At 36.2% G+C, this 113,186-nt stretch overlaps 19 protein-coding genes and 2 pseudogenes across 32 annotated transcripts; 14 read left to right on the top strand and 7 right to left on the bottom strand.

Moving 5' to 3' along the window:
• The first annotated feature begins 1,525 nt into the window (after positions 1-1,525).
• LOC148931360 (6,7,8-trihydroxycoumarin synthase-like) lies at positions 1,526-3,712 on the top strand. Its single transcript, XM_089064283.1, has 2 exons — positions 1,526-2,420; positions 3,034-3,712. Exons 1-2 carry the CDS (start codon positions 1,527-1,529, stop codon positions 3,643-3,645), a joined length of 1,506 nt encoding a protein of 501 aa, XP_088920409.1. The 5' UTR covers position 1,526; the 3' UTR covers positions 3,646-3,712.
• Positions 3,713-4,926: 1,214 nt separating this feature from the next.
• Positions 4,927-7,110, top strand: LOC125220251 (6,7,8-trihydroxycoumarin synthase-like). Its single transcript, XM_048122411.2, has 2 exons — positions 4,927-5,826; positions 6,462-7,110. Exons 1-2 carry the CDS (start codon positions 4,927-4,929, stop codon positions 7,068-7,070), a joined length of 1,509 nt encoding a protein of 502 aa, XP_047978368.2. The 3' UTR covers positions 7,071-7,110.
• A 1,525-nt stretch (positions 7,111-8,635) lies between these two features.
• On the top strand, positions 8,636-10,867 carry LOC125207670 (6,7,8-trihydroxycoumarin synthase-like). The gene is made up of 2 exons (XM_048107112.2): positions 8,636-9,553; positions 10,047-10,867. The coding sequence occupies exons 1-2, from the start codon at positions 8,663-8,665 to the stop codon at positions 10,650-10,652; spliced, it is 1,497 nt and encodes a 498-aa protein (XP_047963069.2). The 5' UTR covers positions 8,636-8,662; the 3' UTR covers positions 10,653-10,867.
• Positions 10,868-12,351: 1,484 nt separating this feature from the next.
• On the top strand, positions 12,352-21,800 carry LOC125191265 (6,7,8-trihydroxycoumarin synthase-like). Of its 2 annotated transcripts, XM_089064070.1 has the most exons (4): positions 12,352-12,970; positions 13,061-13,258; positions 13,959-14,159; positions 21,382-21,800. In XM_089064070.1, exons 1-4 carry the CDS (start codon positions 12,380-12,382, stop codon positions 21,790-21,792), a joined length of 1,401 nt encoding a protein of 466 aa, XP_088920196.1. In that variant the 5' UTR covers positions 12,352-12,379; the 3' UTR covers positions 21,793-21,800. The 2 variants fall into 2 exon arrangements, with proteins under 2 accessions (XP_088920196.1, XP_088920197.1); XM_089064071.1 differs by lacking the exon at positions 21,382-21,800 and adding an exon at positions 14,246-14,787 and having other exon boundaries at positions 12,352-13,258; positions 13,959-14,152.
• On the top strand, positions 15,951-20,339 carry LOC148931359 (uncharacterized). Its single transcript, XM_089064418.1, has one exon. It carries the CDS (start codon positions 16,186-16,188, stop codon positions 18,052-18,054), a length of 1,869 nt encoding a protein of 622 aa, XP_088920544.1. The 5' UTR covers positions 15,951-16,185; the 3' UTR covers positions 18,055-20,339.
• Positions 21,801-23,376: 1,576 nt separating the features above from the next.
• Positions 23,377-25,605, top strand: LOC125202234 (acyltransferase GLAUCE-like). Its single transcript, XM_048100597.2, has 2 exons — positions 23,377-23,885; positions 24,580-25,605. Exons 1-2 carry the CDS (start codon positions 23,406-23,408, stop codon positions 25,465-25,467), a joined length of 1,368 nt encoding a protein of 455 aa, XP_047956554.2. The 5' UTR covers positions 23,377-23,405; the 3' UTR covers positions 25,468-25,605.
• Positions 25,606-29,652: 4,047 nt separating this feature from the next.
• LOC148931358 (6,7,8-trihydroxycoumarin synthase-like) lies at positions 29,653-32,104 on the top strand. Its single transcript, XM_089066070.1, has 2 exons — positions 29,653-30,553; positions 31,422-32,104. Exons 1-2 carry the CDS (start codon positions 29,654-29,656, stop codon positions 31,731-31,733), a joined length of 1,212 nt encoding a protein of 403 aa, XP_088922196.1. The 5' UTR covers position 29,653; the 3' UTR covers positions 31,734-32,104.
• Positions 32,105-32,747: 643 nt separating this feature from the next.
• LOC148931357 (acyltransferase GLAUCE-like) lies at positions 32,748-34,342 on the top strand (annotated as a pseudogene).
• A 4,834-nt stretch (positions 34,343-39,176) lies between these two features.
• LOC125208732 (6,7,8-trihydroxycoumarin synthase-like) lies at positions 39,177-41,771 on the top strand. Its single transcript, XM_048108345.2, has 2 exons — positions 39,177-40,090; positions 41,067-41,771. The coding sequence occupies exons 1-2, from the start codon at positions 39,194-39,196 to the stop codon at positions 41,676-41,678; spliced, it is 1,509 nt and encodes a 502-aa protein (XP_047964302.2). The 5' UTR covers positions 39,177-39,193; the 3' UTR covers positions 41,679-41,771.
• A 3,320-nt stretch (positions 41,772-45,091) lies between these two features.
• LOC148931356 (2-alkenal reductase (NADP(+)-dependent)-like) lies at positions 45,092-48,191 on the top strand. The gene is made up of 5 exons (XM_089064589.1): positions 45,092-45,398; positions 46,386-46,563; positions 46,872-47,038; positions 47,194-47,276; positions 47,657-48,191. The coding sequence occupies exons 1-5, from the start codon at positions 45,171-45,173 to the stop codon at positions 48,033-48,035; spliced, it is 1,035 nt and encodes a 344-aa protein (XP_088920715.1). The 5' UTR covers positions 45,092-45,170; the 3' UTR covers positions 48,036-48,191.
• Positions 48,192-49,091: 900 nt separating this feature from the next.
• On the top strand, positions 49,092-51,723 carry LOC125200653 (2-alkenal reductase (NADP(+)-dependent)-like). The gene is made up of 5 exons (XM_048098354.2): positions 49,092-49,388; positions 49,760-49,937; positions 50,298-50,464; positions 50,612-50,694; positions 51,107-51,723. Exons 1-5 carry the CDS (start codon positions 49,161-49,163, stop codon positions 51,483-51,485), a joined length of 1,035 nt encoding a protein of 344 aa, XP_047954311.2. The 5' UTR covers positions 49,092-49,160; the 3' UTR covers positions 51,486-51,723.
• A 1,044-nt stretch (positions 51,724-52,767) lies between these two features.
• On the top strand, positions 52,768-55,232 carry LOC125200656 (2-alkenal reductase (NADP(+)-dependent)-like). The gene is made up of 5 exons (XM_048098357.2): positions 52,768-53,077; positions 53,668-53,845; positions 54,237-54,403; positions 54,517-54,599; positions 54,735-55,232. Exons 1-5 carry the CDS (start codon positions 52,859-52,861, stop codon positions 55,111-55,113), a joined length of 1,026 nt encoding a protein of 341 aa, XP_047954314.1. The 5' UTR covers positions 52,768-52,858; the 3' UTR covers positions 55,114-55,232.
• On the bottom strand, positions 55,202-57,577 carry LOC125200657 (large ribosomal subunit protein uL2my, C-terminal part-like). The gene is made up of 3 exons (XM_048098359.2): positions 57,424-57,577; positions 56,843-57,071; positions 55,202-55,665 (listed from the first exon to the last, which is right to left on the bottom strand). Exons 1-3 carry the CDS (start codon positions 57,503-57,505, stop codon positions 55,359-55,361), a joined length of 618 nt encoding a protein of 205 aa, XP_047954316.1. The 5' UTR covers positions 57,506-57,577; the 3' UTR covers positions 55,202-55,358.
• Positions 57,578-58,748: 1,171 nt separating this feature from the next.
• On the bottom strand, positions 58,749-63,962 carry LOC125200658 (putative disease resistance protein RGA1). Of its 7 annotated transcripts, none has more exons than XM_089065349.1 (6): positions 60,577-63,962; positions 60,310-60,486; positions 60,124-60,220; positions 59,567-60,018; positions 59,197-59,296; positions 58,749-59,109 (listed from the first exon to the last, which is right to left on the bottom strand). In XM_089065349.1, the coding sequence occupies exon 1, from the start codon at positions 63,805-63,807 to the stop codon at positions 60,580-60,582; it is 3,228 nt and encodes a 1,075-aa protein (XP_088921475.1). In that variant the 5' UTR covers positions 63,808-63,962; the 3' UTR covers positions 58,749-59,109; positions 59,197-59,296; positions 59,567-60,018; positions 60,124-60,220; positions 60,310-60,486; positions 60,577-60,579. The 7 variants fall into 7 exon arrangements, with proteins under 7 accessions (XP_088921475.1, XP_088921478.1, XP_088921476.1 ...); XM_089065352.1 differs by having other exon boundaries at positions 58,749-59,106; XM_089065350.1 differs by having other exon boundaries at positions 59,822-60,018.
• A 3,929-nt stretch (positions 63,963-67,891) lies between these two features.
• On the bottom strand, positions 67,892-71,451 carry LOC125209023 (putative disease resistance protein RGA3). Its single transcript, XM_089065344.1, has 2 exons — positions 68,092-71,451; positions 67,892-68,009 (listed from the first exon to the last, which is right to left on the bottom strand). The coding sequence occupies exons 1-2, from the start codon at positions 71,366-71,368 to the stop codon at positions 67,981-67,983; spliced, it is 3,306 nt and encodes a 1,101-aa protein (XP_088921470.1). The 5' UTR covers positions 71,369-71,451; the 3' UTR covers positions 67,892-67,980.
• An 83-nt stretch (positions 71,452-71,534) lies between these two features.
• Positions 71,535-76,708, bottom strand: LOC125209060 (putative disease resistance protein RGA3). 2 transcript variants are annotated; one of them, XM_089065346.1, is made up of 4 exons: positions 74,992-76,708; positions 73,362-74,862; positions 72,865-73,093; positions 71,535-72,287 (listed from the first exon to the last, which is right to left on the bottom strand). In XM_089065346.1, the coding sequence occupies exons 1-2, from the start codon at positions 76,622-76,624 to the stop codon at positions 73,394-73,396; spliced, it is 3,102 nt and encodes a 1,033-aa protein (XP_088921472.1). In that variant the 5' UTR covers positions 76,625-76,708; the 3' UTR covers positions 71,535-72,287; positions 72,865-73,093; positions 73,362-73,393. The 2 variants fall into 2 exon arrangements, with proteins under 2 accessions (XP_088921472.1, XP_088921471.1); XM_089065345.1 differs by having other exon boundaries at positions 73,362-76,707.
• LOC148931355 (UDP-glycosyltransferase 74E2 pseudogene) lies at positions 71,927-72,272 on the bottom strand (annotated as a pseudogene).
• Positions 76,709-77,902: 1,194 nt separating the features above from the next.
• Positions 77,903-86,083, bottom strand: LOC125201928 (disease resistance protein RGA2-like). 2 transcript variants are annotated; one of them, XR_016135680.1, is made up of 6 exons: positions 85,980-86,083; positions 79,906-82,944; positions 78,989-79,805; positions 78,831-78,885; positions 78,360-78,444; positions 77,903-78,268 (listed from the first exon to the last, which is right to left on the bottom strand). XR_016135680.1 is itself a non-coding variant. In XM_089065503.1 (2 exons), the coding sequence occupies exon 2, from the start codon at positions 82,933-82,935 to the stop codon at positions 80,626-80,628; it is 2,310 nt and encodes a 769-aa protein (XP_088921629.1). In that variant the 5' UTR covers positions 82,936-82,944; positions 85,980-86,083; the 3' UTR covers positions 79,901-80,625. The 2 variants fall into 2 exon arrangements, 1 of the variants encoding a protein (XP_088921629.1); XM_089065503.1 differs by lacking the exons at positions 77,903-78,268; positions 78,360-78,444; positions 78,831-78,885; positions 78,989-79,805 and having other exon boundaries at positions 79,901-82,944.
• A 2,296-nt stretch (positions 86,084-88,379) lies between these two features.
• Positions 88,380-94,148, bottom strand: LOC125201926 (disease resistance protein RGA2-like). Of its 3 annotated transcripts, none has more exons than XM_089065501.1 (6): positions 90,754-94,148; positions 90,505-90,642; positions 90,278-90,340; positions 89,751-90,029; positions 89,379-89,482; positions 88,380-88,813 (listed from the first exon to the last, which is right to left on the bottom strand). In XM_089065501.1, the coding sequence occupies exon 1, from the start codon at positions 94,083-94,085 to the stop codon at positions 90,798-90,800; it is 3,288 nt and encodes a 1,095-aa protein (XP_088921627.1). In that variant the 5' UTR covers positions 94,086-94,148; the 3' UTR covers positions 88,380-88,813; positions 89,379-89,482; positions 89,751-90,029; positions 90,278-90,340; positions 90,505-90,642; positions 90,754-90,797. The 3 variants fall into 3 exon arrangements, with proteins under 3 accessions (XP_088921627.1, XP_088921626.1, XP_088921628.1); XM_089065500.1 differs by having other exon boundaries at positions 89,751-90,020; XM_089065502.1 differs by having other exon boundaries at positions 89,755-90,020.
• An 8,165-nt stretch (positions 94,149-102,313) lies between these two features.
• On the top strand, positions 102,314-105,871 carry LOC125206110 (acyl-coenzyme A thioesterase 2, chloroplastic-like). Its single transcript, XM_048105411.2, has 5 exons — positions 102,314-102,981; positions 104,310-104,487; positions 104,645-105,114; positions 105,240-105,368; positions 105,539-105,871. Exons 1-5 carry the CDS (start codon positions 102,397-102,399, stop codon positions 105,677-105,679), a joined length of 1,503 nt encoding a protein of 500 aa, XP_047961368.2. The 5' UTR covers positions 102,314-102,396; the 3' UTR covers positions 105,680-105,871.
• Positions 105,872-106,436: 565 nt separating this feature from the next.
• LOC125202364 (uncharacterized) lies at positions 106,437-108,547 on the top strand. Of its 3 annotated transcripts, XM_089063951.1 has the most exons (3): positions 106,437-107,727; positions 107,891-107,965; positions 108,106-108,216. In XM_089063951.1, exons 1-2 carry the CDS (start codon positions 106,578-106,580, stop codon positions 107,929-107,931), a joined length of 1,191 nt encoding a protein of 396 aa, XP_088920077.1. In that variant the 5' UTR covers positions 106,437-106,577; the 3' UTR covers positions 107,932-107,965; positions 108,106-108,216. The 3 variants fall into 3 exon arrangements, with proteins under 3 accessions (XP_088920077.1, XP_047956704.1, XP_047956703.1); XM_048100747.2 differs by having other exon boundaries at positions 106,439-107,965; positions 108,106-108,306; XM_048100746.2 differs by having other exon boundaries at positions 106,449-108,547.
• Positions 108,548-113,186: the final 4,639 nt, after the last annotated feature.

Genomic DNA, 113,186 nt, shown 5'->3' with positions numbered 1-113,186 from the left:
AATTTTACTACTTCCATTTCTGAATTTAAAAAGGAAATATTGTACTTAAAATTTAGTAAAATTGCAAAAATAAACTTCAAACAATTTTGCAGGTCTGACACCTAAAATGCAGAAAACCTCAACTATACTAGAATGACCTAAAATCATATGGTGCTTGAGAAACGAACCGAGGAATCAAAGTCTTGGTAATTTATACTCCCTCCGTTCCATAGTAATGGAGCGTTTCTTTTCGACACGGAGATTAAGAAAAAATGTGTTAGGTGAGTTAAAGTAAAGGGAGAGTAAAGTGAAATATGAAAAAGGTAGAGAGGTGAAGAAAGAATAAAGTAAGAGAGAGTAAAATAGGTGTATAAAAATGTGTTGACTTTTACTAAAAAGGGAAATGACTCTATTACTATGGAACGTATTAAAATGGCAAAATGACTCTATTACTATGTAACGTATTAAAATGGCAAAATGACTCTATTACTATGGAATAGAGGGAGTAGCATATTGTTGACATTGTTTACAGGGCGAAAAAGTACTTTTATTATTTTTTCTGAATGTATTTTTAATTTTATAATTTTCATTTTATTTACTTTTGAGTTCAAAGAATTAACTAACTACTTATAAATAGCGAGTTTCATTGTTTTGAAATCAGTTTTGGTTATTGGTGATATATTTCGATTTTAAATAACTAAGATTTCTTGTAATCTCTACAATCCGATTTGTTATTAGGGATATTGGCACCTAATATCATGCAACTTTCAAAAAGTTGGGGTTTTCCCATGAACTTTGAAAGTGACAAATAATATCACGAACTTTACTTTGAGTTTGTTATTTCCTACCAATGAAAAAATAAGGTTATATTAATAGATTGAAGAACAATTTTGGAGAGCGTGCTTCAAGAAAAACTATCTTCAAAGATTGAAAAACTTGAAGCGCTCAAAATTGTTGTCGAAAAATTACGAAAAAAATTTTGTAAAATAAAATTATTTGCCTTAATTTTTTCATCGGTGGAAAATAAAAAACTTAGGGTAAAATTTATGATACTCCCTCCGTCCCTTATAGTGGCTTGTGAGTCCTACTTTAATATATTAGTTTTATAATAGAATGTGAGTGAGAATGAGTTAGTGGAATGTAGCGTCCACTACCAAAAATGGTAAAAGTAAAAGGTGACAAATGTTTAGGGACGTGCGAAAATGGAAATAAGTGACAAATTTTCATGACGGATGGAGTATTATTTGCCAATTTCAAAATTCGCGGAAAATATCCAACTTTTTAAAAATTCCATCATATTAGGTGTCAATATCCCTTCTTATTAAAACCTAGAAGAATCATTAAAAAATGTCACATGTAACAGATGTAACAAATTACTATCTATCAAGTCTTGCACGTAACACATACATGTCAATTCACACTATAATAATATAACTTGAAGTGCAATTAATGAGTAACTCATATAATACATTGTATTAGGTAAAACATAAAGCACTATATATGGAGGACCAAAATTGCAAGCCACTATTCACTACCTATTCTTCAAAATGATACTTCTATTATCGTTTACTCTCCTAATAATCCTCATAATTTTCCACCTCCTCCACAAAACCAAACAACCTCGAGCACTAACCACTCTACCACCTGGCCCGCCGCAATTGCCACTGATCGGAAACCTCCACCAGCTCGGCATGGCGGCGGACCCACACATCTACCTATACCACCTCTCCAAGAAATATGGCCCCATCATGCACATGAAACTAGGCCCTATCCCTCTCCTAGTAATTTCATCGGCCAAATTAGCCAAACAAGTACTTAAAATTCAAGATTTGGCATTTTGCAGTAGACCTAATTTATTAGGGCAGCAGAAACTATCCTACAACAGCTCCGACGTGGCCTTCACACCGTACAATGATGATTTTAAGGAGATGAAAAAGATGACACGAATTCATCTGTTAAGCAACAAAAGGGTGCAATCTTATCGCCCCATTCGCGAACAAGAGATCGCTTGCATGATCAAGAAGATCTCAACCTCTTCCCCACTCGGACGAGAATTGAATTTGAGCGAGTTGGCCATGGCAACCAGCATCCGTATGGTATGTGGGATCGTGTTCGGGAAGAGATACGAGGAGGGTGGGCCGGAGATTAAGAGATTCCTTCATATTCTTGAGGAATATGAAGCGCTTGTGACCTCTTTCTTTGTGTCTGATTACTTTCCTGCGTTTGGATTGGTTGATAAGATAAGCGGAAGAGTGAAGAAAGCGGATGTGATGTGTAAGAGCATGGATGAGTTCTATCAAGAGCTCATCGACGAGCACCTTGAATCAAGGAGGGTGAAGAACAAGATGGAAGAGGTGGAAGATATGCTTGCGGTGTTGATCAAGAAGAAGATGGAAGAGGTGGAAGATATCACCTGGGAAATGATCAAAGCCCTTCTAATGGTAAGATTAGTTTAAATAATTTATACTACCTCTATCCCATTGTAAGCGACATATTTATTCGGTCATTTCATTTGTTTTCGTTTTTCTAACTATTCACTTATAATAGGATAACCTAAAATCATATACATTTCACTTATAATGGCATGATTCATGAATTATGAAGTAATATTTATGTTGAATGTAAAATTTGCGATATTTTAAGTTACTTTTAAATTTGTGAGAAATACTAAAATTATGTCAAAATTCGTAATTTTAGGGACCAATATCCTTATATAAAAGTTGCATTGTTTCCACGCAATAACCGTTGAGATAGAAAATTTTTCTAAATCGGCTATTGGGTGAAAATAACTATAACGCTTATCTGAATCTATAAATTTTTACATGATTATTTAAACTAAAAGTTGATTATATATAAATTTTAAAAATTGGTATCAAAATTCTTTATTTTTTTGTTCCTATTAATCACATAATTAGTAACATAAAAAAATAGATAGTTCTTACACCATAATCTCAAAACCATGTATACCAATTATAAATTATAGAATCTTTTATCTAAATCAGACCATTTTTGCCTCATTATAAATCAGTCTTCTTTTTTTTTTTTTGTTTCTAGGATATGATCCTAGCTTCAACAGGAACAACTCCATCTGCAACTATTTGGACAATGACAGCCCTAATCAAAGCACCCAAAGTAATGGAGAAATTGCAACACGAAATCAGAAGTTTAGTTGGACAAAAGGGCAAAGTAGACGAAGATGATCTTCCCGAACTTCCATATCTAAAAGCTGTGATAAATGAGAGTTTGAGATTGTACCCACCGGGCCCCTTGCTTTTACCAAGAGAAACATTGGATGCAAGCATTCTAGATGGCTATGAAATCCGGCCGAAAACAATGGTTTATGTTAACGCATATGCAGTAGGGAGAGATCCCGAGTACTGGGAAAATCCAGATGAGTTCATTCCTGAGAGATTCTTGAATAGTAATATTGACTCGAAAGGCCAAGATTTTGGGCTCATTCCATTTGGTTCGGGGCGAAGAATATGCCCTGGCATGCCGATGGGTTATTTGACAACTGAGCTTATGGTTGCAAATTTGGTGTATAGTTTTGATTGGGAATTGCCTAAAGGAATTCATGCACAAGACTTGGATACAAATCCAACCGGTGGAGTAGTTGTGCATAAGAAAAATGCCCTAATACTTGTCCCTAAATGTTATGGTGTTTAGTGTGAATGTGCGTGTGCATCTTTTATTTTTTACTAATTTTAATAAAAGGGGATGTGTGAGCATATTATGATTTTTAGTGTGTGTTTGTGTGTCCGGGGCGGAAGGAGAATTTAATTTGAGGAAATTTAGTTTCACATTACTAATGTCTTCTACAAGAAGAGAGGAGATGCAAAGTGAAATTGATGATTCATGCATTACATGTTACTAGTTTACTGTGTTGTTTTAAAAAATAGCGTGAAATTTGATTCATTGGTTAACTTTTGAGTTTATAGTACAATAAAGTGTGATGAATTACAATTCTACATTTCATAATCAAACATGAATAAAGAGTACAAAGTTTCATGACAATATTTACTCTAATTTTACTACTTCCATACGCCACTTTCATGTTCTGAATTTCAAAAGGAAATATCCTACTTATAATTTAGTAAATTGCAAAATTGATCTTCCCACAATTTTGCTGTTCTGACACCGAAAATGCTGAAACCCTTAACTATACTAGAATGACCTAAAATCCGTATGGTGCTTGAGAAACGAACCGAGGGATCAAAGTCTTGGTTATAGCATATTGTTGACATTGTTTAGAGGGCAAAAAAATACTTTTATTATTTTTCTAGATGTATTTTTAGTTTTATAATTTCTGTTGTATTCACTTTTGAGTTCTAAGAATTTACTAACTAGTTATAAATAGCTAGCGAGTTTCATTGTTTTGGGATCGATTTTGGTTACTGGTGATATATTTCGATTTTAAAAAACTAAGATTTCTAGTTATCCCTACAATTTGATCATTCTTATTAAATGCTTGCTCTATAAATCTAGAAGAATCATTAACAATATCACATGAAACAGATGTAACAAATTACTATCCATCAAGTCTTTCACGTAATACATATATGTCAATGCACACTGTAATTATATAACTTGAAGTGCAATTAATGACTAACTAATACTCCCTCCGTTCTATAGTAATGGAGGCTTTTCTTTTCGGCACGGAGATTAAGAAAAATTGTGTTTGGTGGGTTAAGTAAAGAGAAAATAAAGTGAAAAATGAAAAAGGTAGAGAGATGAAGAGAGAAAAAAAGTAAGAGGGAGTAAAGTAGGTGTGTTGACATTTACTAAAAATAGAAATGACTCTATTACTATGTAACGTACAAAAATAGCAAAATGACTCTATTACTATGGAACGGGGGAGTAATAATACATTATTGTATTAGGTAAAACATAAAGCACTATATATATACGACCGAAATTATATGCCACTATCACTACCCATTCATCAAAATGATACTTCTATTATCATTAACTCTCCCAATAATCTTGATAATTTTCTACCTCCTCCACAAAATCAAACAACCTCGGGCACTAACCACTCTACCACCTGGCCCGCCACAACTGCCGTTGATCGGAAACCTCCACAAGCTCGCTACAGTGGCGGACCCACACATCTACCTCTACCACCTCTCCAAGAAATATGGCCCCATCATGCACATGAAACTAGGCTCTATCCCTCTCCTAGTAATTTCCTCAGCCAAATTAGCCAAACAAGTACTTAAAATTCAAGATTTGGCATTTTGCAGTAGACCTAATTTATTAGGGCAGCAAAAATTATCCTACAACAGCTCCGATGTGGGCTTCACACCGTACAACGATGATTTTAAGGAGATGAAAAAGATGACACGAATTCATCTGTTAAGCAACAAAAGGGTGCAATCTTATCGCCCCATACGAGAGCAAGAGATCGCTCACATGATCACGAACATCTCAACCTATTCCCCTCTCGGACAAGAATTGAATTTGAGCGAGGTGGCCTTGGCAGCCAACATCCATATGATATGTGGGATTGTGTTTGGGAAGAGGTACGAGGAGGGTGGCTCGGAGATGAAGAGATTCCTTCGGATTCTTGAGGAATATGATGTGCTTGTGACCTCTTTCTTTGTCTCTGATTACCTTCCCGCGTTTGGTTTGGTGGATAAGATAAGCGGAAGAGTGAAGAGAGCAGATGTGATGTGTAAGGGCATGGATGAGTTCTATCAAGAGCTCATCGACGAGCACCTTGACTCGAGGAGGGTGAAGAAGAAGATGGAAGAGGTGGAAGATATGCTTGATGTGTTGATCAAGCTCAAAAATGATGAGTCTTCTTCAAGTGGTATCACTTGGGAAATCGTCAAAGCCCTTCTAATGGTAAGCTTTTTTCAAAAAATATTTTATACTGCCACTGTCCCATTGTAAGCGACATATATGATTCGGTCATTTCACTTTTTCAGTGTAAGACACTTTCCATTTTCGAACAGACCACTTATAATAGGTTAACCTAAAGTCGTATACATTCTCTTATAATTAATGGCATGATTCATGAATTATGAGAGTAATAGTTTGTGCAGAATTTAAAGTTTGATATTTTAGACCAATTTAAAAATTTGTGGAAAATACTAGAACTATGCTAACTTCGTTATCCTTAAATAAACGTTGCATTATTTCTACCCAATAACCGTTGATAAATAGAAAACTTTTCTAACTCAGCTATTGGTTTATAATAACTATAAGGCTTGTCTGATTCTACAAATTATTTCATGATTTAAAGAAAAAGTTTTCTATTTATAATTCAAAAAAAAGGTTACTAGTTACAGGATCGGCAAAATTCTTGATTTATTTATTCCTATTAATCACATAGCTAGAAACATAAAAATATATATATATATATATAGTGCTTACACCATAATCTCAAAACCCTATATACAAATCGTAAATTACAGAATCTTTTATCTAAATCACACCATTTTTACCTCCATATATTTCAGCTTGTTTTTTTTTTCTAGGATATGATCCTAGCTTCAGGAGCATCTCCATGTGCAACTATTTGGACAATGACAGCTCTAATGAAAGCACCCAAAGTAATGGAGAAATTGCAACACGAAATCAGAAGTTTAGTAGGACAAAAGGGCAAAGTAGACGAAGATGATCTTCCCAAACTTCCATATCTAAAAGCAGTGATAAATGAGAGTTTGAGGTTATATCCACCGGCCCCCTTGCTTTTACCAAGAGAAACAAGGGATGCAAGCATTCTAGATGGCTATGAAATCGGGCCGAAAACAATGGTTTATGTTAACGCATATGCAGTAGGGAGAGATCCCGAGTACTGGGAAAATCCAAATGAGTTCATTCCTGAGAGATTCTTGAATAGTGATATTGACTCGAAAGGCCAAGATTTTGGGCTCATTCCATTTGGTTCGGGCCGAAGAATATGCGCTGGCATGTCATTGGGATATTTAACAATTGTGCTTATGGTTGCAAATTTGGTGTATAATTTTGATTGGGAATTGCCTAAAGGAACTCATGCACAAGACTTGGATACAAATCCAATTGGTAGACTAGTTGCGCATAAGAAAAATGCCCTAATACTTGTGCCTACATGTTATGGTGTTTAGTGTGTATATGTGTGGTGTGCGTCTTTTGTTTTTACTAATATTAATAAAAGGGGGTGTGTGAGTATATTAAGATGTTTAGTGTGTCTGGGACTGGGGCGGAAGCAGAATTTATTGTTGTTATAATTATATATTTTGAATTTCAAAAGAATAAATTTCAGTATGTTTTTATAATGTTAGATCTTTTTCACAACAAATCACTCAAAAATACAAAATTTTTAAATGATATACTATGAAACTGATGCAGAAATGAAATAATCTTAGTTTCTTGAAAACTTTATGTATCTCGAATAGCGAATTGATTGTAAAATAAAGAAATACATTATTTATAACTGGTCCAAAAACCCTAGGTACTTAAATAAACAAAATTGAAAATACGTATAATCAAAATAAATAGAAAAACAATAAAATGACAATTTTGCCTTTTTAACGATGTCTAGTGGCCGAAATCATGACTGATGACACGGCAATGATTTTAATTCCTCAGCCCGTTTTGCAAACCTACTACGAATTTGAAGTCATTCTGAGACAACTGACGTTTTCAGCACCCATGTGTTGGAACTGCATCACTCATTTGCTCCATGTCCGTCTATACACCTAAAAAAGCAGGTTTTACCGACGCATTAATCTCTTGGTAATCTCACAAAAAACATCTATAATCATGTTTAGTAACCGATGATAACATCGTCGGTAATATTTATCGTAAACTTTACAGACGGTCTGCCAATGTCTTCCGAAAACTGACAATGTCCGAACAAGTTTACTAGCTAATTACATCACACTGTCATTCACATAATCTAATTTTCAATAGCTCCAAGTTGATTGTGTAGAACATGTGAAACATGAAAAATACTTATAAATATGCCTCATGAAACAGATGTAGGACATTACTATCTATGAAGTCTTGCACGTTATACAACTATGTCACTTCGCGCTGCAATTATATAACTTGTATTGCAATTAATGACTAACTCTTAGTATTATAAATAAATTAAATATAGGTTGGTGAATTACAATAAATAAATTAAATGTAAGTAGGTAGCCAAAAATCACGATCATTGAATGATAGTATATGGACATGTATAGCATGCAAATTTGAGATCTTACATCAAAATCCTACTTGGATATTTTGCATGATAACAATGATACTTTTCGTAGAACAACGCATTTGAATTTAACTATATTAAATTTACCTCGTTTTAAATACAATAAAACTAAGCAGTCGCATCATAGTTTGCCACACAAGTGGATTTCCATGTATAATAAAACCATAATAATAAATCTATAATTCTAATTAATTCAAATGGTACTAATAAATGCATACGATCTCCCATCAATTCTGTAAATTATGACAACTGAATATTTTTTTTCTCCATTATTCCCACCAAAATTATTTAGAGACAAAAATTAAACTATTATTTTATTTTTCTATTATAATATCTAAATTTTGAATTGTAATTTGAAGAAATCTAAAAATATATTGGCAAATTAGTATGTGCCATCCCTACTAAGTGCAAAAACATTATAAATATAGGACCAAAGCAACAAATTCCATCCCACCACTTATCCATCAAATTAAACCCTCATTCATCACAATGTTACTACTATTATCCATAACTCTCCCAATAATCTTGATTTTCTACATCCTCCACAAAACCAAACCTCGGGCATTAACCACTCTACCGCCAGGCCCGCCACCTCTGCCACTGATTGGAAACTTCCACCAGCTCGGCAAGGCGGCAGAGCCACACATTTACCTCCACCAACTCTCGAAAAAATACGGCCCCGTCATCCACATGAAACTAGCCTCAAGACCTCTCCTAGTAATTTCCTCAGCCAAATTAGCCAAAGAAGTATTGAAAATCCAAGATTTGGCATTTTGTAGTAGACCTAATTACTTAGGGCAGCAGAAACTCTCCTACAACAGCTCAGACGTCGCGTTCACACCTTACAACGATGATTGGAAGGAGATAAGAAAGACGGTACATATTCATCTCTTCAGCAGCAAAAGGGTTCAATCTTATCGCCCTGTCCGTGAAGAAGAGATCTCTCGCATGATCACGGGGATCTCTTCTTCAGCCTCCGGAGAAGTGAATGTGAACGAGGTGGTCATGGCGGCTGGCATCCATATTCTATGCGGGATCACTTTTGGGAAGAGGCTATACTCGGAGGAATGGTCGGATACGAAGAGGTTCCTTGAGTTTCTCAAGGGATTCGACACGCTAGCGACCTCCTTCTTTGTGTCTGATTACTTTCCCGCGTTTGGTTTGGTGGATTGGATAAGTGGAAAAATGAAGAGGGCTGAATCGATATTTAAGGGCATGGATTCGTTCTATCACGACCGCATAGACGAGCACCTCGAATCGAGGAGGGTGAAGGAGGTCAAAGAGGTGGAAGACATGGTTGCGGTGTTGATGAAGCTTAAAAATGATGATGAGTCTTCTTCGAGTGGTATCACTTTGAAAAACATCAAAGCCCTTCTAATGGTAAGATTTATTTAAATATTTTAAACTCCTTCCGTCCCATTTTAAGCGACATATTTGATTCGGACATGTCACATATAGCTCACATGAAGTAATAGTCTTTGCACTTTTTTAGTATAAATTTGATGCATATGTAAACATAATAAAGTTATAGATTACACTAAAGTCATTATTAGAAATAGTAGTATATCATAATTTTAACATTTATCTCAATTGTTCCACTAATTTGGATTTCTAATGTTATAAGTATATTTTTAATACTAAAATCCTTGCTTTTGAGAGTGATACACAAAGCTGCATAAAAGTCATGGATTTCATGTTCGATGTCATATAGAATATCCCCCAAATCTAAATGAATGCGACAATTGAGAAAAAAGTCATGATATAATTGACTACTTTTGAAGAGAAATCGACCTAACCTGTGATTTTTCCAACAATTTATAAATCGGTGCATCTTCACTTCAATCTAAATCGTTAATTATCATTTGTTTTGTAGAACATGATCGTAGCTTCAGCCGAAACAACTCCAGCTGCAGTTGTCTGGACAATGACAGCTCTAATCAAAGCACCCAAAGTTATGGAAAAACTGCAAAACGAAATCAGAAGTTTGGTAGGAAAAAAGGGCAAAGTAGATGAGGATGATTTGCCCAAACTCCCATATCTAAAAGCTGTAATAAACGAGAGTTTGAGGTTATACCCACCAGTTCCACTTCTTATACCAAGAGAATCAATTGAGGCAAGCACTCTAGATGGATACGAAATCCGGCCGAAAACATTGGTTTATGTTAACGCATATGCTGTAGGGCGAGATCCCGAGTGCTGGGAAAATCCAGATGAGTTCTTTCCTGAGAGATTCTTGAATAGTGGAATAGACTATAAAGGGCAAGATTTCGGGCTCATTCCTTTTGGGTCGGGTCGAAGAATGTGCCCTGGGATGTCGATGGGATACTTGACAACCGAGCTTATGGTTGCGAATTTGGTGTATAGTTTTGATTGGGAATTGCCTAAAGGAGTTCTTGCACAAGATGTGGATACAGATGCAACGAAAGGACTTGCAGTGTTTAAGAAAAATCCCCTTCTACTTGTGCCTAAAAAATTTTAGGGTTTAGTATGTGTGCGTGTGGATTTTGTTTTTATCAAATAAATTGCATATGTTGCTTTTAATAAAAGTGCATGTGTGAAATCATTTTGCAGTGTTGTGATGTTATAATCGATGTCGAAGCCGACACAACCAAGAGAAAATGGAATATAAGTTCGTATTAACCCTAGTTTCCAAAGTCTCGATTTATTCTTGAAATAAAAGTTGGATCTCGAAAAGGTTTTTCCGTTGTGTTTATAGGCTCTAAAACTAAACCCTAAATTAACCGACTTAATACAAAAATATGAAAAATGGTAAAATATCGGATGCTGTAAATTGATGTTGTGTGAATTTTAAGGCATTCTGAGACACTGGAATTTTTCATGGAAAAACTGCATGTACAATTTAGAGAAATAACATTACCAAGTTACCAACACTATTCAATCAATGCCTTGAACTTTGCTTTTGAAATGCAAGTTATATTTTACACTGACATTATTATGATGTAAATTGCAAATTCGTCAAATTACATATACCAAGAGAGTAGAAATTTTACCATAGTAATCTTATTAATTAAATGTATATATACAACTATTTTTCACGATCCAAAAAATAGAAGAAAAATGTAAAAAATAGGAATAATGTCATAATTATATTCTCATTTTTTGTAAAAAAAAAAAAAGTGACACTCACAAAATAAATTAATATCGGAAAAAGAGGTACAGTTTCTTGTATCGCATGTACAAAATTTTCTCATAAATATGGTAATTATTCTAGTAAAATTGTTGTTATTACAATATCAATTTAGCCAATAATTGCATTCAGTGTAATCAAATAATAACTAATATAATATGATAATTGTGATAACTCGTCAACTACTCCGTATATAAAAAATATCAATACAATGACATGAGTATGTCAACTATGTTTTTGTGTTGACATTTTCATATTTATATTTAAATCTCAACATAAAAACATAGTTGACATATTCATGTCATTGTGTTGACATTTTAAACATATTGAATTGATGAAATTATAAGAGTGATTACACTAAGCTAGTTATTATCCTAACGCAACCCATGATTGCATAGTGTCGACGAACAAAACTTCCTTTTAACGACAAATCAATCACAATCTCTTTAGCACATAATAGTGTAATATTTGTTGGTTTGCATTATTTTAAAATCAATTCTTCTGCTAAACGTCATAACCATCAACTTTACAAATCTTATATTATGAATCCTGATTGAACAGTCCTACCAATATGCATATCAAATTTATAAAGGCTCAATCGTTATGAGGTACGTATACAATTAGCGTTATATTATTAAATTGTTCTGGAAATTATTGATCTTATTAATTTGTCCTTTCTTCTTCTATTTTATTTTCTATATTTGAAAAGGACAAGTCATGGTTGATCTATAGTTTACATGCAACTAAAAGAACATAACCGTGATGAAATTCGGATTTGTTCGTAATAATCCACGATTAAATTTTTTTGGTAAAGTTGTATCTGATATATTACATGTATGCGACCTGATTTTTTTGTTGTGACATAATTGCAAACAATCACTAATTCAACTATAAGTCATGTTTTTCGGACAATTGTCTAAAATATACTAACATATTATGTCACGCCATAGCTTTCTTCTCTACTATTTTCACTAATTTATAAATAAAACATTATAAATATAGGACCAAAACAACAAGTTCCATACCACCACTCATCCGTCAAACTATCATTCATCACAATGATACTACTACTATCCATAACTCTCCCTATAATCTTGATTTTCTACATCCTCCACAAAACCAAACCTCGGGCAGTAACCACTCTACCACCTGGCCCGCCGCCTTTGCCATTGATTGGAAACATCCACCAGCTCGGCAGGGCGGCCGAGCCACATATTTACCTCCACCACCTCTCGAAGAAATATGGCCCCATCATCCACATGAAGCTAGCCACTAGACCTCTCCTAGTAATATCCTCAGCCAAATTAGCCAAACAAGTATTGAAAACAGAAGATTTGACATTTTGCAGTAGACCTAATTTCCTAGGGCAGCAAAAGCTATCCTACAACAGCTCCGACGTTGCATTCACACCGTACAACGAACGATGGAAGGAGATACGAAAGATGTCACACATTCATCTATTAAGCAACAAAAAGGTTCAATCTTATCGCCATGTTCGCGAAGAGGAGATCTCTCGCATGATCACCGAGATCTCTTCTTCCACCTCCAAAGAAGTGAATTTGAGCGAGGTGGTCTTGTCCACCGGCATCCATATTCTATCCCGGATCACTTTTGGGAAGAGGTACGAGGAGGGAGGGTCGGGAACGAAGGTATTCCATCATATTCTTCGAGGGTTTGATGCTCTTGCAACCGCTTTCTTTGTGTCTGATTACTTTCCCGCGTTTGGTTTGGTGGATAAGATGAGTGGGAGAGTGAAGAGAGCTGATGTGATGTGTAAGGAGATGGATTCTTTCTATCAAGAGCTCATCGACGAGCACCTCGAATCGAAGAAGATGGAGGAGGAGGAAGAAGATATGCTTGCTGAGTTGATGAAGCTGAAAATCGATGATGAGTCTTCTAGTGGTCTCACTTTGGATAACATCAAAGCCCTTCTAATGGTAAGCTTGGTTTTTAAGTGTAGAGAAAGTCACTATTAACAGCAATAAAAAAATTACACTATAATTATAGCATTATGGTGAATACATAAAATTAGAGGTGGAGAAAAATGTCAAAATACCAATAAACTGAACTTATCGTACCAAAAATATAGATATTCGGTATGTTATATGGCACTCCCTTCGTCAGCCACCAAATGTCTCATTTTTTTTGTTTTTCGTCCATCTGCCAATAACTCTCTCATTTCACTTTTACTATTTTTGGCAAGTGGACTTCATATTCCACTGACTTACTCCCTTCACATATTATTATAAAACCAATATATATAAAAGTAGGGTCCATATTCCATTAACTTTTTCTACCAAATTTGTTTTTAAAGTCAAACAATTTCTTAAAACCCAAGCCAATAGAAAGGGGACATCTATTGATGGAATGAGGGAGTGTGCCATTTCGACACGGTATACCCTAGTGAAGACAGAAAAATCAATTAATCCAATCAAGAATAAAAGGCGGTTTGAAAGAACTAGATGAAAATTGGCATAAAAAAACAGGTAAGCAAACAAAGGATATAGTCTTTTGGTTTGCAAACAAAATAAAAGATAACAATAATAAATGTATTGTAGTATTAGAGAATTTAATCTTTTTACATAAATTGGTGCTTTTTCACTTCAATATATATCATTAATCATCCTTCTTTTGTAGAATATGATCGTTGCTTCAGCAGAAACAACTCCATCTGCAGTTATCTGGACAATGACAGCTCTAATCAAAGCACCCAAAGTTATGGAGAAACTGCGAAACGAAATCAGAAGTTCGGTTGGAAAAAGGGGTAAAGTAGATGAAGATGATTTGCCCAAACTCCCATACCTAAAAGCTGTAGTAAATGAGAGTTTGAGGTTATACTGATAGGCTAGTTTTCGTCACTCGGATTAGATCACTTTTCGCACTTATTGGTTGAATATTTGCATGATAAGATGCTATTTTGGCAGGGAACTGAGCTTATGGATCAGAGGCATTGTAGAAAGGCATTTATAGTCGAGTGATGCAAAAAGGAGGCAAAAGTGCAAGAATTTGAAGAAAATCAGAAAATGGCAAACTGCCCAAGCTGTCAGCTTGGCCAAGCTAGACCCGACGGGAAAATGCATTAAGCCACTTGAGCACAATTACAAGACTGCTTCCTTTTGCAACACGTGTCCACCTCCGTCTAAGGCATGAAAAAGTGGAAATATCTTTTATTGGATAATGTATTAAAAGTATTCAACTTTCGAAGAACCACTTGTACTTTTTCACTTTAGCTTTAGTTTAGTTTAGTTTACTCTCTCTCTAGAAAGCTTTTACTCTCTTCCTTAAGAAGAGGGTTTGAACTATTGCAGCAAAGATCTTAATTCACCATGGGTTGAAGTAGTAGTAAATTAGTAGTAGTATTTAATTTCTCTAGTTGCTTGTTGTTAACCTTTGTAGTTCTTTTGCATCTTTCTCACTCTTAGTTGTTGTTGTTGGACTTGTTTTAAAGGCTCATTTCAAGTAGTAATTGTTCTTAGTGTTTATGTATTGAATGTGTTTTAAAGTTTAGTTCTTGTTTGATTTCCGGTTTAGCTTGTTGTTTAGTTCTAGTGATGGTTATGTTCTTGTGTAGTGAAAACCTTTTTCAAGCTTTTAAAATCAGTTTCTCTTCACCATGTTTAAGTGTTCTTGAAGCTTCTTTCTATCATGTTTAAGTGCTTTAATTTTCAGCTTTTCATTTGGTGTTTTCAATGCATGTTTAGGTAGTTTAATTAATGATTTTGTGTTTCTCCTTGTATTTTTAATTATGTAGCAGCCAAGTAGTCTTTCCTCTCACTTAATTTTCGTGGCCTTAGTGTAGATTTAGGAGAGATATCAGCTTTTAGAAGTTAAGTGAAAGGACCATTAGTTGTAGGCTTTTATCCAATGGTTTTACACCTTGGGTGATAGAAGTTGGGAGACAACAAGTACATGATTCCTTTTCACTTTTGACAGCTCTTTTAGTTTAGTTAATCCATGCACTCAACCTTCCATTTACTTCTAATTTACTTTAGTTTGCTTTAGACAACCTTTTAAGGGTCACAATCCTAGTTTCTAGATTTCTTTAGTAGCTAACACTTAGTTTATCTTCCTTAGCTTTTAACTTAGTTCCTTTTGCTTCTGAACTTAGTAAAATTCGTGCTAGATGCTGCTCTCTTTTCTTTTCTGAAATGTTATTATTTTCGCCACTACTAAGCTGCCCAGTTTACCAACTTGCCCAGTCTGCTTTCCAGTTTAAATGCTTTCTTTTAATTGCATGTTATTTGCGCTTTTAGTTCTCAATCCTAGCTTAAGTGTTATTTATATTTTGTAGTTTAGTTCCCACCCCCAATTTAGAGCGTGGCGGCATCGCCAAACCTTTCTAAGTGCGGAAATACATAACCGATGCTACCGTTCCTCGTGGGTTCGACACCCTAACTTACCATGTACTAATTAATAGTATTTTGGAAAGTGGGAACTTATAAATCTTGTTGAATAGGAAGGGACACGTTCCAAACGACACGCGTGCAAAATCCCGACCTCTCAAATGGCGCCGTTGCCGGGGAACGGTGTTGTTGTCTTGTTATGTATTCCTACACTTATTGTATATAGTTTTTGACTTGTTTTTTTTTGTTGTTGTTTTTTTGTCTTTTATTTTTAGGTTATGAGCAGGTCCTCTTCTCCAAGTTTGTTGTTCGATATTGGAGTTAAGTAGACACCGAAGAGGCTACGCAAGGAAGCTCGCTTGAGAGAACAAGTGGGTATTGGTTTCTCTGTCCTGGGCAGTTCATATAACTGCCAAGTTCAACATACTGCCCAGCTTGTCTAGTCAGAGAGTTTGGAGAAAACTGATGAGGAAATCAATTCAAGAGCCAATGACGAGAGTGGTGTGCCATTAAAGTGCAACATGGATCATTTCACAAATCCATACAATCTTGGGTGGCATGATCATTCCAATTTTGTATGGACCGATCCGAATCAACAATATCAAGGTCCACCACCACAAGTAAATTACCAAGCTTTCCATGGATCAGATGTTAATCATGTTTATTGGTCTCCCGATCCAAGTGGATTCCCTCCGTATTTCCAGCCACAAGAATTCGGTCAATATCAATCAAATCATCCGCCAATGCCACCCAAGTGCTTAGAAGAAATGATGGAGGATCTAATCACATCCCAACAACTCATGCAAAACAATTTGCAAGCCAATTACAATGTGGTGCATGAGTTGCAAGACGAACAATATGAGCAAATGATTAGTCTTGATCATCTTGCATGTCAAATGACACAATTGGCGACTTCCATCAATGATATGCGTGGGAATGGTGGAGGAATTCCGGCTCAAGTGCAACCACCAAGGAATGAGACCTTTAATCAGATTCTCTTTAAGTCCGGGAAAGAGTTGAAAGCTTCATTCGACAATGACTCAAACAGAGGACCCGAGGAAACACTGGAACAAGAGCTCAGATTACCCAGTGCAGTACACTGCCCAAGTCAGAATACTGCTTGGTTTGAAGATGAAGAGGATAGCGATGAGGAAATTGAAGAGAATATCATCATTCAACCCGATGAGCCTACACCCATACCTTTGAGACCAGAAGAGGCCATCATGATAGGGTGCAAAAATTTGGAGCATGCAAAGTATGTCAGCCAGCTGCCCAGTCGAGGTGAACTGCCCAGTCTGAGGGCAGAGGAGGAATTGGTACCGTTGGAAGTTCGGTCACCTAAATTGGAGTTGAAGCCGCCGCCCACCAACGTTAAGCATGTCTGCTTTGGGGAAAGTGACACTCTCCATGTTATCATCGATAGTGATATGGAAAATGGCCAAGGTGAGAAGTTGATCAAAGAGTTGAAAGGTCCCAACTTTCTTGAAGCTGGGTTTTTGCAAGATATGTATTCATTGCCCTCAATTGAAGAACAAGTTGAGCTCGAAGGACTTAGTGAATGTAAGTTGTTCAACACTCAAGAGCTTAGTGATGAGGAGATAGAGGCAGAAATAATGGCTTGGTGCAAGAAGAGGAATCACACAAACCCACCCGAGAGATGTAAACTGCCAAATCTGGAGGAACTGCCTAGTCAGAAGGACCTGCCCAACACGAGGGAAAAAGAAGAGTTGCTACCATTGGAGATCCATCCACCTAATTTGGCGTCGAATGCATTTCCTTGTGGCCTGAAATATTTGGAAGAACATGAGACCATTACCACGATCAGTAGCCTAGAAAAGAGCCAAGAAGAAGAGCTAACCAAAGTTTTAAAGAGGCAAAAAGAGTTGATTGGTTGGACTTTGGCCGACGATATCGTGAGTATAAGTCCCGATGTTTGCATGGTTTATATGAGTTCAGAGAAGGGTTCCAAACTCTACAGGGATCCTAAGAGGAAGTTGAATGCTTCTACTTGGAAGGATTGGAATGCAAGGTTCGATGATGCATTTCCAAAGGAACACTCGTGTGCTGCCCAGTTTGTTGAACAGGGCAGTCTGGATGCCATAGTGGATAAAGTAGCAAAAGCTGAAGGAGCCGCCGAGCCAACACATGAGCCTGGGATCAAAACCAAAGGAGGCAGCTGCACCAGCTCTTGCACCATCTGCCACATCAGCCCGTACCCCCCGCTTTGTGCGGGGGAGGTGATTTCTATCCACCCCTCTCTTTTAATTGTTGTATATATGTGTTATGTGTGTGATGTATGTGTTTGCTTTAAAGTGTTTGTAATTGTGGCCTTGTCGGCCTTGTTTTGTATATATTGTGGCCCGACCTTCGTGATTGTTATGTGTTGTTAGTAATCTTTCTCTAAACACTTGGTCTACTTGCTCTCGAGCAAGCAATGCCCAAGTGTGAGGAGGTTGGATTCTTGTGTGTCGTTTTTAGTTTTTGAAGTTTTATGTGATTTGTTTCCTTTTCCAACATTTCAACCAAACTTGCTTGAGGGCAAGCAAGGTCTAAGTGTGAGGAGGGGGTTTGTTTTGTTGTTCGTTCGTGTTGTGTTGTGTTGTTTTTGTAAAGTGCGTGTTTTATCTTTTTCCCAAGCCTTGATGCATGATTTGGTAATGATCCCCCTATTGAATCGTAGCAAATAAAAGAAAAAAAAAATTGACTTGTTGAATCGTATTAAAAAAAATGACTTGCTTTGTTTTGAAAAAATTTATTCAAGAACTTGTGGTTTTGATTGAATGAAGTTGAGTACGATGGAAATGTGAAGCACTATCACTTGCATAAAAACCCACAAATGGTAAGGTTCAAAGACTCAAAGTAGAACACTTTCTACATGTATTTCGAGCGTGGATTGACATTGCATTGCATGATTGTTGATATCGCTTGGTCACTATGGCATAGATAGAGGGCACTAGGAAAAGCCAAATTGAGCCTTATTCTTTGTGATTACATCAACCAAAAAAGAGCTACCCCTAGTTGCCACTTTGAAACCTTGAGCCTACATTTCTTTCTAAGTTAGGAAATGGTTTCCCTCTTGTGCAAAATAAATGTGCTTAGTTGCTCCTACATGATCACCACCTTTTAAGAAAGAGATAGTAGTTGTGAACATCCAAAAATCTGTTGCCCCACCAAAAAAAAAAAGAAAGAAAACAGTGGCTACCAAAAAAAACAAAGAAGAAGAAAAAGAAAAAAAAAAGAGAAGAGAAGAAAAAGAAACAGCAAAAGAAAAAAAAAAGAAGAAACAGAAAACAGAAAAAAGAAGGAAAAAGAGGAAGGAAACAAAACAAAGAGAAAATGACAAGGAGAATGTGGGAAGGTAGATGGAAGCAGTAAAAGAAAAAGAAGAGGAAGAGGAAAAAAGAAAAATGAAAAAAGAAGAAGAAGGAAGTTAAATGCATCTCTAACTTTTGGTTTGATTGTGGGTGATTATGTTTGGAGTTTCTAAGTATCCCTTTGGAGAATAAGCACAAGTTTTTGTTGTACTATACTCACTAGCTTAGGACCCCTAGGATCTAACCGACAATATTTAAATGGTCCCAAGCCCCATTACATCCCGTAAAAGACCCTCTTGAGCTACATGTGATAAAGTGATATCTCCTTGATTGCATTTTCATTATTATTAATGAGAGAATTGTCCTTACATTTTGAGAGGGTCAGGGAGTGAATCTTTTGCTTGTGATATGTGCTTAACTATCTTGATGATACCGACGGTTGGAACCACATTGTTCGATGAAGAAAATTATGTTTTAAAAAATTATGTTTTAAAAATCTGTTTTGAGCTTGATTCTTGGGGTATCATTACGCTTTTCGTACAACTTGCTTGGTATGTCTTTCGTGTGTATCTTGAGTCGTTGTGTGCGTTTGTCTTGTAAACGTCTTGGTGTTTTGTGTTTGTTTAATTTAGTGTGTGTGTTTAGAAAGTAGAGGTAAGTGACTTAAACTAGCAATTGAGTGAAAAGTCCAACCACATACTTGGGACAAGTATGATTCAAGTGTGAGGAGGTTTGATAGGCTAGTTTTCGTCACTCGGATTAGATCACTTTTCGCACTTATTGGTTGAATATTTGCATGATAAGATGCTATTTTGGCAGGGAACTGAGCTTATGGATCAGAGGCATTGTAGAAAGGCATTTATAGTCGAGTGATGCAAAAAGGAGGCAAAAGTGCAAGAATTTGAAGAAAATCAGAAAATGGCAAACTGCCCAAGCTGTCAGCTTGGCCAAGCTAGACCCGACGGGAAAATGCATTAAGCCACTTGAGCACAATTACAAGACTGCTTCCTTTTGCAACACGTGTCCACCTCCGTCTAAGGCATGAAAAAGTGGAAATATCTTTTATTGGATAATGTATTAAAAGTATTCAACTTTCGAAGAACCACTTGTACTTTTTCACTTTAGCTTTAGTTTAGTTTAGTTTACTCTCTCTCTAGAAAGCTTTTACTCTCTTCCTTAAGAAGAGGGTTTGAACTATTGCAGCAAAGATCTTAATTCACCATGGGTTGAAGTAGTAGTAAATTAGTAGTAGTATTTAATTTCTCTAGTTGCTTGTTGTTAACCTTTGTAGTTCTTTTGCATCTTTCTCACTCTTAGTTGTTGTTGTTGGACTTGTTTTAAAGGCTCATTTCAAGTAGTAATTGTTCTTAGTGTTTATGTATTGAATGTGTTTTAAAGTTTAGTTCTTGTTTGATTTCCGGTTTAGCTTGTTGTTTAGTTCTAGTGATGGTTATGTTCTTGTGTAGTGAAAACCTTTTTCAAGCTTTTAAAATCAGTTTCTCTTCACCATGTTTAAGTGTTCTTGAAGCTTCTTTCTATCATGTTTAAGTGCTTTAATTTTCAGCTTTTCATTTGGTGTTTTCAATGCATGTTTAGGTAGTTTAATTAATGATTTTGTGTTTCTCCTTGTATTTTTAATTATGTAGCAGCCAAGTAGTCTTTCCTCTCACTTAATTTTCGTGGCCTTAGTGTAGATTTAGGAGAGATATCAGCTTTTAGAAGTTAAGTGAAAGGACCATTAGTTGTAGGCTTTTATCCAATGGTTTTACACCTTGGGTGATAGAAGTTGGGAGACAACAAGTACATGATTCCTTTTCACTTTTGACAGCTCTTTTAGTTTAGTTAATCCATGCACTCAACCTTCCATTTACTTCTAATTTACTTTAGTTTGCTTTAGACAACCTTTTAAGGGTCACAATCCTAGTTTCTAGATTTCTTTAGTAGCTAACACTTAGTTTATCTTCCTTAGCTTTTAACTTAGTTCCTTTTGCTTCTGAACTTAGTAAAATTCGTGCTAGATGCTGCTCTCTTTTCTTTTCTGAAATGTTATTATTTTCGCCACTACTAAGCTGCCCAGTTTACCAACTTGCCCAGTCTGCTTTCCAGTTTAAATGCTTTCTTTTAATTGCATGTTATTTGCGCTTTTAGTTCTCAATCCTAGCTTAAGTGTTATTTATATTTTGTAGTTTAGTTCCCACCCCCAATTTAGAGCGTGGCGGCATCGCCAAACCTTTCTAAGTGCGGAAATACATAACCGATGCTACCGTTCCTCGTGGGTTCGACACCCTAACTTACCATGTACTAATTAATAGTATTTTGGAAAGTGGGAACTTATAAATCTTGTTGAATAGGAAGGGACACGTTCCAAACGACACGCGTGCAAAATCCCGACCTCTCATATACCCACCAGTTCCACTTCTGATACCGAGAGAATCAATGGAGACGAGCATTCTAGATGGTTATGAAATCCGGCCGAAAACAATGGTTTATGTTAATGCATATGCTGTAATGCGAGATCCTGAGTGCTGGGAAAATCCAGATGAGTTCATTCCTGAAAGATTCTTGAATAGTGGAATCGATTATAAAGGGCAAGATTTCGGGCTCATTCCTTTTGGGTCAGGTCGAAGAATGTGCCCTGGCATGTCGATGGGATATTTGACAACCGAGCTTATGGTTGCAAATTTGGTGTATAGTTTTGATTGGGAATTGCCTAAAGGAGTTCTTGCACAAGATGTTGATACAGATGCAACAAAGGGACTTGCAGTGTGTAAGAAAAACCCCCTTTTACTTGTGCCTAAAATGATTAGGGTTTAGGGTTGTGTGTGTGTATTTAATTGTTGTTAACTAATGTATTGCATATTCTGTTTTTAATAAATGGGCATGTGTGAAATCATGTTGTTCATAATTATAAAAGGTTTTGTGATGTTACACGATCGATGTCGAAGCCAATGAAAATGATGCAGAAACGTATAGAGAATGACTAAACTGGGGAAAAGAACTCAATGAATTGAGAACTTCAGAGTATGAAAACTCAATTTAAAAATAATATTCAAAGTTTGTTTTTTAAGTTCAATAATGAAGCCTTTATATATGCAAAGAAAAATCCTAAACTTATTGAAAATAAAACTTAAAGGAAAATAAGCAAGAAAGGTAAACCTAATTTAGTATGAACTAAATAAAACCAAAATAATAACTTGCTAACCTCAAAGTCATATATTCTATAACTGCATCAAACAACCATGAGAAAATGTTACATAAGTTCGTTGAAATCCTATTTTTCCACGGTGTTTATAGGCCCTAAAATATTTGAATATAGTAAAAGATCAGAAACAGTAAATTGGCGTTACACAAGTTGTGTGAAATAACAATTTAGGGAAATAAGATACCACTATATTCAATTAAATGCCTCCAACTTTATTTTGAAATGCAAGTTCCATATTATGACATTATGATAATGTAATTTGTTGAATTTTACCTATATATACAACAAATTCTCAAAATCCAAAAATCAGTGAAAAAGAGTTAAACATGTAAAACGTTATACTAATATATGGAGTAACATAAAAAAGGTGCAAGGTTTCTTGCATCATCTTGTTGAAAACTCCATGATATGTATGGTTATTAGTTTTTTTAGAATTGTTATTTCAACAATATCACAAAATATTCTTGAAGCAATCCTTACCAACTTATTGCCAATAATTTGCATAGGATCGAACGACAAAACTTCTTATAGTGTTTAATGACAAATCAATCACAATAACTTTAGCACATTATATATTAATAGTGGTTGGGTTGTACTAATTTAAAATCAATTGTTCTGCTAAACGCCTTAAACACCCAACGTTACATATCTTACATTATGCATCCTGACTGTGCAGTCTTACCAATACGAATATCAAATATATATTGGCTCAATTATTCTATACAACTTTTGTTACTTTAATAAATTATTGATCTTACTTGTCGTTTCTTGTTCTATTTTATTTTCTATAATTGAAAAAGGACAAATCATGGCAGATCTGACATGCATAGATCATAAAATAAAGAATAAATTGAAAAAAAACGTGAAATTTGATTTGGTATATTTGGGAATGTTCAATGATGAAAAAAAATACTGAAATTTTATTTAATATGGAGAGGTGAGAAAAAAAAACTCATTCATAAAAACCATGGAATTTTGATTTATACACAACAATCGACTACAAAAAGATTTGGTGAAATCATACGTGGACGTCACCAATATATTATTATTATTACATGTATGCGGCCTGATTTTTTGGTTGTGACATGATTAGGAACAAATCTAAAATTTGGCTAAAATTCATGATTTTCAGGTAAAATCGCCCTAAAATAAAACGTATTTCATTCCAAAATTCATCGCTTTCTTATCCTCTAGAATTAATCTCACTATAAATAAACTAGACTAAATGTCAAGCACAACTCAGAAAAAAATGACATCCCTCTCACCAATTCCTACATATGAAGATCTCAAGATAAAAATCCATGAATCCTCATTAGTTTCTCCATCACAAAAAACACCAAGAAAATCGATCTACTTGTCCAACATTGACCAGATTCTGAATTACAACATCCCAACTGCCCATTTCTTCAAGAAAAATCCAGATTTCCCACATGAAAACGTTGCTAAAAAGCTTAAAATCGCACTTCAAAAAGTGCTGGTTCCTTACGATTTTATGGCGGGAAGAATAGAACTGAACCTCGAAACGGGCAGGCTGGAGGTTGACTGCAATGGGGCTGGGGTCGGATTCGTCGTCGCTTCTTCTGAATTATCACTAGAGGAGATGGGAGATTTTTTGGTGCATCCAAATTTGGGATATCGGCAACTGGCTGTTGAAAAGTTGGAGAATTTGGGTCATGATGTTGATCAACCTCTGTGTGTTTTTCAGGTATGTGTGTGATTTGTGTTGTATGCGTCGATACTATTTTAATGTTACATCTTGTATTTTAATTAGGTTGTGACGGTATCGTTACTTTTTCATGTTACATCTCGGGAGTGCCGTCATATACAATAAATGCATGATTATCTGCTGGAAAGTTCGGTGGAGACTAGGAGGTTTTACCCACAGTCTGTCAATATATATCGAGAGATTAAGTATTCGTTAGTAATATAGGTTTTCTTAGTGTGAGTATGTGTATTTTATTTAGTGAAATTGAGTTGCTTTATGTTTATTTGTGTTAAAATTAGCCTTAATTGAAGACCAAAGTTGAACATATGCACAGTATATTATTACTTACTTTAAACTTTTAAAAATATAAAGCTAGGGATCCAATCTTGAGAGACATGTCGTACAGACTCACATGAATCATGTATGGAAACCAAATTAATATACAGAAGAATAAATAATGGATGTCATATCATTTATCACATGTAGTGTTTTTTATATCCCTATGTTCCACCTTACCAACATTCAATTTTTATATCAATAATAATTTTCATATAACAATGTGTGCACGACAAGTATTTAATTATTAGTGAGTATGTTTTAATTTTATTTTATTTTTTGATAAATGAGTATGTTTTAATATCACCTAATTAATTATGTTAATTAATTATGTATTCTTTTGGTGTATATGTATTAGATCACATCATTCAAGTGTGGTGGATTTGCAATAGGCATGTCTACTAATCACATCCTACTCGATGGCATGGCCGCCAAGGCATTCATGGAAAACCTAGCCTCTCAGGCTTTCGACGACGGCCCGTTGGCCATTGTCCCTCGGAACGATCGCCGCCTCCTCGCCGCCAGATCTCCACCTCAAGTGGTGTTCCCCCACCACGAATACCTAGCTCTTAATCTCCCAACCGAAGAAGGCTCTGGTCCACCTGTGTACGATTGTGAACGAGAAAAATTAAATTTTCGAATTTTCAAATTGAGCCCTACAAACATATCTAATATGAAAATCAAGGCGAAAAACACAACTAATGAAAATGCAAAAATTAGCACATTTAAGGTCGCGGCAGCACTTATGTGGCGGTGCCACGCCTTCTCGGGCGACAAAGGGCATGAAAAGGAAGAAAAGTCAACTATTTTGACTTCTATCAACTTAAGGTTAAGGGTAATCCCGAATCTGCCATCTGCATATAGTGGCAATGGAGTGTTGCCAATAGGGATTTCAACGACATTCGAGGATCTTGAAAAAGGGCCTTTTTCGCGATTAGTGGAGCTCTTCTCGAATAGGCTAGATGATATGACGGAAGAATATGCCAAATCGGCTTTTGATTGGCTTGAGGTGTACCGTGGGCTTCCCCACAGAGATTATCTTATAGCGTCGTGGATAGGGTTAGGGTTTGATGAAGTCAAGTACCCGTGGGGGAAACCAATTTATTGCTGCCCTGTTGTGAACCATAGGAAGGATATATGTTGGGTTTTCCATGATGCGATCGACGACGGGGTTGCCGTGATGGTGGCGTTGCCGGCGGAGGAGATGGTGCGATTTGAGGCACTCTTCTATGAATTCTTTCGATGATTTGAAAGTGCAAATTTATACGATGTCGTTTGTAATTTTTATTGTTTTTTACTTTTTTATGTCCTTGTGATATTTGTTATTGTTGCACATATGTTTGTAACATTGGAAATGGTACATTTTCTACAAAATTACTTATTATTTGAGCATGCTTTATATAAAAAAATTGTTTCAAACTTACTTTGGATTATATTGATTCTTATAAAAGTCTTACTTAGTTCTATTAGATCAGGTAAACCATAATAAAATTAATTAATCTGAATTAGTAATTATTCTTGTTAAAGCTTCACAAATTGTTATAAGTGAATATTATTTTCTTCATATTAAGATTTCTCAACGTTAAGGCCGTGGATTTTAGATTATTATGGTTGTTGGTATTAGTAGAGGTGCCCACGGTTCCGGAACCGGTAGTTACGGTTCGGAACCTCCGGTTCCACTTTGGAAATTGTCGAATCGGAACCAAACCGCAAGGGTGTTTCGCGGCTCCGGTTCCTGTTCCAAAACCGCCGGTTTCGAACCGACAGTTTTCCGATGGTTTGTCACGGTTTCGAACAACCAGTTTTTTGCGGTTCCAGCTTAGTTTCACGGTTTTCTGGCGGTTTTTCGCAGTTCCGTCACGGTTTAGGTTCGAAAATTTTGAACCTGTACCGAACCACGGTTCAAAAATTGACAGTTTTAATTCGGGTAAATTCTCACTGTTTCGGTTCGATAAACCTTGGTCAGGTCCAGGTATTAGTACTTTCTTAGACATGTGACACATTTATTTAAGTGGCATAATACAATATTTTCGCGTGCAAGTGTTTATATAGACTTGTCCCGTCCTAAGTATATAGGCTTGTCATCGTTTTCATCGTTTTCCAATCATCCAGCTGGTTTTCATAAATGATACTACAACGATCAAACACATTTTAGTTAGTAAAACATTTTTTAGTCGTTGTGGGATAAATGATGAACCGTTATTTATTCTCTTTAATAAATAAAATCATTTACTATTATATACTTCCTTTATCATAATAAATATGAAATTTTTGATTTCTGACAAGGAATTTTAGGTAAGTTTTGTAAGCTAATGAAGTGAGAGCAGTAAGAAAGAGGAAAAAGTAGAGATAGTATTGTTTCCATTTTAAGAAAAGTTTCATTTTTAATAGAAACGGGGGAATATTCTCCTATTTACATATAGGATTAACTCCTTTTATTATCAAAATAAATATGAATATTACTTATGAATTAGTAAAAATCCAACCAGCCTATAAAATTAGGATGTAGGGGAGTGTAATTAAATAATTGAATTCAAAGATCTACTAACAACTATAACCAAATTATGTCATAGTATTCGATTATTAAATTAATAGCATGAGATTAATACGTATGTAATGTTCCATATTTTTTTATTACTGCAAGCTAAAATTCGTTACTTTTATATGGTTAGGATATCTTATGTCATTCTCTTTTTATCTTTATTATTTTCTTACTGCAATTCATACGAATTGTTCGTAATCAACTTATACTTCTTAATTTAGGTTTTTATTGTTTTTCATTGAAAATCTAATAATCGTATTATGTTCTTTTTGTATTCGCCGAATTTTCATCAAAATATTGGTCATTTCTCATGTATGAATAATGACAGAACTTTTCTTAAAATCAGGATACATCACTAAATCAGTTTGTAAATATTATTGATATCAGTTGACATCACAAAATATATCAGTTTTTTTCTTTTAATTTTGTTGATTCAAGAATATAATTTCTATACTTATATCATTTCTGAATCAATATCTGTAACTACTCCTTTCATCCCATAAAAGATATCTTACTTTCTTTTTTAGTTTGTCCTATAAAATATGTCACACTGTTTTAGAAAAAGTTCTCTATCACATCATTGTAAAAAAATATATTTTCTCTTTTCACTCAATACACAGAATAACACTTTCTACAATCTTGTGTCATCCCGTAAGTATGACACATTTATGAGAAGAAATGAGTAATATATTTTTCTAACTCATTTTAAAAAGTTCTGGCTGAAGTTTCCCTAGGACTATACATATAAATATATGCTTGCATTAATTGATTTTGTTTATATTTTATTCGACTTTATCGACTTCGAGTTTGACAAATGAACATACGAGCACAAAATCCTATATTAAGCAGACAAAAATTTGACTACGACCGCTGGCAACTTTATATATTTCATACATATTTATATAGTATGAATTTAATTTTCACATTATATAACAAGGCTAAAGTGTGAAAATAAGAAAATAATTTAGGAAATCGATATTTTGTTGTCTATGATTAGATGATTGATTTTGTGTGCAAAATCGCTATGATGAATTCTATAGAAAGTTTCCACAATAATACAATATAGCATAGTGATTAGTAGCATATTTCACAATATTTTACTACATTTTTCGTCCCACAACGGATATCACACTCTTATTTTTAATTTTATATTACAAACGATGTCATATACTCCCATCTCTTTTTCTAGAAAAACTCCCTCTTACATCAATATGAATATACTATTTTTTCTATTAACCTAATACACAAAATAACATCTCCTAAAATCTCATATTATTTTCCAAACATATCATTTATTATGAAACGAGGAACACTTATTTAGTCGATGATTATCATGATGAGTCTTAATTAAGATAATTACTTGACCACAAATAATAGTACAAAAATGTTATCAAATTCAAAAATTCTTCACGCAATTAAAAAAGTTTCTGAGTGAAATTTCAAAATAATTTATTAATATTTGGAATTTTACTATTTCGAGTATACAAATTCCACCTAAACTGAGAACCACTTGCATTAGATTAATGTATATATGTCGGAAAAAAATCGATTCCTCTAAGGCTATACTATCAATTCACTAAATCAACTCTAGCAGTAAAATATACAGCCCTGTTTTAGTCAAATTGCACGAATCCACTAAATCAACTCTAGCACTAATATTTAGCCGTATTTTAATCAAATAGCGCGAGGATAAAAATATAGAAATAAACTTTAGGTGTTAAAAATACTTGACTACCCTTAAATCATTTATTCGAGCACGTTGAATTAATTATGGGTAAATTTTAAGAAAAATCATTAAGTTAATTTAAATTCATAGTTTATAAAATAGTCGATATTAATTTTGATAGTTTTCTGAATTCTTCCATAACAAAATAGTCGATATTAATTTCTGAATTCTGCCGAAAAGTAATAAGGCAGTTAAATAAGGCCAAATAGAATAATTATAATTTCGATATCATAGAGCATCAAATTTCATGGCCTCGAAAGTAAGTATTGAACATAACCAAACAAAATAATGTGGTCCATACACTTATTAAAATATAAATTAAACCCAATTTTATAAAAGAAAATTACAATATTCTAAAACTTTCAACAAATTACCCGCATGCATTTGTACGTAGATTACTAGTTTTATTTTTTAGGAACCAAACATTGACTGAATAGTTACATGAATAATTAATTACGTTGAATACTCTCATTATAGTCTACAGACATTAGAGGACTAGACACGTACGAACTTGATGCAATTTTATAAGATGTGTAAAAAAATTTAATATCCCTTAGAACAGGTATCAATATTGTCATTGATAACATGCAATGATCCTACACTGAATTAGGTAATATATCTCCCACCAATCAAATCATATATGCAATCTTATCTTATCACATGTTCTTGAAATGAAAATTGTTCACTTACATATTAACAGAACTAATTTATAAAATGTATATTCACATTATTTTAATTTTTTCAATTTATTCAAATTTCTGAAACTCGTGTTGATCCATGATCGATCCCAATTCTCATATACAGTAGTATAATTAATGACGGACACAGAAGTATTTTATTTATAAAACGTAATGTCAAAGATTAAAACCTCACTACTCTTTTCCCAAAACAGAAAAATTAAAAAATTAAAGTTAAGATATTTATTTGAAAGTACTCATAACTTTTTATAGCCCACATGTAGTAGGAGTATTAATTAATCTCCAAACAAAATTTCAAAGTAAAATAGAGAACTAAGTCCTCATTTAACAACCAACAAAATTCAAATCAAATTTCCATATTAAATAAAGGATCAAATTCAAACCACATCCATACCACAAACATCCATATTCTTTCAAGCCTATAAATAACACCAAAAACCAAAATCATAATCCCACCATTATCAAAATGATACTCATACTATCAATACTAGTCCCCTTACTAGCAATATACCTTCTCCACAAATCAAGAATCTCAACCAAAAACGACGTCGTTCGTGTCCCTCCCGGCCCTCCCGGCCTACCCTTTATCGGAAACCTCCTCGAAATCGGAGCCGCCTCCGACCTCCCTTTCTATTTTTGGAAACTCTCCAAAAAATACGGCCCCGTCATGCGAATGAGAATAGGCCACGTGTCCATGCTCATCATCTCCTCCCCAAAACTAGCACAAGAAGTGATGAAAACACAAGATTTGTCATTTTGCAACCGCCCAAAATTCCTAGGGCAAAAGAGACTGAGCTACAATTGTACGGACATAGTGTTCTCTCCCTGCAACGAGGACTGGCGCGAGATGAGGAAGATCACAGCCCTCCATTTGTTCAGCGTGAAAAAGAACCAGTCCTTTCGCCCCGTGCGAGAGATGGAAGTCTCTCGCATGGTGGCGAAGATTCGGATCTTATCCGAATCTCCAGAGCCACGGCCTGTGGATCTGAGCCACGTGGCCATGGCTCTTGGGAGCAGTTTGATTTGCAAGATTGCTTTCGGGAAGAGATATGAGGAAGAGGGGCCTGAGATTAGAAGGTTCGAGAAGCTTCTCAGCGATGCTCAGGCGGCGCTGATTGAGTTTTACGTGTCGGATTATTTTCCGGCCTTTGGTTGGGTTGATAGAGCGACCGGAGCCATTGATCGGCTCAATAAGGTTTTCTACAGTCTGGATTCGTTTTATCGGGAGCTCATCGACGAGCATCTCGATATGAGGAGGGAGAAGGAGGAGAATGAGGAGGATATTTTGGATGTCTTGATCAAGTTTAAAGAGGAGAAACTGAGCTCCATTGATCTTGATTGGGATCGCGTTAAAGCCCTGTTAACGGTATGACATCTTCCCTAAAAATTACTTTAGGTTAGGAGCTTCATTGAATTAAGGCTAATATTACGAGAAATTTAGGTCGATAACTCATTTTCCAAAGTAAATCTTGATATACCAAGGGGTGAAAGTGTGCCTAATATTTTAGGGTGTGTATAAGATATTGCCTTATCTCTTCACTAGCTTATTTAAATCCATATGCATGATTTACATTATATATAAATATTGTGTTGTATAAATATGTGTGTACTTTTGTATTTGTCTACACATGTCTAGAATGGACTTTAGTTGGTAAGAATGACTTAATTGGGCTTGCTTAGTACTCCCTCGGTCCCGGCTAAGATGACAATACATTTCTTAGCCGGCACAGGATTATAAGAATTATTAGTTAATGTGTTTAATTGGAGAGAGAAAAAGGTGGGTGTAGAGAGAGAAAGATCTATGAAAATTTTAAATGAAGTGAGAAAAAGTGGTTGAGTGTATTAATTAGAGAGAAAAAGTTTTCATAAAAGGAAATGTATCATCTTATTTGGAACAAACTAAAAAGGAAAATGTGTCATTTTAAATGGGACCAGGGAGTAGAAAATAGGAGAAAAAATAAACAAAAACAATGTCGAAGAAGGTAAAAAACTATATATTTGCCGTCAATAAATCTAATTTTATTATGATTAAACTTGATATAAGTTAGTATTTCTCCATTTTACGTAATTTAACTTCATACATTTATAGATAAAATTAATAATATTTCTCCATTTATCACATGGATATAGTAACCGTAATCCTAAATTTACTCATTTGGAAAATTGTCACCAAATAAACCATATTTAATCGTGTTTTTTCAGATAGCTAACCACAATTATTTTGCTATTTTTAGGACATATTTATTGCCGCAACGGATACAAGTGCAGCATCAACTGTTTGGACCATGACAGCCTTGATCAAGGTACCTAAAGTGATGCGCAAGGTACAAGCCGAGATTCGAAATTTGGTGGGCAACAAAGGCAAAGTAGATGAAGACGATATCCCCAATCTTCCATATCTAAAAGCAGTCATAAACGAGACATTTAGATTGTACCCTCCAGCTCCACTACTTATACCTAGACAAACAATCGAGAAATGCACTCTAAAGGGATATCAAATTCAGCCCGGAACAGTGGTTTATGTAAACGCATGGGCGCTTGCATGAGATCCCGAGTATTGGAAGGATCCGGATGAATTTACACCCGAAAGATTCTTGAATAGTAACATTGATGTCAAAGGAAAAGACTTCGGGCTCATTCCATTTGGGTCAGGGCGAAGAATCTGCCCAGGAATGCTTATGGGACTTTCCAATGTAGAGCTAACGGTTGCAAATTTATTGTATTCTTTTGACTGGGATTTGCCCGAAGGAATTCGGGCAGAAGATGTTGATACCGTTGCTCGGCCCGGTCTCACTATGCATAAGAAAAATCCACTTCTCCTTATAGCTAAAAAAATATGATGTTTAAGCAACAATATTTTGTTCAATTGAATATGTACTCCATGTAACTTTATTTGTAAATTTAATGTATGAGGACTTCAAATATGGAACTATAAGGATAAGGATCTCCTTATTATTGGGTAGTTGTTGTTGATTTAAACTAAAAGAATACTATACGAAATGGGGGAATTAGCCAAAAATACTACTAAATGAATTAAAATTTTAGTGCTAAATTGTAAGTATTAAGTGATAACGGTCAATGAATAATACAATAGAAATATTATTTTAGTGTGTGGGTGTTGAAATCTTAATGTTTTTATTTAATTTGTAATGAAATTATCTAAAGATTTTTCCTCTCTTACTAAAGCACGTAGTTGAAATGGGCCGCCAACGAAAGAATATACATGAGCATGGTAGATGGGCTATTTTTATAGTATTATCCAAAATTCCTATAACTCAATTTATCATTTTAACCAAAACTTATTGGGCATGCCAAGATGGCACGCCACCACGTGCTATTTCACCATATTATAAACGTATAATTATTCAATATATAAATACATAAAAACTTCACTAGCATGCTAATTTAAATTCAACTAATTATCTATCAAGGCATCTAGGGTTTGAATCCCAACTTTTTTCCCACATCCCAAGTACATCCAAACAGGCCTCCTCGAGGTCGACTGCAACGGGGCCGGGGTCGGATTTGTTGTCGCTTCTTCTTAGTTTTCACTAGAGGAGATGGAGGATTTTTTGGTCCATCCGAACTTGGGATATTGGCAACTTGCTGTTGAAAAGTGGAGAATTTGGGTCATGATGTTGATTTCAGGTATATGTGTGTGTTTTAATTTGTTCTATGCGTCGGTACTATTTTCATGCTACATCTAGTATTTTAATTAAGTTTTGATGGTATCGTGACATTTTCATGTTACATCTCATGAGCGCCCGTCGTATAGAATAAATGTGTTATTATCTGCTGGAAAGTTCGTTGGAGACTAGGAGGTCTTACCCACACTCTGTCAGTATTTATTGAGAGATTAAGTATTCGTCAGTACTATAGGTTTTCTTAGTGTGAGTATGTGTATTTTATTCAATGAAATTGAGTTATTTTATTTGCATTTGTGTTGAAATTAGCCTTAATTGAATACCAAAGTTGAACATATGCATAGTAATATAGTATTATTACTTATTTTAAACTTTTAAAAGTATAAAGCTAGGGATCCAATCAAGAGAGACATGTTGTCACATGAATCATGTTTGGAATCAAAATTAATGTATACAGAAGAATTAGTAATGGATGTCATATCATTTATCACATGTAGTGTTTTTTTTATTTATGTATGACTGATCCTATTTACATCCCAATTTCCACCTTACCGACCCACATTTTTTATATCAATAATAATTTCCATATAACAATGTGTGGACGACAAGTATTTAATCTTTAGTGAGTATGTTTTAATTTTTTTAATTTTTTTATTTTTGATAAATGAGTATGTTTTAATATCACCTGACTAATTATGTTAATTAATTATGTATTCTTTTGGTGTATATGCAAAGATCACATCATTCAAGTGTGGTGGATTTGCAACGACCGCCGCCTCCTCGCCACCAGATCTCCGCCTCAAGTGGTGTTCCCCCACCATGAATACCTAGCTCTTAATCTCCCAACCGGAGAAGGCACTGGCCCACCTGTGTACGACTGTGAACGAGAAAAATTAAATTTTCGAATTTTCAAATTGAGCCCTACTAACATATCTAACATGAAAGTCAAGTCGAAAAACACAACTAATCAAAATGCAAAAATGAGCACATTTAAGGTCGCGGCGGCTCTTATGTGGCAGTGCCATGCCTTCTCGGGCGACATAGGGCATGAAAAGGAAGAAAAGTCAACTATTTTTACTTCTATCAACTTAAGGTCAAGGGTAATCCCGAATCTGTCACCTTCATATAGTGACAATGGAGTGTTGCCAATAGGAATTTCAACCACATTTGAGGATCTTGAAAAAGGGCCTTTTTCGAGATTAGTAGAACTAATCTCGAATAGGCTAGATGATCTGACTGAAGAATATGCCAAATCGGCTTTTAATTGGCTCGAGGTGCACCGTGGGCTTCCCCACGGGGATTATCTTATAGCGTCATAGATAGGGTTACGATTTGATGAAGCCGAGTACCCGTGGGGGAAGCCAATTTATTGCTGCACCGTTGTGAACCATAGGAAGGACATATGTTGGGTTCTCCGTGACGCGATCGACGACGGGATTGCCGTGATGGTGACGTTGCCGGCGGAGGAGATGGTGCGACTTGAGCCACTCTTCTATAAATTCTTTCGATGATTTGAAAGGAAAATTGATGCGATGTAGTTTGTAATTGTTTATGGTTTGTTACTTTTTATGTCTTTGTGATATTTGTTATTGTTTTGTAACATTGAAAATGGTACATTTTCTAAGGAATTATTATTTGTACATGCTTTATATATAGCAAAATTTGTTTTAAGCTTACTTTAGATTATATTGTTGGAATTATTATTTGTACATGCTTTATATATAGCAAAATTTGTTTTAAGCTTACTTTAGATTATATTGTTTCTTATAAAATTTTTGTTAGATTGTGGGCCATTATGCAGGAGGCCCCAGTGTTTAGTCCCGGGCCCAATATCCACTGCCCATCTACCTGCTGGCCCAGTTCTTAACCCTAGCTACGTGTCAGTGTGTGATTGGGTGTCATATGTGTGTCATATATATACTCCCTCTCTTCTGATCCGCCTCATTCTCTTCACTCTTTTCACTCTCATTCTCTCTCTATTAGAACTCCTTCTCTTCTACAGATTTAGGGTTTTCTACCCTTAATCTGGTGTGTTCTCTCAGTGTGATCTTGAGAGATTAGCTGTCTTCCTTCTTCTCTGGAGTGAGCTCGAAGGTGTGCGGTTGTGAGGAAACCTCTGGTTTTCTGGTCTTGTGCTTCTTAGACTGGTTGGTGGTTTCTTGTGCTGAAGGGAGTTCTTCTGAGACCGTGAGGGTTGTTGTTGTTGTGACCGGTGTGAAGTGGTTGATTGTCTGGTAGATGTGTGGTGGTGGATCTAGGGTTCCGGTGTGACTTGCCTTGATCGACTGTGGTCGATCTGAGTTCTCCCTTGGTGCAAATCGGAGTTGGCTGGATAGTTGAGGGCCGGATATATATAGATCTGTGCAGTTGTACCTGGTGCAACTTGAGCCACATCAAAACCTTGTTTTTCTTCAAATCTTTGATTCTATCTTGCTATTACTTCTGCTGAATTTTTTGTCTTGAAGTTACTAATCGTTTACTTAGTGTTTCAGGCTCAATAATTGCAGATTCTAGTTGTAGCTATAGTTCTTGTATCAGATCTGTTATCTGGGGGTTGATCTCCTCAGAATTACTGTAGATATACTTGGATTATATCAAGCCTTCGGCTTATCAATACCTTACAATTTTTACTTAGTTCTCTTAATTAGAGGTAAAGCAAAATAACATTATATAATCTGAATTAGTGATTATTCTTGTAAAGCTTCACAAATTGATATTATTTTCTTCATATTAAGATTTCTCAACGAAATTGGCACTGTATATTAAGGACCTTAATTAAGGCAAGGTTGTTGGGTATTAATTACTTTCTTACATTTATATAAGTGGCATAATGCAATATTTTCACGTGCACGTATTAGAGTGTGTGTAGATTGTAATATAGACTTGTTCCATCCTAGTATATAGGTTTGTCAATGATTTTCAGACATCCAGCTGGTTTTCAATAAACGATAATACATAGTTTAATTGGTAACGTGTTTTTAGTCGTCACGGTATAAATGATGAATTATTATTGATTTCTCTTTTAATTTCATAATTTTTTAATAAAACGTCATTTATTATTATATGGAGTATATACTTTCTCCTATTTACATATAGTATTAACTCCTTTTATTATCAAAATAAATATGAATATTACTTATCAAATCATTGAATTTAATGATCTAACAAATATAAATAACACATGTGATCGATAATATTCAATTATTAAATTAAAAGCTTGAGAATATGTATGCAATGTTCCATATTTTTTATTATGATATATGAAAACTATAATTTCGCTACTTTTATATGGTTACGATATCTAATGTGATTCTTTTTTTTAATCTTATTTTCTTACTGCAATTCATACGAATTTTAATCAACATATATTTCTTGGTTTATGTTTTTATTTTTTCCATAGAAAATTTAAGAATTTTATCATCAATATTTTCTTTGTATTTGTCGATTTTTGCATCATAATTTTGTTAATTTGTCATCATATTGTTACACATTAATCTTATTAGTACATAATAGTATTACTAGTATATACTCCCCCTGTCTCATTAAATATGCAACGTTTGGTTTAATGCATTTGTTTTAAAAAAATTATATTTCTTTTGTTCCTTGTTAATAGATTCTCTTCTATATTATTCTCTCTCTTACTTTATTTTTTTACTACTTTAATTATTTATTATCATTTATTGAAAACATGTATAAAAAGGAAGTATATAAATGCTATTGGCGATATTATTGCATTTTGTTTATATTTCTTAGCCTTTGTCGACTTCAAATTTGACAAATGAATATACGAGCACAAAATCCAATATTACAGGAGGGCAACAATTGTCTTCGACTGCTGGTACACTTGTTTCTTGGAAACATCAAAATACTATATATATTTCATTTATATTTTAATTTTCACATTAAATAACAAGGCAAAAGTGTGAAAATAAGAAAATAATTAAACTCGAGAGGTTGTTGTATTGATTAGATAGATGACTTTGTGTGTGCGTGCGTGTGTATGTTTTGTTTCAAAATAGGCATGATGATTTTTCTTAAAGTATCCACAATAATACAATAGATATATAGTGATTCGTAGCATGTTTCACAATATTTTTTCTAGTTGAAAGCAGATACAAAAATGTAATCAAATTCAAGTTCTTCACGCAATCAAAAAAGTTGCTGAGAAATTCCAAAATTTTTATTAATATTTGGAATTTTCTGACTAGGGGTATACAAATTCCACCCAAATTGAGAGCCACTTGCATTCGAAATTATTCACTTATATATGTTGGCAAATTAAAAATGATTCCTCTAAGCCTATACTTTCAATTCACCAAATTAACTCTAGCACTAATATTTAGCCCTATTTTAGTCAAATTGCACGAGGATTAATTAAAATATAGAAACAAACTTTTAGGTTTTAAATCGAACAGTTTGAATTATGGCCTTAAGGGTAAACTCCAAGAAAAACCATTAACTTTAGTCAATTTTATAGTTTTAAAAATAGTTGATATTAATTTTGATAATGATCTTAATTGTACCATAGCAAAAATCTGCCATCCTACACATCTTTAGCAATTTCTTTTGACGTATAACTAAGTATCTTGGCCATTCTGGTAGAAAAATTGACGTCCATGAACAGACCATACATTAAAAAAAATAAAGACATATAAAAAGTAGGAATTTTTATGAGATAATTGAAAAAATTGTCAAATTTAAAATAAAATCTATTTATTTTCAAAGTTATAGGATTAACCAGAAATTTATCAAATTTAATTATTTTCTTGCCTCAATATTATGTACTGATAATGCACTTTGCGCTATTACAAGAATTGTCAATTTCACAATTCGTTTAAATCTGTAAGGGCAAAAATGTCAATTTCAGTTGTACTTCCATGTTAAATCTAATATACTATATTGTATACCACATTTTTATTTTTGAATTTACTATGCCGACAAATAAGCCAGTCAAATAATACCAAATGGAATAAATATAATTACGGTATATTGGACTCCAGTAAAATAAGTATCGAAGATATCCAAACAAAATACTATGGTCCATGCAATTATTAAATACTATAAATCAAATCTGATTTTGTTTAAAAATATTATATAATTTTCAAATAAAATGCAACAAATTAAAGAAGGCGTTGTTACTTATAATTTAAAAAAAATGATAATTAGCCACTTGCATTTGTAGGTTACTAGTGTTTTCTTTAGGAATCAGACATTGACTGAATTGTTACATAAATAATAAATTACGTTGAATACTATCATTATAGACTATAGACATTAGAGGAGTACACACGTACAAACTTGATGCAATTTTATAAGATATTTAAATTAATTAATATCCCTAAGCACAGTCTGAAGAGGTATCAATATTGTCATCGACAACATGCAATGGTCCTACACTGAATTAGGTAATAATATATCTCCCACCAATCAAATGATCATATATACAACCTTATCTTATCAAAATAGTTCTTTTTTACATGTTCTTGAAATGAAAATTTATTCACCGTAATATTCGCCATATCTCATTTTATATTACAAATCATATTTTCACAGTTGTTTAGAATGTCCGTTATTGCAAGTCATATTTCACAGTCGCTAGTATGAGAAGTAGGTTTAATATTTTATGACACATTTCACTTACATAGTAATAAACTAATTTATAACATTTAGATTTACATTATGTTAATTTTTTCACTTATATTTATTCACATTTCTTAAACTCCTGCTAATCTCATAAATTAATGATGGCCAGAGAAGTACTTTATTTATAAATAGTAATGTCGAAGATTCGAATCTCACTACTTTTTTCCATAAACAGAAATAAAATAAAATAAATAAAGTTAAAGTTAAAGATTTTATTATAGTCCACATGTATTAATTGGTTTTCAAACTAATCCCGTCTGTCCCCAAAGAATATGCACTTTGGGTTCGGTATGAATTTCGATGTAAAATTGGTAAAGTAAGAAAGAGGTAGGGAGAAAAAAGTAATTAAAGTATCGTTAGTGGAAAATGGGTCTCACCTCAATAGAAAAAAAAAACATTCCAAAATAAGAAAATACATTTTTTTATAGAACAGTCTAAAAAAGGAATAATGTATGTTTTTGTGGGACGTCTAAAAAAGGAATAATGTATGTTCTTGTGGAACGGCTAAAAAAGGAATAATGTATGTTCTTGTGGGACGGCCGGACGAGGGAATATATATCAAATAATATAGAGATTCTAGTCCTCATTGAACAACCAACACAAGTCAAAATCAAATTTCCAAAAAGGATCAAATTCAAACCACATCCACATACATCCATATCCTTTCAAGCCTATAAATAACACCAAAACCAAAAACATAATACCACCAATATCCAACAATGATACTCATACTATCAATACTAATCCCCTTACTAGCAATATACCTTCTCCACAAATCCAAAATCTCAACCAAAAACGACGTCGTTCGTGTCCCTCCCGGCCCTCCCGGCCTACCGTTCATCGGAAACCTCCTCGAAATCGGCTCCGCCTCCGACCTCCCTTTCTATTTTTGGAAACTCTCCAAAAAATATGGCCCCATCATGCGAATGAGAATAGGCCACGTGTCCATGCTCATCATCTCCTCCCCAAAACTAGCCCAAGAAGTAATGAAAACACAAGATTTGTCCTTTTGCAACCGCTCGAAATTCCTAGGGCAGAAGAGGCTGAGCTACAACTGTACGGACATGGTGTTCTCCCCCTACAACGACGACTGGCGCGAGATGAGGAAGATCTCAGCCGTCCATTTGCTCAGCGTGAAAAAGAACCAGTCGTTTCGCCCCGTGCGAGAGATGGAAGTCTCTCGCATGGTGGCGAAGATTCAGAGATTATCTGAATCTCCAGAGCCACGGCCTGTGGACTTGAGCCACGTGGCCATGGCTCTAGGGAGCAGTTTGATTTGCAAGATTGCTTTTGGGAAGAGGTATGAGGAGGACGGGCCCGAGTTTAGAAGGTTCGAGAAGCTTCTCAATGATGCTCAGGCGGCGCTGATGGAGTTTTACGTGTCGGATTATTTTCCCGCGCTTGGGTGGGTGGATAGGGTGACCGGGGCCATTGATCGGCTCGATAAGGTTTTCTACGGCCTGGATTCGTTCTATCAGGAGCTCATCGACGAGCATCTCGATCCGAGGAGGGAGAAGGTGGAGAATGAGGATATTTTGGATGTATTGATCAAGCTTAAAGAGGAGAAATTGAGCTCCATTGATCTTGACTGGAATCGCATTAAAGCCTTGTTAACGGTATGACATCATTAGTATACACGAAATTTGTATTATATGCTGATCATGTTTGGTAAAGTAGATAACTCATATAAGAATGAAATCTATGAATAAAAATGATATTTTTATTCATAGAATTCCATCCCTAGACGAGTTATTTACCCTGCGTCCCCTACCAGACATGCTTTAGTATATCCATACATTTTATATTCTTAAATATATAATACTATTAGTTTACATCGTATTTACAAATATGTCATTAGTTTATTGACTTGGAAACTAACGCACCATGTTTAAGTTCTTGGAAAACTAAAATTTTGGACATTATGGATTAAGTATTGTTCTTGGAAACATGCTTCATACATATAGCTATGCCAATGTTTTGGGTTTGAAACTACAGCTTCCCTATAAATTACTTTAGGTTAGGAGCTACATTGAATAATAATATTATGAGAAATTTAGGTGGATATCTCATTTTCCAGAATAATTCTTGATATACCTAAGGGGTGAAAGTGTACCTAATATTTTTGGGTGTGTATATATCTAGTGATGGTAATAAAGATATTGCCTTATCTCTTAACTATCTTTATTATAGCCACATGGTTTATAGATATTGTATTGCATAAATATGTGTGCGTGTTTTTTTTTTGTCTATACATGACTAGATTGGACTTTAGTTGGTAAGAATAGTTAATTGGCTTGCTTAGAAGAAAATAGGAGTAAAAGTAAACAAAAACAATAGTTAAAGTAGTTAAAACTAAATCTAGGCCATCAATAGACCTAATTTTATTATGATTAATAAACTTGATTTAAATTGACTAACTCTAAAGGGGTTTACTCAATACTATATTAACTCAATAATAGTTTTCCATTTATCACATGGATATAGTATCTGTAGTCCTCAATTTATTTATTTGGAAAACTGTCACCAACTACTAAGCAATATTTAATAGAGTGGTTTTCAGATAGCTAACCACAATTTTTTTGCTCTTTTTAGGACATATTTATTGCCGCAACGGATACAAGTGCAGCATCAACTGTTTGGACCATGACAGCCTTAATCAAGGTACCTAAAGTGATGCGCAAGGTACAAGCCGAGATTCGAAATTTGGTGGGCAAGAAAGGCAAAGTAGATGAAGATGATATCCCCAATCTTCCATATCTAAAAGCAGTCATCAACGAGACATTTAGGTTGTACCCTCCAGCTCCACTGCTTGTACCTAGACAAACCATCGAGAAATGCACTCTCGAGGGATATCAAATTCAACCCGGAACAGTGGTCTATGTGAACGCGTGGGCGCTTGCAAGAGATCCCGAGTATTGGAAGGATCCAGATGAGTTCATGCCCGAAAGGTTCTTGAATAGTAACATTGATGTCAAAGGGAAAGACTTCGGGCTCATTCCATTTGGGTCAGGGCGAAGAATCTGCCCAGGAATGCTTATGGGACTTTCCAATGTGGAGCTAACGGTTGCGAATTTATTGTATTCCTTTGACTGGCAGTTGCCCGAAGGAATTCGGGCAGAAGATATTGATACCGTTGCTCGGCCCGGTATCACGATGCATAAGAAAAATCCACTTCTCCTTGTAGCTAAAAAATATGATGTTTAAGCAACAACATTTTGTTCATTAAATATGTATGTAACTTTGTTAGTAAATTTTGGAACTATGAGTTAAGGGAAAGGAACTCCTTAATATTGGGTATTTACGTTGTTTATAAAGTAAGGCGAATACTATATGAAATAGAGCAATTAACCAAAAATATAACTAAAAGGGATAGTGTTAAATGCAGTGAAAATTTTAGTGATGAATTGTAAGTATTAAGTGAAAATGGAAAAAATGGTATGGTCAATGATTTGACAACAGAAATTGTACTGCTCCCTCCCCTCCGTCTTGCTTTAGCAGTCCCATTGACTTTTCTGCATTCGTTTTGTAAAAATGATAATAAATAATTAAAGTAGAGAAATAATAAAGTAAAAAAGAGAATAATGTAGATAAGATACTCTCTTTTTTTACTTTATTATTTCTCCACTTTAACTATTTATTATCATTTTTACAAAACGAGTGCAGAAAAGTCAATGGGACTGCTAAAGCGGGACGGAGGGAGTATTATTTAGTGTGTGGATGTTGGAATTATAATGTTTTTATTTAATTTGTAATGAAATTATCAAAAGATTTTCCATTTCTTTCTAAAAAGACGTAGTTGAAAGTTGAAACGGGCCGCCAATGCAGGACTGTGGGCTTGGAAAATGGGCTATTTTATTAGTTCATTCAAAATGCCTACAACTCAATTTCTCATTCCAAACAAAATTAATTATTATTATTAAAAATATTTTAAAATAGTACATAAAAGACTTCACTAGCATGCTAGTTTAAATCAACTTGTCTTTCAAGGCATCTAAGGTTTGAATCCCAACTTTTTTTTCTTCACTGTTTTATGGTATATTTATACTCCTATATTTTTTTGTTCTTTTCTCTATGGTATAATGAGTGGGAATTTTCTTTATTTTGTAATTATATTTTAATTATATGTATTTTGCATTTGAGATACATACATATAATTAAAAAGGAACCGAAAAGAATAAAATACGAGATGCTTGAATGATGTTAAATGTAGTGCAGTTTTAGAACTCTGGATTAATGTAAGTGATAATTGATAGTTAGAAATATTAAAATCTAAACCCAAACTTCAAATTCATTCAATCTATAGTATAATCTTTATCAAGAAGGTTCCCAAATTTATCCTAATATACATAAACATATTAATAAAGTAATCTGCAAGTAGGCATACACCAAATACGACCAATTTTATTAGATGAAATTAAATAGAAATTCTTAACCAAGAGATGCTAAAATTAGACCAAAACAAATCATCACATGGTTGGTCTAATTTTTCTTAGTAAAATAGAAACTAAAAATTTAGCTTAGGTTAGACATAATTTGGCTTCTCAATATCAGAATATTGATTGTTTTAGTATGGAGCCTCGACCGGAGCCTCGACTGGAGCTCCATACGGCGCTAGGTCTAGTAGGTCTTTGTCATGGAACAAGTTTTGCTCGTCAACATCTTCGTTCCCATTGTCACTTTCAACTCTGGAGGGTGGGTCATCGCGGCATCTTTCTTCCACCTCACAACCCCTCCTATAGGGGTTTTCGGGTGTTTTTGGGGGCGATCCCGGAATTCCGCCTTTACCAAGAGCAGGGTTGCCAATATTTTCGGCTAGCGATGGGAGAAAAGTGCTCACCATAAGCAATGTTGTTAGCATCATAGCTAGTGTTTTCGTCATGCCTATAAAAGATATGTCCTGTTAAAGAATGTGTGTGACAATAGCACTTTGATAGAACAACTTATATTTATATAGTATAGTATGTATATATGCGTAAATCAAGCGTCTAAGAGAATTTATACTTTATTTATTGGAGGCTATTAAGAAACTAAACGTTAGGGCTTAATAGAGTATTAATTCAGGCGCTATAAAGTTATTTATGAAGGTATTAAGGCACTAAATGTTCTAGTGTTTTTTTTACATAGTCATAACATAATTACATCACTTTACCTGTGGTCGTGGATTAATGTAATCACATTTTATGTGAGAATCGAGAATAATATTTTGAACGTTTAAACTTAAATAATTCACCGTAAAATTAAACCCTATGAAAATAATATATTTATTCGTGACTAGTGGGATTTTAATCCATATCTTTCATTTAGTATATAAAAAAAGGGATGGCACACTATAAACAAAGTTCAAGAAACAAAAGAAAACACTAAGTAGGGTTGAATTTAATATAAATCAAATTTATTAAAAATAGTCAATGCCGAATAGTGCACATCTAACATATCGTTAAATAAACTATACTAGTAAATATATAAATTTTAGTGTGTAACAAAGTGTTACTTAAAAAAACCTCAACATTTAAGTCATATTAACTATCCAACATTAAGAAACAAGAAAGATTCTAAAATTATGTCGGAATCAATTACTAATATTTAAAAAACTAACAATATTATCATTCGACTTAAAGTTGAAAGATTATAATCTATCTTCTGATTTATATGACTTGATAAGTTAATTTAATTAAAAGACAATTTATAACGGAAGTTTCATAATTTACTTAGCTAGGAAAATGAGATAATTGTAAGGAAGAAATGTCGTGCTCGTGCCCCTATACAATATGAAGATAGATTAATGGGCTATGAGCCTAATACTTTGGTTTTGTATTTATGCTCATCAAGCCCAACTACCCCTTTCCATCTGCAATGCTCCGAATCTTGATTCTGGCTGTATTCGCGGGCCGGTGGTGGGGTCGGTCGGCCCCTCTCGTTGTTCATTCTTAGATCTTGTTATAGACAATATGTCTTGGTACATATTATGATAATTTTGCTAAAATTAGCAGTTAATTAATTTCATTTTGACTTAATTAATGAGGTAAATAAATATTAACTTGATTAATAAGTTAAATATGAATTAAGAATATTGTCTAGAATTAGAAGCTAACACACTTTATTGGTTATTAATGTATAAGAAAAATATGTTTTGTTTATACTTCTTCTGTTCCAAAAAAATATATGCATTTGGGAGCGCATGAGGATTAAGAAAAAATTGGTAAAGTAAGAAAGAGGAGGAGAATGATAGTTAAAGTAGTGTTAGTGGATAGTGAGACCTACATTATTAAATTGATACAACTTTCTAAAAATAGAATGCACATATTTTTGTGAGACGAGTAAAAATGAAAAGTGCATATATTTTTATGGGACGGTGAGAGTATATGATACTCCGCTAATTTTGAATTTTAAAATATGATTAACTCTGCCCAACAACCAAAATATTTTTTTAAATAAATATAAGAAACAAAATTGAAACTTTATTCAAAATAAATAAAAATTCAAATATTGTGCCATATTTTGGCATTTTCGAAAAAACGAATGTTCCTAGATTAATTTGGATATTAATCTATTTCTCTTGATTAAATCAATACTCCACTACTAATCATTCTACATTTTCCTTTATATCTATTCCATTTTCAAATAAAATTTCCGTTACCTATAAAATTTCTCAGCCATAACCTAAACAAAACATTCAGGCAGAAAAACAATTGGAAAATGGGTGAGGAAATTAGCAACAAGCAAGTGATACTCAACAACTATGTCAAATCTTCTGTGAAGGAATCCGATATGTCGCTAAGAATTTCCAAAATTCAGCTCAAAATTCCTAGCGGCTGCGACGGCGCCGTTTTGGTGAAGAATCTCTACTTATCCTGCGATCCTTACATGCTTAGCCGCATGAAGAAGCTCGAGGGCCACTATGTTGCTTCATTCACACCAGATTCTGTAAGTTTTGTTTTTTTTTTAGTGAAATTTTTATTGGTGATTGATTTCTTGTTGAAATTAATTGTGTTTCTGAATTTCCAAGAATGAGCTGGATTAAATTATTGTGTTAGTTCACTTCATTTTGTAATTTTGTTGGGTTTTGAAAGATTCCTTTGGAGATTTTGTGTGAAGGGTGAAAAAGTGGGCCGATTGGAATCCTGTTGGAATAGAAGTTGTTAAATGTACTTGATTTGAATTGGGGCCCTTTATTTTTTCATTTTAGTAAAAAAAGATTGACTGATAATAAAATATTGTGTAAAGGAATATTTGTTGGAATAGTATAATATTTCATCTACAGAGGTTCTTGTTTGATGAATAGTTTTGAGTTTGAGATTTTGGGGAAATAAATAAAAATTGTATCTTTCAATTGATAACATGTTGGTTATGTCTTTTTGGTGTTTCTGCAGAGGTTCTTGTTTGATGAATAGTTTAAGATTTTTGGGGAAGAAATAAAAATTGTATCTTTCTATTGATAAAATGTTGGTTATGTCTTTTTGGTGTTTCTGCAGAGGTTCTTGTTTGATGAATAGTTTAAGATTTTTGGGGAAATAAATAAAAATTGTATCTTTGTATTGATAAAATGTTGGTTATGTCTTTTTGGTGTTTCTGCAGAGGTTCTTGTTTGATGAATAGTTTAAGATTTTTGGGGAAGAAATAAAAATTGTATCTTTCAATTGATAACATGTTGGTTATGTCTTTTTGGTGTTTCTGCAGAGGTTCTTGTTTGATGAATAGTTTGAGATTTTTGGGGAAGAAATAAAAATTGTGTCTTTCTATTAATAATGTTGGTTATGTCTTTTTGGTGTTTCTGCAGAGGGTCTTGTTTGATGAATAGTTTAAGATTTTTGGGGAAGAAATAAAAACTGTATCTTTCCATTGATAAAATGTTGGTTGCGTCTTTTTAGTGTTTCTGAGATCAGTTGAAGTTTGACCTTTTTCTGGTGACAGCCTATTTCTGGATATGGAGTGTCGAAAGTACTGGATTCGTCTCATCCGAATTTCAAGACGGGCGAGCTGGTTTGGGGGATTACTGGCTGGGAGGAGTATAGCCTTATTAAAGATTCAAGCCTATTGTTTAAAGTTCAAGATAAAGATTTGCCCCTCTCCTACTATATAGGGATTCTTGGTGAGTTTCTCGAGCCCCTTGTGATTATCGACTTTAAATGTCACGCTTGATCCCTACTTCCTAGTGCTATTTGTCTGAGGTAGAACTAGTTGTTTGTGATTCTGCATAAGTTATTTATCTAGTTGTGTATGCAGTTAAACTGTTAACCGAAACGAGCTGTTGATGAACTATATATGCTTGGATAAGGAGGGGAATAGATTGGGAAATGTTGGATTTGTGGCGTGTATCTTGATAATTTCTGGAAAACAACGATGGGAGATGTACGAACGTGAGACTGAAAATCAATGTTTTTCGTGTTTTCGTTTTAGGCATGCCTGGTATGACAGCTTATGTTGGTTTTTTTGAGTTTTGCTCTCCCAAAAAGGGGGAAACTGTGTATGTCTCTGCTGCATCCGGAGCTGTTGGTCAGCTCGTTGGTCAGTTTGCAAAGACCGCAGGGTGTTACGTTGTTGGGAGTGCAGGGAGCAAAGAAAAGGTCAGAATCTAATGGCTTATCGAAAACTTATTAGATTGTTGGCTAGATTGGTTGTCGATTTATGTGCTATTTTTCTTCCGTGACAAGTTTATGTTTCACATGTGATGAACAAGCTGGTTCGTTAGCACTTAATGTCGGCTGTTGCTTTGATGAAGGTCGATCTCTTGAAGAACAAATTCGGGTTTGACGAAGCATTCAACTACAAAGAAGAGCAAGACTACAATGCAGCTTTGAAGAGGTGACCTTTTGCCTCCCTAGGTTCTATCATTGCTATAAAAATGTGTATAACTTATTTAACTTTGAATAATAGTTAGTAATTTAACACACAATACACATATTTAGGTTCTTATATAACAAAAGAATCCTTTTTGTATCCAACACAAATTTTCATAAATGCCAAAAAACCGCGAACTTTGGTAAATCAGCTGAAAAAACCACGAAGTATGGATCTGTTCGCAATTATCCCACGTTTGTGAATAACAAATCCAAACTTATGATTTTTTGGTTAATTTTTGAAAAAATTGGTGGACGGATCAGAATTTGACCAAATTTAATAGTTTTTCTGGCAATTTGTCGGTATATAGATAATACTCACAAATTTGTGGTGTTGTTCATTAGGTACTTCCCCGATGGCATTGACATCTACTTTGAGAACGTGGGAGGGAAGATGCTCGAAGCGGTGCTAAGCAACATGAGACTCCACGGTCGCGTTGCTGTTTGTGGGATGATCTCGCAATACAGCCTTGAGCAGCCCGAAGGCGTCCACAACTTGTTCAACCTAATAACAAAACGGATCCGTATGGAAGGATTTATCGTTACCGACCACTACCATCTCTACCCGAAGTTCTTGGAGATGGTTGTGCCTCTAATCAAGGAAGAGGAGATCACATACGTCGAAGACATAGCCGAAGGCATTGAAAGCGCGCCTGGGGCTCTCGTTGGCCTATTCTCCGGTCGCAACGTCGGGAAGCAGGTGGTGGTCGTTGCTCGTGAGTAGGTCTGTTTTTTTCAGAGTGAATCATCGGAAATAAGATTAACTACCTCTCTTTTCATTGAGAGAGAATTATAATCATGAATTTGATGTATTGTGATTGTGATTAATTGATACATGAAGGACTTAAATGAGGTTAATCATCACAAACAATTATTGCAATTTTATTGACTTCCAAACTATTGCACACATTAAGAGATAACACCTTCGATCCTTCCTCTCTTATTTATCTCCTCGCTTCACTAATATTCATGGTTCCCATTATTTCATTTTCTAATTAATTTATTTATTATAAAATTTAATTAAAATACGAGGATTCTAATATACTCCCTCTGTCCCAGATAATTCAGGACACTTTGACCCGACACGGGTTTAAAAATATTAGTTTTATAATAAAATGTGAGTAAGAATGAGTTAGTGGAATATGGGGTCCACTACAAAAAATGATAAAATTGAAGTGGGACAAATTATGTGGGACGGCCTGAAATGGAATACTGAGTCGAATTATCTGGGACGGAGGGAGTAATGCCTTTTCCATTCATAGAATTGTTGAAGATTTCTAAATTTTAACTATACACGTCTAAGGTAACCGAGACAATAAGAGATGACCGCCATTAATAATAATACTCTCTCTGTTTCATAGCAGTGAAGTCATTTTGTTTTAACTTTATTTCTTCTTCATCTTTCTATCTTTTTATTTCCTACTTTATTATTCCGTTACTTAATCAGTTAATACAATTTTTCGTAAATCGTGTGCCAAAAAAAAAACACCTCCATTACCGCATACAGAACGAGTAAAAATATATGATTATCATTATACTAACTCACTAAGAATGAATTATCTAGCATTGATTTATCTGATTAAGAAGCTAAAACAGTTAGTACTATTACAAAGTTATGGGACCTTGTGAATTGAAATTGATCATGGAAAAATAAAAGTAGGATAATAGTAATATCACTACAATATGTCACAATCCTCACTCACTTTCCTAATTTATTTCCACAATCAATGCTTTTTCCTTGTCATTTTCGAGATATCATTTCCATTTCTAAATAAAATAATTACCAGTATAAAATTTCATACTTTCAAGAAGAAAAAACACACACACACACGCACTGAAGCAGAGCAAAATGGGAGAGGAAATTAGCAACAAGCAAGTGATACTCAACAACTATGTCAAATCTTCTGTGAAAGAATCCGATATGTCGCTCAGAACTTCCAAAATTCAGCTCACAATCCCCAGCGGCTGCGACGGCGCCGTTTTGGTGAAGAATCTCTACCTATCCTGCGATCCCTACATGCTTAGCCGCATGAAGAAGCTCGAGGGCCACTACACTGCTTCCTTCACACCAGACTCTGTAAGTTTAGTTTTTTTTGCTAAATCTTTATGGGTTTTTAGTTTCTTGTTGAAATTAATTGTGTTTCTGATTGCTTGATTAGAAATTGTTTTGTTTTTTAGGGCACTCATTTTGTTGGTTTTTTGGGGGATTTTGTGTGAAGGGTGAATAGAATTTGTTGATTTGAATTAGGGCCCTTAATTTAATTATTTTATTGAAAAAAGATTGACTTTTGATGAAATATTGTGTAAATTATCTCACTGGAATGTGACATCTCATCTTGAGATTTTGGGGAAAGAAGTAAAAATTGAATCTTTCCATTGATTAAATGTTGATCACATCTCTTTGGTGTTTCTGAGATTAGTTGAAGTTTGCCCCTTTTCTGGTGGCAGCCTATTAATGGATATGGAGTGTCGAAAGTGCTGGATTCGACTCATCCGAATTTCAAGACGGGCGAGCTAGTTTGGGGGTTTACTGGCTGGGAGGAGTATAGCCTTATTAAAGATCCAAGCCTGTTGTTTAAGGTTCATGATAAAGATTTGCCTCTCTCTTACTATACAGGGATTCTTGGTGAGTTTCTCGAGCCCCTTTTGATTATCGACTTTAAATTTCACGCTTGATTCCTGCTTCCCAGTGCTATTTGTCTGAGGTAGAACTAGCTGTTTATGATTCTGCAGAAGTATTTATCTGTGTATGCGGTTAAACTGTTAACGAAAACGAGCTGTTGATGAACTTCATACTGTTTGAATAAGGAGGGGGAAATGTTGGATTTGTGTTAGCCATGAATAATTGTGTGTATCTTGCTAATTTCTGAACTTCAACGATAGGAGATGTATGGACGTGAGGCTAAGGATATGAAATATGATATTCACTATCTTCGATTTTATCTATACACACGCTGAATCAATGTGTTTCGTGTTTTCACTTTAGGCATGACTGGCATGACAGCTTATGTTGGTTTATTCGAGTTGTGCTCTCCCAAAAAGGGGGAAACTGTTTATGTCTCTGCTGCATCCGGAGCTGTTGGTCAGATCGTTGGTCAGTTTGCCAAGACTGCAGGGTGTTACGTTGTTGGGAGTGCAGGGAGCAAAGAAAAGGTCGGGATTACATGGCCCATCGTATTAGATTGTCAGCTTGATTGGTTGTCTATTTGTGTTAATTTTCTTCGGAAGCAAGTTTGTGTTGGCATTTTGATGAACAATCTGGTTCGTTAGCGCTTAATGTCAGCTGTTGCTTTGATGAAGGTCGATCTCTTGAAGAACAAATTCGGGTTTGATGAAGCATTTAACTACAAAGAAGAGCAAGACTATAATGCAGCTTTGAAGAGGTGAATTTTTCCTCCCTATATTCTATCATTGTTATAAAAATGTGTATATTCATTTAACTTTGAAGGATAGTAATTTAACACACATACACATATTTAGGTTCTTATATAAGAAAAGAATCTTTTTTGTATCCCACACAAATTGTCATAAAAATCATCTGTGTGTGATGTATGTGTGTATATCCGGCAATCATAAAGTTTGGTAAAATTCTCATTCGTCTCACAACTTTGAAAATCAGCCAAAAAACCATGAAGTATGGAATTTGACCAAATTGTATGGTTTTTTCGGTTAATTTATAAGGTTAGGAGGCATATTAGAATTTGACCAAATTGTATGTTTTTTCTGGCAATCTGTCCTTATATAAATTCATTAGTTCATAATAAATCATAACAAATTTGTGTTGTTGTTAATTAGGTACTTCCCCGATGGCATCGACATCTACTTTGAGAACGTGGGAGGGAAGATGCTCGAAGCGGTGCTAAACAACATGAGACTCCATGGTCGCATTGCTGTTTGTGGGATGATCTCCCAATACAGCCTTGAGAAGCCCGAATGCGTCCACAACTTGTCTAACCTAATAACAAAACGGATCCGTATGGAAGGATTTATCGTTTCCGACCACTACCATCTCTACCCGAAGTTCCTGGAGATGGTTGTGCCTCTAATCAAGGAAGGGAAAATCACATGCGTTGAAGACATAGCTGAAGGCATTGAAAGCGCGCCTGGGGCTCTCGTCGGCCTATTCTCCGGTCGCAACGTCGGGAAGCAGGTGGTGGTTGTTGCTCGTGAGTAAGTCTATGTTTGTCTGCATTATTTCTCAGAGTGCATTATAGTTAAGAATTTGATGTGTTGTCTGTTTTCATTGTGAGAGAGTTATAGTTATGAATTTGATGTATAGTCTCTTTTCATTGTGAGAGAATTGTACTTATGATTTTGATGTATTATCTCTTTTCATTGTGTGAGAATTATAGTTGTGAATTTGATGTATCATTTCTTCTCATTTTGAGAGAATTATAGTTGTGAATTTGATATATTGTCTCTTTTCATTGTGAGAGAATTGTAATTACTATGAATTTGATGCATTGTTGTGAGTAGATACAGAAAGGACTTAAAACAAGGTTAATCATCAAAATTAACACAATGTGTGTTGCAATTTTAATGACTTTCAAACTATTGCACAAATTTTTGTTATTATGGCATTATAACACTAATTTTTCAACATCAAATATGAAAGTATTAAATTTAAAAGGAGTATTTAAATTACATGAATTTCTAAATTAAATGTTTTTTCTTAATAATTTAAATAATTATCATATCAAAAAAATATTGGAGAAAATCATGTAAGAAATAATTTCAAGTAAAATACTACTAGTTGATATATTGTTATTAAAGGAATGATTCATTTCAAATTTCTGTTGGAAATATGACGTAATATTGCTAATAAATTAATGTATTAATTGTAAAAAATTGACTATTTTTAAGATGGTAGGAGTACTATAATAATTAATGTCGGCAAGTAGGTAGATGTGGAAACATAATAACTAAATATTCGTAGATGATTCTTTCATAATTATCATAAATATTATTAAAGCACCTATAGTCTATAGATTTTGTATCAAATTAATGTCTATGGAACTAAATCCTACTCCCCCTTCCATAGTAATATCATTTTGTCATTTTGATACGTTTCATAGTAATAGAGTCATCTTCTTTTTTAGTAAAAGTCAACATATATTTTGCACATACTTTACTCTATTTTACTTTTTTCTCTCTTCATCTCTCTACCTTTTCCATTTTCCACTTTATTCTCCCTTTACTTAACTCACCTAACACAATTTTTCTTAATCTTCGTGCCGAAAAGAAACGTCTCCATTACTATAGATGTGGAGGGAGTACTACTATTTTAACTTTTTCACTTTTTCTTTGATAGATTGAGATTAAGAGTGCTACTTTAATTCTGTAATTAATTTATGGCAGTGCTTTAATGTGAATATAAACATGCACATTTATTTGCTCCATAAAAATCTAACACAAGAAAAACGACCAATAAAGTTAGGAATCACACAATACACACACACCACTCATTCTTCACCACACACACAGCACACACTGAGATAATTCAAGAAAGAAGAGAAAAAAAACACACACACAACACACATTGCAGAAATGGGAGAGGAAATGAGGAATAAGCAGATTGTACTAAGCAACTACGTGAAGGGATCTCTTAGAGAATCCAACATGTCTTTGAAGGAATCCACCATCTCCTCGGAGATCCCAAACGGCGCCGTTTTGGTCAAGAATCTCTACTTGTCGTGTGACCCTTACTTGATTGGTCGCATGAAAAATATTGAAGGCTATTTTGCTGGCCCTTTCAAACTTGGCTATGTAAGTGGATCGGTTTCCTTCTTATTTTTTAACTTATGGTTAGTCATATGTTATTTAATTAGTATATTTAATTAGTTATTTAAGTGTTTATATAGGATCTATGATTTTACTATTATTGGATGATGTGGTGAATGTAACTAGGTCCGGTGTCCCGTATCGATTGTGTAAGTTAACAAATTTTGGATATGCGGATCGAATTAGTTACCTCTCGTGATAGACTGGTCTTTATGGGATGAGTTTTTATGTAAAATTGGTCTTGTTTAGTTTATACTAACACGTTTGCTAGACTGGTGGCCTTGGAATTTGGTCGGTCGTGATAAACGAGGTAGTTGGCCCATGTGCAATTTTTAAACCAATGATAAGACTAGTCATTTGGATCCTGTTTATGTAACATTGTACCACTAAATTTTGATTATCTTTTCAATCTTGATTGTTACTAACATCATACCGTTAGTTCTCCACGGCGCGAATATGAAATTTATAGACCAAATGAGCTCTATCATCTTAGTGTACTGGTCTTGTAAATCATGTTTAATATGCAACATTGTACATTGACTTTTGATTATCTTTTAATTTATTGTTGATGGCAGCCTATTTCTGGATATGGAGTGTCGAAAGTGTTGAATTCTTCACACACCGATTACAAGAAGGGTGACCTGATTTGGGGGATCGTCGGTTGGGAGGAGTACACTCTCATTAAGGATCTCACCGGTGTGTTCAAAATTAATGACACCGATGTGCCTCTCTCCTACTATACTGGACTTCTCGGTATGTCTCTTTAGCTCTCTCGAATGACTTAGTTGGTGGTAACGAGAACCTAGTAACTAAGAGGCGAATAGTCAAAATATGAATGACCGAAACGAATCAAATCGAAATATTAAATTCGTTTTAGAATTAATTTTCAAATATTCGAGTCAAATCAAATTTTCTTTTCCTTCAAAATTTAGATTTTTGGTTTGACATAGTTTTTTTTTAAAAAACCGAAATTCTGAAAATCCTATCATATTTATTTTTGGATATTTCTAGTTTTTCGGTTCACTTCCGATTAAAAATAGGAACTTTCAAATTGCTTTCGATAAGGAAAAAATTTTATCCGAAAACTGAATACTCACCCCTATTCAAAACCCGACCATTCTGCATCGATTTGATGGCGGTACAGGTATGGCGGGCATGACAGCGTATGCTGGATTTTTCGAGCTTTGCGCTCCCAAAAAGGGGGAGACTGTTTTCATCTCGGCTGCCTCCGGGGCAGTCGGGCAGCTTGTCGGTCAGTTCGCCAAGCTGACCGGATGTTATGTTGTTGGAAGTGCAGGGAGCAAAGAAAAGGTTACATCATTGAGGATTATATTAGTGTTATTAATTACTACTACTATTTTTAACAAAATAGCTACTAGTAGTATAAAATTAGTGTCTTAATTTGTTTTGCAATATTGATGAAGGTTGATCTATTAAAGAACAAATTTGGGTTTGATGAGGCATTTAATTACAAAGAAGAGCAAGACTATAATGCAGCTTTGAAGAGGTTGGTTTTTTCTTAAGTTGAGTTTAAATTTTTGGAGATTTGTTAATATTTCATTAGTTGAGTTCAATCTTTATTTTGATTGTGTAAACCTCAAAATACTTGCTAGATCAATCTTGTTTTCTTGTTTCTAATTAGGTATTTTCCCGATGGCATCGATATCTACTTCGAGAACGTGGGAGGGAAGCTTCTAGAAGCAGTGTTGAACAACATGAGACTTCATGGGCGCATAGCAGTGTGTGGTTTGATCTCTCAGTATGAGCTCGAGGAGCCAGAAGGCGTGCACAACTTGTTTAACCTAATATCGAAACGGATTCGTATGGAAGGATTTCTTGTTTTCGACTACTACCATTTGTACCCCAAGTTTCTTGAGATGGTTCTACCTCTTATCAAGGAAGACAAAATCACTTATGTTGAAGACGTGGCCGAGGGCCTCGAGAGTGCACCCAGTGCTCTCGTAGGCCTTTTCTCCGGCCGCAATGTCGGGAAGCAGGTCGTTGTAGTTGCTCGTGAGTAGGTGCTTGTAGTGAGTGTTGCTATGTGTTTTGCTATGTTTTCAAATATGTTATGGTTTGTGTAATGAGAATTAACTTCTTCCAAAAACGGAAAGGAAAAAATGTGACATCTTTTATGGAACGGAGAGAGTATTTTTCTCCAATTGGTTCAGTTGAAATAAAAGAGGAAGGACATCACTACAAATCCACAAAACAAAATGAGTGAAAATGGAAGAAAACAGGCCTCTTATTGTGAAGACTATCACTCTTAAATCTTTCTCTTCTTAGTGCGGGCAGTTTTGTATCCAGACTTGGTAGGCTTTCCCCACGGCGTACGCGAGACTTGACCGTGTTTTCCGCTACTCTTGCTCTTTCCTTCACCACCACCGTGGGGATGGTCGACTGGGTTCATCGCCACACCTCTCACTGTGGGCCTGATCCCCAGCCACCGGGACTGACCTGCCTTTCTCAGCTTCTTTGCCCCGTGCTCAGGGTTCGACACGACCCCTATCGTTGCCCGGCATCTCTTGTCTATCAGTCTCTTCTCTCCAGACGGCAGTCTTATTTCACAGTACCTGTAAAAAACATCGAAACAGCTGACTGTAAACTAACGAAAATATCAGGCGTCGTAAGAAATAACCGACAAGCAGTGACCACTGAAGCAGAGTAAGCAAAACATTGGCCAATAAGAGCTATACCTCTCTTAGAAAGCTTCAGCATAAAACAGTATCAATAAATGCTACCAAAAGAAATGCAAGAAGTTGTGCCATTTTTTTTCGACTTTCCAACAGGGAGACGAGAAATAGTCCTCTATATCAAGCCTAGGCTTCGAGATTCAAGCTGAAGTAGGAATCTGGTATAACTCATTTGATCACTGTAGGTCAAGCCTCAAAAATGATTGCTCACAACCAATGTATCCATCGAATTTCAGAGCTCCAAAATTAAAATTCACAAAAGACACTCTCCCCTGTTACAATCGTTTCTAAATTCTGGAGATGCGTAGTTCGAAACCAAAACTTTATTTTTGATATAACATAGAAAAGATTTTAAACAAGATATGTTGATGGAGTAATATATAGAAAGCCATTCGCAAGAGCCCTTCAGAAATCAGAAATCACGCACCACGTGAAACCCATCAAGCAGTTACTCTTAGGTTTCTTCATTCTTTCCCATCAAGCAGTAGACAATCCGAACATCAACAGTGTAGAGATTTGAGAAAGTATGCAATAAATTTCTGTTCTAATGCTGATTATATAATAACCCAATGTAAATGGTAATTAATGTTTATGGGAAAGTAGAATGTAGGAGGATGCTGGGAAGAGAAGGCGAGAGTTAGCATAGTAAGGTTTTTAGCATAATAAACGGATATTCCATGGCCTACCCAAAAGGCTAAAACAAAGAACATACCGATTTTTAAACTTAGTGAACGATCATGCACTTGGGTGTTACGCAAGGCCAGAGACACTCTGCTGGAAAAAGCTAAATCTAGGGGTACTAAATGCTACTGCTTACCACAATTTACGAAATGATATCTTAAAACAGGACAACATTATACACACTTAACGATCTCTAGACAAGAAACCTTGCATACAAAGTCGAAATAGTGAACCACAATACTGAATACCATTAATCTTTATCAATTCAACCATACTTAATCTCTAGTTCTCAACTCATCAGTTTCCATAGAAGGCATACCGAATTCTCTCCATCATTAGATAAGCATATCTCGTACATTAGAGATCAACTCCGTACCTGGCTGATCTATTCGGTTCCGTGAGTATCTTCGCAGATGTGCCTGCAGCGCGCACAAGCTTCCCACCTTGCCCCGGGCGGAGCTCAATGTTGTGAATGTTCATCCCGATTCGCATATTTGACAGAGGCATACAGCTCCCATATTGAGAGCTGATGTCGAGCGTCAACATTTGGTTCATCATCGACTTCAACGACGGCACTTCCTTCGATTCCACCGTCTCGCCAGCACCTTTTATGTCAACAATTCACAGTAACATTTAAAATCTAACCACCAACAATTGCTTTTTTTTTCAGTTGAATCGAAAGAGAAGATCCAACAATGGCCTTTTCAAACTACCTCAAAATTGAAAATTTTCTCATTAATTAGTCAATAAATCTTCAGATGAAATTCGTGGGGAAATCACAATTACAATCCGTAGCTCAAAGATTCAACATTTCTCTTCTATTTTCCATCCCCCAATCCTAATTACGATCACTAATTTATTTTATCCAGCATGTTTCTCTTTCGATTGAAATTTTAAAGCTACGAACTTGGCACAAACAAGAAATGTACAAAAAACACACACATATAAAAGGATTACCAGTAGAGAGAGAACGAGAAGGAGCGCGTAGACATGAGCGAAGGAGAGAGGAGGAGACAGCGCGAGCTCGAAACAGCGCCATTTTTCCTGCTCTTTTCAGTCCAGACGAAAAAGAGGGGTTTAATCAATTTGAAGGGTTTCTCAATCCCACGAAAACGATGTCGTTTTATTCATGTGTATTTTTGTAGTTATATGTTAATAGGAAACACTCCCCCACAAAATGATGTCATATTTTACCAATTCAGAATGCCCAAAATTTAAGTTTCATATTGTTTTAAAACAAATGAACCGGGGCTCTACTAAATATAGAGCCGGGGAAAAATACCGAAATACCGAAATATCGGTCTTATCATACTGAAAAATTACCGAATTTTCGGTATACCGTGACTTTCGGTACGGTATGATACCTTACCAAAAGATTCCGGTAAGGTAACGATATGAATTTTCAAATACCGCGGTATACCGCTGCATATCGAAATTCGGCATATACCGTAAATTAAGGTATATGCCGTAAACTAAGGTATAAACCACAAAAATATAAACACAATTATATATAATATATATTTTTAAATTATAAAATCTATTGTGAAATATAAATATAATTATGAAAAAATTATATTTAATTTATTTTTAAAAAGTATAAAATATAAATAATATTCTAAAAACTCTAATTTCCTATTTTAATTGATGTTGAAAGTCAGGTATACTGCAAAAGTAAGATATACCGAACTTCGGTACGGTATACCGAAAATGAGGTACGGTATCGGAATGAAAATTCGTCATACCGAAAATAAGGTATACCGAAGTTCGGTATACCAAAAACTTTGGTAAGGTAAATGTATAACTTTTTCGCATACCGTATTTACGGTAAGATATACAGTATGGTGGTTTCGGTAAGGTATACCGTACCTACCCACCCTTAACTAAATCAATATCATTATAAAATTAATTGTATATAAAAATAAATCCAAATTCCATTAATCATTTTCATATTTTTCTTTACAATTAAAATCCACACAAAGTCAAAATGAGACTCTAAATCGTGAATTGAAGAAGTGTTTTTCATGATCACCGTCCACGAATATCGTCTGTGTTAGTTTTTACTAATACTATTATTTAGAGTATTATTTTGATTATGGTAATATTTTAAATTTTATTTCTAATATTATTAATTTCATAAGTTTCATAAAAAGGAGAAATTAAAGAAATCAAACATTAATATTTTATACTCCATAATTTTTTAAAATTCATAATATCAGTAATAATTTTGTAGATATTAAATTAGAGTACAATGTTAGAATGCAAGAAATAATGGTAACTAGGACTAACTGAAAACAACATGCATTATACTTAGAAAAGTTGACAACACAAGTTTTCCTCCACATGCAACAATCCCAAAATTTGATAGTGAATGGGATCAACAATATCAAAATTTGACAGTGATCAAGCTCGACAAACTCAATACAATAAACTAGAAACTCAAAATCAACACAATGAAGGAATATGCAAAACTACATGATCAAACAACTTTCTTCTTCTTATTCAAGGATAAATCGAAGAAGACAATGAAATCTGCGTTTCTGAAAACCCGAGGAAGACCATAATCATGCTCGAAACGAGTATCCAAAGAGGTACTTCGAGTCAAAACTTCTGTATCGGAGCCGCCCTGCCCGTTCGAGCAACCTTCTGAACAAGCTCAAAATTGTTTAATCCATCAAAATATATGGTAAACTTTAATGACTCATGTACTAATACTGAACAATAATATCATACCTCACAAATGCCATCTTTGTAAGGCAATTAGGAAACCATCTTCTTCTCCAAATCACCACTCAACTCAAAGTTCACTCATCTTTTCCTTTCTCAAGGCAGTCTGATTGAGACAACCATGCAAGTATTATGAGAAGAGCAAACACACAAGTTTTCAAGCATATCAGAAGAGCACTAGTACATTCTACTCCCTCTGTCCCAGATTAAGAGTCACTTTTTGCCATAAAAGTCCGTCCCAGTTTAAGAGTCACTTTTAGAATTTTCCATATTTGATCATACAATTTTACCCCATTCTTCATCAAAATTACATAAAAATGTCATTCTCTATATTAAAATAAATCAAAACAAAAATCAAAAGTCAAAAGGGACTCACCTTCAACCAACTCCACCATCTCACTTTATTTATTACACACTCCACCATCTCACTTTATTTATTACACACTCCACCATCTCACTTCATTTATTACACACTTCAACTCTTTCTTAAAATCCGAGCCATAACAATAAGTGACTGACGGAGGGAGTAATAGTTTTATCAGCATCCATTTCACTTAACTTTCATCTGATTATGCAAAAAATGCTAAACAAACCATTCATCCATCCAAAATACTTGACTGTCATGATCTACCTCTGTTTGCACACGATAAACTACAAGATCAAAATCAACAAGATGACTGAATCTGCAAACTGCAAGATTAAACTTGCATGTTTCTCTGAAGGGAAGATTGTGGGACGGCAGTGAAATATGCGATGCTTGAAACGGGTATCCACGGAGGTACTTCGAGTCGACTCCCATACCAGAGCCGCCTAGCCCGTTCAAGCGACCTTCAAAACAAGCTCAAAACTGTTTAATCCATCAAAATATATGATATATGCATAACCCTGTTCAATGATTTCCTATTATTAATAATAAAAACATTAATAACACACCTCAAAATGCCATGTTTGCAAGGCAAGGAAACCATCTTCTTCTCCAAATCACCACTCAACTCAAAGTTTACCCATCTTTTCCCTTCTCAACGCCAATCTGATCAGAAAACAACAGATTATCAACTTTCATAAAGAGAGAAACGACAAAACAATATATTACAAGATCATTTTTCTTCGTATATATACCTTTCTTCGTATATATACCTTTCCGATCCTAGCAGCACTTGACAAATTTGATGAAAGCTGTTTTAGGCACACAAGTTCACACGCAAATCGTTCATTCGTCCAAAATACTTGACTGTTATGATCTACCTCTGTTTGCACACTTTTTGCAGTAGTGATCCAAAAAGGCCTGAAATTGTCCTGGTTGTGCAAGAAAGAGATGAGAGGAGTTGCAACTTTGCAAATACAAAGCCATCTTTTCATCAGCACAATATGAAAAGTCATACTTACTTGCTATGAGATTCTAATGCGGTCGCCATCAACCCTGATCAGGAGATTGGGATGGTTGTGCCACTCGGGATCAATGCTTATTTCAGGACAATTTTTAATATCTAACGACCAAAATTTAGTGAGGTGCTTCAATGAATCCACATAGGGCAGGCACCTCAACTTTGTGCAGCCAACTAGATATAATTCTCTTAGAGCTGAGAGGTTTCCAATCCATTGAGGCAATTCTTCTATCCCTATATTTTCCAACCTTAATAAAGAAAGAGAAGTGAGATGCTGAATTGGTTGAGGCAGCCACTCCCAATTTCCCACCCCTCTTAATCTTAACTCCCTAAGTGAGTTGCAACAGCCTTCCAATATGCCATTCACAGTCTCATCCTCACTCACATCTATATTTAAATTCTGCAAGCTACCCAAATCCCAACTCTCAACACTACCAGCAAACATCAATTTAGGAACGTCTCCGATTCTTAAATCTCCGAGACGAGTAGATGATTTAGCGAGGCAGTCAATTAGCATTGGTAGATTCGTTAGGCTGCTTAACCGCTCCAATCGAAGAAACTCAATTGTAGGGGCCCACAACTCTAGCATTTGACGAGGAAAATTCATCAGTTCTCCACAGCCTATAATGCTCAGCTCACGGAGGATTCCTCGATTTTCTCCTTCTCCGCAGCTTGGATTCCCTATCGACTTCAGAATTTTACACTTACCTATACTCAACACCTCCAGAGAATTCAAGGTGTCCAGCCCATCTGGTAATGCTTCCAACATATCACATTCATGAATGCGCAATTTTGAGAGATTGCGATGGTTACAGAAAAACCTCTTTGACAAATATTTCAAACTCTTTAATTCCATTATAAAGAGCGACCTTAAATTTGGCAAGTGGTCCAATGTTATTTCCTCACATTCTGAGCACCAACAGAGACTTATCTCAATCAAGTTATGAAGTGGTAAGCAAGAGCCTTGAGGTTCACCTTGTAACCATGTTGGAAATCTTTTTCCTTTGTAGTTGTAAATCTTCAACTTCTTCAGATTTGCATGAGGTCTGAGACCTTCCAACACACTATTATCATCTCTTTCACCTGAACAATCTGATCCCCATTGAAACAGCAATTCAGATAAGTGTTGCTTCTGAAATATATTGGCTTTCAGAGCCTCTTCCTTGTCACGCACCTTCTCAAGATTCCTAATTACTAATTCTCCTTTGAGACTATTCAAATTTCTGAGTTCTTCAATTTGGTAGCCCTTCTCTTCGCCCACTTCGAAGTAAGGTAGTGTTCGCAGACTAGTTAATCTCCCAATCTCTGCAGGTAACTTTACACCATAGAAATAAAGATGCCTTAAGTTAACCAAGTACTTCAATGTGTTTGGTAGTTTACGTAGAGGCCTGACACTTGATGCTCTTAGCGTTTGCAAGTGACTAAGTTCACCAATCCAATCAGGAATGTCTTTAATATCTGCAGTTGAAAGATCAAGATTTCTCAAATGAATCAACTCCCTAATTGAATTGGGCAACTGATACTCTTCAGAATTTCTACCAAGAGTCAGACTATGCACACATTGGAAGTCTGAGAATATGATACCAGAAGTTCCACTTTTCAAGAATAACGTACGCAAATGTTTGGCCACTTCTTTTGAAATATGACTTGATTCTTCTTTTTGAAACATGTACCGAACAGGGGTGCAGTCGTCCGCGTTATTAGATAAAACGGAAGATGCAAGATCATGCACAAGATCGTGCATCACAAAAGAAGTCGCATTTCCTAAATAATCTCGCCGTGCTACTTGCATCAAAGAGTTATGTAGAAGGACATTGAAAAACTTATTTCCCACATCTTCCATCTCATTTCTTTCATCTGGTTTGAGAAAACCTTCTGCCATCCAATGCTCAATGACTTGCTCCTTCATAATCAAGTGACCTTTAGGAAAAACTGAACAGTATGCAAAGCACTTCTTGAGAGATGGTGAAGCCAAATAATCAAAGCTCAATTTCAGTATCTTGTTTATTCTTTCAGCACCTTCAGCATCTGAAAGACAATTTACACTAACTGAGCGCCACTCTTCTTCGGACTTACATCGTCGAAGCACACCGCCAACTACATTGGCAGCTAAGGGCAAACCTCCACATGCTTCTGCAATCTTTTTTCCAATGATCTCAAATTGTGGAGGAACTTCTTCATTTCCATCAAAAGCTTTTTCTTTGATTATGGACCAGCAATCATCATGTGATAAGCCACTTAAAGTGTATTCAAGTGGTCGCACAATTGAAGCAACCTCTTGATTCCTAGTAGTGATGATAATACCATTTCCCATTGTGGAAGTAACTCCTGATATGGAATTCAAAAAGTCTTCCCACTTTGGAACATCTTCATTCCATACATCATCAAGAACAAGAAGATATGTTTTCTCCTTGAGAGCATCTTGAAGCTTTCTCAAGAGAGCTTCCTTACTCTGACATTCATCACCACCTTGTGAAAGAAATGTTGAAAGGATTTTTTTGAGAAGAATGATTGGATCAAAGGTTAGAGAAACATGAACCCAAAGAAGTGATCTGAATCGAGCCTTCACCCTTTCATGATTGAAGACTTTTTTAGTCAGGGTAGTTTTCCCCATACCCCCCATTCCCACAAGAGCAACAATGGAAAATATCCGTTCCTCTTGGGGGATTTGGGTGAGCATGTCAACTAGTTTAGTCACATCATCATTTCTTCCAATAAAGATTGGATCAAGACTCAACGAATCAGTCTCATCAGAAGTATCAACAGCCACAGGGGGTGCATTCACAAGCATGTTTTGAAGGCCAAGTTGAGTTGCCTTTTTGTTCACGGACTCAAAATCCGCATTGATTTTTTTGATAGTATGAGCCATTTTAAAGCGACGTGAAATGCGACTACCACTACAAGATGACAAGCATGACAGTACCTTATCCTTCGGCTTGGGACTGGGCGCATACATTTTCTTCAATTTTCTGCGGAGAAAATGATAGTTGAGTTCATCCAAGACATTGTCAGCATCCAAAGCCACGGCTTCAAGATTCCTCAACCAGATCTTGACAGCGTCGGTGGTGGATTTCTTCTCAGCATCACTCAAGTAGGCTTGAATCATCTTCAAAGTCTCCTGCAGCTGTTCAGCATCTTTATCGAGACCTCGAAGCAGAAAGTACTCTTCCTTGAGAAAGTTGATCAGGTTTTGGACAACAACTTCGACTGCTGATGTAGCAACGGCTTCCATGGTATCGCAGAAATAGATCTAGACTTCTAGAGAGAGAAAATGGTTACAAGTTTATCTTTTCAGATGAAGAATGTCTGTAAAGTTGTGGATGGTATGCTAATAGTCTTCTCTCTCATGCATTATGATTCTCACTCATCAAATGATCACTTATTCACACCACTATTGTCTTCCACTTGGTTCAATTATTCACTGTACATGATTGGTTTGAATAAAAATGTGTGCACTTATTGGCTTGCTAGAATTATTATGCAACCCTTCACCTTTTTGAAGTTGGAATCGATGCATTTAAGATACTTAGATTCCAAGTGGATTGCATGGCCCAAACTAAACAATCTTATTTTGTGTTCCTTAGGCCCAATTAGGACCATGGACCATTTTATTTAATGTTGGGCTTGGCCTGCACGTGATGAATGTCATATAGTACTATTACTTACTCCTACTACTCTTAGATATCTTTAATCAATATAAAAAAAATTAAACCTATTTTAAAGAGAGTGTTAGGATGTCACCACCTCTTAAAATAATATCATACCATCATTCCTAGCCAATTAATTGTACATGTGGACGAATAAAAAGTTGTCACGTGACAAAAATAAAATAAAAATCTTAAAAAAGACCGGCCAGCAATATGCTATACAGTATACACTATACAACAATTTTTTTTGGCCAGCAATATCCGACACACTATATAGTAATCTATAGATTGTTGTTTATAATCCATACCAAATATCTATTATGGGATGTACATCAAATTATTAGGATGTTTTTTTCGCTATCAACTTTGTGTTGTGCGTCGGATTGGTAGAAGTAAGTTCTGATCCATTAGGCCCAACTAGAATATGGATCTTCTTGAGTTCGGTCTGAAGTAAGTGGATTTTGTAAATTTATTTATTGAAATTATACACTTACTCCCTCCGTCCCACAAAGATTGTCCCATTTATCCATTTCCGTCCGTCCCACAAAGTTTGTCCCATTTCACTTTTACCATTTTTGGTAGTGGACCCCACATTCCACCAACTCATTTCTACTCACATTTTATTACTACCTCCGTCCCCCAAAATTTGCTACACTTTGACCCGACACGGGTTTTAAGAAATGTAATGGAAAGTGAGTTGAAAAAGTTGGTGGGATGTGGGTCCTACTTTTAAAGTATTAGTTTTATAATAAAATGTGAGTAGGAATGAGTTAGTGGAATATGGGGTCCACTACCAAAAATGGTAAAAGTGAAGTGTATCAAATTTTTAGGGACGGACCGAAATAGTAATGTGTATCAAATTTTCAGGGACGGAGGTAGTATAAAACTAATACTTTAAAAGTAGGCCCCACATCCCACTAACTTTTTCAACTCACTTTTCATTACATTTCTTAAAACCCGTGTCGGGTCAAAGTGTAGCAAATTTTGAGGGACGGAGGTAGTAATAAAATGTGAGTAGAAATGAGTTGGTGGAAGTATTATATATTTTGAATTAATAGTTTACATTAATGTGAGAGGGGCGGAGATAGGATTTCTAACTTTTATTTATTTATTTATTTGATACTTCCTTCGTCCATAAAAAAATAATCTATCTTGTCATTGCCACGCCTCTCCCAGCTTCTTTGTACATCTTTTATCTCTCAGTCTCTTCTCTCCACACGGGAGTCTTATTTCACCATACCTGGAAAAAAAATCGGAACAACTAAGGTGGCGTTCGGTTGTCATGACTAATAATTATGAGACTATCCATCTAGGATTAAGTTGTGGGATTATTTTAGTTGGAGGGGGAGACTATGACTAATTATCATAAGACTATCCATCTAGAATTAAGTTGAGGGGGTTAATCTCATAAATCAAACATGATACATATTTAATCATGAGATTTAATCTTGTCAACCGAACACCCCCTAAGTAAACTAACTAAAATATCAAGCATCGTCAGAAATAACCGAGAAGCAGTGACCACCGAAGCTGAGTAAGCAAAACATTGGCCAATAAGAGACCTTGCATACAAATGGACCACAATACAGATAACCATTGGGAATCTGGTATAACTCTTTCGATCACTGTAGTCTGTAGGTCAAGCTTAATAAAGATTGCTCACAACAAATATAGATTGAGACAAATCGAAAAAGCAAACTAAAACTGCACTCAGCTTCCATGGAACTATTCACAAAATAACACAATCCAACTCTAGTTGAAAAGTCTAACCACAAACACACAAAGCAACCATTTCACTTAGTTTCATTTGATCGTGAAAAAGTGTTAAACGAATCATTCATTCATCCATAATAAGACTGTTATGATCTACCTCTCTTTGGGGGAGCTTCACATTGTCTAAATGAAAACAATGCTTCTTATTATTATAAAATTGACATCAGAAGTTTTCCTCTAACATGAAACAATCCCAAAATATGATAGTGGATGATCTAAGTTAGTTGAAACTATGCTTCTCTTTTATGGCCACCAAGTTTGATGACTGAATCTGCAATATCAAACTTCTTGCTTTCTTCTTCTTTGAAAGATAAATCGCACACGACAATGAAACCTGCGTTGCTGAAAAACTGTGGAAGCCCAGAATCACACTCGAAACGAGTATCCACGGATGTATTTTGAGTCGACTCCCATGCCAGAGGCGCCCTGCCTGTTCGAGCAACAAACAAGCTAAAAAATTATTAATCCATCAAAATATATGTATGGTCAATGCATAGCCCTATTCAATGATCTCCTATACTATTAACCTTACATTTTGAAGTTATAATACAAAATTTGTATGTCCACTTTATTAACCAAACAATAACGAATAACATACCTCACAAATACCATGTTTGCAAGGCAGCCATCTTCATCTCCAAATCACCACTCAACTCAAAGTTTACTCATCTTTTTCCTTTTCAATGCAATCTGATACTGACAACCATATATCATCAACTTTCAGAAAGAGCGAAAACGACAAAACAAGAACAGGATCACTTTTCTTAGTTTTTTTACCTTTCCGGTCCTAGCAATCTCCCTGCTGATCATTCCAAGTTCTGGAAATTGATACATTATTGACCAAATACGCAAGATTACGAGCATATCAGAAGAGCACTAGTACTCATAGATAGCAGCACTTGAAAATTTTGATTGGAGGCCGGTACTTGGTGAAAGCTGCACTCCAAAATTAACAATCAGCAAGTCAAAATGTTTTTGCACAATGAGATGTACGCACATGCACGCGTGTGTGTAAAACGATAGATTATTTGCAACAATTTAAACAACGAGAATAGGCATCATATCACCTTAATGATAAAAGGGTTGAACAACATGAATAGAACCAAGTACCAAAAACAACGTATAACTAGAAAACCAAGTACAAGCAATCCAATGAGTCAATAGCAAAACCAAATACATTCCTTGGCAAATCATGTCCGAAACAGAGCAGATTCTACATAAGGGAGTTCAAGCTCTTTAATGAAAAAGAAGCAGGAATGAGATCTAAGATGTTTTACAGATAATTCATCTCTGCTCTAGTGTAAGGAGACTTCAACCTAAGAATATATCCTAAACTCAACTTACTAAAAAGAGTAAGCAATTTATCACCAAAAAAGAGGATATTGTCACCATAAAAAGATCATGACTGACCTTCATTTAAAGCTGTTTCATCACCAACAAACACAGAAACTGTGTGACATCGTATTAATAGCATCATTAAGCAGCTTAAATCCATCACGAAAGCATTCTGAATCGAACACAAAATACACAATCAAACAATTTGAAGGAGCAAACTAAAACTACCATCAGCTCCCCTTCGCAAATAACACAATAGCAACTGTAATTGATGAGTCTTAACACTCCAACATGAAACAAGACCACAATGAGAGTGTGAATAAGATCAACGATCTCAAAATTGGGATACAAACGGCTGTCTAAGTTCGTGAAGTTCTCTTTTATGGATACCAAGCTAGACAAATTCGGTACACATAAACTACAAAATCAAACTGCAAAGTGAAAGTTTACCCATCTTTTTACTTCTCAATGCACTCTGATTGAGACAACCATATATAATCAACTTTCATGTAGAGTAAAATCACAAAACAAGAACAAGATCATTTTTCTCCGTGTTTTTACCGTTCCGGTCTTAGCTAGCAATCTCTCTGTGGATTTCAAGTTCTGGAAACTGTTACACTTAACGAATTTGGTTTGGGGCCGATACTTTGTTAAAGCAGTGCTCCATTAAGATAGCATCCTTCATCAAGCACCAAAAATGGAATCAGAAATATTGAATGATAAAAAGAAACTACCCAAAATAGATCAATAGGAAATCATACTAGTTTTGGGATGGTTGCGCTGCCACTTCGAATCAATGCGTACTTCTGGGCAACCACGAATAGATAATCGTTGTAATTTAGTGAGGGGCATCAATGCATCCACAGAGGTTTCTAGAGATGAGAGGTTTATGCAGTCATATAACATCTCTAGAGATGAGATTTCAAACCATTGCGGCGATTCTTCTATCCCTATATTTCCTAACCTTAACTTTGTGCAGCCAGATAAATCTAACGATTCTAGAGATGAGAGGTTACCAAACCATTGCGGAAATTCTTCTATCCCTATATTCTCCAACTCTAACCAAGAAAGAGAAGTGAGACATTGAATTGATTGAGGCAGCCACTCCCAATTTTCCACCCCTCTTAATATTAACCAGGTAAGTGAGTTGGAACAGCCTTCCAATATGCCATTCACAGTCTCATTAATGCCAACACTATTCTCTTTTGACCACTTCACACTCACATCTATGCATAAATTCCACAAGCTACTTAGATCCCAACCCTCAACACTACCAGCCGACATCAATTTAGGAACGCCTCTGATTGTTAAATCTCTGAGATGAGATGATTTGGCGAGGCAGTCAATTAGCATTGGTAGATTCGTTAGGCTCCTTAATCCCTCCAATTTGAGAAGCTCAATTGTAGGGGCCCACAACTCTAGCATTTGGCATGGAAACTCCCTCAGTTCTCCGCAGTCTTTAATTATCAGCAGACGGAGGATTCCTTGATTTTCTCCTTCTCTGCAGCTTGGATTCCCCATCGACTTCAGATTTCTACACCTTTCTATGGTTAACCTCTCCACAGAATTGAGGGTGTCCAATCCATCTGGTAATGCTTCCAACATATCACATTCTTCAATGTACAATTGTGAGAGATTGCTATGGATATTGAAAAATCTCTTTGACAAACATTTCAAACTCTTTAATTCCCTTATAATGAGTAACCTTAAATTTGGCAAGTGTTCCAATGTTATTTCCTCACATTTTGAGCACTTGTAGAGAATTATCTCTATCAAGTTATGAAGTGGTAAGCTAGAGCCTTGAGGCTCATCCAGTAACCATGTTGGAAATCTTTTGCATTTGTATCCTTCAATCCTCAACGTCTTCAGATTTGCATGAGGTCTGAGACCTTCCAACACACTCTCATCATTTCTTTCACTGAAATCACCCTCATCCCATATGAGCACCAATTGATGCAGGTTTGGCTTCTCCAACATATTTGCTTTCATGGCCTCTTTCTTGTCACACACTCTTTCAAGATGTTGAATCTTTAGACATTTCTTGAGATTCTTCAATCTTCCAAGCTCTTCAATCCGATATCCCCTCTCATTGCCCACTGAAAACTCTGCTAGTGTGCGAAGACTAGTTAATCTCCCAATCTTCGCAGGCAACTTGTCACTATCCACATAAAGACATCTTAAGTTAATCAAGTACGTCAATGTGTTTGGGAGTTTTGTCATATTATAGCCCACACTTAATGTTCGCAAGTGATGGAGTTCACCGATCCACCCCGGCAAGTTTTCAATTGATGTACGTAAAATATCCAAATTTCTCAAATGTATCAACTCCCGAATTGAATCGGGAAACTCTTTACAATCATAACTGGTAAGTGTTAGATTACGCAGACTTTTGAAGTTTGAGAACTTGGTATGGGAAGGGTCACCTTTAAAGATTAATGTACGCAAATGCTTTGCCACTTCTTTTGGAATAGGACTTGATCCTTCTTTGAGATACATGTATCGAATTGGTGTCCTATTAGATAAAACAGAGGATGCTAGGTCATGCACAAGATCATGCATCACATAGCTTACCACATCTCCGAAATAATTTCTCTCAGCAACTTTTAGCAAAGAGTTTTGTAGAAGAACATTAAAGAACATGTTGCCCACAGACTCCATATCATCTTCTCTGTTCAGTTGAAGAAATTCTTCTCCCATCCACAGTTCAATCAGGTCCTGCTTCACGATTTCCTTGCCTTTGGAGAAAACCGAACAATACGCGAAACACCTTTTGAGTGGTGGTGGAGACAGATAATCAAAGCTCAATTTCAGTATCTCTTTGATATTTTCACCACCCTCACCATTTGAAAGGCCTTTTTCATTGATCAAACGCCACTCTTCCTCGGTCTTACGGCGAAGCATACCCCCAACGACATTGGCAGCTAAAGGCAAACCCCCACATCCTTTTGCAATCTCTTTTCCAATTGTCTCAAATTCTATGGGAACTTCTCCATCATTTCCATCAAAAGCTTTTGCTTTTATTATGGACCAGCAATCATCAACTGATAAGGCACTCAAAGTATATTCCAGTGGTCTCACAATTGAAGCAACATTTTTACTTCTGGTAGTGATGATAATGCCATTTCCCATCGTACAAGTAACTCCTGACATGGAGTTCATAAAACCTTTCCATTCCTTAACATCTTCATTCCAGACATCGTCAAGAACAAGAAGATATGTTTTATCCTTGAGAGCTTCTTGAAGCTTTCTAAGGATAACTTCTCTACTCAGTCCTTCATCACCACCATGTGAAGTCAATGTTGAAAGGATTTTTTTTAAAAGAAAGATTGGATCAAAGGTTTGAGAAACATGAACCCAAAGAAGTGATCCGAAATGAGCCTTCACCCTTTCATGATTGAAGACTTTTTTAGTCAACGTAGTTTTCCCCATACCCCCCATTCCCACCAGAGCAACGATGGAGAACATCCGTTCCTCTTTCTCTTGGTGAGTTTGGGTGAGCATGTGAACTAGTTTAGGCACATCATCATCTCTTCCAATAAAGATTGGATCAACACTCACCGAATCAGTTTCAAGGGAAACAGGAGCAACAACAGGTGCATTCACAATCATGCTTTGAAGGCCAAGTTGTGTTGCCTTGTTGTTAACAGACTCAAAATTGGCATTGATTTGTTTGATGGCATGAGCAATTTTATAACGAAGTGGAAGGTGTAGTGGAAAGTGAGCAAAGGATGATAGTACCTTCTCCTTAGGTGTCTTCATTTTGTTGATTTTTTTGCGAAGACGGTGATAGTCGAGTTCATCCAAGACATTATCAGCCTCGAACGCTACATCCTCAAGATCCCTCAGCCAGATCTTGACAGCATCTTGTGTGATGGATTTCTTCTCAGCATCATTCAAGTAGGCTTGAATTGTGACCAAAGTGTTCTGCAGCTTTCGTGCTTCTCCATCGAGACCTCGAAGTAGAGAGAACTCTTCATTCAAAACGTTGATCAGCTTTTGGACAAGAACTTCGATGCCTGCTGTAGCCACGGCTTCCATGGTTTCACAGGTTGAGATGATCTAGAGAGCGATGAGTACAAAGGTTTTCAATATGACTCTCACCTAAATAACACCAACAGTCTTTGGAATTAATAGAAGCGATGAGTACAAAGGTTTTCTGTTGGAGCCAACTATGAGTACAAATTTATTTCTACCAATTACAACATGAACATCTCAAATTTTTCATTAAAAAGTTAAGAAGAGTCCAACAATTACAAACAAAAATCTTGAACAGACACTCTCACACGGATGAATGTCTGTCCAACAGTTGTGTTACAATTCATTCAATTTAAATGTGCATATCACAGTGATTACAACTCAACTTACCTTAAAAAAATAAAATATCAGTAAAAGTACTATTTTGGTCCTAACATATGACCGAAATACAAAGTTGGTCAATAATATTCACTTTCTTAGAGTCCTAAACAAATGAAATCGTCGTCGAAATGGTCAGTTTTTTACGGTTCCATCAGAAACTAACGGTTTGGAATAAAAGGTGAGCATTGCAATTGGTAAATACAATCAAATTTTCTTCTTACTGAAGATGACCACTTACTCTCACTTGTGATTCTCTCTCCCTCTCTCCTCCTCCATCACCTCCCTCTCACATCCCTCGATCTCCTCTCTCCGCACGACACCATCCATGCCAACTCTATCCCGAACGCCCACTCCCCAAACATCCTGCACGAACTTGCCGTCCGTTGTCTGATCCGTCCACTGCGGAATGACCACCATTGGGACCCCTAATTAAGCTCGCTCAGTGCCTCTGTCGTGGAATTCCACCCCCCCCCCCCTGCTAGAAGAAGCAGCTGACCGCCTTGTTGAACAGCACCTCCAGCTGAGGGCCCCACTGCACCAACATGGCTTTATCAGCTGACTCGCAGAGGAAATCTTCTGGGGGCATTTCTTCCCTGGAGACCTAGAGAAAGTCGAATTTCACGCTTAGTAAGCCCCATGCTGGCAGAGTAAGCAAAACATTGGCCAACAAAGTCATATCTCTCTTAGAAAAAAACAGTATAAAACAGTCTCAATAAATGCTAACAATAGAAGCCTAAAGCAAAACAAAGAATCGAGAAACCTCCAATTATCATGCAAGAAACCGTCCCATGTTTTTGACGTTCCAACAGGGAGACGAGACTGAGACATAGTTCTCTATGTTATCAAGCCTAAGCTACGAGATTTGAGCTGAACTGGGAATAGCTTAAGAATGATTGCTCACAACAAATGCAGAAATCGAATTTCAGAGCTCCAAAATCTAAACTTATGGAGATGTGTATTTCAAGACCAAAACTTTATTCTACTATAACATAGAAAAGGTTTGCAACATTTGTTATAACTTACAATAATATAGAAACCAGAATACTGAATACCATTCATCTATAATTTTATAATCATTAAACCATTTTTCTCTCTACTCATCAGTTTCCTTCAAATACATAGCAAAATTTTCCAGCATAAGATAAGCATCCCTCATACGTTTGAGATCAACACTGTACCTGACTTATCTATCCGGTTCTGTGAGTATCTTCGCAGATGTGCCTTGCAGCGTGAACAAGTTTCCCACCTTTCCCCGGGCGAAGCTCAATGTTGTGAATGTTCATCCCGATTCGCATATTTACAGAGGCATACAGCTTCCATATATATAGCTGATGTCAAGACTCAACATTTGGTTCATCATTGACTTTAACGACGGCACTTCCTTCGATTCAACCATCTTGGCAGCACCTTTAGATCAAGTGCAAATTTGATTGGTGAAAGTTATTTTTTGGCACATGAGAAGTGAAAAGGGTTAAACAAAAGGGTGAGTTGAATGTGCAAAAACAACGTATAACTTGAAAACCTCTGCTCGGTATGTATCCAGTTTGCACAAATATTAGAGACTATGTATACTCATCACAAAGGCAAGTAAGTGAACAAAGTAGATGAAAATCAGTTGAAATTGAAAATACAAGCCATTTTTCATGAACACAATATGAAAATTCATACTACTTACTTGCTATGAGATTGAAATAAGGTTGCCATCATTCAAAGTTTATAGATCCGGAGATTGGTATGGTTGCGCCGCTCCGAATCAATGCATAGTTCCGGGCAACCTTTAATAAACAACATTTTTAATTTAATGAGGGGCTTCAATGCATCCACAGAAGGCAGGCACCTCAACTTTTTGCAGCCATATAGATGTAACGTCTCTAGTGCTGAGAGGTTTCCAAACCATTGCGGCAATTCTTCCATCTCTATATTTTCTAACTCCAAGAAAGAAAGATAAGCGAGATGCTGAATTGATTGAGGCAGCCGCTCCCAATTTTCCACCCCTCTTAATGTTAATCTCTCAAGTGAGTTGCAACAGCCTTCCAATATGCCATTCATTGTGTCATTAATGGCAACACTATTCTCTTCTGACCACTCCACGCTCACATCTACATTTAAATTCCTCAAGCTACCTAAATCCCAACTCTCAACACTACCAGCAGACATCAATTTAGGAATGCCTATGATTCTTAAATCTATGAGATGAGATGATTTAGCGAGGCAGTCAATTAGCATTTGTAGATTCATTAAGCTCCTTAATCCCGCCAAATGAAGAACCTCAATTGTATGGGCCCATGACTCTAGCATTTGACATGGAAATTCCATCAGTTCTCTGCAACCTGTAATGCTCAGCTGACGGAGGATTCCTTGATATTCTCCTTCTCCACAACTTGGCTTCCCAATCAACTTCAAATTTTCACAGTTTGTTATACTGAAGCTATGCAGAGATTTGAGGGTATCCAACCCATCTGGTAATGCACCCAACATATCACATTCACTAATGTACAAGTCCGAGAGATTGTGATGGTTATAGAAAAACCTCTCTGACAAACTTTTCAAACTCTCTAATCCCCTTATAGAGAGCGACCTTAAATTTGGCAAGTGTCCCAATGTTATTTCCTCACATTCTGAGCAATTATAGAGATTTATCTCAATCAAGTTATGAAGGTGTAAGCAACAGCCTTGAGGCTCATCCATTAACCATGTCGGAAATCTTTTGCCTTTGTATCCTTCAACCGTCAACTTCTTCAGATTCGCATGAGGTCTAAGACCTTCCAACACACTCTCATCATTTCTTTCACTGAAATTAACCTCATCCCATTGAAGCACCAATTCATATAGGTTTGGCTTCTCCAACATATTTGCTTTCATAGCCTCTTTCTTGTCACACACTCTTTCAAGATGTTGAATCTCTATACTTTCTCTGAGATTCTTCAAACTCCCGAGCTCTTCAATTCGATATCCCTTCTCTTTTCCCACTGAAAACTTTGGTATTGTTTGTAGACTAGTCAATCTCCCAATCTCTACAGGCCACTCTGCATCACGGTGAAATGACATATAAATATGTCTCAAGTTAATCAAGCGCTTCAATGTGCTCGGCAGGTTCACTAAACACCGCCCCCTTCTTACTGTTTGCAAGTGATGGAGTTCACCAATCCATTCTGGCAAGTTTTCAATTGATGTATCTGAAATATTCAAATTTCTCAAATGTATCAACTGTCCAATTGAATTGGGTAACTCTCTACAATAATCACTAGCAAGTGTTAGATTATGTAGACTTTTGAAGTTTGAGAACATGGTATGGGAAGGATCACCTTCAAAGATTAATGTACGCAAATACTTTGCCACTTCTTTTGGAATAGGTCTTGATCCTTGTTTGAGAAACATGTATCGAATTGGTGTCCTATTAGATAAAATAGAAGATGCAAGGTCATGCACAAGATCATGCATCACATAACTTTTCACATCTCCCGAAAAATATCTCTCTGCAACTTGTAGCAAAGAGTTTTGTAGAAGCACATTGAAGAACATGTTGCTTACGGACTCCATATCATCTCCTTGGTTTAGTTGAAGAAACTCTTCTCCCATCCACAGTTCAATCAGCTGTTGCTTCACGATTTTCTGACCTTTGGGGAAAATCGAACAATACGCGAAGCACTTTTTGAGTGATGGTGAAGCCAGATAATCATAGCTCAATTTCAGTATCTTTTTAATATTTTCACCACCCTCGCCATTTGAAAGGCCTTTTTCATTGATCAAGCGCCACTCTTCTGCGGACTTATAGCGAAGCACACCCCCTATAACATTGGCAGCTAAAGGCAAACCCTGACATTTTTTCGCAATCTCCTTTCCAATCATCTCACATTCTAATGGAACTTCTCCATTTCCATCAAAAGATTTTTCTTTGATTATATACCAACAATCATCATCTGATAAGCCATTTAAAGAATGAATATGAAATGGTTTAACAATTGAAGCAACCTTTTGACTCCTGGTAGTGATGATAATGCCATTTCCCATAGTGGATGTAACTCCTGACATGGAGTTCATAAAGCCTTCCCATTCGAGAACATCTTCATTCCAGACATCGTCAAGAACAAGAAGATAAGTTTTAGCCTCAAGATCTTTTTGAAGCTTTTTCAAGATACAATCTTTGCTCTCATATCCATCACTTGCCATTTTAGTCAACTTATAATGTATTTTCTTGAAAATATCGATTGGATAAAACTTTTGAGAAACATGAACCCAGAAAAGTGATCCGAATCGAGACTTCACCCTTTCATGATTGAAGACTTTTTTAGTCAACGTAGTTTTCCCCATACCCCCCATTCCTACAAGAGCAAGGATGGAGAAGGTCAAGGTCATTTCCTTTTCTTGTGGTTGTGTGTGGGTGAGCATGTGAACTAGTTTAGGCACATCATCATCTCTTCCAATAAAGATTGGATCAACACTCACCGAATCAGTTTCAAAGAAAACAGGAGTAACATCAGGTGCATTCACAATCATGCTTTGAAGGCCAAGTTGTGTTGCCTTGTTGTTGACAGACTCAAAATTGGCATTGATTTGTTTGATGGCATGAGCCATTTTAGAGCGACGTGGAAGGTGATGTGGAAAGTTAGTAAAGCATGATAGTACCTTATCCTTCGCCTTGGGATTAGGAGTCTCCATTTTGTTGATTTTTTGGCGGAGACGGTGATAGTTGAGTTCATCCAAGACATTATCAGCCTCGAACGCCAAATCCTCAAGCTCCCTCAGCCAGATCATGACAGCATCTTGGGTGATGGATTTCTTCTGAGCATCATTCAAGTAGGCTTGAATAGTGACCAAAGTCTTCTGCAGCTTTCGGGCTTCTCCATCGAGGCCTCGAAGTAGAGAGTACTCTTCATTCAGAACATTGATCAGCTTTTGGACAAGAACTTCGACGCCTGCTGTAGCAACGGCTTCCATGGTTTCTCAGAGATGATCTTGAAAGAGAAAATGCTTGCAAGTATATCTTAATATCAGGATGAAGAGTGACTGTAAAGTTGTGGATGGTATGCTAATAATCTTCTCTCTCCTGCATTATCATTCCCACTATCAAATTATTTGTTATGTCCCACTCCTTTTTTTTCTCTCTTTCTCTCATTCCAACAAAGCAAAGTATAAAGTTAAAATTTCGGATATGAGACTTTCAAAGCTTTACAGCTACAAGTTTACTTCTTGCAATTACAACATCTCAAATTTTCATGAAAGATTTAATAAAAAAGTCCAGTAATTATAAGCCAATCTCACACAATATCTTGATAGTTTACCATTAACAGTAACACAAATGAGATGTTGCATGGGAAGGGCAAACCAACAATTGTCTTCCACTTGGTTCAACTATTCATTGTGCATGATTGGTTTGGAATAAAAGGTAAGCATTGTGATTGGTAAATACAATTAAATTTTCTTCTTACTGAAGATGACCACTTACTCTCACTTGTGCTTCTCTCTCCCTCTCTCCCCCTTCATCACCTCCATCACAATCCCTCGATTTCCTCACCGCACGACACCATCAACATCAACTCTAACCCGAACTCCCACCCCGCCAACATCCTGCACGAACTAAGCATCCATCGTCTGATCCGTCCACTGTGGCATGACCACCATCAGGATCCCTAAGCTCAGCGCCTCTGTTGTGGAATTCTACCCCGGTGCTAGAAGAAGCACCCAACCGCCTTGTTGGACCTCACCTCCAGTAAGGGCTCCACTGCACGAACATGGCCTTATCAGCTAACGCGCGGAGGAAATCAGTTTCTCTAAAAATGTTATACATACAATTTAAAATCTTCTTATATGCTTTATCTATACCTAAATTTGATAAACATAGGTCCTTTAAAATTGTAAATAAACTATCTTGAAGAAAGTACATACCACCGCATATTATCATAGATAACACTAACCACATAATACAAACATACAAATAACTACACATGCACACAAAAAAAAACAGAGAGAAACAAATATTGCAAAAAAAGTTGAGTAAAACAGAGTAATTAGAGCTGCTAACCTCCTTCTCAAAGCCAATCTGATTCAGACAACCATATATCATCAACTTCCATAAAGAGCGAAACGATAAAACAAGACAAGATCATTTTTCTTCATTTATTCACCTTTCCGGTCCTAGCTACCGATCTCTCTGCCGATTCCAAGTTCTTAAAACTGATAAATGATTGACCAAACACACAAGTTTACCAGCATATCAGAACAGTAATAGTACAGTCAATAGGAAACCAAATACATTCCTTGGCAAATCATGTCCGAAACATTGCACATTCTACAAAACGGAGTCCAATATCTTTTATGGAAAACAAGCAGGAATGAGTTGTAGAGACAATTCATCTCTGCTCTAGTGAAATAGATCTTGGCTTCAACCCCTGTTATTATCTCAACCACTTGACTGTCATGATCAAACAGCCTGCTTCTTCTTCAAGGATGAATCGAAGAAGACAATGAAATCTGTGTTGCTGAAAACCCGAGGAAGACCAGAAGCATGCTCGAAACCAGTATCCATGGAGGTGCTTCAAGTCAAGACTCTCGTACCAGAGCCGCCCTGCCCGTTCGAGCGACCTTCAAAACAAACTCAAAATTGTTCAATACATCAAAATATATGGTAAATTCAATGACTCATGTACAATAGTACTGAACAATAATAACATACCTCACAAATGCCATCTTTGAAAGGCAACCATCTTCTTCTCCAAATCACCTCAAAGTTTACTCATCTTTTCCCTTCTCAACGCAATCTGATTCAGACAATCATCCATCATCAACTTTCATAAAGAGTGAAACGACAAAACAAGAGCAAGATCATGTCTTCAACCAATTATATATCCAGTTTGCACAAAATTTAGACACAATATATATTTAACGTGAGAGAGACGAGAAATGCATTAAATCAATAGCAAAATTAAACAGCTTAAATAATACATAACGAAAGCAATCTGAATAGAACACCAAATACAGAATGAGACAAATTGAAGGAGCAAACTGAAATTAGTTTCAGCTTCCATGGAACTATTCACAAATAACACAATCCATAAAACCAATTTCACTCATTTTGCATCTGATCATGAAAAAAATGCAAAACAAATCATTCATTCATGCAAAATACTTGACTGTTATGATCTACCTCTGTTTGCACACTTTTTGCAGTAGAGATCCAACAAGCCCTGCAATTGTCTTGGCTGCACAACAAAGTGTTTTCAACTGTCAAGAGATGAGACGGTTTGTAACTTTGCAAAAACAGAGTCATCTTTTTATAAACACAATATGAAAAGTCATACTTACTAACTAAGAGATTCGAATGCGGTTGCCATCAACCCTGATCATGAGTTTGGGATGGTTGTGCCACTCCGGATCAATGCTTAGTTCTGGACAATTTTCAATTTCTAACAACCATAATACAGTGAGGGGCTTCAATGAATCTACCGAGGGCAGGCACCTCAACTTTGTGCAGCTATATAGACGTAATGTCTCTAGAGCTGAGAGGTTTCGAAAACATTGCGGCAATTCTTCTATCCCTATATTCTCTTACTTTAAATCACAGAGAGAAGTGAGACATTGAATTGGTTGAGGCAGCCACTCCCAATTTTCCACCCCTCTTAATTTAAATGTACGAAGTGAGTTGCAACAGCCTTTCAATAACGAAAGGGAGACGATATATATGTAAACTGAGACACAAGGGAGTTGAATATTTTTATGGAAAACAAGCAGGTTTAGGGATAATTCATCCAGTTTCCACAAAAATTAGAGACGATATATATGTAAAGGGAGAAAGACGAGAAATGCAACAAATAAATAGCAAAATTAAAAAGCTTAAGTAATCCATAACGAAAGCAATCTGAATAGAACACCAAATACAGAATGAGACAAATTGAATGAGCAAACTAAAAGTAGCTGCAGCTTCCATGGAACTATTCACAAATAACACAATCCAAAACACCAATTTCACTTAGTTTTCATCTGATCATGATAAAAATGCTAAACAAATCATTCATTCATGAAAAATACTTGACTGCACATGAAATACTTGCACACAATATTGTGTACCTCTGCTTGCACATTTTCTGCAGTAGTCATCCAATAAGCCCTGCATTTTTCTTGGCTGCAAGTGATATCAAGTTCTGTAAGATGAGAGATGTTGCAACTTTGCAAATACAAAGCCATCTTTTTATCAACACAATATGTAAAAATCAGATACTTACTTGCTATGAGATCCAAATGTCACGGCCATCAACCCTGATTCTGAGCTTGGGATGGTGGTTGCACCACTCTGAATCAATACTTAGCTTTGGACAGTTTTCAATTTCTAACTTTACTAATTTAGTGAGGGGCTTCAGTGCATCCACAGACGGCAGACACCTCAACATTGTGCAGTCAAATAGACGTAATTCCCTTACAGCTGAGAGGTTTCCAAACCATTGCGGCAATTCTTCTATCTTCTACCTATATCCCAAATCGCAGCACTTGCAGTATACATCATATTAGGAGCGCCTGTGATTGTAAACATTTCCAGATGAGATGATTTAGCGAGGCTGTCAATTATCATTGGTAGATTTGTTAGGCTCCTTAATCCCTCCAATTCAAGAATCTCAATTGTAGGGGCCCACAACTCTATCATTTGACGTGGCAATTCCCTCAGTTCTCCGCACTCTACAATTCTCAGCCAACGGAGGATTCCTTGATTTTCTCCTTCTCTGCAGCTTGGAATCCCATCAACTTCAGATTTCTACACCTTTCTATTCTCAACTCCTCCAGAGAATTGAGGGTGTCCAATCCATCTGGTAATGCTTCCAACATATCACATTCTTTAATGCACAAGTATGAGAGATTGCGATGGTTATAGAAAAACCTCTTTGACAAACATTTCAAACCCTCTAATCGACATATAGAGAACGACCTTAAATTTGGCAAGTGGTCCAATGTTATTTCCTCACATTCTGAACACCTCTCTGATTTATCTCAATCAAGTTATGAAGTGGTAAGCAAGAGCCTTGAGGTTCACCCTCTAACCATGTTGGGAATCTTTTTCTTCTGTATCCATCAATGGTTAACTTCTTCAGATTTGCATGAGGTCTCAGACCTTCCAACACACTCTCATAATTTCTTGCAATGAAATCAACCTCATCCCACCATATAAGCACCAATTCATGCAGGTTTGGCTTCTCCAACATATTTGCTTTCATGGCCTCTTTCTTATCACACACTCTTTCAAGACGTTGAATCTTTAGACTATTCTTGAGATTCTTCAAACTTCCAAGCTCTTCAATCCGATATCCCTTCTCATTGCCCACTATAAAGTCTGGTAGTGTTTGGAGACTAGCTAATCTCCCAATCTTTGCAGGCAACTTGTCACTATCCACAGAAAGACTTCTTAAGTTAATCAAGTATGTCAATGTGTTTGGCAGTTTTGCCATAGCATCGTCCACACTTATTGTTTGCGAATGATGGAGTTCACCGATCCACTCCGGCAAGTTTTTGATAAATGTACTTTTTATATTCAAATTTCTCAAATGTATCAACTCCCGAATTGAATCGGGCAACTCTTCACAACCTTTACTGTCAACTGTTAGATTATGTAGACTTTTGAAGTTTGAGAACTTGGTATGGGAAGTGTCACCTTCAAAGAATAATGTACGCACATGCTTTGCCACTTCTTTTGGAACAGGACTTGATTCTTCATTCAGAAAAATGTATCGAATTGGTGTCCTATTAGCTAAAACAGTCGATGCAAGGTCATGCACAAAATCATGCATCACATAGCTTACCACATCTCCCAAATAATAATCTCTCTCAGCACCTTGTAGCAAAGAGTTTTGTAGAAGAACATTAAAGAACATGTTGCCCACGGACTCCATATCATCTTCTTTGTTTAGTTGAAGAAACTCTTCTCCCATCCACAAATCAAGCAGCTGCTGCTTCACGATTTTCTGACCTTTGGGGAAAATCGAACAATACGCGAAGCACTTTTTGAGTGATGGTGGAGATAGATAATCAAAGCTCAATTTCAGTATCTTATTGATATTTTCACCACCCTTGCGATTTGAAAGGCCTTTTTCATTGATCAAACGCCACTCTTTCTCGGTCTTACGGCGAAGCATACCCCCAACGACATTGGCAGCCAAAGGCAAACCCCCGCATCCTTTTGCAATCTCTTTTCCAATTGTCTCAAATTCTATTGGAACTTCTCCATCATTTCCATCAAAAGCATTTTTTTTAATTATGGACCAGCATTCATCATCTGATAAGCCACTTAAAGTGTATTCAAGTGGGGTCACAATTGAAGCAACATTTTGGCTCCTGGTAGTGATGATAATGCCATTTTCCATGGTAGAAGTAACTCCTGACATGGAGTTCATAAAGCCTTCCCATAACTGAACATCTTCATTCCAGACATCGTCAAGAACCAGAAGATATGTTTTATCCTTGAGAGCTTCTTGAAGCTCTCTTAGGATAGCTTCCCTAGTCAGACCTTCATCAACACCATGTGAAGTCAATGTTGAAAGGATTTTTCTGAAAAGAATGATGGGATCAAAAGTTTGAGAAACATGAACCCAAAGAAGTGATCCGAATCGAGCCTTCACCCTTTCATGATTGAAGACTTTTTTAGTCAACGTAGTTTTTCCCATACCTCCCATTCCCACAAGAGCAACGATGGAGAATTTACGTTCCTCTTGGTGGGTTTCGCTGAGCATGTGAACTAGTTTAGGCACATCATCATCTCTTCCAATAAAGATTGGATCAACACTCAACGAATCAGTTTCAAAGGGAACTGGAGCAATGACAGGTGCATTCACAATCATGCTTTGAAGGCCAAGATTTGTTCCCGTTTGGTATTTAGACTCAAAATTCTCATTGATTTGTTTGACCGCACGAGCCATTTCAGTTCGACTTGGAAGGTGGTGATGTGGAAAGCGAATAAAGGATGATCGTACCTTCTCCTTAAATGTCTTTATTTTGTTGATTTTTTTGTGAAGACGGTGATAGTCGAGTTCATCCAAGACGTTATCAGCCTCGAACACCTCATCCTCAAGATCCTTCAGCCAGATCTTGACAGCATCTTGGGTGATGGATTTCTTCTCGGCATCACTCAAGTAGGCTTGAATCATCCTCAAAGTCTGCTGCAGCTGTTGGGCTTCTGTATCGAGACCTCGAAGTAGAGAGTACTCTTCATTCAGAACGCTGATCAGCTTTTGGACAAGAAATTCGACGCCTGCTGTAGCAACTGCTTCCATGGTTTCGCGCTACAGAGAGAAAATGCTTGCAAGTTTATCTTTCATGATTAAAAATGAAAGGTAAGCAATTATTAATGAATATTGAAAGTAACATTATAGTGCTTAGTAAAATTTCAAATTCAACACAAACCAAACAAATGAAAGTGGCCCAGAAAAGTAGATCCATCACAAATTCTAAAGCTATTTATAATAATGAAATGCTAGTGAGCTTGCTTACGGGTATGGGCACACACTTTACTTGAAATTGCATTTTAACTTAGATAACAATAATAAAGAAAAATGCTAGCCAAAACAAAATTTATCGACCATGAAATCCAAGAATCAAAGTTGGGTCATGCACACAAGAACACAAGATATTGGTCGACCATGAAATTCAAAAATCCAAGAATCAAATTTATCGACCATGAAATCCAAAAATCATTGTCTATTTCCCGTACCAGGGAGTTGATCTAGCTCACTGATGCATGATTACGAGGGTACTACTAGGACAAGAGAGCCAATCCCTCGGTGAAACAACAATCACATTTCGAATAGTTATACATGTTATCGCTTCATGCAAACATTGGAACTAAACGTCATCCTAAATAAAATTTGGGTTCACGTCGATTTTTGTTTTACTTAGACAACTTCTTCTTGTTGTTCATAGATGAAATTTAAGGGTGAGTGTTCAATGCCAAGGTTGCTAGTGACAAACTAGTATTTTTATCGGTTTGATTGGCTTGTTATATGATTATTGTTGAGTTTCATAGATCAAAATGTGTATTATCAGCCAATTATGTGATACTTATTTTTTAGTTTAACGAGTTTGTTGAGAATGTTCGAGAAAATAGGTGAAAATGAGCCAAAATGACTTATTATCTCTCAAAGGAAAATGGACAAAGGAAAGGAGTCTGAATATTAACAGTAATCGTCCTAGCAAGATGATCTCCATATGCTACTTCATGACTACCACGAACTCGAGAGAGCTGAGGTTTCACGTGAGATCTTTTGGTTTTAATGTTTTTGGGAGTTAGATGTTAGAGATTTAAAGGGGATTTTGATCCTAACTTCTAATCTACAGATTTCTCACCTCGAGAGGGGTTTGATCTAAGTAAGTGACCGACCTACAACACGAGCAGCTCCATGGTGTTTGGCTATAGGAGACTCTCTCTCTGAATCCGTGACTTTCTCATCAAGTGTATTCTCGATGGTGCACATTTCTTTGGTGGAGGGGTTAAGTTTCAGATGAAAATTTTCTAGTTGTAAAGCAGATTCCAACAATTTGAAGTAAAAATGATCAGGTTCAAGATATGAGGTTACCTATCTGATTGAGCTCGGGACTACAGCAGTAGGCAATGATGTTGTTGCTGGCGGAGGCAACTCGGTGGACCACCGTAGGAGGGTGAGCGCGGATGTGGCAGCGGGACAACAACACGTTCATATTTTTCCTCCCAGTAAATATTGAAAGGGTTGTCTCCCATCTTGAGTCTCACTGGTGGTAGCCTTGGCAACTCTTCCCACTGGTCCTCGGGTGCAAGATTAAATTCTAATGGTCCGAATTCTTAGGCATATGCGGGTCACAGATATCTTGTCTGAATGAGGCTAGGGGTCGAATTGGGGTGCATCTTCTTCGCGGTAGACATTGACGTTCACCGTCACAGATGAAAGCTAGGGGTCGAATTAGGGTGAATGGATGGAGGATTAGAACAAGATGAAAGCACCAATGTTATAAACTAATCAGGAGAACTCATCCCCAAAAGACTAACTTGAGAACCAAATTAGTCTATATACACAACACTAATTGCTCTTACAACCCATATAGAACATTGAGTCCATAACAATTGACCTCCCCCCAAGGATTAATGTCCTTGTTGGTCATTCTTTGCTATGTCACCGCTCTGTGGGCCACCATGCCGAGTTTTCATTGGTCATGGCCACGTTGGTCATTAAGGATTCTATGCCCGGACACCCGTTCAAGTGGGCCCTAAACGTACTCGTTGGTCAAGGCGTTAGTCCTTTGCCCGGCCACTACTACGAGTCGTTTAGCCTCTCAATAAAAGCATTAGATGATAGGAGTAGAATCCTCTCAGGGGTCAGAGAAGGAAGAATAACGACACTAGTATTTTGATTGATTAATTATTTTGGAAGACTCGTACATATATGCTTGGGATATTTAATAATATCGTATGTAGGGATGCTTTATATTGCTAACTATTTAAATTGCTAACTCTGCTAACTCATCAATATAGTGTATTAAAAATGTCAACATGGTGACATCAAAATGTCAACACATAATACTAACACATTATATTGAAAACACATTATATTGAAGTTCAACAAAATTATGTGTTGTGTTGACATTTTAATGTCATCATGTTACATTTTTAATACAATTGATGAGTTAGCAAGTTAACAATTGATCACACCCCATCGTAAGCATATATGAGAGATATGGTATATCTCTAAGATAATTAAACTATGAATAATAGAATATGAGGTTCGTATCACAATGATAGCTAAACGTGACAGTGCCTTATTTTAGCTAAGCATCAAGTGCACATTAAAGGAGAAACACGGAGACATAAAGTTGCACCTCTTCAGGGATGAAGTAGAAAAAGAAAATATTGAAGCCATCAAAGTAGGCACAGAGGAGTTGTGTTGACCAAGGCATTACCAGTTTCAGAACTTAGACATTGTTTGAATGTTGTTTCTAATTAAGGTAGAGCTGTTTTGGAGAATAAGGACAACTTTTTTATTACCAATAATCAAGGTGGAGATTATTGAGGGGTTCTCATGAAATAAAAGAAAAGTTGAAGGGCTGGGAAGAAAGAGCCATTGAAACATCTGGTTTCAGTTTTGAGAAGAGAAAGAGAGAGCTCTCGGTTGATTGACTATGTACAACAGATACATATATATTCAATTTGTGTCAGAAGAGAGAGAGTTAATCTTGTAGCTAGAGTGAGAATTTGCGGTTTTGAAGCTTGTATTTTATGTTCATCTTTGTATATGAGACTAAGAAAATAATACACATCACATCAATAGAAAATGTAAAATGTTGCACTTACTTGCTGCAAGATTCAATCGCGTAGATGGTTCAATGCCAAATTGCACTCTCTCTTTCTCTCAATCTCCAGGGAAAGTTTCAAAAATTGGGAGTTTTTAAGGCTATGATATACAAATGATTATCTCAGCAGTAGAGCTGAAAAGCTAAAGCTAGTGGCTAATTTAAAATTACGACCTTTGATTAGTCATTATTTAGTTTATAAGTTTAGTGGGAGACAGCCTACAATGATATTATTATGTCCATGTCTCAAATTGTTTATACACTAGACTTCAGAAGGTGCTTTAAAATTCAACTAACATTCTAACAACCACGTTAGAAATTAAACTAACAACATATCTTTTAGCGAGACCATATTTACTTGTAGCCTTTGTGGGCACATAGGCAGATTTTACAAAATATACACATATTTATAATTTCATGATTATAATATATAATTAATCTAATATATATTTAATTGGTGATTTTGTAATATTTTAGTATTTAAATAAAATTATCGAAGCTAAATAAAAGAAAAACATTTAGCATTATAAAAATTGTTTTCATTTACCATCCAAATTTAACTTGAATATAATTAAAATTTTGCTGATTTTCATTTAATTATGTGCTTATTGTTCAATAATAAGATGACTAATTATTTAGGGATAGTGAATTAAGACATAATATTTTATTTTATTTGTCTTGATTCAGATGGCTACTGGGTTTAAATCTTGTAACTACTAATTTTTATATTCTGTTGATGATATCGAAGCATTGGATTCTTCCCTATTTAATTGGTTTGACACTTTTCTTCCATTAATCGAAGTCCTATTTTATCACTTTGGTTTCTTCTCTAATAAAAGCTTCATTTCATTCGTACTATAAAATATAAATGCTAATTAAACATCACATTACATTAATACCTTTCACTTATAAATAATTATGAAATTAATAGTATATAAGTATGACTAATATACAATGAACATTTTTAATTCACAAATTCTTAAAATCCATGTCCGAAAAAGTAAAATATCTAATCATGGAAGGAAGGAGTGCAACTCAATAGCCATCCCAGAAAATTCTAAGAAAAAATTAACTCCCAAACGTCTACCACGAAATTGGTGAGCAGCCCACTATTATTAAAAAAAATCACAAAATATTGTGCAAAACAAAGGTTAGTTCTTAATTTATGCCCACCCTTTTGCTCTCTTTCTATTATTCCAAGGAAAGTCAAAAAATAAAGGAAGTGCAGCAATTATAAAAAGCCCAACAATTGTCTCCACTTGGATCAAATATTCATGATGCTTGATTGATTTTGATTCATAGGTGTGCATTGACTTAGATTAGAAGGTGATCAATAGCTAATTAATACTCCTGTTTATAAAAAATAGTCTTAAAAAAAATTTATCACTTATATTAATTTCTCATTAAAATTTGTGCCGCCACAAATGATACAATTTTTGTAGACATACTATTATATGAAAATAGATATTCTTTTTATTTTATGTTCCTAAAAAGTAATTTACTTTTAGATTTTAGATATATATTTTTTTTAATGAGATGAGTTTCATTCTTTACTAATATTTTAATTATTCTTTGTAATGTATCTTATGTTTTTTTTAATTAATTATAGATTAAAATCTATGTTGTCTCATATATATCAATTTTTATTCATGGAGGAAGTGTTGAAAATAAAATTTCACTTAAAAATTCAACACAAACTCAGCAAATAAAAGATGACGACAAAAGTAGTTACATCGCGAATTCCAAAGATTTTTATACTCGTACTATTGAATAGTCTCGAAGGTCTTTAAATTATAGAATGCCAGTGGACTTTTGAGCACACGTTAATTGAATAGCCTCGAAGGTCTTTAAACTGTTGAATGCCAGTGGGCTTTGACTATAATTTCTAATACTCCTCCGTCCCATAGAAATAAATCGTTTAGAATTGACACGAGTTTTAATGTGTAATTGATAAAGTAAGAAAGAATGAGAAAAAATTATTGAAACTGTGTAGTGAATTGTGGGACCCGCAAATAATAAAGAAAGAAAAAAAAAAAGATTTTCATAAATAGATATGGACTATTTTTATGGGACGAACAAAAAATGGAATATGACGTATTTCTAAATGGGAATATTAGCTACCAATAGGCCAAAAATCTCGTATCCTATATCTAATAGCGGGCATGGCCCAAGTAAATCAAGTTTATGTGGTGATGATCCATTAGGCCCAATTAGAATTATAGACCATTTAAACTAATGTTGGGCTTGGTCCGAAGTAGGTGGGCTTTCTACAATCCAGCCCATTTAGTCAACAACAATTGCAAAAAAAAATCATTCAGTCACCTATTAATTATTTAGATGTCTTCATTGACATTTTTTCAGTAAAATTGATACTATATAAAAGTAACATATTCCACAGAGACACTCCTAATATAAATGCTTCTTACTTATGGAGATGTGTTTTTCAAAACCAAAACTTTATTCAACTAACATAGACAAGGCTTGCAACATTTTTTCTCTCTACTCATCAGTTTCCTTCAAATACACACCAAAATTTCTAAACATTAGAGATCAACTCTGTACCTGAGGGATCTATTTGGTTCACTGAGTATCTTCGCCGATGTGCCTGCAGCGCGAACAAGTTTCCCACCTTGCCCCGGGCGAAGCTCAATGTTGCGAATGTTCATCCCGATTCGCATATCTAACAGAGGCATACAGCTCCCATATTGAGAGCTTTCATTTATTTATTTGATACACCCTCTCACTGTGGGCCTGATCCCCGGCCGTCCTGCCTTTCTCAGCTTCTTTGTCGCCCGACATCTCTTCTCACCAGACGGGAGTCTTATTTCACTGTACCTGGAAAAAAAAATCGAAACAGCTGACTGAGTATAAGTAGACTAGCTAAAATATCAAGCATCGTCAGAAGTAACCGAGAAGCAGTGGCTACCGAAGCAGAGTAAGCAAAACATTGGCCAATCAAATTCATACCCTCTCTTATAAAGATACAGCATAAAACAATCACAGTAAATGCTGCCAATACAAGACTAAAGCACAACAACATGTAGGCCAAGCTTAAGAACGAATGCTCACAACTAATGTAGCGATCGAATTTCAGAGCTCCAAAATTAAAATTCACAACAATATCGTAAAATAGGACAACATCATACACACTTTCAAGTCTCTAGACAAGAAACCTTGCATACAAATGAACTACAATACAAAATAACATTCATCTATATCAATTAAAATATGCTTTCTCTCTACTCTTCTTAGAACACATACTGAATTCTCCATATATTCATACCATTTAACAGAATTAGATAAGCTTCTCTCCTATACTAAACATCTTTCATTTTAATGATACAATAGAGAGTTTGTAAGTCCACTTTATCTATGAACAAAACACAGAGCTATAACATACCTCTCATATACCATGTAGTTCCAAAAGTCTTAGCAGGGCAAATCCACCTTCACCAAATCACCAGTAAATGAAAGTTTACTCATCTTTTCCCTTTTCAATGCAATCTGATTCAGACAACCATAGATCATCAACTTTCATACAGAGCGAAACGATGAAACAAGAACTTGAGATTTAAAAAGATTTAGTGATATTTCATCTCTAAGATAGCGTACAAAGCCTTATGGAAATGAGATTTAAAAAGATTTAGTGATAATTCATCCTGTTCTCTAGTGAAAGCAGAACTTGGCTTCAACCTAAGAATATATCCCAACCAAAAGTTATCATATATCATCAAAAAGAGGATATTGTCACCATGAAAAGATCTTTACCGACCTACATTTGAAGCTGCTTCATCACCAACAAACACGCAATCTGTGTGATGTTTCACCCTGGATTCATGACAGTTCAAATCCATCATGAAAGCATTCTGAATCAAGCATCAAATACGGAATTCCATCAGTTCTCAACAGTCCATAATTATCAGCTCACGGAGGTTTCCCTGATTTTCTCCTTCTCCTCCGCAGCTTGGATTCCCAATCGACTTCAGATTTACACACACTTTTATTGTCATGTTTTGCATAGAATTCCAGGTGTCCAGCCCATCTGGTAATGCTTCCAACATATCACATTCATAAATGTTCAAATATGAGAGATTGCAATGGTTATACAAAAACAAGCTCAAAATTGTTAATCCATCAAAATATATGGGCGATATAAAATTAGTGGATTGTAGAGTCCATTACAAAAAGTAGCCGAGAAACAAATGGAACATTTATTAGTGGACGGAGGGAGTATAATGGATATAATAGAGAATTTGTATGTCCATTTCATTTTCCAAACACTGAACAATGATAATATACCTCAGAAATGTCATTTTGCAATGCAGCCATCATCAAACAGCTTAAATCCATCACGAAAGCATTCTGAACCGAACACCAAATACAGAATCAGACAAATTGAACGAGCAAACTAAATATTACTACTATAAAACACCAATTTAACTTAGTTTTCATCTGATCATGAAAAAAAAAATGCTAAACAAATTCATTCATTCATTCATCCAAAATACTTGATTGTTATGATCTACCTCTGTTTAGGGAGCTTGCACGATGACTGAATCTGCAAACTACAATGAAATCTTCGTTGCTAAAAAACCGAGGAATCCACGGAGGCGTGTACTTGGAGTCGACTCCCATACCAGAGCTGCCTTGCCCGTTCGGGCGACCTTCAAAACAAGCTCAAAATTGTGTAATCCAGAAAAATATATGGTAAAAATTCAATGATCTCCTAAACTAATAATCTTTCAATTTACAAACACCGAACAATAATAACACACCTCAGAAATGCCATATTTGCAAGGCAGCCATCTTCTTCTCCGTATCACCACCAGTAGCCATATGATATATCATCAAAAATATAGTTGGCATCTCCGATTTGGAGATTGGGATGGTTGCGCCGTTCCGAATCAATACTTAGTTTTGGACAATGTGGAAATTGTATCTCTTTTAATTTAGTAAGGGGCTTCAATGCATCCACAGAGGGCAGGCACCTCAACTTTGTGCAGTTATACAGACATAACGTGTCTAGAGATGAGAGGTTTCCAAACCATTGCGGCAATTCTTCTATCCCTATATATTCTAACTTTAACATAAGAAGAGAAGTGAGACGTTGAATTGATTGAGGTAGCCACTCCCAATTTTCCACCCCTCTTAATGTTAATTTTTGAAGTGAGTTGGAACAGCCTTCCAATATGCCATTCACAGTCTCATTAATGGCAATACTACTCTCTTCTGACCACTCCACACTCACATCTATATTTAAATTCTTCAACCTACCTAAATCCCAACTCTCAACCATTCCAGCAGACAGTAGATGAGGAACGCCTGAGATTTTCAAATATGTGAGAAAAGGAGATGATTTAGCAAGGCAGTCCATTAGCAACGGTAGATGAGGTTCGCCTGAGATTTTCAATCCTCTGAGACAAGGATATGATAGCATTGGTAGATTCGCTAAGCACCTTAATCCCACCAAGTGAATACTCTCAATTGTAGGGGCCCACAACTCTAGCATTTGTCGTGGCAATTCCATCAGTTCTTTGCAGTATGTAATGCTCAGCTCACGGAGGTTTCCTCGATTTTCTCCTTCTCTGCAACTTGGTTTCCCAATCGACTTCAGATTTTCACACCATCCTATTCTCAACACCTTCAGAGAATTGAGGGTCTCCAGTCCATCTGGTAATTCTCTCAACATATCACATTTGTGAATCCACAAGTGTGAGAGATTGCAATGGTTATAGAAAAACCTCGTTGACAAACATTCCAATCTCCTTAATTGCCTTAGATAGAACGACCTTAAACTTGGAAAGTGGTTCAAGGTTATTTCCTCACATTCCTCATCCTGTAACCATGTTGGAAATTTTTCGCCTTCGTATCCATCAATCGCCAACTTCTTCAAGTTTGCATGAGGTCGGAGGCCATCTAACACACTCTCATCATTTCTATCACCGGAACAATCCCGTCCCCATTCAAACTGCAATGCAGATAAGTGTTGCTTCTGCAATATATTGGCTTTCAGAGCCTCTTCCTTGTCACGCACCCTCTCAAGATTTCTAATAGTTAATTCTCCTTTGAGATTTTTCAAATTTCCGAGTTCTTTAATATGATACCCCTTCTCTTCGCCCACGTTGAAGTAAGGTAGTGTTTGGAGACTAGTTAATCTCCCAATCTCCGCAGGCAACTCCATAAAATATCCTATATAAAGATGCCTTAAGTTAACCAAGTACTTCAACGTGTTTGGCAGTTTTTGTTCCCGGTTATGTTTCCAGTCATCCGATGCTCTCAGCGTTTGCAAGTGACTGAGTTCACCAATCCACTCCGGCAAGCCTTTAATACATGTATTTGAAAGATCAAGATTTCTCAAATGTATACACTCCCTAACTGAATTGGGCAATTGATGCTCTTTATAACTTTTACCAATAGTTAGATTATGAAGACACTGGAAGCCTGAGAAATTAATACCAGAAGTTCCACCTTCCAAGATTAATGTACGCAAATGCTTGGCCACTTCTTTTGAAATATGACTTGATTCTTCTTCGACAAACTTGTATCGAACTACCGTACTGCCATTTGCATTATTATAAGACAAAACAGAAGATGCAAGATCATGCACAAGATCGTGCATCCCACAAGCTTCCACATTTTCCCAGTTATCTCGCCATCCAACCTGAAGCAAAGAGTTGTGTAGAAGAACATTGAAAAACTTATTTCCCACATCTTCCATCTCATATCTTTCATCTGGTTGAAGAAAACCTTCTGCTATCCACTGCTCAATTACTTGCTGCTTCATAAACCAGTGACCTTTAGGGTAAATTGAACAGTAGGCAAAGCACTTCTTGAGAGATGGTGAAGGCAAATAATCAAAGCTCAATTTTAGAATCTTTTGGATTCTTTCAGCACCTTCAGCATCTGAAAGACAATTTTCACTGATTGAGCGCCACTCTTCTTCAGACTTACATCGTCGAAGCACACCGCCAACTACATTCGCAGCTAAGGGCAAACCTCGACATGCTTTCGCAATCTCTTTTCCAATAATCTCAAACTGTGGTGAAACAGCTTCATTTTCGTCAAAAGCTTTTGCTTTAATTATGGACCAGCAATCATCATTTGATAAGCCTCTCAAAGTGTATTCAAGTGGGTTCACAACTGAAGCAACCTTGTGACTTCTGGTAGTGATGATAATGCCATTTCCCATAGTGGAAGTAACTCCAGACATGGAGTTCATAAAGTCTTCCCACTTTGAAACATCTTCATTCCATACATCATCAAGAACAAGAAGAAATGTTTTATACTTGAGAGCTTCTTGAAGCTTTTCCAATATATCATCTCTACTCTCAACTCCATCACTTGCCCTTTTAGTCAACTTACTATGTATTTTTTTGAAAAGAATGATTGGATCAAAGGTTTGAGAAACATGAACCCAAAGAAGTGATCCAAATCGATCCTTTACATCTTGACGATGGAAGACTTTTTTAGTCAAAGTAGTTTTCCCCATACCCCCCATTCCCACAAGAGCAACGATGGAGAACATCCGTTTCTCTTTCTCAGAGTGGGTTTCGGTGAGCAAGTCAACAAGTTTAGGCACATCGTCATCTCTTCCAATAAAGATTGGATCAAGACTGAACGAATCAGTCTCAAAGGAAGCAGGAGCAGCAACAGTTGCATTAGCAACCATGCTTTGAATGCCAAGATTTTCTGCCCTTTTGCTCATAGACTCAAAATTCGCATTGATTTTTTTGATGGCACGAGCCATTCTATGCTTTCGTAAAATGCGATAAACGGGTGAGACTGGTACCTCGTATATCTTCGATTTCTTGATTTTTTTGCGGAGAAGATGATAGTTGAGCTCATCCAAGACATTATCAGCATCGAAAGCCAAACCCTCAAGATCACTCAACCAGATCTTGACAGTCCGTTGGGTGATGAACTTGGACATGTTATCAACATCACTCAAGTAAGCTTCAATCATCTCCAAAGTCTTGTGCAGCTTTTGGATATCTCCCTTGAGACTTCGAAACAACCTAGAGTACTCTTTCTTCAAAACGTCCATCAGCTTTTCGACAAGGATTTTGATGCCTGCTGTAGCAACCGCTGTAGCCAGTGCTGCTTCCATGGTTTCGCGGAGATAGATTTAGAGAGAGGATTTTTTTCTTTGTAGATGAAGGATGTTTGTTAAACGTGTGGTGATAATGTTATAGTAGTATGATAACATCCTTCACAGCTACTAATTGTGGATGAGATTTTTGAAGTTTCACATCCACAAATTTACTTCTTGTATTTACAACATCACAATTAAAAGAGTCCAACGATTACAAACTAGTCTAACAAAATTTTGATAGTTTACCATAAATTGTAACACTACTGACTAATATGAATATATAAATTTATTTTATCGTAATATTATTTTATATAATATGAGTTATAATCAATAGGGATGTAATCAATTGCTAACTAATTACCAATTCCAAATTGAGACCAATTTTCAGCTATTAGATTAGAAGATCTTGTGGTTAATATAATGCCAAGTGTAATATATTTTAAATTTAAATAATTATTAATTAAATTAAAAAGGGTATTAATGTCAAATCCTATGTGTAGTAATTATAACTAACTACTTTCTCTCTCCTCAAAATCATCTCAAATCTTTAAATTTACGTAACTCTCTCAATTTAAATTATTTTTTCGCAAAAAATATCAAATTAAAGATAATTTAATAAGGATTCCAACGAGATCTCAATTGCATATGTTTCGACGATGTTCGAGTGATGAAATTTGATAAATTATAATTTAATTTTCGTACATGTTGATAAGCAGCTTTTATCAACAAATGCAACAAAAAATCTCAATATATTGTAGGCAAAATCTCAATATTATGCATGTCCAATCTCAATAAAAATGTGTTGATATTTTCTTGTCCTTGTATTGATATTCTAATGTCATATTGTTGATATTTGTAATACACAATGTTGATATAAAAAAACACCCATGAAAATTATCATATGATAACATAATGACGATATTACCCTTTTGTTGATATTTTGTCTACTATTTATTGAGATTTGTGAGCTTTAATCTCATCCACTCATTTTAAAATCCAAGGATGGAGATTTAGTCATGATTTTGGATTAGGGTGCTATAAGCATTAGAATAAGACCCATAATCAATATATTATTATTTAGCTATATTTATTTTTTAAGCTATAAAGGAAGTGGATTTCATTCTCTGTTACTAATATTTTAATCACTTTTTATATTTTTTTATTAATTGTCGATTAAAATTTATGTTGTTCCAAATGTATTTATTTTTAGTCCACGGAAGAACTATTGAAAATAAATATTTTATTAAAAATTCAACACAAACTCAACAAGTGAAACATGAAAAATTCAAACACAAACTATAGTAATGTTAGTGGATAGTGAGACTCACGTTGTTATTGGTGTTAAATAAGTTGTAATGATAAACTATAGTGGTATAAGGTATAAATAAATTGATGTATATGGATAATGACTTAGAGACAACTTACCATAAATGGAAATGCATATACTTTTATGGGACGGAAGGCAATAGAAAGTGCATATATTTTTATAGGACGGAAGACAGAGATAGTATAAAGAAATTTCTCTATACTAAGATTCACAAATATGAGCAACACATAGTGGAAACTTCTACAAATAGCAAGTCCATCACAAGCGCTCTACACACATGATACATCCCTTGATCTTCTTCTCGAAATCACCAGTAACTGAAAGTTTACCCATCTTTTTCCTTCTCAAAGCAATCTGATTCGAACAACCATATATCATCAACTTTCATAAAGAGCGAAACGACAAAAGCAAGAACAGGATCATGGTTTTTCGTTTTTATACTTGTTCCACCCTTGCAATCTCTCAGCTGATTCCAAGTACTTGTAACGAGTATCTACGGAGGCACTTCTAGTTGACTCTCGTACCAGAGCCCGCCTTGCCCGTTCGAGCGACCTTCAAAACAAGCTCAAAATTGTTAAATCCATCAAAATAAATGCTAGGTTTTGCTCTTGGGATGCTCCCGAAAAAGACTCATAGTAATAGAGTAGGGGTTGCAGTTAAATATTGCTTGCACCTTTACTAATTCTCCAACGTGGGATGGTTTGAACCCCCACACCCAAATTCAGTGATCTACTATACTAAAAATCTTTCATTTCTAAAGGATATAATATAAAAATTGTATGTCCAATTTATATACCATACACCAACAATACCATCTTTGCAAGGCAGCCAAACATCAAAACAACTGACTAAATATAACCCACAAGCAATGGCCACTGAAGCAGAGTAAGCCAAACAATGGCCAACAAAGTAACAAATATAAGACTAAAGCAAAACAAAGAATCGAGAAACCTCCAATTATCATGCAACAAACCGTCCCTTGTTTATGACGTTCCAACAGGGAAACGGGGCGAGACATAGTCCTATATATCAAGCCTAAGCTTCGAGATTCGAGCTGAACTGGGAATTCGGTTCATCATTAACTTCAACGATGGAACTTCCTTCGGTTCAACCATCTCGGCAGCACTTTTAGATCAACAATTCACAACAGTAACACTAAATCTCAAACTTTAACAAACAGCCAACAATCACTCTACAAAACCACATTCAAATTGAAAATTTTCACATTTATTAAAGTAGAAAGGTCCTCATGAAATTTGTTGAGATCAACAATATCAAATATTTATAGTGAATGAGACACAAACGAAACTGTCTAAGTAGAAAGTAGAAACTATGCTTAGGCACAAATTTGGCAAAATCAACACAATGACTGAATCTGCAAACTGCAACATCCAACTTCTTCCTTCTTCTTTGAAAGTAAAATTGCATACGACAATGAAATATGCATTGCTGAAAAACTGAGGACGCCCAGAATCACATTCGAAACGAGTATCCACAGAGGTACTTTGAGTCAACTCTCATGCCAGAGGCGCCCTGCCCGTTCGAGCAAAACCTTCAAAACAAGCTCAAAAATGAGTAATCCATCAAAATATATGTATGGTTAAGTTAATGCATGCATAACCCTTTTCAATGATCTCCTATACTAATAATCTTTTATTAGAGAATTTGTATGTCCATTTCATTTTTTCTAACACTGAACTATAATAACATACCTAAAAATGCCATGTTTGCAAGGCAAGGCAACCATCTTCTTCTCCAAATCACCACTCAACTCAAAGGCAATCTAAATCAAACAGCCATATATCATCAACTTTCATAAAGAGCAAAACCACAAAACAAAAACACACAAGTTCTTAAGCATATCAAAAAGAGCACACTAGTACAGTCATAGCAGCACTTAACAAATTTGATTGGTGATAGCTATTTTTCGGCACATGAGAAGTAAAAAGGTTAAACAAAAGGGTGACATGAATCAAACAAGTGCAAAAAACAACGTATAACTAGAAAACTCTGCTCGGTGTTCTGGATCAGCGTTCATTTTGATCATGTCTTTAACCAAATATCTATCCAGTTTGCACAAAAATTGGAGACTATACATATTCAATAGGAGAAAGACGAGTTATCCGATGAATCAATAGCGAAACCAAATACATTCCTTGGAAAATCATGTCCGAAACAGTGCAGATTCTACAGAACATGAGAGTTGAAGACATTTTATGGCAAACAAGCAGAATTGAGATTTAAAAAGTTTTAGAGATAATATCTTCTCTGCTCCAGTGAAGCAGGCTTAAAACTTAACTTTATTAAAAAGAGTAGACAATATATCATCAAAAAGATAATATAGTTACCATGTAAAGGTCATGACCTTCATTTGAATCTACTTCATCATCAACAAAATACACATTTCACTTAGTTTTCATCTGATCATGGCAACACAAATAGACCAAAAAACACAAATCAACTGATTGCAACAGAAATTTATACGAAAACAAAAATACATTTTTTATAAACTTTCATATATTTTAGCAAAAATACATTATCCATAAAAATTTATCAAAAACACACACGTTGGGCAATTTAAACGATCATGTATCCAATTTCAATTCCAACAAAAGAGCTGATGATACACATGAACAACACAAAGTGGAAACTTTCAGTTAATAGTAAGTCCATCACTTTCACCACCTCCGAGGGCAAATACAGCACCGCGACAACCCCTCCGGCCGGGTGTCAAATGGGAGGAACTGAAACTTCTCTTCGAAATCAATAAAACCATTCAAGAGAGTAACAATGAAGAATTGATCAATTGATCAAATTAGACATAAATGCATCAATATTTACATCCGAAGTGCCACCCTCACTCATCGCCTCCTTAGCCAAATCACTCCATTTACGAGCATTCCTCTTCATCTCCTTCCCCCTCTCCCCCTCCATCACCTCCCTTACACACCCCTCGATCTCCTCTCTCCGCACGACACCATCCCCGCCAACCGTAACCTGAACGCCCATACATCCTGCATGAACTTGGCATCCGTCGTCTGATCTGTCCACTGCAGCATGAACACCATCGGGACCCCCAAGCTCAGCGCCTCTGTCGTGGAATTCCAACCCCTATGCGAGAAGAAGCACCCGACCGCTTTGTTGGACAGCACCTCCGATCGCTAGCCTATTTCTCCTCCTAAAATCAGCCCTACTCCTCGTTCTTGTTTTCTTCATATCTCTCAATAGCTGAGTATCTTTCGCTCTTCTTCCGATCCCCCTCCTCCTCCTCCAGGAATTCCCCCAGGAAAGGGATCCATTCACGCCGGCATCCATATTTGCCCTCCATCGCGTAGCAGTTGGCCTTGTCATCGGCCATGAGCCTCTTCAGGACCTTGGCGAAGTCCTTTTCGCCGATCCCGAACTTTCGGCGGCACGGCTTGAACGACATGCACCCCTTGAACTGTTCCTGTTGCTCCAGGCAATTTCCGCAGAAATCACACCTCTTTGTACAACACTTCTCGATCTTCCACTCTGTATCCTTCTTTATCCTACATTCCTTAATCGGACAATCCCGGCGGTGCTTGTCAAACCTATATTTGGTGAGTGTGTGAAGACTGGTCTTCGTGAGTGTGTGTTGGAGATAGATAGTACTCCCTCCGTTCCATAGTAATAGAGTCATTTTGTCATTTTGGTACGTTCCATAGTAATAGAGTCATTTCTTTTTTTTAGTAAAAGTCAACACATTTTTCTACACCTCCTTTACTCTCCCTTATTTTTTCTCTCTTCATCTCTTACCTTTTTTCATTTTCCACTTTATTCTCTCTTTACTTAACTCACCTAACACAATTTTTCTTAATCTCCGTGCCAAAAAATTTCGCCTCTAGAACGGAGAGAGTAGACTGTAAGTGACAGAAAATCTGTGTTTAGAATTGGTCAAAGCAAAGGTGCATGTCGCCAATAAAATATTTCGGAGATCATATTATATGCAATTTCATTCAAATTAAACTTTATGATAAAATAGAGAAATGTATTAGAGACTTAGAGTTCATAGTTTTTATTGGCTGATTTTAAAAATTTTGTAGGAAACCATGATTCGATCAAAAGCAATTTCCATATTTAGGCATCCATAATGTGTCTTTTGTCGTACTTTTAGATTCGATCAAATTATTAATCATCTTTAGTTCATTGATACCACAATTGCTACAACACATACCTCTTTTTTTAAATTACCAATTAATCTATAATATAGAAATACATAACAATATGAAAATTACTTTATTAAAAATATAAAAATTAAAAAGAATTACACAAGGAATGAGAGAATAAATGACATGAAAGTAAATTCTTGATAGATTTTGAAATTTGGATAGAAAATTTGAATTGAAGTTTGACTCTCCCCCCGTCTTTGGGTGATGGTGCGTCGACCATGCAACTGATGGGCGGTAAGAGCATCCACAATGGATGTCCTAGGGGAAGCCCTAGTGAGAGCTCTAGTGGTTGCCATGTCAGCATGTCCTATCTTTCTGCAATGGTGGAGCCTAGTGCATGCCCTATCTCTTATCCACTTTTCATTTCAATTTTAAATCATTGTTTTTAAATTTTGTTTTTAATTACTATAAATTACCATAATATATTATTTTAAACACCACAAATGAAAAAAAAAACAAAAAAAAAAACTACATTACTTAATTGAAAAGTGGAACTACATCATACTTAGATAAAAAAAAAAACTACTCCCTCCGTTCCATTGTAGTAGAGTCATTTCTTTTCGGCACGGAGATTAATAAAAGTTGTGTTAGGTGAATTAAATAAATAAAAAATAAAGTAGGAAATGAAAAAGGTAGAGAGATGTAGAGAGAATAATGTAAGAGGGAGTAAAGTAGGTGGGAAGAAATGTGTTGACTTTTACCAAAAAAGGAAATGACTCTACTACTATGGAACGTACCAAAATGGCAAAATGACTCTACTACTATGGAACGGAGGGAGTACATTAAAACTAAAATACTAAAAAAAAGAAAAAACCAAACTAGTCATCTAAATTCAACCTCTGCGCCAAATTCTTGATCATATTCTTAGTCCTCTGTCGGGCTTCCGGATCGGTTTCTTGACGAAGGCTGTTTTGGGCGTCAAGTATAAACCTATACTCAACCACCTCGCGATAACCTCCGAACTCCTCGATCGCCCTGTCCATGAGCTGAACAGATGGAGGAGGCGCAGCCTGCGGGGGGGCCGCTGATCCAGACGCGCCCGCCTTCGCCTTCCCTTTGGCCTGGGCTTTGGCAGCCTTGGTGCCAATGGGACGTCTAAAAGTAGACGTAGGCGTGCCGGAACTCCCTTCCAGCTCAGTGTTCAAATCCACAGGAGATGGGCCACTGCTCATGTAATCGCCAGCGGCGGTGTTCTTCGTCCGCTTCGGAGCCGAGGATCCAACCGGTATCCCTCCGTTGAACTTTCCCTTGTCCTTCAAGATCAGCCAAACATTGTACAACTTGAACTGCCCGAACTGTCGTTGGTACTCGGACAACGACTTGTTGAGGACATCCTCCATGCTCTCACCACTAGCCCTTCCGTCCCTGTTCCTGTTGTAGATATAGCAGAAGTTGTTGATGTGGACCTTGATCCGATCCCAACACTTGCGCAGCTGAACCTAGGTCCGCTTGAACGCCCACTTCGATTTCACCTCGTTGTAGCGTTCCTCAATGCGATCCCACATCCTGGCCGAAGTCTGGTTGTTGGAGGATATCAAATCCTCCGATACATCGACCCAATACTGAGCCACCTTCAGGTACTCATCCAACTCGTAGTCAGTACGCCCTGTTGCGTACTCCTCGTTCGGCTCATCGTGTGGGAGTAGGATTGGGACCGATGGAGACTTTTCTTTCTGCGCCATCTTCTTCCTCCCTTTCTTCGGCGGCGGCTGCACAATGGCAGGAGGTTTCCCACAACTAGGCTCCATATCCTCAACCCGATACTCCTCGGTGCAGAAGAACTGATCGAACTCAGAGTCGTCAACGAAAGTGGATCCTACAGATCCGGGCGTCTCAACCCGGTAGTCTTCGTGGTTGGGCCACCGGGCGCCGCCGCCGCCAACGCCTCCTCCAAACATCGGCATATCGTCGTCGACATTATTCGGGGTTGGGTATTGACTCGGATCCATTGTTGAAAGTGTGGATATTGAGAGAATATAGAAGAGAAAGTGAAAGGTTTTGGTGTGTGAAAAGTGAAGAAAATGAAGTATTTATAGTGGTTTAAATTAGGGTTAAATAATTATAAAAAAAAATTACGAAAAAATCGGGCTCGGGCTCGGGCGGGCCGAGATCGGGCATCCATTGTGGATGCTTTAAGGATCACCTACTCCACTAATCATATTCCATTTCTACTACACATTCACAATAAAATAAAATAATCTTATAAATATGAAAAATTTTAATAAGTTTTGATGGACCTATTTTATTTTGTTGTGAGTGTGAAATAAGAATGAATTATAATTAGTGGAGTAGGTGATCTTTACTGCCTATTATAAGGCATTTGCTCCTTCTCAAAAGTATTTATACTAATTTTTTTTTTAATTTGAATATTTATTTGAATACTTTCTTAAATGCCCCTTTTCAATTCTTCAAATTATTTGCCTGTGTATATTTTTGCTCATTCTGATTTAATTTAGGGCTCTGCCCCTGTGCGCACTGACCCGCACCGCCAGCCCCACGTCCCACCCGATGACACCCTCTGCTCGGGCCGCTAGTCCGGTTAACGATGCCCTTGATATTATTTGCACTTGATTTAAGTGATAAATTGGTACTTCAAAATATAATTTTCAAAACTATATGCATTTTTAATTTTTTATGGTAAATGATTTTCATCAAAAGTTTTAGAAATGGAAATTTTATCAAAAAAAAAAAAGAAAAATTAACTGAGCTCAGTCGTCCTTCAATGGCGCCTTGATACCACAAACCACCCAATCATAATCTATTGATAAACGTCACGTTTCTCTCTCATCATCTCCAGCTGAATGCATCCATGAAAACTCCACTCTCTCACATCCTACGCAAATTGAAACCAGCAAATCATGCCAAAATTCCTTCACCTCCTCCCCACCTTTTCAATCTCCCCACCAAATTCCTCCCCAATTCACCCCTAATTCCACAAAACCGCAGCAAAACCCTACAAAATGGAATCTCCGTCCCCAAATTTCTCGATTCCATTCCGAAATTCGACAAATCCACTCAGCGAAGATCGATTTCATCAGCCGAATCGAACCCTGCCGCTCCCGGTGCAGCCCCCGTCGCTCCGCCGTCGGAGGCAATCGACGCCGGCTCTTCGATTAGGAAACCGCTCAGTTTGTGGCCGGGGATGTACCATTCGCCCGTCACAAACGCATTGTGGGAGGCAAGGTCGAAATTTTACGAGAAGATTTCGTCGGAGAATGGCTCAGCTCAGAGTGAATTGATCGCGAAGAAACCCTCGGCGAGTCGAACGAGTATTTTGTACAAGTTTTCGAGTGATTATATACTGAGAGAGCAGTATAGGAATCCATGGAATAACATTAGAATGGGGAAATTGCTGGAAGATCTCGATGCTTTGGCTGGAACTATATCTTTCAAGGTAGTTTCCAATTCCAATTCCAACTCTCGCACTTGATTTCTCTGTGTTGTGTGTTGTAGATTTGTGATTTCATCTGTATTGCTTGTTTGATTTATGACCTCAGCTTCAATTTTAGCTTTTGAAAGCTTAGTATATCGATTGAAAGGCGTTTGTAGAATTCGAACTGTGATTTTGAAAGCACATTTTGGTGTTCATGTTTGTTGTTGAATGTTGATTCTCTTGTGGTTTGAGTGATGCAACTTATGTGAATGTTAGATTTTGTGGTCTAGGTAAGTAAGAGTTGGAAATTGAATGAGTGATAGTGGCTGCTCTGTTTTTGCTTCGCTGGTGTTGAGAATTTGTCGAAACAAAGTGCTAATTTGGTGAAGCTGCGATCAAACACGACCTGCTATTAACGCGTGTCGAGTGTTCAATGTTGATTACTGCCAAACCACGACAGTTCGTGTAGAAAAAGGATGCATAACTTCTTATTTTACCCTTGTAGTCGTTATAAATTTCTTGGAGTTAGAAAGATGTGAGGTCGTAGGATTGGAAAATGGCACTACTGCTCAAATTAGAATCGTGTCGTCCTATTCAGCAATACGTCTGCTTCTTGAGTCCCTATTTTCTTGCTCGTTTGGAAAATCGGAGCTTTGCTTGTTACCTATATTTTGTTTAGATTATACTCCCTTGTCCCTAAATAAGTGTCCTGTTTGGAAATGAAATTTATCTCTAAGTGTCATGTTTCAGATTTTCATGGTAAACTGATGCAAAACTTCAAAATTTGACCTTTATAATCATTACAAATTTCTTGGAGGTAAAAAGGATACGAGATCGTAGGATTGACCATGGCATTCGTGCCATGGAGTTTAAGGAAACGCCCATGTTGCTCAAATCAGCAAGTCGGCTATTACCACCCAATATGTCTTCTTCTTGAGTCGCTCTTCTCTTGCTCGTCTAGAAATATTATAGCAGCTTCCTAGTTGTGTATATGATTTATCTCATTTAGATTATACTCCCTCTGTCCCTGAATAAATGAAGTTGATCTTCGAATTTGTGTCCTATTTCTGAACATCGTGGTAATAACATTCCCACTTTACTCTTATAATCATTACCAATTTCTCTACATTCAGTTCTTCGTACTATAATCAGGGGTACCAAAGCATACAACTACCCACTCATTGACATCTGTGTTTCTACGGGTAGGGGCATTTATTTGAGGATACAGGGTGTATCTATTCTCTCCTTGTAGGAGATCCTTTGTTTATTTCGAAGCATGGCATTGCTTTTGTAATTACCCGCTTCTCTTATTTTCGTTAGAATCCTTTCTGATTTCCTGGATGCTCCAGCACTGCTCCGGCGAAGATAGCTCCACTAGGCCCCTGATATTAGTCACAGCATCCGTCGACAAGATGGTCCTGAGAAAACCTATTAAGGTAGACACTGATCTAACGATAGCTGGGGCTGTTACTTGGGTCGGCCGTTCGTCCATGGAGATCCAATTAGAAGTGATTCAGTCTTCTGAAGGTACATTTGATACCATAACCATGTTATTGTTTTTTCCACCTTGTAAGTGAGCATTCTGTTCCATTCCCGAAAAATCGAACTAACTGACAATTTGTAGGAACTGAAATTTTCTCCGTATCATTTTGCGCTGTCTTTCACATTTTTCGTACTTCTGCAGAAACATCGGATCCCTTGGATGCGGTTGCCCTTACGGCTAACTTCACATTTGTGGCTCGTGACTCCGAGACCGGAAAATCGGCGGTGATTAACCAGATCACTCCGGAATCAGAGAAGGAGAAAGAAGTTTGGAAAGAAGCAGAAGAGAGGAACAAATTGAGGAAGAAGAGGAAAGGCGAACAGAAGAAAGAAATCAATGACAGGGATATGGACAAGCTTAATGAAATGCTATCCGAGGGTCGGATTTTTTGTGATATGCCGGCTTTGGCCGCCCAAGATAGTATTCTCATCAAGGATACCTGCCTTCAGAACTCACTGATGTGCCAGCCGCAGCAAAGGAACATTCACGGGCGAATATTTGGGGGGTTTTTGATGAGGCGAGCTCTGGAGCTTGCCTTTGCGACTGCTTATGCCTTTGCAGGAAGTGCGCCTTGCTTTCAGGAAGTCGATCATGTAGATTTTTTTAAACCAGTAAGTCGATGACACGTTGCCTTTCTGAAACCATCGTGCATGGTGCAAACACACTGTTTATCATTTCTGAGGTACGAAGAAAGCCCAGAAAGACGAACCTAACGCTGTTACTTTGATAAACGCAGGTTGATGTTGGGAACTTCCTCCGTTTCAATTCCTGTGTGCTGTATACAGAACTCGAGAATCCGAGTAAACCTCTGATTAACGTGGAAGTTGTGGCGCATGTTATGCGGCCCGAGCTTCGATCGAGTGAGGTCAGGAAATTTCTATGGTATCTCTGTTTTGAGTTACAATTCACTCCCACACGGCCACACTTATACACGTTGGGTGACTCGACCACCCTGATTTATTGATTAGAACGAGAAGTGTTTTATCAACTAAGTTACCAATTGAGTTGTTTTACTAACCTTCCATCTCTCTCAAGGTATCCAACAAGTTCTATTTCACCTTCACCGTGAACTCGGACGCGCTGAGAAACGGCCACAAGATTCGGAACGTTGTACCTGCGACGGAAGAGGAGGCGCGGCGAGTTATCGAACGAATGGAAGCGGAGAGGTCTTACTAGTTGAGCCTCTAAGTTTAGAAACCCTTTTCGTTGCAATATATTTAATATTTTTAATTTTGTTTCACGTAATAGATCAGGGCAATTTTTATAAAGAGGATATAATTTGGGTGCCAAGTTATATCTAGGATGAGCCTCAAAGTAACTATAGTATTAAAATATTTAGTCATCTTTTATTTGATCATTTCATTTTAATATTTGTTAATTAGGATTAAAAAATTAAAAAATGGTATAAAAGAAACAACTCCAATTTATTGAAATATTACACACTACGCATATTATCTGAGCATCCATGTAATTAAATTCATACTGAAATTATTATTTTATAAATTAGGAAAGAAAATGCATACTTTGAATAAATTAATCAATATTTAAATAGTTTTTTGAATTTATAATGTCAATAATTATTTACATATTTAGAATAAAGTTACGAAATAAAATAATAATATTAACATGAGTATTATTAATAATATTAGTGTTATATTAATTATTTTATCAGTAGTGGATTAAAAGAGTAATAATTTTTGGAATTATTTTATTTTAATAATGAGTGTATATTAGCAGTACTCCCCATGACCTTTTAAGGTGAAGCAATATTTAGGACACAAAGATTAAGAAACTACTCTAATTAAATTGGTTAATAAAGTTAAATTAAAATATGAAAGGTGATAAAAAGTAGGAGAAATAATAAAATAAAATTTATAGTAATTTTTTTTTTAATGCCTTAACATATTTGGAATTTTACGAAATGAATACGGTATACGACTCAATTTAGTTGGGATATATATAAACGGAGTGCTACGGATAATTGTTTCCTCTGTTTTCCTTCCAAAATAGAATTATTCTTCGCCAATTGATTGATTCCTTCAGGATCTCTATCTTCACCCGCCGAGTAAGGAAGATGAGCAGAAGGGCTGCTGTTTCTGCAATCGAGCTCGTTCATGGAAGAGGATTTATCAATCGACGGTCTCATAAATCGGGTATTCTCTCTCCTCCATTCTCTCTCTTCTCAACCAAGGCTTTCCAACCTAAGCGGCGCACAATAGATTTCAGTAGTGTTAAAGAATTAGATGATGCTATTAAATTGTTTGGAGAGATGAAGAGTATGCGGCCTGAGCCTTCTATTCTAGTGTACAACAAATTTATGAGTGTCTGTGTAAAGATTGAGCAGTATTCCTTTGCCCTCAATGTGTTCGATGAAATGCTTCAGAAGGGTTTCCCTGTTAATCGTTACACTATGAATATTGCGGTTAACTGTTGCTGTCACTTGAAAGACATAAACTCTGGTTTTGCTATCGTGGCCTTGTTTTTTAAGAGTGGATACGAACCAGATGCTGCGACAATCAACCCTCTCATTAGAAGGTTGTTTTTAGAGGGCAAGGAGGCGGAAGCTGTGAAATTGTTCCAAAAGGTTCTAGATTTAAAAGTTTGCGAGCCTAATGGTGTTATGATTCTGCACTTGATAGATGGGTTATGCAAAACTGGAAAGGTCGTTGAAGCTTATGATTGGGTTCGTAGATTAGAAAGTTGTGGGTGGAGACCCAACATTAACGCTTATAACACATTAATTAATGGGTTCTGCAAGGGTGGACAAATAGATGAAGCTTTGGAACTTCTGCTTAAGATGACCAACAAGGGTATGTTACCCGATGTTGTCACATATAATACCATGATTAAGGGACTGTTTGACAATGGTAGGCATACTGATGTTGGAGACTTATTGAATGAAATGGCCAATTCCAAGATATCTTTGAATGTGCGTACTTTCAGTATATTGATCGATGCATATTGTAAGGAAGGAAAGATGGATGAGGCTGCGAATGTGTTGGAAACTATGACGCAGCAGAATATTTTTCCCAATGTCTTCACTTATAGTACACTGATTGAGGGATTTTGTTTGAAAGGTGAAATTGATACAGCAAAACAATTGCTCGATTCCATGGTAGAGATGGGCCTAAAGCCTAATATTGTTAGTTATAGCAGCTTATTGAATGGATATTGCAAGAAGGGAAGTGTGGATGAAGCTTGGCTTCTTTTTCTTGATATTCCGGGTAAAGGTTTGGTGCATAATACACATACTTACACTACAATGATACATGGATTATTTAGTAAAGATAGAATTGTTGAGGGCCTGAAACTTTTCGAGGATATGAAAGCTCAACAAGTGCGTCCTAACATGCATACTTTTACTACATTGTTGGATGGGATGTGTAGGAAAGGGGAGATTGACGAGGCTCTTTCATTGCTGCGCATGATTGAAGATGAAGGATTTACCCCTGACATAGTCATGTACGGTGCTCTCATTAATGGGTTATGCAAAAGTGGAAAACATGATGATGCAAGAGATCTTTTCAATCAACTTCCTTCGAAAGGTTTGCAACCTAACGTTTCCATATATAATATGATCGTTGGTTCATTTTGTCGAGAAGGGTGTTTGGAGGAGGTAAAACGCTTGCTTGTAGAGATGGAGAACCGTGGTTGTGGACCTGATCGTGTGACATACCTTGTCATCATTAAGATTCTGCTACAGCAAAATGAGGTTGACGAAGCAAGATCATTCATGAAAGAAATGCGTGAAAAGGGATTCTCAGCTTATTATGCAACATCTTCAACGCCAAGTGGAGATGGTTTTTATTCAAAATGGCAAAATGGCTCGATTGGTTGCGGACAGGGGAGTATCTCCTATTGAACTTAGATGTATTTATTCATGAATTGTTTAGATTTTGGCCTTGAACATGCGAATATCATGAAAGTTTATTTGTTTTCAAAACTTGTTATATTTAGATGAGCTAAATGGTTAGTTGTTGAGGTTTTCTATCTGCATTTCTGTATTTGCTAACTCTCAGAATTTATATTCATTTTGTTCTTTTACATGATTCTCGCGCTGTCAAACCCGTTCGGGCTATGAGAAAAATAGGGCTAGGTCTCAGTCAGCTCTCTCATTACAGGATTGTTTTTAGAGGGTAAGGCGGCGGAAGCCGTTAAATTATTCCAAAAGGTTGTGGATTTAAAACTTTGTAGGCCTAATAAGGTTGTGATTCTGCTTGGATAGATGGGTTATGCAAAATTTGACATGAAAATTATTATTGTATTACTTGTGAATAAACATAAAAATGGAGACAAGGGACATGAATGATGAATGACTAGGCTAAATTATGAAATAAGCTATAGAGTTTGATATATCGCAACTTCTTTATACAGTTGTGAATTGGGTCGGACTAACTTGATATGTGCCAGCCCAAGCCCTGCCCACCAGTGAAACAAAGCAAGTCTGAATTGTACTTATTCGTTGCTGTGGGCTCCAAATGGGCTTTTTTTTCTAAACCGTGGCTCGGTTTAGGCCTAGGACCGACTAAGATAAGACCCATTATATCAACCGATCCTTGGTTTGACATAAAAAATTACCCCATCGATGCTGCATGCGTGGAGGGATCACATTAGACCAGAATGGAGTTGGGCTCCCTATAATAGGGTAACATGCCATCATGGTGATCCTACATACGCCTTCGCGCTTCACTGAATTTCGTAACATATGCATATAGCCATTTAGTCCCTGGTCCGTTCCCCACAAATTCTTTAATATCCAATAGTCTGTCCCATTTTCAGATGTACCATAACCTACAATCAAGACAGCATGATTCACATTGGATGAGTACAAGCTAGAGAATATACCGTTTTTACATATTAGTAAAAATGATAGAACAAGAAAGTATTATATATAAAAAGAGGTTTTGATCACTAACCCTAGTGTACTCTTCAAAATCATCGTCTGTACATACACATGCTCAAATAGGTTGTTTCGCAATAGCCTGTTGTAGCTTCTTCTCGTTGTTGGATGGTACATGCATATAGCCATCAATCGTTACAACACGACATTCTTTTAGCTTCAAAAAGAGACCAAAAAATGTATTATAGTAAAAAAAAATATGGACAAAAAAAGAGAAAAAAGAATCTACTTTATCTTTGTTGTTGAATTCTTCATTACAAAGTCGATATGGATAATCCTCTTCAGTGTAAATTCCTTTCTTTGCAATGTACTCTAGAGCCATTTGTGCACGTCCTCCCCGACCATTAGTCGCTGGTATTCTGAGTTTCTGGTAGTCAATAAGTTGTTGTACGGAAAGGCTCACAAGAGATCCCGTTTTAATGTGAAGAAGGCCTTCAACTGCACCGACGGCTGAGTATGCTCAGCATCCACCGGTCAGACCTTCACATACGCCTTTCTTCCGCCAATCCACAGAAGCTGGGAGGGGCCCAACGTCGTCGGGTATCGTTGAGATGGAGCGCAGGGTGCCACAGCTGCGCCGGGATCGACACTCGTAAAGTAGCTTTCTGTAGAACACAAGTGATGTAATTGGCATTATATCTACAAATCCTTGGTTTTACCATAGAAAGTACTATATGTGCTTAGACAAGCCCAAAAAAGATACCCATGAACAATGTTAATAATATCATTAGAATAATTTTATCAATATTTTCTCTAAACTTCTCTTCCTTCCATTTACTATATTCACGGTAACACTATCATAGTTTTCGCTATAATTGTTGCTTTGTTTTGGATCTTGAATAATTGACACATCTCTATATTCTCCACGTCATGATATGAAATACTAAAATTCGACTAATTATTTTTCTTCCGTTTTGTTAATTGTAATTGTCTTATATAGAATGGTGATATATAATTAGGTAAGATATGCTAAATCAATAATATATAAATAATGGAGATATGGGAATATTCTGTAGATATACTCGTATCAAATTTCCTCAACGTCTTCTTAAAGACCCATGATCAATTCTCATCCGCTGCACTTGATCACTAAGTTAGGGTATTAGGTAGTATTATATCTCATATCTCTATTATTTCATATATTATTGATTTAGCATATCTTTCCTATTTCTTGATCACTAAGTTAGGGTATTAGGTAGTACTCCCTCCGTCCGCGAATAGGAGTCATGTTTTTCCATTTTAGTACGTCCGCGAATAACAGTCTCGATTCACTTTTACCATAAATGGTAATAGGGTCCCACCTTCACCTAACCCATTCCATTCACATTTCATTTAAAACTAATATATACATGTGAGACTCCTATTCCACTAACCTTTTCCACCCATTTTTCTTAACATTTTATAAAACCCGTGCCGCTAAGGAATGAGACTCCTGATGGCGGACGGATGGAGTATTATAAATAGGATGCTTTTGTTATCTTTTGAATCATTCATGAAAGAAATATTAATCTTTTATCATCTTTTACTTTTCTGCTATTTATTTTTCCGGCTTTGTTATTTGGTTGCTCGACGGAGTTTCTCCGTGAACGGACCCTCCTATCTCGGCGAATTCTCGCTGAATTATATCAAAATCACACTTATTTGAAATTTGAATAAAAGAAAATTTTGACTTGTGATCTTCATTTTTTGATCATCATTTTATGGAATTTTTTTAAAAAAAATGACCAACTAGGTAAACTAGTAATAAAGTTTAATAAATGGTTTAATTTTGTCAATAAAGTTCATCGGAAAACGCTTGCTTGTAGAGATGGAGAACCGTGGTTGTGGACCTAATGTGTGACCTACCATGTCATCATCAAGATTCTGCTAAAGCAAAATGAGGTTGACAAAGCAAGATCATTCATGAATGAAATGCGTGAAAAGGGATTATGCAACTTCTTCAACGCCAAGTGGAGATGATTTTTCCTCAAAATGGTAAAATGGGAATAAATTAATAAAATGACCAGTATGGTGGTTGTCTTGAGGTAGATGGTGGCCTCATTGTGGTGAAGATGAAGCGAGTATAAGCATGTGGTGACAGCTGAGGAAGCTCGTTCGGCTGAGTGTGCATCCACCCTAACGGCTCGAAGTCATTCAAGAAATCATGTTCTGGTAGAGCTGATGGTAGATGAACTTGCTGGTGGGTACCCCACTGTGGCATCATGGAAATACACCGGATTTCCTTGACTTGGGGATTGTCCGATGGACTTACACCATAAAGGTAACCTGCAAGTTGTGTGCGCAGATCTGGTGTTATGTTCAAACTCATCCCATGTCGGGAGTCTGAGGGAAGTTGGAAGATGTATATAATTCATGTCCAATGCCAATCAGGCCTTTTGGGAGTGACCCAAAAACAAATCCGTGCGGGCTTGACCCAAAGTGGACAATATCAAACATCTGTTGCAGTCGACAATCCGTGTACATAATATCAGCTCCAAGAATAATATCACGAATCTCGGAATTGGTCAATGCAGATGTGTTCACGTTGTTCTTTTTCGATATCAGCTCCAAGAATAATATCACGAATCTCGGAATTGGTCAATGCAGATGTGTTCACGTTGTTCGTTTTCGCTATCTCGACTTAAACATTAAAACAGAAGAAAAGAAGTATTTGGTTATGTGGTTACAACAGCAATACGCTTCAGAAAAGATCTAACCGCACCGCGGTATTTCCTTAATCCAACAAAAACTAGAAGATCAATTCTAAACCAATAAAGTTCAACAGCCTGTACAAATATGTACACTAACAACAGCCTGTTGTAGCTTCTTCTCGTTTTTGGAGGGAACATAAGCACAACGATCAATTCTTACAACACGTCCTTTTAGCTTCATGATGGTATAAAAAATGTGTACTTATAATAAAAAAGAAAGGGGACAAAAAGATTATTGTTAAAACAAAATTTACTTCATCATTCTTGAATTCTCCATCACATTTTTTTGCACACAGCTTCGATACGGATAGTATTCTCTCGGTGTGTATTCCATTCTTTACAATGTACTCAAAAGCATAGTCCACGAATCCTCCCTCGCCCTCATGTTTTTCGTGTTTGTTCCAGTCACCAAGTACTTGTCCGGACAGGGTCACAAGAGATCCCGTCTTGATCTGATGAAGTGCTTCAACTGCACCCACGGCTGAGAATGCCCAACATGAACCGCCTTTATCTTTATATTCAAAATGAACTATGTTAGTTGCGTTTTCAATTTAGTTGCAAAACAATACAAGTTGGTTCAATTCAAAAATGCTAACATTTTATTTGTATCAACCTTAATTTTTCTTCCTCATGGCTAATTATTAGTACTCCCTCCGTCCCAGATAATTCGTCCCACTTTGACCGGGCACCGGTTTTAAAAATTGTAATGAAAAGTGAGTTGAAAAAGTTAGTGTATGTGGGTCATACTTTTATATATTAGTTTTATAATAAAATGTGAGTAGGAATGAGTTAGTGGAATATGAGTCCACTACCAAATATGAAAAAAGAGAAATGGGACAAATTATGTGGGATAGACCGAAATGGAAAATTGGGACGAATTATCCGGGACGGGTGGAGTACTATTTAAATACTCAAAACAATGGAGGCATTTGCAAGCCAAGTTGGTTCAATGCCATGCTTTTTTCTCAAAACTCAATGCTTTTTTCTCAAAACTCAATCTACTATCATACTCCTTTTTACCTTTCCAAAATATTTCTAATTGCAAGATTTAGGGGATATAATCAGTTGATAACTATTTGTTGATTGATACTAA

Source organism: Salvia hispanica, chromosome 2 (assembly GCF_029641045.1).
Source record: "Salvia hispanica isolate PSC_SH4W2 chromosome 2, Shi_PSC_v1, whole genome shotgun sequence".
Taxonomy (NCBI): Eukaryota; Viridiplantae; Streptophyta; class Magnoliopsida; order Lamiales; family Lamiaceae; genus Salvia; species Salvia hispanica.
The sequence above is the reverse complement of the archived record's forward strand: the minus strand, read 5'-3'. Positions and strand labels throughout refer to the sequence as shown.

Coding starts and splice junctions, on each gene's coding strand:
- LOC148931360 (XM_089064283.1), top strand. CDS start 1,527: ATGATACTTCTATTATCGTTTACTCTCCTAATAATCCTCATAATTTTC. Junction 2,421..3,033: donor TGATCAAAGCCCTTCTAATG/GTAAGATTAGTT, acceptor TTTTGTTTCTAG/GATATGATCCTAGCTTCAAC.
- LOC125220251 (XM_048122411.2), top strand. CDS start 4,927: ATGATACTTCTATTATCATTAACTCTCCCAATAATCTTGATAATTTTC. Junction 5,827..6,461: donor TCGTCAAAGCCCTTCTAATG/GTAAGCTTTTTT, acceptor TTTTTTTTCTAG/GATATGATCCTAGCTTCAGG.
- LOC125207670 (XM_048107112.2), top strand. CDS start 8,663: ATGTTACTACTATTATCCATAACTCTCCCAATAATCTTGATTTTCTAC. Junction 9,554..10,046: donor ACATCAAAGCCCTTCTAATG/GTAAGATTTATT, acceptor TTTGTTTTGTAG/AACATGATCGTAGCTTCAGC.
- LOC125191265 (XM_089064070.1), top strand. CDS start 12,380: ATGATACTACTACTATCCATAACTCTCCCTATAATCTTGATTTTCTAC. Junction 13,259..13,958: donor ACATCAAAGCCCTTCTAATG/GTAAGCTTGGTT, acceptor CTTCTTTTGTAG/AATATGATCGTTGCTTCAGC. Junction 14,160..21,381: donor ATGAGAGTTTGAGGTTATAC/TGATAGGCTAGT, acceptor CCTCTCATATAC/CCACCAGTTCCACTTCTGAT.
- LOC148931359 (XM_089064418.1), top strand. CDS start 16,186: ATGGATCATTTCACAAATCCATACAATCTTGGGTGGCATGATCATTCC.
- LOC125202234 (XM_048100597.2), top strand. CDS start 23,406: ATGTCAAGCACAACTCAGAAAAAAATGACATCCCTCTCACCAATTCCT. Junction 23,886..24,579: donor AACCTCTGTGTGTTTTTCAG/GTATGTGTGTGA, acceptor TATATGTATTAG/ATCACATCATTCAAGTGTGG.
- LOC148931358 (XM_089066070.1), top strand. CDS start 29,654: ATGATACTCATACTATCAATACTAGTCCCCTTACTAGCAATATACCTT. Junction 30,554..31,421: donor GCGTTAAAGCCCTGTTAACG/GTATGACATCTT, acceptor TGCTATTTTTAG/GACATATTTATTGCCGCAAC.
- LOC125208732 (XM_048108345.2), top strand. CDS start 39,194: ATGATACTCATACTATCAATACTAATCCCCTTACTAGCAATATACCTT. Junction 40,091..41,066: donor GCATTAAAGCCTTGTTAACG/GTATGACATCAT, acceptor TGCTCTTTTTAG/GACATATTTATTGCCGCAAC.
- LOC148931356 (XM_089064589.1), top strand. CDS start 45,171: ATGGGTGAGGAAATTAGCAACAAGCAAGTGATACTCAACAACTATGTC. Junction 45,399..46,385: donor CTTCATTCACACCAGATTCT/GTAAGTTTTGTT, acceptor TTCTGGTGACAG/CCTATTTCTGGATATGGAGT. Junction 47,039..47,193: donor GTGCAGGGAGCAAAGAAAAG/GTCAGAATCTAA, acceptor GCTTTGATGAAG/GTCGATCTCTTGAAGAACAA.
- LOC125200653 (XM_048098354.2), top strand. CDS start 49,161: ATGGGAGAGGAAATTAGCAACAAGCAAGTGATACTCAACAACTATGTC. Junction 49,389..49,759: donor CTTCCTTCACACCAGACTCT/GTAAGTTTAGTT, acceptor TTCTGGTGGCAG/CCTATTAATGGATATGGAGT. Junction 49,938..50,297: donor TTACTATACAGGGATTCTTG/GTGAGTTTCTCG, acceptor TTTTCACTTTAG/GCATGACTGGCATGACAGCT.
- LOC125200656 (XM_048098357.2), top strand. CDS start 52,859: ATGGGAGAGGAAATGAGGAATAAGCAGATTGTACTAAGCAACTACGTG. Junction 53,078..53,667: donor GCCCTTTCAAACTTGGCTAT/GTAAGTGGATCG, acceptor TGTTGATGGCAG/CCTATTTCTGGATATGGAGT. Junction 54,600..54,734: donor TATAATGCAGCTTTGAAGAG/GTTGGTTTTTTC, acceptor GTTTCTAATTAG/GTATTTTCCCGATGGCATCG.
- LOC125200657 (XM_048098359.2), bottom strand. CDS start 57,505: ATGGCGCTGTTTCGAGCTCGCGCTGTCTCCTCCTCTCTCCTTCGCTCA. Junction 57,072..57,423: donor TTCTCGTTCTCTCTCTACTG/GTAATCCTTTTA, acceptor TTGACATAAAAG/GTGCTGGCGAGACGGTGGAA. Junction 55,666..56,842: donor GAACCGAATAGATCAGCCAG/GTACGGAGTTGA, acceptor TGTTTTTTACAG/GTACTGTGAAATAAGACTGC.
- LOC125200658 (XM_089065347.1), bottom strand. CDS start 63,807: ATGGAAGCCGTTGCTACATCAGCAGTCGAAGTTGTTGTCCAAAACCTG.
- LOC125209023 (XM_089065344.1), bottom strand. CDS start 71,368: ATGGAAGCCGTGGCTACAGCAGGCATCGAAGTTCTTGTCCAAAAGCTG. Junction 68,010..68,091: donor GCGCAACCATCCCAAAACTA/GTATGATTTCCT, acceptor TGCTTGATGAAG/GATGCTATCTTAATGGAGCA.
- LOC125209060 (XM_089065345.1), bottom strand. CDS start 76,624: ATGGAAGCCGTTGCTACAGCAGGCGTCGAAGTTCTTGTCCAAAAGCTG.
- LOC125201928 (XM_089065503.1), bottom strand. CDS start 82,935: ATGGAAGCAGTTGCTACAGCAGGCGTCGAATTTCTTGTCCAAAAGCTG.
- LOC125201926 (XM_089065501.1), bottom strand. CDS start 94,085: ATGGAAGCAGCACTGGCTACAGCGGTTGCTACAGCAGGCATCAAAATC.
- LOC125206110 (XM_048105411.2), top strand. CDS start 102,397: ATGAAAACTCCACTCTCTCACATCCTACGCAAATTGAAACCAGCAAAT. Junction 102,982..104,309: donor CTGGAACTATATCTTTCAAG/GTAGTTTCCAAT, acceptor TGGATGCTCCAG/CACTGCTCCGGCGAAGATAG. Junction 105,115..105,239: donor ATGTAGATTTTTTTAAACCA/GTAAGTCGATGA, acceptor TGATAAACGCAG/GTTGATGTTGGGAACTTCCT.
- LOC125202364 (XM_048100746.2), top strand. CDS start 106,578: ATGAGCAGAAGGGCTGCTGTTTCTGCAATCGAGCTCGTTCATGGAAGA.